Genomic DNA, 144179 nt, shown 5'->3' with positions numbered 1-144179 from the left:
CCAATATCATACTAACAACCCACAAGTATAGGGGATCGCAACAGCTTTCGAGGGTAGAGTATTCAACCCAAATTTATTGATTCGACACAAAGGGATCCAAAGAATATTCTCAAGTATTAGCAGCTGAGTTGTCAATTCAACCACACCTGGAAACTTAGTATCTGCAGCAAAGTGTTTAGTAGCAAAGTAATATGATAGTGGTGGTAACGGTAACAAAAGTAAAGATAGTAAAAGTAATATTTTTGGTATTTTGTAGTGATTGTAACAGTAGCAGCGGGAAAGTAAAGAAGCGAGAACCAGTATATGGAAAACTCGTAGGCACCGGATCTGCGATGGATAATTATGCCAGATGCGGTTCATCATGTAACAGTCATAACATAGGGTGACACAGAACTAGCTCCAATTCGTCAATGTAATGTAGGCATGTATTCCGTATATAGTCATACGTGCTTATGGAAAAGAACTTGCATGACATCTTTTGTCCTACCCTCCCGTGGCAGAGGGGTCCTATTGGAAACTTAGGGATATTAAGGCCTCCTTTTAATAGAGAACCAGAACAAAGCATTAGCACATAGTGAATACATGAACTCCTCAAACTATGGTCATCACCGGGAGTGGTCCCGATTGTTGTCACTTCGGGGTTGCCGGATCATAACACATAGTAGGTGACTATAGACTTGCAATATAGGATCTAGAACTCACATATATTCATGAAAACATAATAGATTTAGATCTGAAATCATGGCACTCGGGCCCTAGTGACAAGCATTAAGCATAGCAAAGTCACAGCAACATCAATCTCAGAACATAATGGATACTAGGGATCAAACCCTAACAAAACTAACTCGATTACATGATAAATCTCATCCAACCCATCACCGTCCAGCAAGCCTACGATGGAATTACTCACGCACGGCGGTGAGCATCATGAAATTGGTGATGGAGGATGGTTGATGATGACGACGACGACGAATCCCCCTCTCCGGAGCCCCGAACAGACTCCAGATCAGCCCTCCCGAGAGGTTTTAGGGCTTGGTGACGGCTCCGTATCGTAAAACGCGATGATTTCTTCTCTCTGATTTTTTCTCTCCGAAAGCAAATATATAGAGTTGGAGTTGGCGCCGGAGGGTCTCCAGGGGGCCCACGAGGTAGGGGGCGCGCCCTAGGGGGGGCGCCCCCCACCCTCATGGAAAGGGTGTGGGTCCCCTGGTATTCATATTTGGCGAGGATTTTTTATTATTTTTTCTAAGATCCCGTGGAGTTTGATGTCATTCCGAGAATATTTGTTTTCTGCACATAAAACAACACCATGGTAATTCTGCTGAAAACAGAGTCAGTCCGGGTTAGTTCCATTCAAATCATACAAATTAGAGTCCAAAAAAAGGGTAAAAGTTTTTGGAAAAGTAGATACGATGGAGACGTATCAACTCCCCCAAGCTTAAACTCTTGCTTGTCCTCAAGCAAGTCAGTTGACGAACTGAAAGAAAGAAAGAAAACTTTACAAACTCTGTTTGCTCTTGTTGTTGTAACTATTTCAAGCCAGCATTCAAGTTTTCAGCATAAATCATAACTAACCACATTTGCAATAACTCTCAGGTCTCATAATTACTCGTATCAATAGCATAATCAACTAGCAAGTCATAATAATATATCTCGGATGACTAAACTTTCTCAAAACAATCATAATATGATATAACAAGATGGTATCTCGCTAGCCCTTTTTGAGACCGCACAACATAAATGCAGAGCACCTTTAAAGATCAAGGACTGATTAGACATTGTAATTCATGGTAAAAGAGATCCAATCATAGTCACACCCAACATAAATTAATAGTGATGAATGCAAATGACGGTTGTGCTCTCCAGCTAGTGCTTTTTAATAAGAGGGTGATGACTCAACATAAAAGTAAATGGATAGGCCCTTCGCAGAGGAAAGCAGGGATTTGTGGAGGTGCCAGAGCTCGGTTTTAAAATAGAGATAAATTGTATTTTGAGCGGTATACTTTCATTGTCAACGTAACAACTAAGAGATGGCGATATCTTCCATGCTAAACACATTATAGGCGGTTCCCAAACAGAATGGTAAAGTTTATACTCCCCCTCCATCAACAAGCATCAATCCATGGCTTGCTCGAAACAACGAGTGCCTCCAACATACATCAGGTCCCAGGGGGAGTTTTGTTTGCAATTAATTTTGATTTAGTTTGCATAAAGCATGGGACTGGGCATCCCGGTGACCAGCCATTTTCTCGTGAGTGAGGAGCGGAGTCCACTCCTCTTGAGAATAACCCGCCTAACACGGAAGATAAGGACAGCCTTTGTTGATACATGAGCTATTCGAGCATACAAAACAGAATGTTTATTTGAAGGTTTAGAGTTTGCCACATACAAATTTACTTGGAATGGCAGGTAGATACCGCATATAGGAAGGTATGGTGGACTCATCTGGAATAACTTTGGGGTTTAAGGGATTGGATGCACAAGCAGTATTCCCGCTTAGTACAGGTGAAGGCTAGCAAAAGACTGGGAAGCGACCAACTAGAGAGCAACAACATCCATGTACATGCATTAAAATTAATAAACATTGGATGCAAGCATGAGTAGGATATAATCCACCATGAACATAAATATCGTGAAGGCTATGTTGATTTGTTTCAACTACATGCATGAACATGTGCCAAGTCAAGTCACTTAAATCATTCAAAGGAGGATACCACCCCATCATACCACATCATAACCATCTTAATAGCATGTTGGCACACAAGGTAAATCATTATAACTCATAGCTAATCAAGCATGACACAAGCAACTCTGATCTCTAATTGTCATTGTAAACATGTTTATTCATAATAAGCCGAATCAAGAACGCGGGACTCATCATATTTACAAAAACAAAAGAGGTCGAGTTCATACCAGCTTTTCTCCTCTCAGTTAGTTCATCATATATCATCATAATTGCATTTCACTTGCACGACCGAACGGTGTGAATAATAATAAGAGTGCACGTGCATTGGACTAAGCTGGAATCTGCGAGCATTCAATAAACAGGAGAAGACAAGGTAATATGGGCTCTTGGGTTAATTCAACAATAATGCATATAAGAGCCACTTCAACAGTTTAATTATGGTCTTCTCCTACTGACCCAAAGAAAAGAAAAGAAGTAAAACTATTTACACGGGAAAGCTCCCAACAAGCAAAAGAAGAACGGGAAATATTTTTGGGTTTTCTTTTTGATTATTACTACTATAGCAGAAAAATAAACTACTACTAATTTTTTTGGTTTTCCTTAAGGTTTAACAATCACACAAGAAGAAAGCAGGAAAAGGAAAATAAACTAGCATGGATATTACAATGAAAAAGTATGAGCACCGACATCTAGCAATGATTGTGTGTGAACATGAATGTAATGTCGGTGAGAAATACGTACTCCCCCAAGCTTAGGCTTTTGGCCTAAGTTGGTCTATGGCCACGGCTGGCCTGGCGGATATCCATAATAATAGTTGTTGGGGTCATACTGTGATGAGGAAGGATAGTTGGGATCATACTGATGTGCAGCGGTTATCGCCTGCTGAGCTGCAGCGTGGAGTCGAGCTGCCTCTGCTCTCCTCTCGTACTCTTCTGCCTCCTCTCTGGTAATAACATATCTTCCTTTTGCCTGTGAATCAAAGAAGGCAGGAGTAGGGAGAGTAATATGGAAAACACGTTGTTTATAAAAAATTAAGCGGTATAAGAGAGGTGATTCAGACCTCTCGACAAACTGGTGCGAGGCCATAGAGTCATAATCTAAATATGCAGGGGGCAGCTCCGTATCACCCTCACGAATGTCTATTTCAAGAAAATAAGCTAAGCGGGTTGCAAAAATTCCACCAAAGAAATCTCCATTATGTCTATTATGATGCAACCTACGAGCTACAATGGCTCCCATATGATAAGATTGGTCTCCTAACACATCACTCCTAAGAATGCTAAGATCAGGGACACACATGTGACATGCTTCATCCTTAGCATTTATGCATCTGCCGATGAAAAGAGCAAAATAATGTATAGCAGGAAAGTGAATGCTCCCTATGGTAGCCTGCGTTATATCTCTAGATTCTCCCACGGTTATACTAGCAAGAAAGTTTCTAAATTCAGATTTAGGGGGATCCCTAACACTACCCCATGATGGAAGTTTACAAGTAGAAGTGAAATCCTCTAAGTCCATGGTATAAGATTTGTCATAAAGATCAAACATGACTGAAGGAGAATTTCGCGAAGATGAATACTCAAACCTCCTCACAAATGAACTTGTGAGATCATGATACTGGGGGCATCTGTTAGCCTCAAAATCCTCAAGACTGGCATTGCGCAAATATGTTTTTAATTCTTCTTTAATTCCCGCACGGTCCATAAAATTTTCCAACGGCCATTCGCAAGGCCGTACTGGAGCGTCTCTTGGTGGATCCTCGTCAGCATCGCGCATAGCAATCCTGGGTCCTTGCTTCCTAGAGGAATCACCTTGAAACATCTTCCTAAACATATTGTTTATCTCTGAAAAATTCTGAAATTTTTAGTAACTTCAAAATAAAAGTAACCAAACTCAATAAAACTGATAGTAAATACTCCTACAAGTGCCTAGAGCCTATATCAAGCATTAGAACTACTTGGAACCATATAAATTTGACATACAAGCTCAAGAACATGGTCACCTATGTAGCTTAAATTTGCAATGAATAAAGCACTAGAACAAAAACTAATTGGACCAATGGAGGAGTCACATACCAAGGAACAATCTCCCCAAGCAGTTTTGCGAGAGGTGCTTTGAGCAAGGAGATCGAATATCACAGCAAAAGTGGCTGGAACTTGTGCTTGAGTTGGTTTTTCAGGTTTGTGTGAGACAGAGGAAGAAGATGGGTGCTGGGATAAGTGGAGGAGGGCCACCATGGGCCCACGAGGCAGGGAGGCACGCCCTATAGGGGGGGGCACGCCCACCACCCTCATGGCCAGGTGGCAGCTCCTCCCGCGGTGATTTTTGCACAGCAAATCCTCAAATATTCCCAAAAAATCATATTAAATTGGCATGTCGTTCTGAGGACTTTTATTTTTGGGTAATTTTTACATTGCACAGATAATCAGATAACAGACAGAAAAAAATACTATTTTTACTTTATTTAATATAAATAACAGAAAATATAAAGAGGGTACAGAAGTTTGTGCTTCTAGTTTCATCCATATCATTCTCATCAAAAAGAATCCACTAACAAGGTTGATCAAGTCTTGTTAACAAACTCATTCCGGTAATCATGAAACCGGAGAAATTTCGAATAACACTAAGTTACCTAACGGGGATATGCACATCCCCTATAATAAGTATATCATATTTCTTCTTGACAGTAGGAAGAGGAAATTCAAAACCTCCAATTATAATCGATGGAATTTTTCCAACGGAGTTGATACTATGAACTTGAGGTTGTTTCCTTGGAAAGTGTACCATATGCTCATTACCATTAACATGAAAAGTGACATTGCCTTTGTTGCAATCAATAACAGCCCCTGCAATATTAAGAAAAGGTCTTCCAAGAATAATAGACATACTATCATCCTCGGGAATATCAAGAATAACAAAGTTCGTTAAAATAGTAACGTTTGCAACTACAACAGGCACATCCTCACAAATACCGACAGGTATAGCAGTTGATTTATCAGCCATTTGCAAAGATATTTCGGTAGGTGTCAACTTATTCAAGTCAAGTCTACGATATAAAGAGAGAGGCATAACACTAACACCGGCTCCAAGATCACATAAAGTAGTTTTAATATAATTTCTTTTAATGGAGCAAGGTATAGTAGGTACTCCGGGATCTCCAAGTTTCTTTGGTATTCCACCCTTAAAAGTGTAATTAGCAAGCATGGTGGAAATTTCAGCTTCCGGTATCTTTCTTTTATTAGTAATGATATCCTTCATATATTTAGCATAAGGATTTGTTTTGAGCACATCAGTTAATCGCATATGCAGAAAGATAGGCCTAATCATTTCAGCAAAGTGCTCAAAATCCTCATCATCCTTTTTCTTGGATGGTTTAGGAGGAAAAGGCATGGGTTTCTGAACCCAAGGTTCCCTTTCTTTACCATGTTTCCTAGCAACAAAGTCTCTTTTATCACAACGTTAATTCTTTGATTGTGGGTTATCAAGATCAACAGCAGGTTCAATTTCTACATCATTGTCATTACTAGGTTGAGCATCATCATGAACATCATCATTAATATTTTTACTAGGTTCATGTTCACTACCAGATTGTGTTTCAGCATCAGACATAGATATATCATTTGGATCATCAGGTGGTTCAGCAATAGGTTCACTAGAAGTTTGCACAGTTCTATCATTTTTCTTCTTCTTCTTTTTAGAAGAACTAGGAACATCAATATTATTTCTTTGAGAATCTTGCTCGATTCTTGTAACGCCCTCGATGCGGCTATAGCTCCCACGTGTCGAGGCACGACTTAGAGACATAACCGCATTGAAAGCAATGTCGCAAGTCAGGCAATCATTACAACATCCCATGTAATATGTAATAAAAGGGGGAGATAACATAGTTGGCTTACACTCGCCACGTCACATCAGAGTACATAAATAACATCCATCATACAAACACTCATGGCCCGACTATGGCGCCAAAATAGAAGAAAACCCAACATGCGACAAGGCCCTGAATCAAACCCCAACTAGGCACCACTACTGATCATCGGGAAAGGAAACATAATAATGCTGAGAGTCCTCGTCGAACTCCCACTTGAGCTCGTACTCGTCACCTGGAGTGGAATCACCTGGACCTGCATCTGGAATTATAGTATCTGTGAGCCACGGGGACTCAGCAATCTCGCACCCTCGCGATCAAGACTATTTAAGCTTATAGGAATGGATAAGGCAAATATATGTGGAGCTGCAGCCAGCGACTAGCATGCATGGTGGCTAACTTATCCGCAAAAGAGAGCGAGAAGAGGAGGCAAGGCACGAGCGATAATCTAGAGGAACAACCTGCGCAAGCATTACTCCAACACCGTGTCCACTGCCCGGACTCCGCCGAGAAGAGGCCATCACGGTAACACACTCAGTTGATTCATTTTAATTAATTAAGGTTCAAGTTATCTACAACCGGACATTAACAAATTCCCATCTGCCCATAACCGTGGGCACGGCTTTCGAAAGTTCAATCCATGCAGGGGAGTCCCAACTTAGCCCATGACAAGCTCTCACGGTCAACGAAGGAATAGACCTCCACCCGAGACACACCGATCAGACTCGGCAACCCGGTACAACAAGACAATTCGACAGGTTAAAACAAGACCAGCAACACCGCCCGAATGTGCCGAAAAATCCCGATAGGAGCTGCACATATCTCTTTCTCAGGGCACACTCAGATGAGCGCTCCATACAACTAAAACCAAACCTCGAGTTTCCCCGAGGGGGCGCTGCACATGACTCTAGCTTGGACCAACACTCAGAGGAGCACTGGCCCCGGGGGGGGGGGGGGGTTAAAATAAGATGACCCTTGAGTCTGCAGAACCCAAGGGAAAGAAAAGGCTAGGTGGAAAATGGTAAGACCAATGTTGGGCATTGCTGGAAAAGCTTTAATCAAGGCGAACTATCAAGGGGTTCCCATTATAACCCAACCGCGTAAGGAACGCAAAATCCGGGAACATAACACCGATATGACGGAAACTAGGGCGGCAAGAGTGGAACAAAACACTAGGCGAGAGGCCGAGGCTTCCACCCTTTACCAAGTATATAGATGCATTAAGATAACATAGCAATATAATGATATCCCAACAAGTAAATAAAAGATGTTCCAACAAGGAACGGCCTCCAAACTTCACCTGCAACTAGCAACGCTATAAGAGGGGCTGAGCAAAGCGGTAACATAGCCAATCAACGGTTTGCTAGGACAAGGTGGGTTAGAGGTTGACATGGCAATTAGGAGGCTGACAAGCAAAAGGTAGGCATCGTAGCATTGGCATAGCAAGAGCGAGCAAACTAGCATAGCAAAGATAGTAGTGATTTCGGGGGTATGATCATCTTGCCTGCACAGTTGTCAGAGTTGACTGGATCCTCACAAGCAAACTCAACGGGCTCCTTGGTAGCGAACTCGTCTCCCGGCTCTACCCAACAAGACAAACAAGCAACAAGGATACAATCAACCACGTGCAAGACCAAGCAATATGATGAAATGATGATATGCTATATGGAATGCGATGCGGGATGCAAAATGCAAGATATGACAGGAAATGCATGAACCTGGCCTCAACTTGGAATTCCAAGGGTGCCACTGGATAGAGGGGATGAAATCGCTTGAAAACGATATAAAGATCATTGGAATCGGAGTTACGGTTTGGAAATGGCAAGCGTTTTAAGATATGACACCGGTCTGCGATTTACAGCAAGTAGGCATCTAAATGCAATGAGATGAACATGCTACAGCCACCAAACAAGACAACAAAATACATGGCAGAGATGCACACAAGATCCTTAACAAAAGACTAGCACTGAGCCACGGCCAATTCATCCATTATAAGGTTCAAACAAGCATGGCAAAAACGCAAATGCAAAACATATTCCAGACTTAGTGAAATTAACACTTGTCTGGAATTTCAGATCACGAAGCCCTCTTCGGAGCAGCAAAACAACATGATAAATGACCTGAACATGACAAGTAAGACCATGGCATGGAGCTACTCAACAAGCTTAACAAAAGACCCAAAGTGACCTGGGGCCAAAAGGGTTCACAAAATATATTAACGGGCACACGAACATAGCATAAAACACAATCAGTTTTCAGACTTAGTGAAAACTGAGACATGCTGAAATATAACTCACGAAGGCATGTAAACGAGCTCGGTGCACTCACCATGGTGCAAGTCACAGCAAGGCAAGCATACATCCATTAAGAAGGCACAAAATACAAGCTATAAATGACAAGAACAATGGCATAGCATGCACGGATCAACTACAACAACGCCGGCAAAATCGCAAACGAGTTGACGTTCTGCCCAGATTCACCATGAAGCAAAAGTAGAGCTCGATTGACTCAAGCTATGGTACTCCATAATTTCAAACAAAGACATGGATGGATAGAGCATAACATTATTAACAAAACTCCTTTACTTATCATCCTCAAAAGAGGCACGGATCACTAGGAAACAAGCTGAACATATGGCATCATGAACTAAAATATCCAGACTTAGTGAAAACAACTAAGTCTCTGAAAATAGATTTCCCGGGTGCCTCTCTTTGCGAGCTTGCACAAGTCACCACACACATACTAAAAATTCATGGGTTGCACCTTTGGAAAGAAGACAAAATCCTTAACAAAACATATGAAGGACTCACAGGCATAGCATGCACATAATAATCATGGCAAAAATGACAAAAGTCTAAGATGAACTAGCAGATCTAACAATTAACTCACGAAGCCTCATTCTAACAGCATTTTGGGAATCAAGATGAACTCAAATGAAAATGATGCAATGGAATGAAATGATGTACTCAGCGAGACGAACATTTTGATATACTATATGCCCAAATCGGAGCTACAGATGCAAAGTTACGGCAGGTCAAAGTAGGCATAAAAATACTGGGAGGAGAGGGAAAAAGTCAGCCCTTAAGTTTTGGATCTAGATCTGGCACTGTTCACGCACGGGAACCGAGGTCGCCGGAATTAGACTTGAAGCTCGCCGGAATCCTTGCCGGAGAGGAAGGAGATGACCGGGGCGAGGCCGGCCGGATCCGGTGGCGCGCCGGAGTAGGCGCCGGCGATGGTGGGAGGCGGCGAGGCGGAGGAAGGCGCGTCGGGCGGCGGTGGCCGGGCGGTGCGCCGGCGCTGCGGTGCGGCGGCCGGCGAGGCGAGGTGGCGGCGATGGCGGTCCGCGGTGGCGCCGGTCACCGGAGGTTGGGAAGGCAGCGGCGCTCGTGAGGAGAAGGAGGCGCGGGGGCGCGGGCTCGCGGGGGCCGTACGTGGGCCTCCCGGGCCGGCTGGCGGCGGCGGCAGCCGCGGCCACGTGTCGCGTCGCGGTTGGCTGGGCGCGGCGGCGGACGCGTCCGGCGTCGGGGCGGACGTGTCCGTCGGTGGTGGATCTGATTTTTTTTAGAACTAGGGTTTCGAGGGGGAAGACGAGATCCAAAAATGGAGGGGGTATATATAGGCATAAGTAGAGCTAGGAGAGTCCAAATGAGATGCGGTTTTCGGCCACGCGATCGTGATCGAACGCTCTAGGACATGGAGCAGAGTTTGGTGGGTTTTGGGCCAAATTTTAGGGGTGTTGGGCTGCAACACACACGAGGCCTTTTCGGTCCCTCGGTTAACCGTTGGAGTATCAAACGAAGTCCAAATGGTACGAAACTTGACAGTCGGTCTACCGGTAGTAAACCAAGGCCGCATGACAAGTCTCGGTCCAATCCGGAAATGTTTAATCCCCACACACGAAAGAAAGCTAGAAATGACCACCGGAGGAGAACGAAGCACCGAATGCAAAACGGACAACGGGGAAAATGCTCGAATGCATGAGATGAACACGTATGCAAATGTAATGCACATGATGACATGATATGAGATGCATGAAAACGAAAACAACACACGGAGACAAAGACCCGAACCCGAGAAATAAATATGACTTAACGCCGGAAACGGCAAGAGTTGGAGTACAAATAGGGAAAGTTACATCCGGAGTGTTACAACACTCCACCACTACGAAAAGATCTCGTCCCGAGATCTAGGACTGAAAGAACTCCGGGTACTCAGAACGGAGGTGATCCTCGCGTTCCCAGGTAGCTTCACGGTCGGAATGGTGTGACCACTTGACTTTGAGAAATTTGATTGACTTGTTGCGAGTCTTGCGTTCAGTCTCTTCAAGAATAGCAACTGTGTGCTCACGATAGGAGAGATCTTTTTGGAGCTCAATGTCCTCGAAGTTGACGGTGCGGTCAGGAGTTTTGAAGCACTTTCGAAGCTGAGAGACGTGGAACACATCATGAACATTTGCAAAGTTTGAAGGAAGCTCGAGTTGATAGGCGAGGTCGCCTCTCTTGCTGACAATCTTGAAAGGTCCCACGTATCTAGGGGCAAGCTTCCCTTTGATACCGAAGCGACGAGTACCTTTCATGGGAGAGACGCGGAGGTAAACATGATCTCCGATCTCGAAAGCCAAATCACGGTGCTTACTATCATAGTAGCTCTTCTGGCGGGATTGGGCTGCTTTGAGGTTATCATGAATGACTTTGCACATTTCTTCTGCTTCTGTGATTAAGTCATTACCCAGCAGCTGACGTTCACCGGTTTCAGACCAGTTGAGAGGGGTACGGCACTTCCTGCCATACAGAATTTCAAAAGGGGCCTTGCCCGAACTTGCTTGAAAACTGTTGTTATAGGAGAATTCAGCATAAGGAAGACAATCCTCCCACTTCATGCCGAAGGAGATCACACAAGCCCTGAGCATATCTTCAAGAGTCTGGTTGACACGCTCGACTTGACCGCTTGTTTGAGGATCGAAAGCTGTGCTGAAGCGGATGTTAGTGCCCATGGCCTTCTGAAAAGAATCCCAAAACTTCGAGGTAAAGATGCTGCCACGGTCTGAAGAGATCACTTGAGGAATACTGTGCAGAGAGACAATGCGAGAGGTATAGAGTTCCGCCAATTGAGCTGCAGTGATCGACTCTTTGATAGGCAGAAAGTGAGCCACTTTGGTGAGCTTGTCGATGACAACAAATATAGCATCATTGCCACGCTTGGACTTTGGAAACCCAGTCACGAAGTCCATTTCAATGTGGTCAAACTTCCATTCTGGAATGGCAAGAGGTTGGAGGAGACCAGCTGGCCTTTGGTGTTCTGCCTTCACTCTTCTGCGGACATCACATTCATTCACGAATTGAGCGATCTCGCGCTTCATTCGAGTCCACCAATAAGCTTGCTTGAGGTCCTGATACATCTTCATGCTCCCAGGGTGGATGGAGAGGAGAGAATTGTGAGCCTCGTTCATGATCACTTTACGAAGTTCACCTTTGGGCACAACAATACGATCCTCGAAGAAAAGAGTGTCCTTGTCATCAAGGCTGTAGCACTTGTACTTGGATTGACTCTTGGCAATCCCAATCTTCACCTTTTTCACCATAGCATCAATAAGCTGGGCTTGGCGAATCTGGTTTTCTAAGGTAGGAGAGACTTGAGGTTGGCGAGGAAACCTTGAGGAATAACTTGCAGATTAAGCTTGCGGAAAGCCTCACAAAGCTCGGGTTGATAAGGCTTGAGAATCAGACTGTTGCAGTAGGCCTTTCTGCTCAAAGCGTCAGCAATCACATTAGCCTTGCCTGGAGTATACTCGATACTCGGATTATACTCTTGAATCATTTCGACCCATCAAGTTTGTCTTAGGTTGAGATTAGGCTGAGTGAAGATGTACTTGAGGCTCTTGTGATCAGTGAAAATGTCCACTTTTCTTCCCAATAGAAGATGTCTCCAAGTCAAAAGAGCATGCACAACTGCCGCCAACTCGAGATCATGAGTGGGGTAGTTCTTCTCATTAGACTTCAACTGGCGAGATGTATAAGCAACAACTTTCTTCTCTTGCATCAATACTGCGCCAAGACCTTGGAGAGAGGCATCACAAAAGACCCCGTACGGCTTGGATTCATCACGCGGAGTCAAAACTGGAGCAGTGATCAACTTCTCTTTCAAAGTGTTGAAAGCAATATCACACTCCGGAGACCAAACGTACTTGACATGCTTCTGAAGAAGATTAGAGAGAGGCTTCGCGATCTTGGAAAAGTTTTCAACGAATCTTCGGCAATAGCTTGCGAGACCGAGAAAACTGCGGAGTTGCTTCACATTCTGAGGAGGTTCCCAATTCACAATTGCGGATACCTTCTCGGGATTCACGGAAATGCCCTTGGCAGAGATGATATGACCAAGATAAAGAACCTCATCAAGCCAAAATTCACACTTGGAGAACTTGGCGTAGAACTGATGTTCCCTGAGCTTATCGAGAACCAAACGCAAGTGTTTGGCATGATCTTCCTTGTTCTTGGAGAAAACCAGAATGTCATCGAGATAGACCAAAACGAAGTCATTGGTGTAGGCGTTGAAGATGAAGTTCATCATGCGAGAGAACGCCGGAGGAGCGTTGGCGAGGCTAAAAGACATGACAGTGTATTCATATGAACCAAAGCTTGTTCTGAATGTTGTCTTGGGAATATCTTCTTCACGAATGCGAATTTGGTGATAACCCATACGGAGATCAAGCTTGGAGAATACTTGGGCACCTTTGAGTTGTTCGAACAGCTCATTAATGTTGGGAAGTGGGTATTTGTTCTTGATGGTGTTCTTGTTCACTAGACGGTAATCAACACAAAGTCTGTCCGTTCCATCCTTCTTCTTCACAAAAAGAACACCACAACCCCACGGAGAAGTACTAGGCCGGATGAGACCCATTCTTTCTTGCTCATCGAGTTGCTTCTTCAGCTCCTTCAACTCTTCAGGTCCGAGCTTGTAAGGACGTTTGCACACAGGTTCCGTGCCAGGCTCAAGTTCAATAACGACTTCCACTGGCCGGTGTGGAGGCATTCCTGGGAGCTCTTCTGGAAAGACGTCTTGATATTCGCAAACGACAGGAATTTGAGAGATGGCATCCAATTCACCCTTCTCATTTAGAGAAAACAGACGGATAGTATTATCCCGAGCGGCAAAGACAATTACATCCTCAGACGAATGAGTCAATTGAATCTGCCTGGCAGCACAATCAAGCTGAGCCTTGTGCTTAGAAAGCCAATCCATCCCGAGAATAAGATCAATATCCGAGTTACCGAGAACAATTGGGGAAGAAAGGAACTTGTAGTCACCCAATGTGATAGTAATCTCAGGGATGCAGGTGTTAGCTGTCATCTGCTTGCCTGGTGACACAATTTGCAAGGAACTTTGCAGATACTGATAATCACACTCATACTTTGATGCAAAAGGTTTGGAAATGAAGCAATGCGATGCACCCGTGTCAAAAAGAACTTTTGCAGGAATATCATTAACAGGAAGGTTACCCATGATCACATCTGACGAGTCCTCTGCCTGAGCTGCATTCACCATATTGACCTTGGCGAACTTGGGGTTATGCTTGACCACAGCTGTACTTGCCGATTTGACAGGAGGAGGAGGAGGAAGACGCCTCTGGTTGAAACACTTGTTGGCATAGTGACCCTTCTGTTGGCACTTGTTGCACGTGACCTCTGAAAGCGGACGGTGATACGGAGCACTCGATCTTGGAGCTTGAGACGAAGTCTTGTTATGAAAGCCTGGGTTGGGTGGGTGGGAAGAACCACTGCCACCTTTGCTCTTCTGCTGATACGGCTGACAGAACGGAGGAGGAGGAAGCCAAAACTTCTGCTGCTTGGCCACTTGAGTAGAGGAAGAAGGAGTAACATCTCTGACTCGCTTCCTGGAAGCATCACACCTCAACTGAGCAGCCTCTTGCTTCAGTGCCATGTTGTAGAACTCATCGTATCTCAAGGGCTCGAAGAGAACAAGAGCGAGCTGAATATCTTCTCTGAGACCACCCCTGAACTGATATATCATGCTCTTCTCATCAGGCACGTCCTGCTTGGCAAAGCGGGCAAGCTTCTGGAACAATTTGTTGTAGTCATAGACAGACAAAGAGCATTGCTTCAGATTGCGGAATTCCTCACGCTTGCTTTCAACCACGCTCTGCGGAATGTGATGAGCTCGGAAATCTCGACGGAAATCATCCCAAGTGATAACACGTCCACCTCTGGAATCCTTGTACTGCTGGAACCATTCTGCAGCTTGATCTTTGAGTTGGAAGGAAGCGAACTTGACAAAGTCCTCAGGCCTGACGTTACTGCACTTGAAATGCTTACACAGATCCACAAGCCAATCGTCAGCATCGGTTGCCTCAACACAATTGCTGAAAGTCTTTGGCCCGTTAGCAAGGAACTGGTTGAGTGTAGCAAAGTGACTCTGATTGCTGCCTTGATTCCCTTGACTGCCTTGATAGCACTCTTGGAGAATTTGCATGATCAGCTGAGTGTTTGCATTGGTTGCGGCCATCACAGCTTGCCATGCCTCTGGAGGAGGTGGAGGTGGTGGCGGATCTTGATTCTGGTTCTGACTGGTGCTCTTAGCGGGAGCCATCCTGAAGAGGTTGACCACCATTAGCACATGATAGATAAATATTGAAGCTGAATCCAACGGAATGAAAAATTGCAACATATAGTCTTCACATCCGAACAAAATGAACGAATGCATTCTCTTCAAATGGTGACATATCCATAAATTGAGAAGCCATGTAGTATTAAGGTAGAAAAATAAATCAACAAGGTACGGATCAAGAATGAATAATCGGTAAGAAATCCCAATCTCAAACCAATATCCGTGGAAGAAGAACTAGAGCTACTAGAATTCCCACCTATGAAACTCCCGAACTTTTCCGGTTATGCAATCAGGTGTTGGGGATACAGGGGAAGCATAATATCTCACCCAAACTAGCAAATCCTACATCCAGCTGTATCCATCCTTCAACACATAACCAAGAAAACTTCGGAAACCATCTACCTCAACCTTCGAAAAGCATCCGTTATACAAGTTATGGCGATACTCCCGAACTCCCGCCCCAGTACTGGGTGGCGTCGAGGTTATCTCACCAACGAACTGCATAAAAGAGATTTTCGATGTCGGCGAACATATCTCAAGTATGCCAGAATTGCAACGATAAAATTATGATGACAACACCTCAGAGCTCAACTCCCCGGGACACTTCCAATAAACCCCTGACAGGAGGCACCAAGACAATATTCTCATCATAAGCCATCGGAACAAATCCAAGATACTCGCGTGATCCTAAAATTTTTTTTAGTGAAATTTGAGAAGAGAAGAGTCAAAACTCTACGTCAGGATGCCTTACCAGAGCGATGAGGAGACTGGGAAGTAAAAAGAATTCCTAAGCTCTCTGATATATAATTCCTAAATGACTCAAAACATTTTTTTCTAGACACAACTCGGCTGCTAAAAACGATCAAGCAATGGGGCTCCTAAGGTCGGGGAAGGCTCTGATTACCAACTTGTAACGCCCTCGATGCGGCTATAGCTCCCACGTGTCGAGGCACGACTTAGAGACATAACCGCATTGAAAGCAATGTCGCAAGTCAGGCAATCATTACAACATCCCATGTAATATGTAATAAAAGGGGGAGATAACATAGTTGGCTTACACTCGCCACGTCACATCAGAGTACATAAATAACATCCATCATACAAACACTCATGGCCCGACTACGGCGCCAAAATAGAAGAAAACCCAACATGCGACAAGGCCCTGAATCAAACCCCAACTAGGCACCACTACTGATCATCGGGAAAGGAAACATAATAACGCTGAGAGTCCTCATCGAACTCCCACTTGAGCTCGTACTCGTCACCTGGAGCGGAATCACCTGGACCTGCATCTGGAATTATAGTATCTGTTAGCCACGGGGACTCAGCAATCTCGCACCCTCGCGATCAAGACTATTTAAGCTTATAGGAATGGATAAGGCAAATATATGTGGAGCTGCAGCCAACGACTAGCATGTATGGTGGCTAACTTATCCGCAAAAGAGAGCGAGAAGAGGAGGCAAGGCACGAGCGATAATCTAGAGGAACAACCTACGCAAGCATTACTCCAACACCGTGTCCACTTCCCGGACTCCGCCGAGAAGAGGCCATCACGGTAACACACTCAGTTGATTCATTTTAATTAATTAAGGTTCAAGTTATCTACAACCGGCATTAACAAATTCCCATCTGCCCATAACCGCGGGCACGGCTTTCGAAAGTTCAATCCCTGCAGGGGAGTCCCAACTTAGCCCATGACAAGCTCTCACGGTCAACGAAGGAATAGAGCTCCACCCTAGACACACCGATCAGACTCGGCAACCCGGTACAACAAGACAATTCGACAGGTTAAAACAAGACCAGCAACACCGCCTGAATGTGCCGACAAATCCCGATAGGAGCTGCACATATCTCTTTCTCAGGGCACACTCAGATGAGCGCTCCATACAACTAAAACCAAACCTCGAGTTTCCCCGAGGGGGCGCTGCACAGGACTCTAGCTTGGACCAACACTCAGAGGAGCACTGGCCCGGGGGGGGGGGGTTAAAATAAGATGACCCTTGAGTCTGCAGAACCCAAGGGAAATAAAAGGCTAGGTGGCAAATGGTAAGACCAATGTTGGGCATTGCTGGAAAAGCTTTAATCAAGGCGAACTATCAAGGGGTTCCCATTATAACCCAACCGCGTAAGGAACGCAAAATCCGGGAACATAACACCGATATGACGGAAACTAGGGCGGCAAGAGTGGAACAAAACACTAGGCGAGAGGCCGAGGCTTCCACCCTTTACCAAGTATATAGATGCATTAAGATAACATAGCAATATAATGATATCCCAACAAGTAAATAAAAGATGTTCCAACAAGGAACGGCCTCCAAACTTCACCTGCAACTAGCAACGCTATAAGAGGGGCTGAGCAAAGCGGTAACATAGCCAATCAACGGTTTGCTAGGACAAGGTGGGTTAGAGGTTGACATGGCAATTAGGAGGCTGACAAGCAAAAGGTAGGCATCGTAGCATTGGCATAGCAAGAGCGAGCAAACTAGCATAGCAAAGATAGTAGTGATTTCGAGGGTATGATCATCTTGCCTGCACAGTTGTCAGAGTTGACTGGATCCTCACAAGCAAACTCAACGGGATCCTCGGTAGCGAACTCGTCTCCCGGCTCTACCCAACAAGACAAACAAGCAACAAGGATACAATCAACCACGTGCAAGACCAAGCAATATGATGAAATGATGATATGCTATATGGAATGCGATGCGGGATGCAAAATGCAAGATATGACAGGAAATGCATGAACCTGGCCTCAACTTGGAATTCCAAGGGTGCCACTGGATAGAGGGGATGAAATCGCTTGAAAACGATATAAAGATCATTGGAATCGGAGTTACGGTTTGGAAATGGCAAGCGTTTTAAGATATGACACCGGTCTGCGATTTACAGCAAGTAGGCATCTAAATGCAATGAGATGAACATGCTACAGCCACCAAACAAGACAACAAAATACATGACAGGGTTTCACACAAGATGCTTAACAAAAGACTAGCACTGAGCCACGGCCAATTCATCCATTATGAGGTTCAAACAAGCATGGCAAAAACGCAAATGCAAAACAGATTCCAGACTTAGTGAAATTAACACTTGTCTGGAATTTCAGATCACGAAGCCCTCTTCGGAGCAGCAAAACAACATGATAAATGACCTGAACATGACAAGTAAGAACATGGAATGGAGATACTCAACAAGATTAACAAAAGACCCAAAGTGACCTGGGGCCAAAAGGGTTCACAAAATATATTAACGGGCACACGAACATAGCATAAAACACAATCAGTTTTCAGACTTAGTGAAAACTGAGACATGCTGAAATATAACTCACGAAGGCATGTAAACGAGCTTGGTGCACTCACCATGGTGCAAGTCACAGCAAGGCAAGCATACATCCATTAAGAAGGCACAAAATACAAGCTATAAATGGCAAGAACAATGGCATAGCATGCACGGATCAACTACAACAACGCCGGCAAAATCGCAAACGAGTTGACGATCTGCCCGGATTCACCATGAAGCAAAAGTAGAGCTCGATTGACTCAAGCTATGGTACTCCATAATTTCAAACAAAGACATGGATGGATAGAGCATAACATGATTAACAAAACTCCTTTACTGATCATCCTCAAAAGAGGCACGGATCACTAGGAAACAAGCTGAACATATGGCATCATGAACTAAAATATCCCAGACTTAGTGAAAACAACTAAGTCTCTGAAAATAGATTTCCCGGGTGCCTCTCTTTTCGAGCTTGCACAAGTCACCACACACATCCTAAAAATTCATGGGTTGCACCTTTGGAAAGAAGACAAAATCCTTAACAAAACATATGAAGGACTCACAGGCATAGCATGGACACAATAATCATGGCAAAAATGACAAAAGTCTAAGATGAACTAGCAGATCTGACAATTAACTCACGAAGCCTCATTCTAACATCATTTTGGGAATGAAGATGAACTCAAATGAAAATGATGCAATGGAATGAAATGATGTACTCAGCGAGGCGAACATTTTGATATACTATATGCCCAAAGCGGAGCTACAGATGCAAAGTTACGGCAGGTCAAAGTAGGCATAAAAATACTGGGAGGAGAGGGAAAAAGTCAGCCCTTAAGTTTTGGATCTAGATCTGGCACTGTTCACGCACGGGAACCGAGGTCGCCGGAATCAGACTTGAAGCTCGCCGGAATCCTTGCCGGAGAGGAAGGAGATGACCGGGGCGAGGCCGGCCGGATCCGGTGGCGCGTCGGAGTAGGCGCCGGCGATGGTGGGAGGCGGCGAGGCGGAGGAAGGCGCGTCGGGCGGCGGTGGCCGGGCGGTGCGCCGGCGCTGCGGCGCGGCGGCCGGCGAGGCGAGGTGGCTGCGATGGCGGTCCGTGGTGGCGCCGGTCACCGGAGGTTGGGAAGGCAGCGGCGCTCGTGAGGAGAAGGAGGCGCGGGGGCGCGGGCTCGCGGGGGCCGTACGCGGGCCTCCCGGGCCGGCTGGCGGCGGCGGCGGGCGCGGCCACGTGTCGCGTTGCGGTTGGCTGGGCGCGGCGGCGGACGCGTCCGGCGTCGGGGCGGACGTGTCCGTCGGCGGTGGATCTTATTTTTTTTAGAACTAGGGTTTCGAGGGGGAAGACGAGATCCGAAAATGGAGGGGGTATATATAGGCATAAGTAGAGCTAGGAGAGTCCAAATGAGGTGCGGTTTTCGGCCACGCGATCGTGATCGAACGCTCTAGGACATGGAGCAGAGTTTGGTGGGTTTTGGGCCAAATTTGAGGGGTGTTGGGCTGCAACACACACGAGGCCTTTTCGGTCCCTCGGTTAACCGTTGGAGTATCAAACGAAGTCCAAATGGTACGAAACTTGACAGTCGGTCTACCGGTAGTAAACCAAGGCCGCATGAAAAGTCTCGGTCCAATCCGGAAATGTTTAATCCCCACACACGAAAGAAAGCTAGAAATGACCACCGGAGGAGAACGAAGCACTGAATGCAAAATGGACAACGGGGAAAATGCTCGAATGCATGAGATGAACACGTATGCAAATGTAATGCACATGATGACATGATATGAGATGCATGAAAACGAAAACAACACACAGAGACAAAGACCCGAACCCGAGAAATAAATATGACTTAACGCCGGAAACGGCAAGAGTTGGAGTACAAATAGGGAAAGTTACATCCGGGGTGTTACAATTCTCTTAGGGTGGCCTTCAGGATACAAAGGTTCCTGAGTCATTCTACCAGTTCTAGTAGCCACTCTAATATCATAATCATTTTTCTTACTATTCATTTCATCAAGCACTTCTTTTTGAGCCTTAAGTACTTGTTCTACTTGAGTGGTAACCATAGAAGCATGTTTGCTAATAAGTTTAAGTTCACCCTTAATATCAGCCATATAATCACCCAAGCGTCTAATCATATAAGCATTTTCTTTTAATTGTCTACCAAAATAAGCATTGAAGTCGTCTTGTTTAAACATAAAGTTATCAAACTCATCCAAGCGCTGACTAGCAATTTTAGTAGGAGGAACTTCAGCTTTATCATATCTATAGAGAGAATTTACCTTTACTACCTGTGTCGGGATATCGAGATCAGGAGGTTCTTCAGTAAATAAATAATTGAGATCATATGTTTCTTCAACAGGTGGTGAATTAAGACCATGTATTTCTTTAATAGGAGGTAAATTCTTAATGTCTTCAGCGTTAATACCTTTTTCTTTCATAGATTTCTTTACCTCTTGCATATCTTCGGGACTGAGGAATAGAACACCTCTCTTCTTCGGAGTTGGTTTAGGAATAGGTTCAGTAATTGGAGCAGGACCTGGCTCAGGAGGTGCCCAATTATTTTCATTTGTCAACATATTATTCGATAGAATTTCAGCTTCATCCGGTGTTCTTTCCCTGAAAAGAGAACCAGCACAACTATCCAGGTAATCTCTGGAAGCATCGGTTAGTCCATTATAAAAGATATCAAGTATTTAAGGTTTCTTAAGAGGATGATCAGGCAAAACATTAAGTAGCTTGAGAAGCCTCCCCCAAGCTTGTGGGAGACTCTCTTATTTAATTTGCACAAAGTTGTATATTTCCCTTAAAGCAACTTGTTTCTTATGAGCAGGGAATATTTAGCAGAGAAGTATTCGCACACAACCAGGATCAAGAGAATTAAACCATATCTTAGCATCACCCTTTAATGAGAACGGAAATATTTTGAGTAAATAAAGGTAACGTGATCTATCATTATAAGTGAACAGGGCAGCTATATCATTTAACTTAGTAAGATGTGCCACAACAGTTTCAGATTCATAGCCATAAAACGGATCAGATTCAACCAAAGTAATTATATCAGGATCAACAGAGAATTCATAATCTTTATCAGCAACACATATAAGTGAAGTAGCAAAAGCAGGGTCGGGTCTCATTCTATCTCTAAGTGATTCTTTGTTCCATTTAATTAATAACCTCTTAAGATCATATCTATCTTTGCAAGCGAAAATAGCAGGAGAAGATTATCTATCAAAAAGATAACCTTTATGAATAATAGGCATGTTTTCATCATCACTATCATCATCGTATTCAGATTCAACAATTTCTTTTTCTCTAGCCCTAGCAATTTGTTCATCAAGAAATTCACCAAGGGGCACAGTAGTATCAGACATAGAAGCAATTTCATCATAAGTATCATGCATAGCAGAAGTGGCATCATTAATAACATGCGACATATTAGATGGAATAGCAGAAGCAGGTGTAGGTGTTGCTCACTTACTCATAACAGAAGGTGAATCAAGTGCAGAGCTAGATGGCAGTTCCTTACCTCCCCTCGTAGTTGAGGGATAGATCTTGGTTTTTGGATCTCTCAAGTTCTTCATAGTGTCCAGCAGATATAAATCCCAAGTGACTCAAAGAATAGAGCTATGCCCCCCGGCAACGGCACCAGAAAAAGGTCTTGATAACCCACAAGTATAGGGGATCGCAACAGCTTTCGAGGGTAGAGTATTCAACTGAAATTTATTGATTCGACACAAGGGGAGCCAAAGAATATTCTCAAGTATTAGCAGCTGAGTTGTCAATTCAACCACACCTGAAAACTTAGTATCTGCAGCAAAGTGTTTAGTAGCAAAGTAATATGATAGTGGTGGTAACGGTAACAAAAGTAAAGACAGTAAAAGTAATATTTTTGGTATTTTGTAGTGATTGTAACAGTAGCAGCGGGAAAGTAAAGAAGCGAGAACCAGTATATGGAAAACTCGTAGGCAGCGGATCTGCGATGGATAATTATGCCAGATGCGGTTCATCATGTAACAGTCATAACATAGGGTGACACAGAACTAGCTCCAATTCGTCAATGTAATGTAGGCATGTATTCCGTATATAGTCATACATGCTTATGGAAAAGAACTTGCATGACATCTTTTGTCCTACCCTCCCGTGGCAGAGGGGTCCTATTGGAAACTTAGGGATATTAAGGCCTCGTTTTAATAGAGAACCGGAACAAAGCATTAGCACATAGTGAATACATGAACTCCTCAAACTATGGTCATCACCGGGAGTGGTCCCGATTATTATCACTTCGGGGTTGCCGGATCATAACACATAGTAGGTGACTATAGACTTGCAATATAGGATCTAGAACTCACATATATTCATGAAAACATAATAGGTTCAGATCTGAAATCATGGCACTCGGGCCCTAGTGACAAGCATTAAGCATAGCAAAGTCATAGCAACATCAATCTTAGAACATAATGGATACTAGGGATCAAACCCTAACAAAACTAACTCGATTACATGATAAATCTCATCCAACCCATCACCGTCTAGCAAGCCTATGATGGAATTACTCACGCACAACGGTGAGAATCATGAAATTGGTGATGGAGGATGGTTGATGATGACGACGGCGACGAATCCCCCTCTCCGGAGCCCCGAACGGACTCCAGATCAGCCCTCCCGAGAGGTTTTAGGGCTTGGCGGCGGCTCCGTATCGTAAAATGCGATGATTTCTTCTCTTTGATTTTTCTCTCCGAAAGCAAATATATAGAGTTGGAGTTGGCGTCGGAGGGTCTCTAGGGGGCCCACGAGGTAGGGGGCGCCCCCACCCTCGTGGAAAGGGTGTGGGCCCCTTGGTCTTCATATTTGGTGAGGATTTTTTATTATTTTTTCTAAGACCTCCCGTGGAGTTTCAGGTCATTCCGAGAATATTTGTTTTCTGCACATAAAACAACACCATGGTAATTCTGCTGAAAATAGCGTTAGTCCGGGTTAGTTCCATTCAAATCATACAAATTAGAGTCCAAAACAAGGGCAAAAGTGTTTGGAAAAGTAGATACGACAGAGACGTATCACATACATTTCTGCTTTTCTACACTCGATGATCTGCAATCTGCATAATATAGTGAGGATAATCATATATACATGCAATGAAAGAGCTGAGCTATATATAGAGACTTAATGACAGAAGTATTACTTACAGACAGTAGCAAGTGACCGTTAATTTATCGAGGGCCTTTTGATTGAACCACTAGAAGAACTCCTCAAATGGAATAGTCAACAAATCAATTCCAACGAGGTCGTGCTCCTCTTTAACTCTCAGATACAAAGTATTCGTCCCCCCAGACTCTCTACAGGTTTTCATGTACCAATCATGCAGTCTTCGCATCATCGTTGTTAGAGATTTTTCATCTTTGACAAGAGGCTTCCCGTAATGGTATTGGTGTTCTTCCACCTCCAAGAAATCATAATGTACATCGTCGGGCAGGTAATCTTCAAGATTTCTATAACCGGGCACCATCCCCGGATCATTAGCGACGATATCGCTAGACACCTTGAGCGGGGGGCACGATTAGTCCGCTTGTTCACCGAGATGGGCAATTGTTTTCCCAACTCGTTGTTTTGCTAACCTTCGATCACTGATAGTATTTCCCGATCACTCTGCTTCGATATATACCTTTGCAGTAATGCGCTCATAGTTGTTTTTCAGCGGAGACTTTGGTGGTTTCCTCAGGGCATCGATAGTGCGCTTTGCTTTCACCCGGTCTACCTTCTCCTCCGGAGGTGGATGTCTCTGTGCTTTCACCTCTTCAAAGAAGTCCTTCACTTCTTTTTCCACGATCTTCGCATTTTCTTCCACGGTCCTCTCGTATGGTAACTTCTCTAGAGGCTTGAGAGGTGGACCGAATCTGTATTGCCTCCCGGCTTTGGCTGTACTGCTAGACGCCGGAGCAAACGGAGCGGTGGCTGTCTTCTTTCGTGCTTGCTTACGAGGCGGAGAAGAAGGACTACGATGCGCCGGAGCAGCCGGGGCGGCGGAGGGTCTCTTCCGCCCTTGCTGGCGAGGCGGAGAAGGAGGAGGCTGGTGGCTGCTCGGGCGCGCCGACGCAGGCGGAGAAGGAGGCGGAGTGCCGCCACGCGCCGGAGAAGGAGGAGGTTGGTGGCTGCTCGGGCGCGTCGGCGTAGGCGGAGAAGGAGGCGGAGTGACGCCACGCGCCGGAGAAGGAGGCTGAGTTCCCTGATCACTCGCTGGAGGAGGAGGTGGTGGAGGAGGCGGAGTGCCCTGACTCGCCGGAGGAGGAGGAGGTGTCCAGTTCGGAAGGTTGATGAGCTCCTTCCGCCATAGGCATGGAGCCTTCAGACAAGAACCCAGCCGAGTCTCCCCGTCACCCGTAGGGTGGTCAAGCTAGAGGTCCTCAAATCCTTTGGTGATTTCATCTACCATCACCCTAGCATATCCTTCTGGAATCGGCCGGTAGTGAAAACCTGCGCCAGGTTCAGGAGGTGCAACAGAGCCAACACCCGCCTTGACTTTCAATTCCATCCACTGCGTCATAAAGTGGCAATTCTGAGACTCCGTGATAGCATCCATGGGGTAGCTAGCAGGAGCCGTGAAGACAGGCTCCTGAAGCAGCTCCGTGTGTAACGCCCTCAATGCGGCTATATCTCCTACGTGTCGAAGCACGACTTAGAGGCATAACCGCATTGAAAGCAATATCGCAAGTTAGGCAATCATCACAACATCCCATGTAATATAAATAATAAAAGGGGAAGGAACATAGTTGGCTTACACTCGCCACGTCAATCAAAATACATAAATAGCATTACATCATCCAATCACTCATGGCCCGACTACGGCGCCAAAATAAAAGATCAACCCAACATGCGACACGGTCCCGATCGCCCCAACTGGGCACCACTACTGATCATCAGGGAAAGACACATAGTAACGGCATGAGTCCTCGTCGAACTCCCACTTGAGCTCAAGCGCGTCATCTGGAACAGAGTCATCTTGGCCCTGCATCTGGTTTGGAAGTAATCTGTGAGCCACAGGGACTCAGCAATCTCGCACCTTCGCGATCAAGACTATTTAAGCTTATAGGTAAGGCAAGGTAAATATGTGGAGCTGCAGCAAGCGACTAGCATATATGGTGGCTAACCTGTTCGCAAAAGAGAGCGAGAAGAGAAGGCAAAGCGCGAACGAATAACTAGAGAACAACCTGCGACAAGCATTACTCCAACACCGTGTTCACTTCCCGAACTCCGCCAAGAAGAGACCATCATGGTAACTCACACAGTTGATTCATTTTAATTAAGTTAAGGTTCAAGTTATCTACAACCGGACATTAACAAATTCCCATCTGCCCATAACCGCAGGCACGGCTTTCAAAAGTTCAAATCCCTGCAGGGGAGTCCCAACTTAGCCCATGACAAGCTCTCATGGTCAACGAAGGAATAGATCTTCTCCCGAGACATTCCGATCAGACTCGGCATCCCGGTTCTACAAGACACTTTGACAAGTTGAAACAAATCCAGCAACACCGCCCGAATGTGCCGACAAATCCCGATAGGAGCTGCACATATCTCGTTCTCAGGGCACAATCGGATAAGCAATCCGTACAACTAAAACCAGCCCTCGAGTTTCCCCGAGGTGGTGCTGCAAGGGGCTCTAGGTTGGACCAACACTCAGAGGAGCACTGGCCCGGGGGGGTTTAAATAAGATGACCCTCGGGCTCCGGAAACCCAAGGGAAAAAGAGGCTAAGTGGCAAATGGTAAAACCAAGGTTGGGCATTGCTGGAAAAGCTTTATTCAAGGCGAACTATCACGGGGTTCCCATTATAACCCAACCGTGTAAGGAACGCAAAATCCGGGAACATAATACCGATATGACGGAAACTAGGGCAGCAAGAGTGGAACAAAACACTAGGTGAGAGGCCGAGCCTTCCACCCTTTACCAAGTATATGGATGCATTAAGATAACAAGATAATATAATGATATCCCAACAAGTAAATAATGTTCCAACAAGTAACGGTCTCCAATCTTCACCTGCAACTAGCAACGCTATAAGAGGGGCTGAGCAAAGTGGTAACATAGCCAATCAATGGTTTGCTAGGACATGGTGGGTTAGAGGTTTGACATGGCAATTTGGGAGGCATGATAAGCAAGTGGTAGGCATCGTAGCATAGGCATAGCAAAAGAGCGAGCATCTAGCAAAAGCAAAGATAGAAGTGATTTCGAGGGTATGGTCATCTTGCCTGCAAAGTTGTCAGAGTTGACTGGATCCTCGAAAGCAAACTCAACGGGCTTCTCGTTAGCGAACTCGTCTCCCGGCTCTACCCAAACAAGACAAACAAGCAAATGGAGCACAATCAACCACGTGCAAAGCTCAAACAACATGATGCAAACATGGTATGCTATGCGGGATGCGATATGCGATGCATATGCAAGATTTGACAAGGAATGAATGAACCTGGCCTCAACTTTGAAATCCAAGTGTGCCACTGGAAAGGTGAGATGATTTCGCTTGAAAACGATATAAAGATCGTCGGAATCGGAGTCACGGTTTGGAAATGGCAAGCAATTCAAATGTGGCATCGGTCTGCGATATACAGCAAGTAGCCATCTAAATGCAACAAGTTAAACATGCTACAACACCCAAACATGGCAACAAAACACATGGCAGGGATCCATTCATGATGCTTAACAAAAGATGCACACTGAGCTACGGCCAATTCATCCATTAACAGGTTCAAACAAGCATGGCAAAAATGCATTTGGTAAACAGATTTCAGACTTGGTGAAATTAACACTTGTCTGGAATTTCTGATCAGGTAGCACACTTTGGAGCATGAAAACTATATGCTACAGGGCCTGAACACGGCAAAGTAAGGCATGGCATGGAGCTACTCAAAGAGCTTAACAAAAGTCCCTTAGTGACCTTGAGCCAAAAGAGATCAGAAAATACATTTGCAAGCATGTGAACATGGCAAAAACATAATCAGTTCTCAGACTTGGTGAAACTGGAGCATGCAAAATCAGATATCAAGTAGGCATGTTTACGAGCTCGATGCACTCACTACAGAGCAAGTCATGACAATCTAATCATACACCCATCAAGAATGCACATTATACAAGCTAGACATGGCAAGAACAATAACATAGCATGCACGGATCAACTACAACATCCTCGGCAAAATCGCTAACAAGTAGACAATCTGCCCAGATTCACGAAATAGCAAAAGTAGAGCTCGATTGACTCAATCTAGGTTGTTCCATATTTGCAAACAAAGACATGGATGGATAGAGCACTACAATATTAACAAAACATCCTTACTGATCATCCTCAAAAGAGGCACGGATCACTAGGAAACAACATGAACATATGGCATATTGAGATAAACAAATCAAGGACTTAGTGGAATTGCTAAGTCCCTGAAATCAGCATTAACGAATGCACCACTTTGCAAGCTTGTGCTAGTCACCACACTCATCACAAAAAATACATGGGTTGCACCTTTGGAAACATGGCAAAATATATAACAAAACACATGTAGAGCTCAGGGGCATATCATGCATACAATAATCATGGCAAAAATGACAAATATCTAATTGGAGGAGCCGATCTGACAATTATCCCAAATAGCACTCTTCCAACAGCATTTCGGGCATCAAATTGAACTCAAATGAAAATGATGCAATGAGATGAAATGATGTACTCTCTGAGATGAACATTTCGATATGCTATATGCCCAAAACGGAGCTACGGATGAGGAGTTATGGCACGGCGAACATAGCAAAATAATTAGGGTTAGGGACGAAAAAGTCAATCTCGAGATTTCGGATCTCAGATCGAGATCGGGACCTCGCCGGAGTTACTGTAGCAAGGCGCGATTTTTGAAGATGGCCGGCCGGATACGACGAAGATGACGGCGGTGGAGGTGGCCTGACGGAGGAGAGGTCGCCGGGGAGGAGTCGCGGCGGAGGGCGGCGGCCTCGGGCGGTGCTTGCGCGGCGGGGGCGGCGGACGGAGCTGCAGCAGCGGTCGCCGGCGACGAGGAAGTGCGGCGGCGGGCGAGGGGAAGTGCGGCGGCGCGAGGAGGCGCGGCGAGGTAGGTGGCGGCGGTGGGCGCGCGGGCCTCGGGGGCCGGCGATGGGCCAAGCGGGCCGGCGGCGCGGGGGCGGTGAGGCGCCATGTGGCGCTACGCCACTGGTGCGGGGTGGCGGCGCCATTTCATCTGCCCGGGGCGGACGTGTCCGGCGGCGGCGCGATGAGATTTTTTAGGGTTTGGAAGGAGGGGATCCGGAATTTTTGAGGAGGGGTCTATATATAGAGGTAGAGGGAGCTAGGAGAGTCCAAATGAGGTGCGGTTTTCGGCCACGCGATCGTGATCGAACGCTCTAGATGATGGAGAGGGTTTTGGTGGGTTTTGGGCCACTTTGGAGGGGTGTTGGGCTGCAACACACACAAGGCCTTCTCGGTCCCTCGGTTAACCGTTGGAGCATCAAACGAAGTCCAAATGGTACGAAACTTGACAGGCGGTCTCCCGGTAGTAAACCAAGGCCGCTTGGCAAGTCTCGGTCCAATCCGGAAATGTTTAACCCTCACATGCGAAAGAAAGGTAGAAATGACCAACGGAGGAGAACGGAGCGCCGGAATGCAAAACGGACAACGGGGAAAATGCTCGAATGCATGAGACGAACACGTATGCAAATGCAATGTACATGATGACATGATATGAGATGCATGACAACGATAACAACACACGGAGACAAAAACCCGAACCTGAGAAAATAAAATAACTTAGCGCCGGAAACGGCAAGAGTTGGATTACATATTAGGTAAATCATATCCGGGGTGTTACAACACTCCACCACTACGAAAGGATCTCGTCCTGAGATCTAGGACTAAAAGAACGCCGGGTACTCAGAATGGAGGTGATCCTCGCGTTCCCAGGTGGCTTCACGGTCGGAATGGTGTGACCACTTGACTTTGAGGAATTTGATTGACTTATTGCGAGTCTTGCGTTCAGTCTCTTCAAGAATAGCAACGGGGTGCTCACGATAAGAGAGATCTTCTTGGAGCTCAATGTATTCGAAGTTGACGGTGCGGTCAGGAGTCTTGAAGCACTTGCGGAGCTGAGAGACATGGAACACGTCATGCACATTTGCAAAGTTTGAAGGAAGCTCGAGTTGATAGGCGAGATCGCCTCTCTTGCTGACGATCTTGAAAGGTCCCACGTATCTAGGGGCAAGCTTCCCTTTGATACCGAAGCGACGAGTACCTTTCATTGGAGAGACGCGGAGGTAAACATGATCTCCGATCTCGAAAGCCAAATCACTGTGCTTACTATCATAGTAGCTCTTCTGGCGGGATTGGGCTGCTTTGAGGTTATCTCGAATGACTTTACACATTTCCTCTGCCTCTGTGATTAAGTCATTTCCCAGAAGTTGACGTTCACCAGTTTCAGACCAGTTGAGAGGGGTACGGTACTTCCTGCCATACAGAATTTCGAATGGGGCCTTGCCTGAACTTGCTTGAAAACTGTTGTTGTAGGAGAATTCAGCATATGGAAGACAATCCTCCCACTTCATGCCGAAGGAGATCACACAAGCCCTGAGCATATCTTCAAGAATCTGGTTGACACACTCGACTTGCCTGCTAGTTTGAGGATGGAAAGCTGTGCTGAAGCGGATGTTGGTGCCCATGGCCTTCTGAAAAGAATCCCAAAACTTGGAGGTAAAGATGTTGCCACGGTCTGAAGAGATCACTTGTGGAATACCGTGCAGAGAGACAATTCGAGAGGTATAGAGCTCCGCCAATTGAGCTGCAGTGATAGACTCTTTGATAGGCAAAAAGTGAGCCACTTTAGTGAGTTTGTCGATGACAAGGAATATAGCATCATTGCCACGCTTGGACTTTGGAAACCCAATCACGAAGTCCATCTCAATGTGGTCAAACTTCCATTCTGGAATGGCAAGAGGTTGGAGGAGACCAGCTGGCCTTTGGTGTTCTTCCTTCACTCTTCTGCAGACATCACATTCATTCATGAATTGAGCAATCTCGCGCTTCATTCGAGTCCACCAATAAGCATGTTTGAGGTCCTGATACATCTTCGTGCTCCTAGGGTGGATGGAGAGGAGAGAATTGTGAGCCTCGTTCATTATCACTTTACGAAGGTCACCTTTGGGCACAACAATACGATCCTCGAAGAAGACAGTATCCTTGTCATCAAGGCGGTAGCACTTGTACTTGGGTTGACTCTTGGCAATCCCAATCTTCACCTTTTTCACCATAGCATCAAGAAGTTGAGCTTGGCGAATCTGGTCTTCCAAGGTAGGAGATACTTGAAGGTTGGCGAGGAAACCTTGAGGAACAACTTGCAGATTAAGTTTGCGGAAAGCTTCACAAAGCTCGGGTTGATAAGGCTTGAGAATCAGACTGTTGCAATAAGCCTTCCTGCTCAATGCGTCAGCAATCACATTGGCCTTGCCTGGAGTATACTCGATACTCGGATTATACTCTTGAATCATTTCGACCCATCGAGTCTGCCTGAGGTTGAGATTAGGCTGAGTGAAGATGTACTTGAGACTCTTGTGGTCAGTGAAAATGTCCACTTTTCTTCCCAATAAGAGATGTCTCCAAGTCAAAAGAGCATGCACAACTACCGCCAACAAGAGGTCATGAGTGGGGTAGTTCTTCTCGTTGGGCTTCAACTGGCGAGAGGTATAAGCCACAACTTTCTTCTCTTGCGTCAACACTGCACCGAGACCTTGGAGAGAGGCATCGCAAAAGATCTCGTACGGTTTGGATTCATCAGGAGGAGTCAGAACTGGAGCAGTGACCAATTTCTCTTTCAAAGTGTTGAAAGCGATGTGACATTCCGGAGACCAAACGTACTTGACGTGCTTCTGGAGAAGATTTGAGAGAGGCTTCGCGATCTTAGAAAAGTTTTCAACGAATCTTCGACAGTAGCTTGCGAGACCGAGGAAGCTACGGAGTTGCTTCACGTTCTGAGGTGGTTCCCAATTCACAATTGCAGACACCTTCTCAGGATTCACCGCAATGCCCTTGGCAGAGATGATATGACCAAGATAAAGAACCTCATCGAGCCAAAATTCACACTTGGAGAACTTGGCGTAGAACTGGTGTTCCCTGAGCTTATCGAGTACCAAACGCAAGTGCTTGGCATGATCTTCCTTGTTCTTCGAAAAGACCAGAATGTCATCGAGATATACCAAAACAAAGTCATTGGTGTAGGCATTGAAGATGAAGTTCATCATGCGAGAGAAAGTTGGAGGAGCGTTGACGAGGCCAAAAGACATGACAGTGTATTCATATGAACCATAGCTTGTCCTGAAAGCCGTCTTGGGAATATCTTGCTCACGGATTCGAATCTGATGATAACCCATGCAGAGATCAAGCTTGGAGAATACTTAGGCACCTTTGAGTTGTTCGAACAGCTCGTTGATGTTGGGAAGTGGGTATTTGTTCTTGATAGTCTTCTTGTTCAATGGACGGTAGTCAACACAAAGTCAGTCCGTTCCATCCTTCTTCTTCGCCAAAAGAATACCACAACCCCACGGAGAAGAACTAGGTCGGATGAGACCCATTCGCTCTTGAATATCGAGTTGCTTCTACAGCTCCTTCAACTCTTCAGGTCTGAGTTTGTAAGGACGCTTGCACACTGGTTCCGTGCCAGGCTCAAGATCGATGACGAATTCAACTGGCCCGTGCGGAGGCATTCCTGGAAGCTCTTCTGGAAAGACGTCTTGATATTCGCAAACGACTGGAATTTGCGAGATAGCATCCAGTTCACCCTTCTCATTGAGAGAAAACAGACGGATGGTATCATCACGAGCAGCAAAGACAATTAGATCCTCAGAAGAATGAGTCAATTGAATCTGCCTGGCTGCACAATCAAGCTGAGCCTTGTGCTTGGAAAGCCAATCCATTCCGAGAATAAGATCAATATCCGAGTCACCAAGGACATTTGGAGAGGACAAGAACTTATAGTCACCCAAAGTGATAGTAACATCCGGAACGCATACTCGAGATGTCATTTGACAGGCCGGAGAGACAATAGCCAACGGTTTCGACAACACTTGAGTAACAAAATCATGCTTAGATGCAAAAGGTCTCGAGATGAAACAATGTGATGCACCAGTGTCAAAAAGAACTCTTGCAGGAATATTGTTAACAGGAAGGTTACCCATGATGACATCTGATGAGTCCTCTGCCTGAGCTGCATTCACCATGTTAACCTTGGCGTACTTGGGGTTATGCTTGACCATAGCTGTACTTGCCGATCTCACAGGAGGAGGAGGGAGGCGCCTCTGATTGAAGCATTTGTTGGCATAGTGACCCTTCTGTTGGCACTTGTTGCACGTGACTTCTAAAAGCGGACGGTGATACGGAGCACTCGATCTTGGAGCTTGAGACGAAGTCTTGTTCTGAAAGCCAGGGTTGGGTGGGTGGGAAGATCCACTGCCACCTTTGCTCTTCTGCTGATACGGCTGACGGAACGGAGGAGGAGGAAGCCAATACTTCTGCTGCTTGGCCACTTGAGTAGAGGAAGAAGGAGTAGCATCTCTGACTCGCTTCTTGGAAGCATCACACTTCAGTTGGGCAGCCTCTTGCTTCAATGCCATGTTGTAGAACTCATCGTACCTCAAGGGCTCAAAGAGAACAAGAGCTAGCTGGATTTCTTCTCTGAGACCACCCCTGAACTGGTATATCATGCTCTTCTCATCAGGGACATCCTGCTTAGCAAAGCGGGTGAGCTTCTGAAACAACTTGTTGTAGTCATAGATAGACAAAGAGCCTTGCTTCAGGTTGCGGAATTCCTCATGCTTGATTTCAACCACGCTCTGGGGAATATGATGAGCTTTGAAATCTTGACGGAATTCATCCCAGGTAATCACACGGCCTCCTCTGGAATCTTTGTACTGCTGGAACCACTCTGCAGCTTGGTCTTTGAGTTGGAAGGAAGCGAACTTAACAAAGTCCTCAGGCCTGATGTTACTGCACTCGAAATGCTTGCACAAGTCCATGAGCCAATCGTCAGCGTCAGTTGCCTCAACACAATTGCTGAAAGTCTTTGGCCCGTTAGCAAGGAACTGGTTGAGTGTAGCAAAGTGATTCTGATTGTTGCCTTGGTTGCCTTGGTTTGCTTGGTTACGCTCTTGAAGAATTTGCATGATCAACTGCGTGTTTGCATTGGTTGTGGCCATCACAGCTTGCCATGCCTCCGGAGGAGGTGGAGGTGGTGGCAGATCAGGATTCGGAGTTGTGCGTGTTGGAGGAGCCATCCTGAAGAGGTTGACATCCATTAGCACATTGATAGACAAATATTGGAGCTGAATCCAACGGAATGAAAATTGCAACATATAGTCTTCACATCCGAACATAAGAACGAATGCATTCCAATTGAAATGGTCACATATCCATAAATTGAGAAGCCACTTAGAATTTAGGTAGAGGAATAAAACAACAAGGTATGGATCAAGAACGAATACTCGGTAAGAAATCCCAATCTCAAACCAAATAAACGTGGAAGAAGAACTAGAGCTACAAGAATTCTCACCTATGAAACTCCCGAACCTTTCCAGTTATGCAATCAGGTGTTGGGGATATAGGGGAAGCATAATATCTCACCCAAATCTAGCAAATCCTACATCCAGCTGTATCCATCCTTCAACACATAACCGAGAAAAACTTCGGAAACCATCTACCTCAACCTTCGAAAAGCATCCGTTATACAAGTTATGGCAATACTCCCGAACTCCCGCCCCAGTACTGGGTGGCGTCGAGGTTATCTCACCAACGAACTGCATAAAAGAGATTTTCGATGTCGGCGTACTAAACTCAGGTATTCCAGAACTGCAACGATAAAATTGTGACGACAACACCTCGGAGCTCAACTCCACGGCACACTGCCACAACCCCTAAAGACGGGAGGCACCAAGAACAATGTTCTCGTCACAAAACCATCGGAACGATTCCAAGATACCCGCGCGATCCTAAAAAAATTTAGTGAAATTTGAGAAGAGAAGAGTCAAAACTCTACGTCAGGATGCCTTACCAGAGCGATGAAGGGACTGGGAAGTAAAAAGAATTCCTAAACTCTCCGATATATAATTCCTAAATGACTCAAAATATTTTTCTAGACTCGACAACGGCTGCTAAAAATGATCAAGCAGTGGGGGATCCTAAGGTCGGGGAAGGCTCTGATTACCAACTTGTAACGCCCTCGATGCGGCTATATCTCCTACGTGTCGAAGCACGGCTTAGAGGCATAACCGCATTGAAAGCAATGTCGCAAGTTAGGCAAACATCACAACATCCCATGTAATATAAATAATAAAAGGGGAAGGAACATAGTTGGCTTACACTCGCCACGTCAATCAAAGTACATAAATAGCATTACATCATCCAATCACTCATGGCCCGACTACGGCGCCAAAATAAAAGATCAACCCAACATGCGACACGGTCCCGATCGCCCCAACTGGGCACCACTACTGATCATCAGGGAAAGACACATAGTAATGGCGTGAGTCCTCGTCGAACTCCCACTTGAGCTCAAGCGCGTCATCTGGAACGGAGTCATCAGGCCTGCATCTGGTTTGGAAGTAATCTGTGAGCCACAGGGACTCAGCAATCTCGCACCCTCGCGATCAAGAATATTTAAGCTTATAGGTAAGGCAAGGTAAATATGTGGAGCTGCAGCAAGCGACTAGCATATATGGTGGCTAACCTGTTCGCAAAAGAGAGCGAGAAGAGAAGGCAAAGCGCGAACAAATAACTAGAGAACAACCTGCGGCAAGCATTACTCCAACACCGTGTTCACTTCCCGGACTCCACCGAGAAGAGACCATCACGGTAACTCACACAGTTGATTCATTTTAATTAAGTTAAGGTTCAAGTTATCTACAACCGGACATTAACAAATTCCCATCTGCCCATAACCGCAGGCACGGCTTTTGAAAGTTCAAATCCCTGCAGGGGAGTCCCAACTTAGCCCATGACAAGCTCTCACGGTCAACGAAGGAATAGACCTTCTGCCGAGACATTCCGATCAGACTCGGCATCCCGGTTCTACAAGACACTTCGACAAGTTAAAACAAATCCAGCAACACCGCCCGAATGTGCCGACAAATCCCGATAGGAGCTGCACATATCTCGTTCTCAGGGCACAATCGGATAAGCAATCCGTACAACTAAAACCAGCCCTCGAGTTTCCCTGAGGTGGCGCTGCAAGGGGCTCTAGGTTGGACCAACACTCAGAGGAGCACTGGCCCGGGGGGTTTAAATAAGATGACCCTCGGGCTCCGGAAACCCAAGGGAAAAAGAGGCTAGGTGGCAAATGGTAAAACCAAGGTTGGGCATTGCTGGAAAAGCTTTATTCAAGGCGAACTATCAAGGGGTTCCCATTATAACCCAACCGCGTAAGGAACGCAAAATCCGGGAACATAATACCGATATGACGGAAACTAGGGCGGCAAGAGTGGAACAAAACACTAGGCGAGAGGCCGAGCCTTCCACCCTTTACCAAGTATATAGATGCATTAAGATAACAAGATAATATAATTATATCCCAACAAGTAAATAATGTTCCAACAAGGAACGGTCTCCAATCTTCACCTGCAACTAGCAACGCTATAAGAGGGGCTGAGCAAAGCGGTAACATAGCCAATCAACGGTTTGCTAGGACATGGTGGGTTAGAGGTTTGACATGGCAATTTGGGAGGCATGATAAGCAAGTGGTAGGCATCGTAGCATAGGCATAGCAAAAGAGCGAGCATTTAGCAAAAGCAAAGATAGAAGTGATTTCGAGGGTATGATCATCTTGCCTGCAAAGTTGTCAGAGTTGACTGGATCCTCGAAAGCAAACTTAACGGGCTCCTCGTTAGCGAACTCGTCTCTCGGCTCTACCCAAACAAGACAAACAAGCAAACGGAGCACAATCAACCATGTGCAAAGCTCAAACAACATGATGCAAACATGGTATGCTATGCGGGATGCGATATGCGATGCATATGCAAGATTTGACAAGGAATGAATGAACCTGGCCTCAACTTGGAAATCCAAGTGTTCCACTGGAAAGGTGAGATGATTTCGCTTGAAAACTATATAAAGATCGCCGGAATCGGAGTCACGGTTTGGAAATGGCAAGCAATTCAAATGTGGCACCGGTCTGTGATATACAGCAAGTAGCCATCTAAATGCAACAAGTTAAACATGCTACAGCACCCAAACATGGCAAAAAAACACATGGCAGGGATCCATTCATGATGCTTAACAAAATATGAACACTGAGCTACGGCCAATTCATCCATTAATAGGTTCAAACAAGCATGGAAAAAATGCATTTGGTAAACAGATTTCAGACTTGGTGAAATTAACACTTGTCTGGAATTTCAGATCAGGTAGCACACTTTGGAGCATGAAAACTATATGCTACAGGGTCTGAACATGGCAAAGTAAGGCATGGCATGGAGCTACTCAAAGAGCTTAACAAAAGTCCCTTAGTGACCTTGAGCCAAAAGAGATCAGAAAATACATTTGCAAGCATGTGAACATGGCAAAAACATAATCAGTTCTCAGACTTGGTGAAAACTAGAGCATGCAAAATCAGATATCAAGTAGGCATGTTTACGAGCTCGATGCACTCACTACAGAGCAAGTCATGACAATCTAATCATACACCCATCAAGAATGCACATTATACAAGCTAGACATGGCAAGAACAATAACATAGCATGCACGGATCAACTACAACATCCTCGGCAAAATCGCTAACAAGTAGACAATCTGCCCAGATTCACGAAATAGCAAAAGTAGAGCTCGATTGACTCAAGCTAGGGTGCTCCATATTTGCAAACAAAGACATGGATGGATAGAGCACTACAATATTAACAAAACATCCTTACTGATCATCCTCAAAAGAGGCACGGATCACTAGGAAACAACATGAACATATGGCATATTGAGATAAACAGATCAAGGACTTCGTGGAATTGCTAAGTCCCTGAAATCAGCATTAACGAATGCACCACTTTGCAAGCTTGTGCTAGTCACCACACTCATCACAAAAAATATATGGGTTGCACCTCTGGAAAGATGGCAAAACATATAACAAAACACATGTAGAGCTCAGGGGCATATCATGCACACAATAATCATGGCAAAAATGATAAATATCTAATTGGAGCAGCCGATCTGACAATTATCCCAAATAGCACTCTTCCAACAGCATTTCGGGCATCAAACTGAACTCAAATGAAAATGATGCAATGAGATGAAATGATGTACTCTCTGAGATGAACATTTTGATATGCTATATGCCCAAAACGGAGCTACGGATGCGGAGTTACGGCACGACGAAAATAGCAAAATAATTAGGGTTAGGGACGAAAAAGTCAACCCCGAGATTTCGGATCTCAGATCCAGATCGTGACCTCGCCGGAGTTACTATAGCAAGGCGCGATTTTTGAAGATGGTCGGCCGGAGACGACAAAGATGACGGCGGTGGAGGTGGCCGGACGGAGGAGAGGTCGCCGGGGAGGAGTCGCGGCGGCCTCGGGCGGCGCTTGCGCAGCGGGGGCGGCGGCCGGAGCTGCAGCAACGGTCGCCGGCGACGAGGAAGTGCGGCGGCCGGCGAGGGGAAGTGCGGCGGCGCGAGGAGGCTCGGCAAGGTAGGTGGCGGCGGTGGGCGCGCGGGCCTCGGGGGCCGGCGATGGGCCAAGCGGGCCGGCGGCGCGTGGGCGGTGAGGCGCCACGTGGCGCTACGCCACTGGTGCGGGGCGGCGGCACGATTTCGTCTGCCCGGGCCGGACGTGTCCGGCGGCGGCGCGATGAGATTTTTTAGGGTTTGGAAGGAGGGGATCCGGAATTTTTGAGGAGGGGTCTATATATAGAGGTAGAGGGAGCTAAGAGAGTCCAAATGAGGTGCGGTTTTCGGCCACGCGATTGTGATCGAATGCTCTAGATGATGGAGAGGGTTTTGGTGGGTTTTGGGCCACTTTTGAGGGGTGTTTGGCTGCAACATACATGAGGCCTTCTCGGTCCCTCGGTTAACCGTTGGAGCATCAAACGAAGTCCAAATGGTACGGAACTTGACAGGCGGTCTCCCGGTAGTAAACCAAGGCCGCTTGGCAAGTCTCGGTCCAATCCGGAAATGTTTAACCCTCACACGTGAAATAAAGGTAGAAATGACCACCGGAGGAGAATGGAGCGCCGGAATGCAAAACGGACAACGGGGAAAATGCTCGAATGCATGAGACGAACACGTATGCAAATGCAATGTACATGATGACATGATATGAGATGCATGACAACGATAACAACACACGGAGACAAAACCCGAACCCGAGAAAATAAAATAACTTAGCGCCGGAAACGGCAAGAGTTGGATTACATATTAGGTAAATCATATCCGGGGTGTTACACCGTGGAAGCCACGCTGCTTCTCCGTTGAGATGGCGGGGTAGCTTCGGGTGTAGCAGCTTCGGCAGGTCACGTGCTGGGGGCCTCGTCTCGTTCCTCTAGCGCTTGTACCCTTGCGTGCAGCGCCTGTAGTTGGGTCAACTCCTTTTTCTTCTTCCTCTCTCGGCGTTTGTAACTGCCTGCATTGAGAAATCCAGCCTTCCACGAAAGGGAGCCTGGCGTGCCTCGTGTCCGTCCGGGGTGCTCAGGATTCCGAAGGGCCTCTGTGAGCTCGTCGTTCTCTCCGTTCGGAACGAACGTCCCTTGCTGCACCTTTTCGATATACTCCTGAAGCTTCTCGATGGGTGTGTACAGCTGCTCGTTGGTCCAAACGCACTTCCCTATTACAGGGTCCAATTTTCCCCCAACCCCAAAGAACCAAGTCCTGCAACGGTTTGGCGAGCCTCGCGTCTCTGGTTCGATCCCTTTTTCAATGAGGTCATTCTCAGCCTTGTCCCACAATGACCGGGCTTTCAGTTAGCCACCTGACCCCGTGCGATGGTGATGCTTCTTCTTTGCAGCATTTTTTTATTTGTCGCTAACATCTTCGCTGCTCTCTCAGATTTCTTTTTAGTGACAAATGTGAGCCACTGATCTTTGATCTTCTCAAATCGGCCGATGAATTCTGGAGTCTTGTCTTGGTCGGCAAACGATGATTTAAGCTCATTCTTCCACCTCCTGAATAGCTCAGCCATCTTCTTAAGAGCATAAGCCTTGATCATTGGCTTTTTAACTGGATTCTCCGGATCCTCCTCTAGCGGGAAGGTGAAATTTTCCTGCAGCGCGGTCCAAAGATCAGCTTTCTGCCTATTGCTGACATAAGACACCTGAGAGTCTTTGTCCTTAGGCTTCAACCATTACTCGATGTTGATCAAGATCATGTCCCTAACTAGAACCCCGCACTGAGCATTAAATTTTTGCTTGGTCCGGAGGGGTTCAATCGGTTGGCCAGCGCGATCAATTCCGATGATCGTGTACCTTTCATCTGCGCACAACTTTCTCTTCGGGCCTCGTCTCGTTACTGAAGTGTTGCTCGATCCGGAGGGCTAGAAAAGAAGAAAAAGAAGAAAGTTAATATGTGTACATACCAAAAACAATTAATGCATCAATTAGCTATAGTCAGCACATGCTTAATTAATTTATATATATACCTGGCTGGACTCCGTTCGGTCACCTGAGCCATCATCACGGTGTCCTTCCCCTTCCATTTGGTCATCGGAGCCGTCATCACGGTGTCCTTCCCCTCCATTCGGTCACCGGAGCCGTCATCACGGTGTCCTTCCTCCATTTTTTGATCATCGTCGTAGCCTGCTTCTTCATCCTGTCTTTCCAGACCATCGGTGCATGTGTCGTTGAGAAACGACAAGACGGCATCACTTTCGTGTGTGATTATCTCCCCCAGCACCGCTTCTGTTGCTTCGTCTCGGGGGTGCGGATCCATAGTTTCTGCAAATATTTACAACATGTCAATTATTATTCAAACATGACAGATGGATATATTAGTGGCAAACATAGAACTAGCTAGCTAAGCACAATAAGGAATCATATTAGTAGCCTGGCCTCGATGCTTCTCTAGGGTTTGGGGTGGCCTCGGCAATGCATCAAGGGTTTGGGGTGGCCTCAACAACGCTTCAAGGGTTTGGGGTGGCCTCGACGACAACGCTCTTTTAACTTGGTAAATTTGGGTGGCCTCAAGAGAGTTTGTCGATCGGGTAGGGGCGCGGCGGGAGGGGGTAGGAGACTGACATCATTTCTTTCTAGGGTTTGGGTCGAGCGAGAGGGCCGGTGGGTGCTCCCATGGTATAAGTTATCACGGTCTAGAGGGGGTATATATATCGACCGCCCCTCATGTCGAAGTTATCCGGGAGGGGGTTATATCGACAACGACGACGTACATACATGGGAAAATAATGTTATCGGGGAGGGGGTATATCGACCCCCCCCTCGTGTTGAAGTTATCGGGATAGAAGAGAAGAAGAAGAAAAAAAAAATAATTTTCTTATTTTTTTTCTTAAATGTAACCTTTTCATATATGAACATACATACGTAAATTATACATACATGGAAAAAAATTGCTATGAACAAAAAAACATCATATATGAATATTTTGTATATACATCCATATCCATCCATTCATACATACATACATACATGGACAAAAAAATGCTATGAACAAAAACATCAGTAGTAATTATTTTTTAATGATTTGTCCTCAAAAAATTCTTTTATTAGTATTTTCAAACTCTAGAATGACCTTTTTGCACTAGAACTATTTCAAATAATTACTTTCAAATGCCACAAAATTTTTGAGAAGTCCTCTGATGCCTATAGATCATTTTTATTCAAAAACCCACTTTGGTCATTTGAAAATTTTTACCACAACTTCCATTTTTCAAGTTTGGTCCAATCATGGCATTGAACTACAACCCTATTTTTCCTTGCTAAAAAAATTCTGATTTTTTTACATCTTGTAGTCCTTCCTACTAAACCCTTGAGTCCAGAAGGGCAGCCCCAATTTCATCTAGCAAGTCCACCAAAAAAATTCATGTAGTTTCTGTCCAGCACTAAATTTTATTAAAACTTGCACTAACAAGTTTTTCCTTTTATCAAACCAACTTGACCATCTTCACTAACATCCAAGGAGACATCATCCTGCCAAGTTTCACATAAAAGAAAGTTCCCTAGCTATCCCTAGCATTTCATCAAACACCTTGTGGACATGGCTGAAAACATGCAATTCTCTGAAACTATGCACTGAACCAACTTCACCATCATCACATACATGAAGGAAGGACAGAGGAGAGGGTGGGAGGGAGGAGGGAGTACCGGCCTGTCCGGCGGGCAGTGGTGCGGCGGCGTTGACGGTAGGGCAGGGGCATGGCGCAGCGTCGGGGTAGGGCAAGGGCGTGGCGCAGCGTCGGTGCAGGGCAGGGGCGCGGTGGCGTTGGCATCAAGGTCGAGGCAGGGGCGCACGGCGGCGTCGTCGGGGCAGGGTAGGGGCGCGACGGCGTCGGGGCGAGGAAGGGGCGCACAGCGTCGGCGCCGGGGCAGGGCAGGGGCGCACGACGTCGGCGTCGGGGCAGGGCAGGGGCGCGGCGGCGTCGGGGCAGGCAGGGCGCGGCGACAGCGTCGGCATCGAGGTCCGACAGCTTGGCGGCGTCGAGGTGTTCGTCGGTGTCGAGGCGTTCGGCGGCATAGAGGCAGATCGAAGAACTGAGTGAAAAATTTGACAAGTGCTGCTTATATACCAAGAGCATTGGTCCCAGTTCGTGGCACAAACCAGGACCAATGCCCCCCTTTAGTCCCGGTTGATGCCACCAACTGGGACCAAAGGCCTCTTTTCAGCAGCCCAAAGGGAGGGAAGCGGCGGCCATTGGTCCCGGTTGGTGGCACACCAAGCGGGACTAAAGGGGAGCATTGGTTCCGGCTGGTGCCACGAACCGGTATCAATGCACCTGTTTAGTCCTGGTTGGTGCCACCAACCGGGACCAAAGGCCTTGCACAGCAGGGTGGTGGTGGGAGTTTAGTCCCACCTCGCTAGTTGAGAGGGGCGCACAGTGGTTTATAAGCCCCACTGCCGCAACCCTCTCGAGCTCCTCTCCATTGCAGGCTTACGGGCCTAATTGTAACTGCTATGCCTGATGGGCCTACTGGGGCTTCTGCGGGCCTGAATCCTGGCCCATGGATGGGTTTCTAGTCGTATTCAGGCCATGGTGGCCTAGTAGGTGGCATTTTCCCCCCATTTTTTGTTTTATTTTTTGCTTTATTTTTTTGTTTTGTTTCTACTTACAATAAAATACTTATTTATTTTATTTTATTTTGTTTCTAATTACTTATTTATTTTATTTTATGATAATTCTTTTTGCTATTAAAGTTTCTAACAAAAAAGTTCTTTATGAAAATTCTTTTTGCTTTTAATGATTTTGAATAGAAAATACTTTGATAATTTTAGTTGCATCAATTTTATATAATTTTAGTTTCATAAATTTTAGAGGTTGCTTATAATGTTCTGAACAGAAAATACTTTGATAATTTTAGTTTCAAAATTTTTATTTATGTTATAAAATTTTATTTTATTCTGTTTCTACTTATATATTTTATTAAATTTTATATTATTTTGTTTCAAATTATTTATTTATTTTATTTTATAATAATTCTTTTTCTGAAAGACCCTGAAATTCGTATATATTATGCATTTACTGATTATTTTGAGCTATAAGACCCTGAAATTGAAAAGCACTACAAATGAACTCTGAAAAGGTTGAAAGTTGACATGGTATCATCATTTCACCCACATAGTATGTGCAAGAAAGTAGAGAGGCTTACGGCAAAAACTGGATGCACTTCATGTATAAAACGGACAATCTCTTTCGAAGTATCACGATTTCATACGGAAACTCATCTGTTACAAAGGGATTTCATTCTTTAAAATTATTTGAACTCCATACTTTTTCTGTGTTCAAAATGCACCATTCAAAGCCACATCATCAATTTTCAACCCTTTCTGACTTTATTTGTTATTTTTCATGCATTTACTGATTATTTTGAGCTATAAGACCCTGAAATTGAAAAACACTACAAATGAACTCTGAAAAGGTTGAAAGTTGGCATGGTATCATCATTTCACTCATATAGCATGTGCAAGAAAGTAGAGAGGCTTACGGCAAAACTGGATGCACTTCGTGTATAAAATGCACCATTCAAAGCCACATCATCAATTTAGTACATATAGCTCTCATGAATAGATAAGTGACCAAATTAATAGAAGTTCATCATCACATTAAAAACAAAGTACATACATAGTTCTCATTGAACAACATATAGCTCTCCAGAGCATCTAGTTAAACCATACATTGAAACTATGTAAAACCTTTCAATGCAACAACAAATGCGATCATAATCACAACCAAGGTAAAAATTGACCCAATGGCATAATGATACCAAGCCTCGGTATGAACGATATATTTTCTAATCTTTCTAATCTTCAACCGCATTGCATCCATCTTGATCCTGTGATCATCGACGACATCCGCAACATGCAACTCTAATATCATCTTCTCCTCCTCAATTTTTTTTTATTTTTCCCTTCAAGTAATTGTTTTCTTCTTCAACTAAATTTAACCTCTCGACAATAGGATCGGTTGGAATTTCTGGTTCAACTACCTCCTACATAAATAAAATCTATGTCAACTTGATGGGCATAATTGTCATAAACAATAAATGAACCAAATAGTTTTAAAAGATAATATATATACCACATCCGAATCATAGCCAGGACAAGGGCCAACGGGGGCGGATGCCAAAACCATCGCACTATATAATAACAAGCAATAATGAAAATAAGAAAATTAGACAAGTATCTATCTAAAGTAAGAATTTTTTTTCTTTCAGAAGAAGATAAGAGGCTCACCACGGTGGTGCAAGCGACGAGATCGGCGCGGGCGATTGATGGCGGTGAGACGGGGACGGGACGTGACGGACCGCTAAACCTAGACAAATCTCAGGGAAAATGGAGTTTGGAGGTCGAGCTTCGAGAGGAGAAAGCTTAACTAGCGTGGCTTGGGCATTTCATCGAACACCTCGTGTGCATAGGAGGTGAGCTAGAGCACCCAAATGCCCTCTCCTCGCCGGCCAGAAAAAACAGAGCACTGTGGAGTGCTCTGCTGCGGCGACGGGGTATATATAGGCAACTCATTTGTCTCGGTTCGAAGCTGGAACCGGGACTAAAGCCCAGCCTTCTGTCCCGGTTCGAGCCAAGAACCGAGACCAATGTTTGTGGGCCAGGAGCGAGGCCCATTGGTCCCGGTTCGTGCCTAGAACCGGGACAAATGGGTCCATACTAACCGGTACCAATGCCCACAAGGCCCCGGCCGCCCCCCTGGGCTCACAAACCGGGACGAATGCATCCATTGGCCCCGGTTCATGGAAGAACCGGGACTATGGGCTCACGAGGCCCGAACGAAAGCCCATTTTTCTACTAGTGTATGACGCATCTACGATTGTCCATATCCGTCCACGTAGTGAAAATTGTACTAATCCTTATGACTCTAAATATAGTTATGTTAGTTTATTCCTGTTTGTGGACAGTCACGCGCCGTCCGCTTGCATTCCTATCCCCTAGGTCGCGGGCACAAGATGGGCAGGGAAGAGCAACATACGGGTGCAGCCCTATCTGCGCATAAAATTTTGAGCCGAACCAGTAGGAATTTCTTCCCACAGACTTTTTTAGTCTTATGAAAATACTATCAAAGTTGCATAAAATTGCTCAGCGCATTTAGCTTGCTTGATTCGCTTTCTTCAAAAAGCAAACGATTCTCCAGAAATGGGCTGCTGCAGTGTGTTATTCTTGCTAGTCTTTTTAGCGGTTTGCAGAAAATTCGGGTACATGTTCAACAGCAAGGCAAAGTAGCTAGATCTTGTAATAAAAATACTCTCTCTGTCCCAAAATAGTGTCTCAACTTTAGTACAACTTTGTACTAAAGTTGGTGCAAAGTTAAGACACTTATTTTAGGACGGAGGAAGTATCACAAAAGCTTGTGCTGCAGCATCACAACCAGTGGTGGCGCAGCCTGCAGAATCAGAAAACGGTTCACAAAAAATAAAAAAAGAGAAAATGGTTCACCAGGCCTATTTACCATATAAGTCTTATTTATAATAACCACTTAACCTTTTGGTGCTTCACACTGGACTAGTCACACAAACAACACGGTTCGCTGTCAGGGACTGGGTAAAACGAAGATGAAACACACCACCACCTATTTACACACCATCACTTATTCATCGCTGACAGTCATATGTCTCGCTATTCATCACTCAACCAGAACAGGCACCAACTTATTCATCGCTGACAGTCATATGTCTCACTATTCATCACTCAACCAGAGCAGGCACCATACTATAGAACCCTAAGGTTGGTAAGGAAGGCCGCGCAAAAATCTAGGAAGAGGAGCTGAGGTCTAGTAACTCTCTGCATATCTAGCAGGTACTTGTCATCCTTGGTCTTGTAAAGCTGAAGAAAAAACAAATACATAAATTCAGAGGTAAATAGAGAGCATATACAACACCATGCCAACAAACTGTTAACACCTAAAGTATACATGCATTAACGAATAATATCACACTAGGTTGACGATAGGTGTATGACCAACCAATACTGTGCAGCTAAAACTCGGGAAGTTCATTTTATCAATATGGCAACAGCAGACAATACTTGTTGGCAACAACAGACACATGCAGATGCAGGATATACCGGTTACAAAGCAGACACATGCAGACAATACTTTGTAACAATTACGAAACAAATATATTGGCCAGCCTTTGCTTCAGAAAAAACGTTATTTTATCTAGTGATCCGACTGCGAAGGTGACATTGAGTAGAAAATCCATATTTCTGTTATTGCAAAAAGAATACAGTAGTATTAGAAGGTGAGATTGCACACCTGGATTTCAAACTTGATCACGGCAGGTAGCCTCCCTTAGCATCGGCGTTATCCATGATGGTAGAGTCATCAACAAAGCTATGGCTGGCATCTAACATATCACTGACCTGAGGAAACACAGGGCACCACCTGCATTTCATGTTGTAGTGTCCATTCTTCTTCCAGCAGACATTTAATTCTTGAAGTGCCTTTAGAACCTCGATCATTATCTCACGAGGTTGAGCTCGAGACTGGTGGATAAGTGATGCATTAGCTCAACAGCCGAATGTGCAAAACAAAGCAAAGTAAAGTGGATAATGTGCAAGACCTGGAGCCCAAGAGCCCATTTTGTTTCAACGGGGTAATATGGCCGCAAGCCACTACCTTGAGAATCATTGCTTGCTGGAAGATACTGCCTGGTACTTGGGCTTGCTGATTCCGATGAAGTAAACTGATTAAAACTCCTACCATGGAGAGCCATCCATTCATAAAGTTAATGGTGCTTAAACCTTATGAATTAAACAAGTCATAGATGATGCAAATGTGAACTAACCATTGATTGTAGATAGTCAGCCCCCAAATAGCCACTAGTTGTTAGGAGCCCTCCTACCATCACATGCTTGGGCTGGCCCCTTGGGCCAGCTAAACGGGCCTGGCCCATTCTGGAACGACCAAGGCGATAAGAGCCTGGGAGAGGCGACGTCCAGGGCATCCAGTGGATCACGGCTTTGGCACAGCGGCTCTCTTCCCCTACCTCTCGTCCTCCTCCTTCTGTTCTTCCTGATCCCCAAACCTTGTATGTCCATTGGTGTTGCTTGTAATCAAAGATTGTATCCAATATATATTGAGAGAGACATCTGGTACCCTACATCTGGTATTCAGAGCCAGGCCACCACCCTTTCACCATCCAATTTTCCCCATTTTTTCTTCCACACCGATTCATCAGTTTCACCGGCGATGACGACATGCCTGCCGACCTACCTCCGGAGTGGGATGCCATGTCTGCCAACGAGCAGTTGTTGTGGTATCACAAGAGATTATGTGCTAAGGCAGAGGAGATGAGCGCACTATTGGGTGTTGCAAGCGCTGGTGACCCTCATGTGGTTACCTCGCTTGTCGATCCGGCAGCGTCAACCACGACGCACACCTCGTCCATGCTCGTCCCCGACGTCTCCTGCTCCACCACCAAGGCCCTGGAGATTCCCAAGGTCGCCCATGATGCAACCCCGGTCTGCATCACGATGTTGCCTATCACCTGTTCGACGGAGTGCTCGACCCAGGTCGACACCATCAACAACGTTGACGAGGTCCATGATCCCGCCACCGCTGTCGACCTCGAGCCCACAGTCGTCCCCATCCACTAAGCAGTCGAGCAGCTCGCCCCGGAGCAGGCAATGGCCTCTAGTGTCGATGTCGTTTCTCATGTGAAGACCACCACCGACGTCGACCCCAAGGCCGGCGTGCAGGAGCTCGATGCCCTCTTTGTCGACACCTCCCCCCAAGTGATGAGCAAGGCAGACCTCGACGTCGCCCTCATCTTCTCCAGCGACCCTGCTTTGCCGGTGCTCACCATGTGTTCGACAGGCAGTCTAATCCAGGATGGCGCATGGGTGAAGCCTGTTCATCTTGTGGACAAGAGCAAAACCTCGTGCCTACCATCGATACAACACGGAATCAGGAAGCAACCATGACCGTCACTTGTGCGAGTGAGGACCAGACACAGTGGACACCTGTGAGGCCTAGCCCGTGGCCGTCTTTCAAGTTTCATTCAGATGCAAGTTATCAGGAGGAGCCCTGTTCAGGTATATGTTGTCAATCACATGAAGTTTTATGGTTCAGTTCTAAACTCGTTTTGAGGTTATTCAGAGATGTGGTTTTCCATCAAGTTTCTTGTTGTGAGGTGATTGCCATGGAAGAGTACATCAGTTGTTTGTCAAATGCACAGTTGCAGTCTAGGAGTCCACCGGATCAGGCACCATCTAATACTAAAGCATTGAATGAATTGGCATTTCTCAATGCGGATATGTCTGCAAGCATAAGTGTTGATGCATGGTTAAGCTTGAGATTCCTTGGAACAAACCGTAGGCTCATTGATACTGCACCACACGCTGGTCGTTGGATTTATTTGGATTTCAGCAACATAGGTTGTTAGGGTCGGCAGTCCTATAAATGCTCTATAGTGCAACTGATGGCAGTAGCTGAATATTTTGCCCATTGGGATATCATCTATGATTTTGCTAATGGATTACAAATCTGTAGAGTGCATACAAAGGCACTACAGATTGTGGACGAATTAGGTAGTACCTTTCAAGTGGAATTATGCCATGCTGGTGATCTTAAGTGCAACCTCCCTCGACACTGCATAAGGATACCCCGTGTTCATATTTTCTGCTTGTCGTCTTTGCAACAGAACACTGATGATTCATGTTTCGCTAAGCAACTATTACATGAAGTCTGCTTTATGCAGTCCTCTTATAAATTATGTGCTCAAAAGGCACCATCGGTGTTCAAGTTCAGTCACAAAATTGTTCGCCTGAAGCTACCAAATTACACGAATGAAGGCATTCCATGTGTCCAGCCAACATATTACCTTGAAGGAGGCTCTGCTCAAGCATATTTGAAACCGCACGAAGTTTTGGCTGCTGTTGTTTACATGTTTGAGGGTAGTACTATTCAGATCTGGGAGTTGTTTCTCTGTTTCGAGCGTCCACTGGACCAGGCAACACTCAATACTAAACAGATGCAGTTTGACTACAAGGACTTGCAGTTTGGTCCATGCTACGTACCGCAGCAAAGTGAAGTTTTTCAGTTTTATCTGGATCGAACAAAATTTCTGGGTTGTAGTCCTATTTCTGATAAATTGCAGGGAATTATTCATATTATGCATATGTCAGTGCACTGGATGTTTTTGAGTCAAGAAGAATTTAAAGGAGTGGTTGTGCTTCAATCAACTTTCACACTAACAATGCATGGGAACGGTGCTCCAATCTCCTTGGGAATTGCATAAGGATACTTCCAGTGCATCTCTCATGCTCGTGGTTTTTGAAACAGGGCAAAAATGATTCAGGTTTCAATGGTCATGACAAGCTCCTTCACAGCAAGCAGCGATTGGGTGCTCTAAGTACAACACTTCCAAGTAGTGTCTATATTCAGTTCGTGCAATTTTGGCCATTATTGTCTTTTGCTCCAGCTGGTATCACGATGCAATGGCAGTGGGACAAGCATCAATCGCGGGACAAAAATTCACAACATATTTTTATGTTGCCTCAACCCCTTTCTGAACCAATATTATGTGAGGTTAATCATGGCTGGTATTTCGACACTCTCAAACTATTTGCGATTCAGGCTGTACAATTTGCAACAGAGATTCATTATTCAGATTCCAGTCTATTTGGTAGTGTATCATTCTCCTTTGGGCATAAACAAATGTTTTGCTGGACTCCAGATACGCCAGCTAGTGGCGACCACCTTGAGCAATTGTGGGATCCCGGAGGCCTTGCAAGCTACATATGCAGTACATGTGCATTGACTTCCCTAGTGCATTATTTGTTTGCAGTCTGGCTTGCATATGCGACTCCTATATGCATCCAGTTGGGAATGGAGAAGCCAATGGCCAGCGGCGAACTAAATCAGGGGATGACCATCCATTTCTTGCCTGGAACATTGGAGCTTGAATGCAGACTTGACAAGCTCATAGCAATACAGGGGTTCTTGCTGCCATTATATTGCCAGTCATGCAAGTCCATGAGGAGTGGACAAGTCTGTGTGTGGGGCACACCTCATGGTCTAGGATGCTTCACAGTCATCCAGGAAGGCTATGGGACTTCAGCTTCCGATCGAGGCACTTTTCAAGGAGGGAGGGTTTTCATCACCAATGTCGTTGTCGTCATCGTGCAAGGCTCCATCCACCACAAGTACTATCTCAACTTCGATCAAGACTATGTTGGCAACGACCACTTCTGCGGCACCTCTTGGGATGGAGTCACCATCGGCCACGGCTACTCCAACCTTGTCGTTCAAGCCAACCCCGACTTCGACTACCATCAAGACTTCAATCTAGTCAAGGAACGCCGCATGCAATGGGATCATGGCGGCTCTCGGTGGTGTCGGCTTGGGGTCAAGCCGCAGATGTTAGGAGCCCTCCTACCATCACATGCTTGGGCTGGCCCCTTGGGCCAGCTAAACGGGCTTGGCCCATTCTGGAATGACCAAGGCGATAAGAGCCTAGGAGAGGCGACGTCCAGGGCATCCAGTGGATCACGGCTTTGGCACAACGACTCTCTTCCCCTACCTCTTGTCCTCCTCCTTCTGTTCTTCCTGATCCCCAAACCTTGTATCTCCATTGGTGTTGCTTGTAATCAAAGCTTGTATCCAATAGATATTGAGAGAGACATCTGATACCCTACACTAGTGGCATGGAACCGATTGTCCAAGAGTAAGTAATATGCAACAGTTGCCTGGAAAAATCGTCTAAAGTCAATTATGAAATAACTGAATGGAATGAAGAACTGACTTTTGTTTGCATATACCTCATTTTGCAGCATATTGCACAATGATTCACACACATGGTCTTTATCATACCCCAGGTTGACAATCTCTTTAAGTGTATCTTCATCAATCTTCAGAAATGAACATAGAGCAAATCAGCATACATTGACGTAGAAATAGCATTTTAAAGCTTGCTAGTAAAAGAAATTTTTGATAAATAAAAGCGGCATTGCAAGGAGACTTAACGTGCTAGGTGCTACCTTTTCATCTCGTTGGGATAGATTACTAGTAGTAAGGAATTACTCCCTTCACTTCATATTATTACATGATGTTTAACTTTCATAATCTTTTCTCTTCTCATAAATCTTTGAGCCACAGCTGCTGGATAGTTTTGTTGTTTGGCTAGTTTTTTCCCGAGTAACCAGCAGGAGCAGTGCCTTTCACTTGAGCAGTATAATTTTTTTTACAATTATGTACATGGCCAAGAGGACGGCATGTGGACTACTCGCAAATAAAAGGTTAGAAGAGCTATGAAGGTGGATATCTGAGAACGGAGCATTGCTCTGTTGGCAAGGCATGCAGTATGCAGCCAGCCCGCCCGCATCCGAATCTCGACTCAACAGGGTGTCAAGGTTGTTTCTTCTATTAAAAATACCACCAAGGGCTAGTCCTAACTGATCTTGTTTTAGAGGAACCGAGCAGTGCTCGGTTGGCTAGAGCACAGGCCCGTGACCTCGTCCACTCGAGTTCGAGGGGCAGCCTCCGCATGATGCCTCATTTCTACCTAACAAAGTACCGTCAAGGGAGGAAAACTTCCCCCTTTAACCACGTTTATGAAGGTGGATATCCACTAGGGCCCCCTCTATGACCTCGTGAAAAGTTGCCTACTCAGACTCTCGGTGTTCTCTTCTTAATACGAAATGACCATGCAATTTGGTGCATGTTTGAGGAAAAAAGAATCTTTGAGCCACAACTTGACCATATATTTCTATAATATTGTGTTTGCAAATATTATATGAAGATTATGCCTATAAAAGATAACATTTCATGACAAAAGTATCAATGTTACTTTTCCTATGATCCATCCAAGATCCTGTATATATTAGTCGATAAAGGTTGAGAAGTTTTACTGTGCACATAAGATAGTCACTTGAAATGTGAAATAGATGGGTACCATTTTGGCTTGCTGCGTCGTGTCTGGTGGAGGCACTGCCAGGTAGCGAGGAAGGCGATTCTGAAACCATGGGTGTTCTCGAATTTCATGAATTGTGATTCTCTTCATAGGATCAACAACAAGCATTCTTGGGATCAAATCCCTTGCAAGAGCAGATACATGACTTGGAAGGGTATAGATGCCTCCCTGGAACACCAAACAAGGGGGCGTCAAATCTCCAGATAAAAAATGAATGCTAAAGTCCAACTAATCTTTTTTTTGAACATAAAGTCCAACTAATCTACATGAACGTTTTTTGATTTTCAGAACAAAAGGTATACGCTTGTCAGGTCCAACTTAATCTACATGTGTTCTGTCTCACCTTTATCTTTTTGAACAGTTTGGGAATATTGTCATCATTAAATGGAAGAGTGCCACAAAGAAGAGCATAAAGTATCACCCCGCAGCTCCAAACATCAACCTCAGGTCCAGCATATAATTTACGTGAGATAACCTGCACAGAAACACTCACTAAGCTATTAGCGCAAACAATGCGTTTCAGGAAGCACAAGGATAAACACTCAAGTAAGACAAAATTAGTGAATACCTCTGGTGTAGCATAGTTTGGACTCCCGCAGCCAGTCTTCAGAAAATGGCCATCATGCATGACATTACTTAACCCAAAGTCGGCAAGTTTCACATTGTATTTGTGAAAGCACAAGTAGAGCATGGTTGACAAAAGTAGAGGATACAATTTACCAAAGGCATTATGTATCATGTAAAGAACTCACAAGAATTTTGGTTGTGAGGGACTTTTTTGGATAATAACCCGATAATGGGTATGGCGGTCCACAATGGAGCTGATGTGAGCATCGGCACACAATCAGAAGAAGAAACAATGCAAAGGCATTGGAGTATAGAAACAATTGACTAACTCAAAGCTCAAATGCAAAGGAATTATCATTTCCAAATCAAGGGATCAGAAGCAAACACTCTGATCAAGGATGGATAAATTCAATAGACCTAAGGGTACAATTGAAGGTAATTTGATTGGTCGAGGACCAATTCCAGTTAAAAGAATGGCAACTCAGCCGCAAAGGTAATTTATAAGGATCAACGATGATTGCGGGCATTCGCAAACATATCGAATCAAATGCTCATTATGACGATGTCAAAGGATGCTAAAATATCGCTACTCATATGGAATTAACCATATTTTAAGCAGGTAAGGAAGATGAGGAGCAATAGGATACCGAGGATTTCAGAAGATCGAATAGCATTTCGAAGAATTTTGTGAAACACATAAACAACTGGGGATGAACGGATACTCGGAAAGTACAAGGAATATCCGTAGGGGTATTCATGTAGCAATGAACTGCAAGGCAGTAGGCACAGGGTATTCTCGGAACAATAGAGAGAATTTTGGGGTATCATGTGATAACAAGATCAATGGAGAATGATTGTATGAACGACAAGAGTATGACGTTATCCATAAGGATATATCGGTGGTAGGAAAATGCGAAAGCAATGAGCACAAAGTTTTGGGAGAACATTGGGGAGTATCTTCGGAACCTTCTAGTGAACAAGTCGATCATCTGGAATGAAGGGGCTCTCCGGGGGAAAGTGATCATGAGATCCTAATGTTAGATTTAGTAAAATTCATTTAACCCGAATAGAAGAGAGATGAGGGTCCCAGAGTATAAACGAGGAATAAAAGATCCTAATACCACCCAAATGGGGACGTGGGCCCGTAAGACACACATCCATGTTAGTAAAAAGTTTTGCAATGTATAGACTCGACTTCGGCCAAGGAGTGTGGAAGGGGGATTCCTACAGGCAGTCGGCTCTGATACCAACTTGTGACGTCCCCTATTTGATCGTACACTAATCATACGCGCAAACGTGTACGATCAAGATCAGAGACTCACGAGAAGATACCACAACACAACTCTACAAATAAAATAAGTCATACAAGCATCATATTACAAGCCAGGGGCCTCGAGGGCTCGAATACAAGAGCTCGATCATAGACGAGTCAGCAGAAGCATCAATATCTGAGTACAGACATAAGTTAAACAAGTTTGCCTTAAGAAGGCTAGCACAAACTGGGGTACAAATCAAAAGAGGCGCAAGCCTCCTACCTGGGATCCTCCTAAACTACTCCTGGTCGTCGTCAGCGGCCTGCACGTAGTAGTAGGCACCTCCCGAGCAGTAGTAGTCTTCGTCGACGGTGGCGTCTGGCTCCTGAGCTCCATCGTCTGGTCGCAGGAATCGTGTATAGAAAGGGGGAAAAGAGGGAGCAAAGCAACCGTGAGTACTCATCCAAAGTACTCGCAAGCAAGGAGCTACACTACATATGTATGCATTGGTATCAAATGGAATGAGGGTATCATATGTGGACTGAACTGCAGAATGCCAGAATAAGAGGGGGATAGCTAGTCCTTATCAAAGACTACGCTTCTGGCCACCTCCATCTTGCAGCATGTAGAAGAGAGTAGATGGTAAGTTCACCAAGTAGCATCGCATAGCATAATCCTACCCGGCGATCCTCTCCTCGTCGCCCTGTTAGAGAGCGATCACCGGGTTGTATCTGGCACTTGGAAGGGTGTGTTTTATTAAGTAACCAGTTCTAGTTGTCATAAGGTCAAGGTACAACTCCAAGTCGTCCTGTTACCAAAGATCACGGCTATTCGAATAGATTAACTTCCCTACAGGGGTGCACCATATTTCCCAACACGCTCGATCCTCTTTGTCCGGACACACTTGTCTAGGTCATACCCGGCCTCGAAAAATCAACACGTCGCAGCCCTACCTAGGCACAACAAAGAGGTCAGCACGCCGGTCTAAATCCTATGCGCGCAGGGGTCTGGGCCCATCGCCCATTGCACACCTGGACGTTGCGTACGCGGCCGGTGAGCAGACCTAGCAACCTCCATTACAAAGGAAATTGCGTTACACGGTCCAACCTGGCGCGCGCCGCTCAGTCGCTGACGTCACGAAGGCTTCGGCTGATACCACGACATCGAGTGCCCATAACTGTTCCCGCGTAGTTGGTTAGTGCGTATAGGCCAGTAGCCAGACTCAGATCAAATACCCAGATCTCGTTAAGCGTGTTATTTTGAAGTAACCGTGAACGCCGACCAGGGCCAGGCCCACCTCTCTCCTAGGTGGTCTCAACCTGCCCTGTCGCTCCGCCTCAAAGTAACAGTCGGGGGCCGTCGGGAACCTAGGTCCACCACTACCTGGGTGGAACCACCTGCCCCTTCAGCCCCACATCAGAATCACTTGCGGGTACTCAACGAGCCGACCCGACTTTAGTCACCACCTGTATAGCATGTATATATAGTATATATCCGTGATCAACACCCGACGTGATCACGACCCGATAGTATAGCATGGCAGACTGACAAGAATATAGGGCCACTGATGATAATCTAGCATTCTATACTAAGCATTTAGGATTGCAGGTAAGGTATCAACAGTTGTAGCAACAATGACAGGCTATGCATCAGAATAGGATTAACGGAAAGCAGTAACATGCTACACTACTCTAATGCAAGCAGTAGAGGGAAGAGTAGGCGATATCTGGTGATCAGGGGGGGCTTGGCTGGTTGCTCTAGCAAGAAGGGTCGTCAACACCGTAGTCGACAACAGGGGTACCGACAGCGGTCTAGGGGTCGACCAGAAAGAAGTAACGGAGGGGAACACAATAAATAACAGTGCAACCAAAGCATCACAAGGCATAACATGACAATACGCGGTGCTAGGGGTGCCGTAACGCGGTATGAGGTGGTACCGGCAAAGGGGGGAAACATCCGGGAAAATATCCCCGAGGTTTCGCGTTTTCGGACAGATGAATTGGAGGGGGAAAGTTGCGTGTTCGCTATGCTAGGGATGCGTGGCGGACGAACGGGCTGCTTAACCAAATTTGTCTCGTCGTTCTGAGCAACTTTCATGTACAAAGTTTTTCCATCCAAGCTAAGGTTTATTTTATATTAATTTTCTAAAGTTTTAACATTTTCTTTTTTTATTAATTTCGAGAATAAAATGCAAAATTACCCTTTTGTGCTCAGGGACAGCTAGAACCAGATGCTTACAGGTGGGGTCCGGTTCTGAGTTGACCCAGTCAATACTTGACTCGTCAACTGATGAACATTGCCAGTTGGGACCCAATTATCATAGACTCTGTTTTTATTAAGTCAATTAATTAGAGATAACCAACATAGGTGGTCCACATGTCATTTGCTATTAAAGTAAATTAGCACTAATTTAACACAAACTAATCTAATCCTAATTTAACAAGGGGCCGGCCGCACTGGACAATGGCCCAGCCGGCCACACACGTAACACACAGACACCACACACTGATGGCCATGGCATGGCCATGGCTAGTAGCAGTAGCAGTCCGCGGTAGCAGGCAGTAGGAGCACCAGCAGCGGAGCAGAGTTAGCAGGCACTAGCAGGAGCAGCGGCGCCGGCGGCAACTAGCAGCAGCACCAACAGTAAGCAGCGGCGGCAGCAGAGAGTAGCAGCAGAGCAGCGAGCAACACAAGCAACAGTGCAGTTACGGTAGCTAGACGGAGCAGGGCGCATGACCACGCGTGCCAAGCAGCAGTGCAGCGAGCGAAGCCGCATCGGCAAAGCAGCAGCAGCAGGCGGACGTACACGCACCTTAGGTTGAGGGCGCGACCCGCGGGGCCGTGATTGGACGGGAGCGGCTAGTGTGCGGCGCAGGCGCGGCCATGGACGCGTCCTGCAGGCATATGTCGTGGCAAGTAGCGATGAGGTGCGGTCGGGAGAAGTCAAGCGCGGGCGGGGTGAGCACGAGCTCACAGAGGGTTCCAACGCGGCGGCTAAGACGGCCTAAAGAGACAGATTCGACGGGGAAAAAGAGAGAGACGACGAGGAGCTCACCGGGCCCTGCAGATGTGCGTTCGCGGGCTCGGGGGAGGCTTGGTGACGACCAGCAGCGAATCTAGAACTTAATTGTAGGGCAGGCTCAAACAAGCGAGAGGCACTGAGATGGGCCAAAATGCAGTCGATTTACTGGGTTAAGCCCTGTACCATGAGCAGTAAAGGCCTAATTGATCCAGTTGGAGGGCAGGCTCAAGCCTGTTAAAGCCTGTACAGCAGATTCGCCCCTGGTGACGACGGCGTGGTGGCGGCGTTCTCCGTCGACCGGAGGGGGAGGCATGGTCGAGCGCGTCGACGACGGACAACGACGGTTGCCCGCGGAGGGGATCGACGGAAGCGACGGCACGAGGGCGTCCTAGCTGGTGGCGCTCGGCGTGGAAGAAGAGGATGATGACGCGCTTCTTCTGGGCATCAGCGGACGGCGAACGGTGGCCGGTGGCTACGGCAACGACGACGACGGTGCAATCACCGTGCGAGCTGTTGCGCTCGATTTCGAGCAGATGAGGAGGGGGGCGCGATGGGGAAAAAGAGGGAATCGGGCGAGCTCGATCTAGGGTTCCCAGGGGGTGTGCTTATAGGGATGGGGAGGCTCTGTGGCATGCGTGGTGGCAATCGAGCGACGTCGGCCGCGGATGAACGACACACACTAGTCTCTGTAGGTTTTTTTTTTGAGGAACACTAGTCTCTGTAGGTAAGGTTGAAGAGGAGGGAGAGATGGGCTGGATTGGTTAATATTCACGATGGGCCAAGTGCACTGTGCAAAAAGAACCCACTCCACGGTAGTAGTTAGGCATCTTTCTTTTTTTAACTGTTTTGTAATTTCTCCAATGTTTTGCATTTACTTTATGTTGTCAGATGATTTTTGTTAATTGTGTGACTTAGCACATAAATACTAGGCTATCTTACAGGGATTTACAAAAAGGTTTGAGGCCATTTGGGACTATTCAAATTTATATTTGAATTAAAATGTGTTTATTTAATCCCGCTGATCCGCTAAAAACTCCTAGGGGAAATTTAAAAATCCATTTAATGTTGTTTCCTATATGTTAATTATTTAGTGAATATTTTCAACCCATTCAACATTTTTATTTGTCAGTTTGAGGAAATGTTTTCTCACTTGCAATTTATATTGGATTTTTGGAGTTGATTTGAAACAAGCGGCAGTTAGCATAGTAATCATGATGACATGGCATCATTAGCATGAGATAACTATAGATTAATTATCCGGGCGTCACAGGCTACCAGGGGCAACTCTGGACTGGCCTACGCGACGTCTGGCTCATCCGATGTGCCCTGAGAACGAGATATGTGCAGCTCCTATCGGGATTTGTCGGCACATTCGGGTGGCTTTGCTGGTTTAGTTTTACCATTGTCGAGATGTCTTATAACCGGGATTCCGAGTCTGATCGGATTGTCTTGGGAGAAGGAATATCCTTCGTTGATCGTGAGAGCTTGTGATGGGCTAAGTTAGGACACCCCTGCAGGGATTTGAACTTTCAAAAGCCGTGCCCGTGGTTATGGGAAGATGGGAATTTGTTAATGTCCGGTTGTAGAAAACCTGAACCTTAACTTAATTAAAATGAGTCAACTGAGTGTGTGGCCGTGATGGTCTTTTTTCGGCGGAGTCCGGGAAGAGAACACGGTCTCGTGTTATGCTTGAACGTAGGTTGTTCTAGGATCACTTCTTGATCATAGTTCTTCGACGGTGCCTTTGCCTTCTCTTCTCGCTCTCTTTTGCGTATGTTAGCCACCATATATGCTAGTCGCTTGCTGCAGCTCCACATCATACCTTTTACCCTTCCTATAAGCTTAAATAGTCTTGATCGCGAGGGTGTGAGATTGCTGAGTCCCCGTGACTCACAAATTACTCCAAAACCAGATGCAGGGACCGATGATACCGCTCCAGGGGATTCGACTGAGCTCAAGTGGGAGTTCGATGAGGACTCAGGACGATACTACGTTTCCTTTCCAGACGATCAGTAGTGGTGCCTAGTTGGGGCGATCAGGGACTTTGTCGCATTTGGGGTTGTTCTTTATTTTCATTCCGTAGTCGGACCTTGATTGTATCTGGATGATTGTAATGATATTTATGCTATTGTCTGACGTGGCGAGTGTAAGCCAACTATGTATTTCTTTTCCCTTATTCATCACATGGGTTGTTGTGAAGATTACCTCACTTGCGACATTGCTTACAATGCGGTTATGCCTCTAAGTCGTGCTTCGACACGTGGGAGATATAGCCGCATCGTGGGCATTACAAGTTGGTAATCAGAGCCTTCCCCGGCCTTAGGAGCCCCCTGCTTGATCGAATCGTTGGCGTTGTTGAGTCTAGAAAAATGTTTTGAGTCATTTAGGATTATATATATCAGAGAGTAGGATTCTTTTTACTCCTCAGTCCCTTAGTCGCTCTGGTGAGGCATCCTGACGTAGAGTTTTGACTCTTCTCTTCTCAAATTTCACTAAAAAAAATTTAGGATCACGTGGGTATCTTGGAATCATTCCGATGGTTTTGTGATGAGAACATTGTTCTTGGTGCCTCCTGACATTTAGGGGTTGTGGCAGTGTCCCGAGGAGTTGAGCTCCGAGGTGTTGTCGTCACAATTTTATCGTTGCAATTCTGGAATACCTAAGTTTCGCCGACATCGAAAATCTCTTTTATGCAGTTGTTGGTGAGATAACCTCGACGCCACCCAGTACTGGGGCAGGAGTTCGGGAGTATCGCCATAACTCGTATAACGGATGCTTTTCGAAGGTTGAGGTAAATGATTTCCGAAGGTTTCTTGGTTATGTGTTGAAGGATGGATACAGCTGGATGTAGGATTTGCTTTCTTTGGGTGAGATATTATGCTTCCCCTGTATCCCCAACACATGATTGCATAACCGGAAAGTTTTGGGAGTTTCATAGGTGGGAATTCATGTAGCTCTAGTATTTCCTCCGCGGATATTTGGTTTGTGATTGGGTAATCCTCACCAAGTATTTGTTCTTGTCCGTACCTTGTTGTTTTATTCCTCTACCTCTATCTAAGTGTCTTCTCAATTTATGGAAGTGTGACCATTTCAATTGGAATGCATTCATTCATTTTGTGCGGATGTTAATACTATATGTTGCAATTTCAATCCATTTGATTCAGCTTGAATATATGTCTGTCAAGATGCTAACGGATGTCACCCTCTTCAGGATGGCTCCTCCAACACGTCAGAATCCTGAACCGCCACCACCACCTCCACCTCCGGAGGCATGGCAAGCTGTGATGGCCGCTACCAATGCCAACACGCAGCTGATCATGCAAATTTTGCAAGAGCGCAACCAAGGCCATGGCAACAATCAGAATCAGTTTGCTACACTCAACGAGTTCCTCGCAAACCAGCCAAAGACTTTCAGTAACTGTGTCAAGGAAACAGACGTTGATGATTGGCTTGTGGATATCTGCAAGCATTTCGAGTGCGGCAACGTCAGGCCTGAGGACTTTGTCAAGTTTGCTTCGTTCCAACTCAAAGACCAAGCTGCAGAATGGTATCAGCAAAACAAAGATTCCAGAGGAGGTCGTGTGAGTACCTGGGATGAATTCCGTCAAGACTTCAAAGCTCACCGCATTCCTCAGAGTGTTGTTGAGAGCAAGCATGAGGAATTCCGCAACCTGAAGCAAGGCAGCTTGTCTGTTTACAAGTATAACATCATGTTCCAGAAGCTTGCTCGCTTCGCTAAGCAAGACGTCCCTGACGAGAAGAGCATGATTTATCAGTTCAGAGGTGGCCTCAGAGAAGATCTCCAACTAGCTCTTGTGCTCTTTGAACTGCAGAAGTACAATGAGTTTTACAATATGGCACTGAAACAAGAGACTGCTCAGCTCAAGTGCGATGCTTCCAAGAAACGAGTCAGGGATGCAATTCCTCTTCCTCAACTCAAGTGGCAACTAAGCAGCAAAAGTATTGGTTGCCTTCTCCTTCTCCGTTCCGTCACCTTATCAGCAGAAGAGCAAAGGTGGCAATGGATCTTCCCACCCACCCAACCCAGGCTTTCAGAACAAGACTTCGTCTCATGCTCCAAGATCAAGTGCTCTGTATCACCGTCCACTCTCGGAGGTCATGTGCAACAAGTGTCAGCAGAAGGGTCACTATGCCAACAAATGCTTCAATCAGAGGCGTCTTCCTCCTCCTCCTCCTGTGAGATCTGCTAGCACCGCAATGGTCAAGCATAACCCCAAGTCTGCAAAGGTTAACTTGATAAACACAGCTCAGGCAGAGGACTCGTCAGATGTGATAATGGGTAACCTTCCTGTTAACGATATTCCTGCTAAAGTTCTTTTTGACACTGGTGCATCGCATTGTTTCATCTCGAGACCATTTGCATTTAAGCATGAGTTGCCTTTCCAAGTTTTGCCTAGACAGTTATCAGTTGTTTATCCGGGTAAATTCATGAATGCAACCTCTATGACCCCGGATGTTACTATCACGTTGGGCGACTATAAGTTTCTATCCTCTCCAGTGGTTCTTGGTAACTCGGATATTGATCGTATTCTCAGAATGGATTGGCTTTCTAAGCACAAGGCTCGGCTTGATTGTGCTGCCAGGCAGATTCAATTGACACATTCGTCTGAGGATGTAATCGTCTTTGCCGCTTGTGATGATACCATTCGACTGCTTTCTCTCAACGAGAAGGGCGAGCTGGATGCCATTTCTCAGATTCTAGTCATTTGTGAATATCAAGACGTCTTTCTAGAAGAGCTTCCAGGAATGCCTCCGCACCGGCCAGTTGAATTCGTCATCGATCTTGAGCCTGGCACAGAAGCTGTTTGCAAACGTCCTTACAAGCTTGGCCCTGAAGAGTTGAAGGAGCTGAAGAAACAACTCGATATTCAAGAGCGTATGGGTCTCATCCAACCAAGTTCTTCTCCATGGGGTTGTGGTGTTCTTTTCGTCAAGAAGAAGGATGGAACAGACCGACTTTGTGTCGACTACCGTCCATTGAACAAGAAGACCATAAAGAACAAGTACCCACTTCCCAACATCAACGAGCTGTTTGAACAACTCAAAGGTGCTCAAGTATTCTCCAAGCTTGACCTCCGCATGGGCTATCATCAGATTCACATTCGTGAAGAAGATATCCCCAAGACAGCATTCAGAACAAGCTATGGTTCATATGAATACACTGTCATGTCTTTCGGCCTTGTCAATGCACCTCCAACATTCTCTCGCATGATGAATTTCATCTTCAACGCCTACACAAATGACTTCGTCTTGGTCTACCTCGATGAAATTTTGGTCTTTTCCAAGAACAAGGAGGATCATGCCAAGCACTTGAGATTGGTGCTGTATAAACTCAAAGAACATCAGTTCTATGCGAAGTTTTCAAAGTGCGAGTTTTGGCTCGACGAGGTTCTCTACCTTGGGCATATCATCTCCGCCAAGGGCATAGCTGTTAATCCTGAGAAGGTGTCTGCAATTGTGAATTGGGAACTGCCTCAGAACGTGAAGCAACTCCGCAGCTTCCTTGGGCTCGCAAGCTATTGTCGAAGGTTCGTTGAGAACTTCTCTGAGATCGCGAAGCCTCTTTCCAACCTTCTCCAGAAGCATGTGAAGTATGTCTGGTCACCTGAATGTGACATCACTTTCAACACCCTGAAAGAGAAGTTAGTCACTGCTCCAGTTCTGACTCCTCCTAATGAATCCAAACCGTTCGAGGTTTTTTATGATGCTTCCCTTCAAGGTCTTGGTGCAGTGTTGATGCAAGAGAAGAAAGTTGTGGCCTATACCTCTCGCCAGTTGAAGCCCAACGAAAAGAACTACCCCACTCATGACCTCGAGTTGGCGACAGTTGTCCATGCTCTTTTAACATGGAGACATCTCTTATTGGGAAGAAAAGTGGACATCTTCACTGATCATAAGAGTCTCAAGTACAACTTCACTCAACCAAACCTCAACCTCAGGCAGACTTGTTGGGACCCAATTATCATAGACTCTGTTTTTTATGATGCTTCCCTTCCGAGTATTGAATATACTCCAGGCAAGGCCAATGTAATTGCTGACGCATTGAGCAGGAAGGCTTACTGCAACAGTCTGATTGTCAAGCCTTACCAACCCGAGCTTTGTGAAGCTTTCCGCAAACTCAATCTCCAAGTTGTTCCTCAAGGATTCCTTGCCAACCTCCAAGTATCTCCTACTCTGGAAGATCGGATTCGCGAGGCTCAACTTCTTGATGCTATGGTGAAGAAGGTGAAGATTGGGATTGCCAAGAGTCAACACAAGTACAAGTTCTATTGTCTTGATGATAAGGACACTCTATTCTTCGAGGATCACATTGTTGTGCCTAAAGGTGACCTTCGTAAAGTCATTATGAACGAGGCTCATAATTCACTCCTCTCTATTCATCCTGGAAGTACAAAGATGTACCAGGACCTCAAGTAGTCATATTGGTGGACTCGAATGAAGCGCGAGATTGCTTAGTTTGTGAATGAATGTGATGTCTGCAGAAGAGTGAAAGCAGAACACCAACGACCAGCTGGTCTCCTCCAACCTCTTGCCATTCCAGAATGGAAGTTTGACCATATTGAGATGGACTTCGTGACTGGATTTCCAAAGTCCAAGCATGGCAATGATGCTATCTTTGTTGTCATCGACAAACTCACTAAAGTGGCTCATTTTCTTCCTATCAAAGAGTCTATCATAGCAGCTTAGTTGGAAGAGCTATATACCTCCAGGATTGTCTCTCTGCACGGCATTCCGCAGTTGATATCTTCAGACCGTGGCAGCATCTTCACATCTAAGTTCTGGGATTCTTTTCAGAAGGCCATGGGCACCAACATTCGCTTCAGCACAGCTTTTCATCCTCAAACCAGTGGCCAAGTCGAGCGAGTAAATCAAATTCTTTAAGATATGCTCAGGGCTTGCATCATCTCCTTCAGTATGAAGTGGGAAGATTGTCTTCCATATGCCGAGTTCTCCTACAACAACAGCTTCCAAGCGAGTTCGCGCAAGGCCCCATTCAAGATTCTCTATGTCAGAAAGTGTCGTACTCCTCTTAACTGGTTAGAGACTGGTGAACGTCAACATCTTGGAAATGACTTGATCACAGAGGCAGAAGAAATGTGCAAAGTCATTCGTGAAAATCTCAAAGCCGCGCAATCGCGCCAGAAGAGTTACTATGATAGCAAGCATCGTGACTTGGCTTTCGAGATCGGAGACCATGTCTACCTCCGTGTCTCTCCTATGAAAGGTACTCATCGCTTCGGTATCAAAGGGAAGCTTGCCCCTAGATACGTGGGTCCTGTCAAGATCATTGGCAAAACAGGCGATCTCGCCTATCAACTTGAGCTTCCCTCCAACTTTGCAAACGTGCACGACATGTTTCACGTGTCTCAGCTTCGCAAGTGTTTCAAGACTCCTGACCGCACCGTCGACTTCGAAGAGATTGATCTCCAAGAAGACCTGTCTTATCATGAGCACCCAGTTGCTATTCTTGAAGAAACTGAGCGCAAGACTCGCAACAAGTCTATCAAATTCCTGAAAGTCAAGTGGTCACATCATTCCGACCGTGAAGCCACCTGGGAACGCGAGGATCACCTCCGTTCTGAGTACCCGGAGTTTTTCCAGTCCTAGATCTCAGGACGAGATCCTTTCGTAGTGGTGGAGTGTTGTAACACCCCGTATGTAACGTGCCATATTTGTATTCCAACTCTTGCCGTTTCCGGCACTAAGTTATGATATTTCCTCGTTGTCAGGTTTTTGTCTTCTTCTGCTTTTGTCTTTGTCATGCATCTCATATCATGTCATCATGTGCATTGCATTTGCATACGTGTTCGTCTCATGCACCCGAGCTTTTTCCCCGTTGTCTGTTTTGTATTCCGGCGCTCCTATGTCCTCCGGTGTCCCTTTCTACCTCTTTTCGTGTGCGGGTATTAAACGTTCTCGGATTGGACCTAGACTTGCCATGCGGCCTTGGTTTACTACTGGTAGACCACCTGTCAAGTTTCGAGCCATTTGGACTTCGTTTGATACTCCAACGGTTAACCGAGGGACCGAAAAGGCTCCTTGTGTGTTGCAGCCCAACACCCCTCCAAAGTGGCCCAAAACCCACCTAAACCCCTTCCATCATCTAGGTCGTTCGATCACGATCGCGTGGCCGCAAACCGTGCTCAATTTGAAGCCTCCTAGCTCCTCCTACCTATAAATATAGCCTCTCCCCCGAAATTCCGGATCTTTTCCCCCCAAACCCTAGCTCCCCGCTCCTCCGCCGCGCCGGACACGTCCGGAGCGGACCGGACGCGTCCGCCGCTGCCGTCTCTGCCAACCGCAGCACGCCAAGTGTCCCAGCTGGCCTCCCACCGCCGCGGCCCGCCGCAGCCCGTGGTTGGCCCTCCCGCCGCCTGTGGTCGGCCCTCCCGCAGCCCGACCGGGCCCCGAAGCCCATCGCCTCTCCTCCGCCCGCGCGCCTCCCATCTCCTCCCACGCCGGCGAAGAACCCCGCCGCCACCGCGCCGACCACCGCCGCCATCCGCTCCTCGCCGCACCGACGCGAGCTGCCCCGCCTCCGACCTCCTCCGGCTGCCTACGACCTCACCGGCGCCGCCCCGCACCTCCTCCGGCCGGCCACCGCGTCCCCGCAACTCCGGCAAGCTCCATCGGTAACTCTGGTGAAAAGTGAACACGGCAAGCGCCTCGAAGTCCGCACCGCTACAGTGCCCGGCCCGATCCGGATCTGGATCTAAAAAACCCTAGCGGTTGACTTTTTTCCCTCTCCTCCAGATATTTTTGCATATTTTCATCATGTCATAACTCATCATCCGTGGCTCCATTTCGGGTGCGTAGCATATCGAAATGTTCGTCTCGACGAGTACTTCATTTCATCTCATTGCATCATGTTCATTTGAGCTCATCTTGATGCCCTAAATGTTGTTGGAAGAGTGCTAGTTTCTGTTAGTTCCAGATTCATATTAGTAATTGGACATTTGTCATTTTTGCTATGATTAACGTGTGCCTCCTATGAATTTGAGCCATACATGTGTTTTGAAGTATGCCATGCCATCTTTACAGGGGTGTATGCCATGTATTTTTGTGATCTCTGTGGTAACTAGCACAAGCATGCAAAGTAGTCCTTGTAATGTTGCTGATTTCAGGGACTTTGAAATATTCGAAGTCTTTGTCGTGTCAATATTTTTATGCCATGTATTCATGTTGCTACCGAGTGATCCGTGCCTCTTTTGAGCATGATCGGTAAGGATGTTTTGTAGATATGATTGTGCTCTATCCATCCATGTCTTTGTTTGCAGTTATGGAGCACCCTAGCTTGAGTCAATCGAGCTCTACTTTTGCTATAAAATGTTCCTGGCAGAATGTTTACATGTTAAGCATTTTTGCCGAGCTTGTTGTAGTTGATCCATACATGCTTTGTTGTTGTTGTTCTTGCCATGTTTAGCTTCTATGCTATGTCTACTTGCTGGGTGTATGCTGAGTTTATCATGCCATGCTTGGTGGTGAGTGCATCGAGCTCGTAAACATGCCTACTTGATATCTGTTTTGCCATGTTCCAGTTTTCTACTAAGTCTGAATCTGTTAACGATAATTGCTATGTTCACATGGTTGCCATTGTATTTTCTGATCCCTTTTGGCTTATGGTCACTAAGGGACTTTTGTTGTATGCTTTGAGTAGATTCATGCCATGCCTTACTTTGCCATGATATGTTCTTGTAGCATGTTGTTATCTTGCTCTAAACATTGCTTCCTGATGTTAAATTCCTGACTTGGTGTTATTTTCACTAAGTCTGTAACCTGATATCTTTTGCACTTTTGCCATGCTTGTTTGAACCTGCTATTGAGTGAATTAGCCATAGCTCAGTGTTCATCTTTTCTCAAGCATCTTGAGTGGATCCCTTCCATGTATTTTGTTGCTATGTTAGAGTGCTGTAGCATGTTGTTCTTGATGCATTTAGATGGCCTCGTGCTGTTAATCGCAGCTTTGTGCCATATTTGTTTTGCTTGCCATTTCCAAACCGTGCATCCGATTCCGGTGATCTTTATATCAATTTCGAACAAAATCAACTCATATTTCTAGTGGCACTCTTGGTTTTCCAAGTTGAGTCTAGGTTCAATCATTCCTTTCCGAAACATACATATGCATCTCATATCACATCCCGCATATCATGTCATGTTTTGCATCATGTTGTTTGTGCATTGCACGTGGTTGATTGTGTCTCCCTTTGCTTGTGTTATTGCTTTGGGTAGAGCCGGGAGACGAGTACGTGATCAAGGAGCCCGTTGAGTACGTTTACGAGGATCAAGCGAACGTCAACTCGGAGAACTTTCTAGGCAAGATGACCATACCCTCAAAATCACTTCTATCTTTGCTTGCTAGATGCTCGCTCTTTTGCTATGCCTATGCTACGATACCTACCTCTTGCTTATCATGCCTCCCATATTGCCATGTAAAACCTATAACCCACCTTGTCCTAGCAAACCGTTGTTTGGCTATGTTACCGCTTTGCTCAACCCCTCTTATAGCGTTGCTAGTTGCAGGTGAAGATTGGAGTTTGTTCCTTGTTGGAACATGTTATTGTTGGGATATCATTATTATATCTTGTCTACTTTAATGCATCTATTCACTTGGTAAAGGGTGGAAGGCTCGGCCTTATGCCTGGTGTTTTGTTCCACTCTTGCCGCCCTAGTTTCCGTCATACCGGTGTTATGTTCCTTGATTTTGCGTTCCTTACACGGTTGGGTTATAATGGAACCCCTTGACAGTTCGCGTTGAATAAAACTCCTCCAGCAAGGCCCAACCTTGGTTTTACCATTCACCACCTAGCCTTTTTCCCTTGGGTTACGCGGACTCAAGGGTCATCTTTATTTTAAGCCCCCTGGGCCAGTGCTTCTCTAAGTGTTGGTCCAACCTGAGCGATGTTCGGGGCTACCAGGGGCAACTCAGGGCTGGCCTACCTGACGTCTGGCTCATCCGATGTGCCCCGAGAACGAGATATGTGCAGCTCCTATCGGGATTTGTCGGCACATTCGGGTGGCTTTGCTGGTTTGGTTTTACCATTGTCGAGATGTCTTGTAACCGGGATTCCGAATCTAATCGGATTGTCTTGGGAGAAGGAATATCCTTCATTGATCGTGAGAGCTTGTGATGGGCTAAGTTGGGACACCCCTGCAGGGATTTGAAATTTCAAAAGCCGTGCCCGCGGTTATGCGCAGATGGGAATTTGTTAATGTCCGGTTGTAGAAAACCTGAACCTTAACTTAATTAAAATGAGTCAACTGAGTGTGTGGCCGTGATGGTCTCTTTTCGGTGGAGTTCGGGAAGAGAACACGGTCTCGTGTTATGCTTGAACGTAGGTTGTTCTAGGATCACTTCTTGATCATAGTTCTTCGACCGTGCCTTTGCCTTCTCTTCTCGCTCTCTTTTGCATATGTTAGCCACCATATATGCTAGTCGCTTGCTGCAGCTCCACATCATACCTTTTACCCTTCCTATAAGCTTAAATAGTCTTGATCATGAGGGTGTGAGATTGCTGAGTCCCCGTGACTCACAGATTACTCCAAAACCAGATGCAGGGACCGATGATACCGCTCCAGGTGATTCTACTGAGCTCAAGTGGGAGTTCGATGAGGACTCAGGACGATACTATGTTTCCTTTCCAGACGATCACTAGTGGTGCCCAGTTGGGGCGATCGGGGACTTTGTCGCATTTGGGGTTGTTCTTTATTCTGGTTCCGTAATCGGACCTTGATTGTATCTGGATGATTGTAATGATTTTTATGCTATTGTGTGACGTGGCGAGTGTAAGCCAACTATGTATCTCTTTTCCTTTATTCATTACATGGGTTGTTGTGAAGATTACCTCACTTGCGACATTGCTTACAATGCGGTTCTGCCTCTAAGTCATGCTTCGACACGTGGGAGATATAGCCGCATCGTGGGTGTTACACTGAAGTGTGGTTCAGTGAGATGATCAGCAACCAACAATGTCTAGTAGCGAGTAGGATTATAATTTTTTTCTCGAATACGCACAAACATGCCGTTACATTTTGGATTACAATGCTTTGCACCCCACCTCCACCACCACACTCACCTATAAAGTGGACTACTCACTCTCGACCCACCTTGTCAATGCCCCAAAGAAGGGGTCCAAATCTCCTATTAATAGGCCCGCCTGCCTCCATACTTGAGCCTCGGTGATCATCCTATTTATCACATGACGTACCGATGGTGGGGATCATAATATATTACCATAAAAATGCCTGCATCTGCATGCGCAGCACGAACTGACTAGGGGCTTGTTTGGATTACCGTTTTGCTTTTAAATACACTTGCAAAGAATACACGTCTCAGCCCGCCGTTTCGCTTCCATCCGAAAATGGCTCAGCGGCCGGTACGATACACGTCTAAGTTAAACACCTCCGTATTGAATTACACCGATTCCAAGCACGGCCTAGAGGCCTTTCCTGATATGCATGAGGTTTGGCAAGGATGGTTTTGGGATAGCAAAACAATCATCATGTTGGTACTTTGGATGCCCCTGGTGCGAAGAGAGAGACCACACATTTTTTTTCTTTTCGAAAATAGGAGACATCCCTTGGAGAGAGACCACACATGGAATCCTAGTGGGTTAACATGCAAAGTTTTCATAAAAAGGACCACGAATAGCATCACTAGGCATGTGCGGTGAACATGTAACTGCGAGAGACATATACTACAAGGAATGCAGTTATCCAGCAACTGAGCTAAAAAAACGGCAGAGATCAATAAATGGGAGGTTCTAGTGGGTATAGTACAACATAAATCTGTAGTGGTGCACATTAATACTCCAATAAAATTAGGGCAGCCATGAATCTACTAGTACCACAGTACTGCGCACACAGTAATTACACGGAATCGTGTCGGTATCAGGATCAGGATCAGAATCAGAACCAGAATCCGTGACTCTGCAGTAGTATCTTTTTGCCCAGGCAGTAAATTTGGGGAAAGTGAGATTGGTCGACCGATGAACTAACAAACCAACCAACCGATCGGTCAATAATCAAGGTTTACCTCCCAGCAGGACGTGAATGTTGGTCCGGGCAGATCTGCGGTAAAGATCTCCGTTGGAGGGGAGAAATAAACAGAAAGAAGACTACTGCTGACTATGAGCCGCGCCCACCCGAAATCGCCACAAGTAGCACAGAAACTAAATCCCCCACTTCAACGGTGTAGCCAAAAGCCCAAAACCGTGGATTCACCTCGCCGTCCTCGCCAAACCGTGAATGATTTTGTAGGGATAAACTTTCTTTTGCCATGTTATTTTGAGAATACATGATTGCTTAGTTAGTATGCTTCAAGTATTATTATTTGTATGTCAATATTAAACTTTTGTCTTGAATCTCTCGGATCTGAATATTCATGCCACAACAAAGAAAATTACATTGAGAATTATGCTAAGTAGTATTCCACGTCAAAAATTCTGTTTTTGTCATTTACGTACTCGAGAATGAGCAGGAATTAAGCTTGGGGATGCTTGATACGTCTCCAACGTATCTATAATTTTTTATTGTTTCATGCTATTATATTATCTATTTAGGATGTTTAATGAGCTTTATTATACACTTTTATATTACTAGTACAAATGCTCATGCGTTGCAACGGGCTAAAAATATCATAAAACCTGCTCCGTGTGATAGTACGCGTCATTTCTTATATCCAATTCTGATAAACATCGATATTAAGTTTACAATGTTATCGCTTTTCAGAATATGACCGTGGATGTAAAGAAGCCACCTTAACATCTTTCATCTAATAGAAGAGTAGTGGTTTATGGAGTAGTCTAGTACTCGTTTTATTTTTTAGTTCTCGAAAAACACAAATATTTCTTCATTTTAAAATAATTAAAGAATTTTGAAATTTTTAATATTTTTATTATAATTGAAACATGTTTTGGAGATCAACATTTTTTAAACACATGGAATAGTGGTGCATTGTCTAATCATGATGTTTGTTTCTTTTTTAGTTTTAGTGTCCCAGTAGCCAATCAGTATGAATTTGTGAGGGACCCAAATAAAGTCAAATTCGAACTTAAAAATTTTCAGCACCAATCCAGCAAGTGTGCATAGGTTGGAGGTTTTTACCAGTCCGTGAAGATCAACTAAGTGAGATGGAGATTTTTTCCCTGTCTGTGAAGATCCAACCTGCACCATTTATTAGTTATGGAAAAGGAAAACAATTACTCCCTTCTTCCCAAAATAAATGTCTTAATCTTAGTACAACTTTATATTAACTCTAATACAAAGTTAAAACAATTATTTTTGGACGGAGGGAGTACCATTCAAGGTGGCCCCTAGCTAGCTAACAAGTTGGGTTGTCGGCTGATTACACACGTTCTCTCCGATGTTTTGCTTCGTCAGTTTTTGTTCCGCGAGTACCCACCCCATTGCTAAGTCACTTATCCATTCCCCACCCTGATACCACACGACCTCCCATGCGATGGATGCGCCGCCGCTGCCTCCTGCGCCCGCCGGATCCCTCGCTCCCCAAAAGCTCCACCACCGCCGGGACACCCACGCTCCCCCGCGCGCCACCGGATCCCCCTCTCCCAGCTCGACCACTGCCAAGACATGCGCCGCCGGGACCCCTCCCCCCACTACTGGCTGCTCATCTCTCTCTTCTCTCTCTCTCTCTTCTCTTCTCTCTCTCCCTCTCTTCTCTCTCTCCTCTCTTCTTTTCTTCTCCTCTCTTCTTTTCTTCTCTATTTCTTTGCTAAAAGGCGCGACGGACGACCAAAAGCGATGTGTGCTTTATTATTAGATAGAGATAGATGATATCTTATATATTATTATTAGTAGTATTATTATATTGTGATTATTATTACAATAATATATTTTTACGTATAGATACGTGCACTTATTTGAGAATGGAGGAAGTACGGTTGAATGGCAGGTGTCTAACCACGTCTCCACAAATGCACGTTTTGCTGTAACCACATTTTGCCATCGAACTTTCTTGGGACGGATCTAGTTGGAGAAACCCGGCCCTACATCCGAGTAGAGCCCGCTCAAAAAGAAAAAAACACGAGTAGAGCCGAGAGCAGAGCCATAGAGCAGTGGCCTGTGCACACGGAGCTACCGAGAGACCGAAGCAGGAAGCAAGTGAGGTGAGCGCAGGCGGACGAATGCGACGATGATGGTGTTGGCGGCCAAGTCCCGGCGGGCCGAAGGCGCTGCAGGTGCGCGAGGTCGAGGACCTCCCGGCGGCGGGGGAGGGTGAGGTGCTTGTCGGGGTGGCCGCCACCGGCGTCAATCACGACGACACGGTCCAGCGGCGGGGCCGGTACCCGTCGCCGGCCGGTGCCTCGCCCTACCCGGAGCTCGAGTGCTCTGACACCAATGTCACGCTCAGGGCCAACGACTCCCCGCACTGGGCCGTCAGTACCAGGCGCCCAGCGTGCCCCCATGGTGAATTTGGTGATGGCCACTGCTGCTCTGGACCTCACTTTTTTGCATATGCTCTTGCATTGCAGGTGTGCGCGCCGCTTACCGGCGGCGGGTATGCGGTGAAGGTGGTGGTTTCGGCGGGGCAGGTGCTCCCGGTGATGGAGGGGGTGTCACTGACTGACGCCGCCAGCTTGCCTGAGGTGGCTTGCACCGTCTGGTCCACCGTCTTCATTGTTGGGGAACGCAGTAATTTCAAAAAAATTCCTACGCACACGCAAGATCATGGTGATGCATAGCAACGAAAGGGGAGAGTGTCGTCCACGTACCCTCGTAGACCGTAAGCAGAAGCGTTATTACAACGCGGTTGATGAAGTCGTATGTCTTCACGATCGACCGATCCTAGTACTGAACGTACGACATCTCCGCGATATGCACACATTCAGCTCGGTGACGTCCCACGAACTCACGATCTAGTAGATCTTCGAGGGAGAGTTCCGTCAGCACGACGGCGTGATGACGGTGTTGATGAAGCTACCGACGCAGGGCTTTGCCTAAGCACTGCTACGATATGACCGAGGTGGATTATGGTGGAGGGGGGCACCGCACATGGCTAAAAGATCAATGATCAACTTGTGTATCTATTGGGTGCCCCCTCCCCCGTATATAAAGGAGTGGAGGAGGGGGAGGGCTGGCCCTCTCTATGGCGCGCCCTAGGGGAGTCCTACTCCCTCCGGGAGTAGGATCCCCCCCTTCCAAGTAGGAGTAGGAGAGGAAGGAAGGAGGTGAGAGGGAGGAAGGAAAGGGGGGCCGGCCCCCTTCCCAATTCGGATTGGGCTTGGGGGGGGGTGCATCTCCCTCTTTTCCCTTCCCTCTCCTCTATTCCACTAAGGCCCAATAAGGCCCATATACTCCCTGGCGAATTACCGTAACTCTCCGGTACCCCGATAAATACCCGAACCACTCAGAGCCTTACTGATGTCCGAATATAGCCTTCCAATATATCGATCTTTACGTCTCGAACATTTAAAGACTCCTCGTCATGTCCCTGATCTCATCCGGGACTCCGAACAACCTTCGATACATCAAAACACATAAACTCATAATACCGATCGTCACCGAACGTTAAGCGTGCGGACCCTACGGGTTCGAGAACTATGTAGACATGACCGAGAGTCATCTCCGGTCAATAACCAATAGCGGAACCTGGCTTCTCATATTGGTTCCTACATATTCTACAAAGATCTTTATCGGTCAAACCGCATAACAACATACATTGTTCCCTTTGTCATCGGTATGTTACTTGCCCGAGATTCGATCGTCGGTATCTCAATACCTAGTTCTATCTCGTTACCGGCTAGTCTCTTTACTTATTCCATAATGCATCATCCCACAACTAACTCATTAGTCACATTGCTTGCAAGGCTTATAGTGATGTGCATTACCGAGAGGGCCCAAAGATACCTCTTTGATAATCAAAGTGACAAATCCTAATCTCGATCTATGCCAACTCCACAAGTACCATTGGAGACACCTGTATAGCACCTTTATAATCACCCAGTTACGTTGTGACGTTTGGTAGCACACAAAGTGTTCCTCTGGTATTCGGGAGTTGCATAATCTCATAGTCAGAGGAACATGTATAAGTCATGAAGAAAGCAGTAGCAACAAACTAAACGATCATCGTGCTAAGCTAACGGAATGGGTCAAGTCAATAACATCATTCTCTAGTGATGTGATCCCATTAATCAAATGACAATTGATGTCTATGGCTAGGAAACTTAACCATCTTTTATTCAATGAGCTAGTCAAGTAGAGGCATACTAGTGACACTTTATTTGTCTATGTATTCACACATGTACTAAGTTTCCGGTTAATACAATTCTAGCATGAATAATAAACATTTATCATGATATAAGGAAATAAATAATAACTTTATAATTGCCTCGAGGCATATTTCCTTCAGTCTCCCACTTGCACTAGAGTCAATAATCTAGTTTACATCTTTATGTGATTAGTTCACATCTCCATGTGACTAATACCCAAAGGGTTTACTAGAGTCAATAATCTAGTTCACATCGCTATGTGATTAACACCCAAAGAGTGATCATGTTTTGCTTGTGAGAGAAGTTTAGTATACGGGTCTGCAACATCCGTATGTATTTCACAAATTTCTATGTCTACAATGCTCTGCACGGAGCTACTGTAGCTAATTGCTCCCACTTTCAATATGTATCCAGATCGAGACTTAGAGTCATCTAGATCGATGTAAAAATCTTGCATCGATATAACTCTTTATGACGAACTCTTTTATCACCTCCATAACCGAGAAATATTTCCTTAGTCATCTAAGGATAGTTTTGACCGTTGTCCAGTGATCTACTCCTAGATCACTATTGTACTCCCTTGCCAGAATCATGCTAAGGTATACAATAGGACTGGCAAACAACATACTTTATAGAACCTATGACTGAGGCATAGGGAATGACTTTTCATTCTCTTTCTATTTTCTGTTGTGGTCGGGTTTTGAGTCTTTACTCAACTTCACACCTTGCAACACAGGAAAGAACTCCTTCTTTGACTTTTCCATTTTGAACTATTTCAAAATCTTGTCAAGGTATGTATTCATTGAAAAAACTTATCAAGTGTCTTGATCTATCTCTATAGATCTTGATGCTCAATGTGTAAGCAGCTTCATCAAGGTCTTTCTTTGAAAACTCTTTTCAAACACTCCTTTATGCTTTCCAGAAAATTCTACATTATTTTCGATCAACAATATGTCATTCACATATACTTATCAGAAATGTTGTAGTGCTCCCACTCACTTTCTTGTAAATACAGGCTTCACCGCAAGTCTGTATAAAACCATATGCTTTGATCACTTTATCAAAGCATATATTCCAACTCCGAGATGCTTGCACCAGTCCATAGATGGATCGCTGGAGCTTGCTTACTTTGTTAGCACCTTTAGGATCAACAAAACCTTGTGGTTGCATCATATACAACTCTTCTTTAAGAACCATTAAGGAATGTAGTTTTTGACATCCATTTGCTAGATTTAATAAAATACGGCAACTGCTAACATGATTCGGACAGACTTTTAAGCATCGATACGAGTGAGAAAATCTCATTGTAGTCAACACCTTGAACTTGTCGACAACATTTTGCGACAATTCAAGCTTTGTAGATAGTAACACTACTATCAGCATCCCTCTTCCTCTTGAAGATCCATTTATTCTTAATGACTCACCGATCATCGGGCAAGTCAATCAAAGTCCATACTTTGTTCTCATACATGGATCCCATCTCAGATTTCATGGCCTCAAGCCATTTTGCGGAATCTGGGCTCATCATCGCTTCCTCATAGTTCGTAGGTTCGTCATGGTCTAGTAACATGACTTCCAGAAAGGATTACCGTACCACTCTGGTGCGGACCATACTCTGGTTGTCCTACGAGGTTCGGTAGTAACTTGATCTGAAGTTTCATGATCATCATCATTAGCTTCCTCACTGGTTGGTGTAGAGATCACTAGAACTGATTTTTGTGATGAACTACTTTCCAATTCGGGAGAAGGTACAATTACCTCATCAAGTTGTACATTCCTCCCACTCACTTCTTTCGAGAGAAACTTCTTCTCTAGGAAGGATCCACTCATAGCAACAAAGATATTTCCTTTCGGATCTGTGATGGAAGGTGTACCCAACAGTTTCTTTTGGGTATCCTATGAAGATGCACTTTTCCGATTTAGGTTTGTGCTTATCAGGCTGAAACTTTTTCACATAAGCATCACAACCCCAAACTTTAAGAAACGACAGCTTAGGTTTCTTGCCAAACCATAGTTCATACGGTGTCGTCTCAACGGATTAGACGGTGCCCTATTTAATGTGAATGTAATTGTCTCTAATGCATAACCTCAAAACGATAGTGATAAATTGGTAAGACACATCATAGATCGCACCATATCTAATAAAGTATGATTACGATGTTCGGACACACCATTACACTGTGGTGTTCCAGGTGGCATGAGTTCTGAAACTATTCCACATTGTTTCAAATGAAGACCAAACTCGTAACTCAAATATTCGTCTCCGTGATCAGATTGTAGAAACTTTATTTTCTTGTTACGATGATTTTCCACTTCACTTTGAAATTCTTTGAACTTTTCAAATGTTTCAGACTTATGTTTCATCAAGTAGATATACTCATATATGCTCAAATCATCTGTGAAGGTAAGAAAATAATATACTCGCCGCGAGCCTCAACACTCATCGGATCGCATACATCAGTATGTATTATTTCCAATAAATCAGTTGCTTGCTCCATTATTCCCGAGAACGAAGTCTTAGCCATCTTGCCCATGAGGCATGGTTCGCAAGCACCAAGTGATTCCAAAATCCCATTAGCATGGATTTTCTTCATGCGCTTTCCACCAATATGACCTAAACGGTAGTGCCACAAATATGTTGCACTATCATTATCAACTTTGTATCTTTTGGCACCAATATTATGAATATGTGTATCACTACGATCGAGATTTAACAAACCATTCACCTTGGGTGTATCACCTCAGAAAGTTTTATTCATGTAAACAGAATAACAATTATTCTTTGACTTAAATGAATAACCGTATTGCAATAATCATGATCCAATCATATTATGCTCAACGCAAACACCAAATAACATTTATTTTAGGTTTAACACTAATCCCGAAGGTAAAGGGAGCGTGCGATGGTGATCTTGTCAACCTTGGAATCACTTCCAACTCACATCATCACCTCGCCCTTAACTAGTCTCTGTTTATTTTGCAACTCCCATTTCGAGTTACTAATCTTAGCAACTGAACTAGTATCAAATACTGAGGGGTTTGCTATAAACTAGTAAAGTACACATCAGTTACATGTATATCAAATATACCTTTGTTCACTTTGCCATCGTTCTTATCTGCCAAGTATCTAGGGTAGTTCCACTTCCATTGACCATTACCTTTGCAGTAGAAGCAGTCAGTTTCAGGCTTGGGTCTAGCTTTGGGCTTCTTCATGGGAGTGGAAACTTGCTTGCCATTCTTCTTAAAGTTCCCTTTATTTCCCTTGCCCCTTTACTTGAAACTAGTGGTCTTGTCAACCATCAACACTTGATGCTTTTTCTTGATTTCTACCTTCGCCGATTTCAGCATCGCGAAGAGCTTTGGGAATTGTTTCTGTTATCCCTTTCATATTATAGTTCATCACGAAGTTCTAGTAACTTGGTGATAGTGACTAGAGAACTCTGTCAATCACTATCTTATTAGGAAGATTAACTCCCACTTGATTCAAGTGATTGTAGTACTCAGACATTCTGAGCACATGCTCACTCGTTGAGCTATTCTCCTCCATCTTGTAGACAAAGTACTGTCAGAGGTCTCATACCTCTTGACACGGGCATGATTATGAAATACCAATTTCGACTCTTAGAACATCTTATATGTTCCGTGGCGTTCAAAACATTTTTGAAGTCCCGGTTCTAAGCCGTAAAGCATGGTTGTCAGATTTCGGGTTTCGGCAGACCCTTGAGGTTCGAACACTGGGGTGCGCGCGGAGATTTCGCCTCCTACCTACCTGCTCCCCTCCGCCTCGCTAAGATCTAAGCTATGGGAAGAACGACACAAGAGACACATGGTTTATACTGGTTCAGGCCACCATTGTGGTGTAATACCCTACTCCAGTGTGTGGTGTGGTGGATTGCCTCTTGGGCTGATGATGATGAACAATACAAGGAAGAACAACCTCGCGAGGGTCTGTTCTTGGCTAGGGGGGACGAACTGCTAGGGGGAGTTCAATCACCCTTCTCCCTCTCTCGGATCTCGATCCTCCTTCCTACTATGGTGGCTAGTCCTATTTATAGAGGCCCTGGTCCTCTTCCCAAATATCGAGCGGGAAGGGAGCCAACAATGGCGGGCTAATTTGAAGGGGGACAGCTAGTACTAGCTATCCTGACAAAAGTAGTCTTCGCCTGCACAAAGCTCTAGTGGTGACGCCGTCTTGGGCTCCACAATAACCTCCGTCTTGCAGTCCTCCTGGTCATGGTCTTGTTGCACCGAAATGGCAACCTTTGCCTGATGCCTCGATACTCCATGGCTGCGCTTGCTCCCTTTGCACCAAAGAGGAAAGGAGGACACTGCGCGGGCTGGCGCCCGCCTGGTGCCTTTGGTCGTCATGGCTTGCGTCACGGGCACCTCGTGAGGTACCCCGCCTTGATCTCTCCGCCTCCTCGCGAGCCAGCTTGATGAGGCCGTGCCTAAGGAAGCTTCGTGTTGTCCGCCCCGCGAGGCTTGGCCCCTCGCGAGGGTCTTGGGTCTGTGTTGATGAAGATGGGCCGTGCTGGGCCCCCCTTTGAGCCACGCCGCAGACCGCAGGCAGGCAAGTCTGGGGACCCCCATTCCCAGAATGCTGACAGTAGCCACCGGGCCCAAGGCGCACCCGGACTTGGCCGTGCAGGGAGGCAGAAGGGCAAGGGCGAAGCGCCGCGGGCCCTAACAGCCTGCGGCCTTGGGCGCCGCGTGGCGGTTGATTGGACGTGGGCGGCACTGTTCCCCCACGCCCCCCTTATTTTGCGCCATGCTAGGCGGACTCGTAGTTGTACACAGCCGCTCCCCTTTCTGTCGCTCGAGCGCCCTCTGTCCTTCCTCCGCTCGAACTCCAGCTTCTGTTTTCAACCCAATCTCGAACTTTCCCCCCTTCTTCCCATCGCCATGGCTCCGACGAAGAAGGGAAGGGGGAAGTAACCCGTGCCTCCGCCTTGCCCGCCGCCGTTGGCGGCCCCCGCCGAGGGCTTGGGCAAGGTCAGCTCGGCTCTGGCCACTATCTTCAACGAATGCGGGAGGACGACGGCCTGGCCCGCGTCCCACTTCTCCATCGACAGGATAGTCACCGAGGTCCCGTATTTCGCCGACGCCCTGTGGGCGGGTCTGGTTCCTCCCTTTTCTAATTCCTTCAATGCCGTGCTTTCCCACTATCAGATCCACATGATGCATCTGGGTCCTGAATCCATCACCCTCCTTTCGGTCTTCGCCTTTGTTTGCGAGGCTATGATGGGCATCCTTCCTTCGGTTGCCATGCTGCGCCACTTCTTCTCGCTGCGCCTTGTCGACCCTACCCAATGCTGGGCGTGCGTGAGCTTCGTTGCCGCATCTGAGACAGCGGCCTCTGGGATTGACTTCAAGCTCCCTCTGCCCGCGGCTGGGTTCCGCGAGCGGTGGCTGTATGTGGATGCAGGGGTGCCCAGCCCCCTGCTATCGGAGCCAACTTCGCCTGCTGTCCCCAATTCGGGCTGGGGCCAAGAGACGCTTGAGAGCCCCCGGCTTGTCTTCGTCTGGCACCGCTTCGCGTTCCTGAGGTCGCTTGGCGTGACAGCGCCCAAGGTGGTGAAGGAGTTCCTGCTACGCCGCGTTGCTCCTCTCCAACGCCACTCCCGCCGGATGTGGGCCTTTAGCGGGCGCGATGATCGTATGAGGCTCCAGGAAGAGGACCTGACGCCTGAAGTGCTGAGGACAGCGCTCTTGACCCTGACTGGGGACCCCAACCCTGGCAGCATCCAGCAGGGAGGGGCCTTGCTGTACCTCTGCCAGAGCAGGGGCGATTTTGTGAAGCAGATGCCTATCTTTGATGAGTGGGGGTCGTGCCCTGCCGGCCTCCAGGGACCTCGCGAGAACCCAGTGATGGTGACTGCCCTTCCAGTCGGCCACGGCGACTCTTCCTCAAGCGGCGGAGCAGGGAGGCATGAGGCGCCAGAGGCCGAGGGGGCTCCCGGTGGGGTGACAGCGCAGGGCGATGCTCATGAGGGAGCGGCTCCTGGGGCCCGTGCCGCTGAGGCCGAGGGTGGCAAGCAGCTGCCCTCAGCGTCTGTGAATGAGGCCCCTGAGGCTCCAGCTGCTTCTCTTGGCGAGGCGATTGGCAGTGCGCATCAGGCGGGCGCCTCTGACGCAGATCGCCTTCACGCTCCGTCTTCGTCGCAGGTTGATCCCTGTGCCCAACTCTTGGGCCGCTTCCGCGTGGACTTTGAGGCCCTCCGGAAGAGAAGGGAGGCCCTGGGCGACGATTACCCTTGTCGCCTGCTGAAGCGTAGGAAGTACTTCGCCACTGATGAGTAAGCCTTCTCCTTTCCCAGCTCCCGATCCTTCTGTTGCTTTTACTGACCCTTGCTTCGCAGGCCCCTTCCAGCCGAGCTCGCGGAGACGGCTGAGATGCCGTCCCCCTTGGCTTCGCCCCCTCCACCGTCCTCAAGCGCTCCTAGCAGCAGAGCCCTTGTGGTGAGGGCGATCGGAGAGGCGAACCGTCCCGAGGCGCATCGTGGCCCTGCGCACCTCGCGATCCTCCTTCGCAGGCCTTCTCGTGGCATAGCCAGCCTGCTGTGGGCTTCTCGCCTGATTGTGGACTGCGATTGGCTGAGGCGCTCCCTGCGCTCTTCACCTGGGGACGGGCTGGCTCCAGGCCGGGCTTCTGGCATGGCGTGCCCGACCGTCGCGAGGGTGCCAGCCCCCAGCCCCCCTGCCCGGAGGGGGAGTGCTGATTCGTGGCCCCCGACGCTTGCTTGGGGCAGACGATGGTGTGGAAGACGTGCTCGAGCGCGCTCGGGAGCATCGCGCTCTCCGCCAAGGATACCTTCGAAGGGCGGCTGACGCGGTAAGCCTGCTTGGTGAGGAGCTTGCTGATGAAGACGCGCGCCTTGAGGCCAAGGGCCTGCGCCTGGCTGCAGAGAGGCGCGAGCTGGAGGGTGCCATCGCCCTTGCACGCCGTCAGCGCGATCTTGACGACGTAGAGGCCAAGGCGTCGCTGGTGGCCTCTTGGGAGGCCCGATCTTGGGCCGCCGAGGAGGCCCGGGAAGCTGACCGGCGGCGAACGGCGGCGAAGGAGCGGGCTCGGGAGCTCCTGGCCTGGTGCCACTCACTGGAGGAGCAGGTGGAGCTGTGCGAGGCAGCCCTCGCGTCGATGAAGGTTGCCTCTGGCGACTCAGCTGAGTTCCAGAAGCGTGAGGAGGCGCTGACGCTGGAAGCCGCCGAACGTTCCCGCGAGTACGAGCGTCTGGAGACGAGGGAGCGCTTGGTGATGCAGGCGGAGGATGATGGTCGCTGCACAGGAAGCCCATGTCCTGGAGGAGGTCGGACACCGGGTGGCGATGGCGCATTTGAACCTCGAGCACGAGTTCGAAGAGAAGCTGGGGTTGATCCAGGCCGAGGCTGAAGGCAGGACTGCTGCCTTGAGGGCCAAGCTGGAGGAGGCGACGCGGCGGGCCGATGCTTTACGGGCCGCCCTTGAGGTGGCGCAAGGTGAGTTAACCACCTCCCAGGCCAAGGTGCTCCTTCTCCGCCAGCGGGTGGAGGAGGCTGAGGTCGTTACACGCCAGAATGCGGACGAGATACGTCACCGGCGGATCCTGGAGCATGAGCACGGCCCCATGCTCACCACGCTCCGGGAGAGAGCCAACGCAGCCTTGGGAAACATCTGCGAGGCGGTTGTTGGCGAGCCGCACGCAGTCAACTACGCTGGCAATCTTCAGTTCTTCACTGACGTGGTGACGCAGCTGGAGGCGCGGTCGGTCAGGGCTGACAGGTTGGTGGAGGAGATGAGCCGCGCCCTGCTCGGGCGCGCCTTTTCTCGCGTCTTCAGCCATCTCCGGAACATGGATCCCCACTTTGATTTCGACGCCGCCATCGCCCCAGTCCCCCAGGCCATCCGAGACGATCTGGCGCACTGGGTGGAAGACAATGTGGATGCTCTTATCAGGGCCTTCGCTTCAGACAACGACGGCGTGATCATGGCTGCCGACGAGGGCGGTGTGGTGAACGGCCCGGACGCCGCTGGCGGCGACGGGGACAGCGATGGCGAGTTCAGCGACGCCAGCAACGGCTCGGGTGGTGCTCCAGAGGACGCATTGGGGGATTTATCCGACTGATTGTGCATCGTTCTTACTTCCTTACCCTGCATGAATAGAACTCAGGTTTTGGCCTGATGGCGGTGAGAGCATTTTGGAGGGGGAGCCCCTTATGTAAAACTTGTGTTCATCGTATTAGTAGACGCTACATTGCCCATGCGCCCGCGCCAAGTGGTTGGCTTAAGCGACGCGCTGGTCGGCTAGTTTACCTTTGTCCCGTGCTGGCCCTGAGGTAGCCCGTGGGAGGCTGCGATGTCTTGAGTGTTCCCTGATTGAATCCGTAGGATCTGCAGTAAAACACCCTCCTGAGAGGACGCGGCGGCGACAGTCTGGGCTGCACGCAAGCTAGGCCTGACCCGGCTCGCGAGGGGCTCACGAGGGGAGGCAGCTGAGGTGAAGTGGTAACTAAAACGCGAGAAATTGCTCGAACGAGACTAAGCACCCCTTCCCCGAACACACGCAAATCTAAATTCGAATCCAACTTGAATCCAGCGGGGGAAAGCGACAACCAAAGGGAAAAGCAATGAAAGCAGACAAAAGGCCGCGTCCGGCACCTAATCTAGTCTTGGACGTCTTCTCACCAGCGCGGAGCTAAGTGCTGCCACTGGGCGTGGGAGGGAGCCCCAGGGCCTGAGGCCGGCACCCCTGAGACTCCGGGGCGTGTACAGCCCCACTCATTATTACGTGAGAGTGTCACGGGGCGGCGAGCTTCATAGGCACTGGGCCTTCTTCATAGGTACCGGCCTTGCTTCATATGGCCAGACGAGGGCCCCGCCTTGCGCCACACTCTAGTGCCATCAACAACGACCGGAAACCAGGACATCGTCGATGGGGTAGAGCGGTCGCCAGCGGTTCCCCCGATGACCACGGGTCCTTCGCCAGGGGCAGGCCCTGAGGCACCTCCCCAGCGGAGGGCCTACCTCCTGAGAACACCTTGCTCCGAATGCCGCGGTGGTGATGTCGGATCTCGGCCCCTCTCCTGCAGCCCCCTGCGCCCTCCTCCCGAGGGGTAGGAGACTGTGGGAGCGGGGCAACTGCTCGTTGTGGCGACCTGCACCTCCTGCGATCCATGGTTAGCGTATGCCTGCTCCTGAAGAATTAGCGGTACCCGATAATCGTTGCCTCCAGCGTGCCCAGTGGGACTGTCCCGGGACTCCTGGAAGGGCTCAGCTTCTAGCGCCTCGTCCCCCCAGCTTGGGCTGAGGGGCGAGCCTTGTTCGCCCTCGTGAGGGTGTCCTTAGTCCATCATGAGGGGCACGTATTCTTCTGGTGCCGTCATCCTGAAGGCTGTGCCGTGGTGCTCCGCGAGCCACGCAGCTCTGCTTGACGCGCCCACCGTGGGGTGGTAGCGCGGCTGTCCACTGGGGCCGTGGGTCGCGTCGCGCCCTCCTTCTTCGCGGACCGGGAGCGGGGGCAGTGCCGCCGCCGGTCCGGTACTGACAGCGTCGCTGGCGTTGGAGTAGATTTGGAGCCCGCGGGCGCGCGCGGAGCCCCCGCGCGGGCCGCCCTGGGCTTGAGATGGGAGCTGGGTGCAGAAGGGGTGAGCCCCCGAGGCGGCAAAGCCCAGGAGCTCTGCCACCCGCTCCACCAGCACGTCGCGGCCGCCCTCCAGCAGCCTGCACTACAGCAGCTCTCGGGCCACCGTGAGCGCGGCTCTTGAGTTCGCCTGCTCCCGGCGGGTGTATGGTGTCGTGGTCGCGGCGTGATTGGAGGCCCTTGCTGCCGACCGCGCCTGCCGCGGTGTGAGAGCTGTCGAAGCCTGTCCGCGTCGCCCGCGGCCCGCAGCGCCCTGCGGACCGCGTGCTGCCTGGGGCATGGGGTCGCCCGAGGCGAGCGGCTCTGCGCGGGCGGGCCACGCCACCCATGGATCCGGGTTGCCCGCCTGGTCGACGGACATGGCGATGACGACGCGACGGAGCGCGAAGCGGTAGAAGGTGGATTCCGGCGCACCCCTACCTGGCGCGCCAAATGTCCGATTTCGGGTTCCGGCAGACCCTTGAGGTTCGAACACTGGGTGCGCGTGGAGATTTCGCCTCCTACCTACCTGCTCCCCTCCGCCTCGCTAAGATCTAAGCTATGGGAAGAACGACACAAGAGACACAGGGTTTATAATGGTTCGGGCCACCATTGTGGTGTAATACCCTACTCCAGTGTGTGGTGTGGTGGATTGCCTCTTGGGGTGATGATGATGAACAATACAAGGAAGAATAGCCTCGCGAGGGTCTATTCTTGGCTGGGGGGGATGAACTGCTAGGGGGAGTTCAGTCACCCTTCTCCCTCTCTCGGATCTTGATCCTCCTTCCTACTATGGTGGCTAGTCCTATTTATAGAGGCCCTGGTCCTCTTCCCAAATATCGAGCGGGAAGGGAGCCAACAATGGCGGGCTAATTTGAAGGGGGACAGCTAGTACTAGCTATCCTGACAAAAGTAGTCTTCGCCTGCACAAAGCTCTGGTGGTGACACCGTCTTGGGCTCCACAATGACCTCCATCTTGTAGTCCTCCTGGTCTTGGTCTTGTTGCACCGAAATGGCAACCTTTGCCTGATGCCTCGGTACTCTGCGGCTGCGCTTGCTCCCTTTGCACCAAAGAGGAAAGGAGGACACTGCGCGGGCTGGCGCCCGCCTGGCGCCTTTGGTCATCATGGCTTGCGTCACGGGCACCTCGTGAGGTACCCCGCCTTGATCTCTCCGCCTACTCGCGAGCCAGCCTGATGAGGCCGTGCCTGAGGAAGCTCCGTGTCATCCGCCCCGCGAGGCTTGGCCCCTCGCGAGGGTCTTGGGGTCTGTGTTGATGAAGATGGGCCGTGCTGGGCCCCCCTTTGAGCCACGCCGCAGGCCGCAGGCAGGCAAGTCTGGGGACCCCCGTTCCCAGAATGCCGACAATGGTGCACTAAACTATCAAGTAGTCATCATACCGAGCTTGTCAAAAACGTTCATAACGTCTGCATCTGCTCCTGCAATAGTTCTGTTACCTAGCGGTGCATTAAGACATAATTTTCGGTGCAACAATGGGGATAAACCTTAGATCACGGACCTAGTCCGTATCATTGCTACTATCATCTTTCAACATAGTATTTATCTAGGAACATATCAAAAAATAAACGGGGAAGCTATACGTGAGCAATTGATCTACAACATAGATACGCAAACACTATCAGGACTAAGTTCATGATAAATTAAAGTTCAATTAATCATATTACTTAAGAACTCCCACTTAGATAGACATCCCTCTAGTCATATAAATGATCACGTGATCCAAATCAACTAAACCATGTCCGATCATCACGTGAGATGGAGTAGTTTTCAATGGTGAACATCGCTATGTTGATCATATCTACTATATGATTCATGTTCGACATTTCGGTCTCCAGTGTTCTAAGGCCATATCTGCATATGCTAGGCTCGTCAAGTTTAACCCAAGTATTATGCGTGTGCAAAACTGGCTTGCACCCATTGTATGTGAATGCAGAGCTTATCACACCCGATCATCACGTGGTGTCTCAGCACGACGAACTGCCGCAACGGTGCATACTTAGGGAGAACACTTATACCTTGAAATTTAGTGAGAGTGTAACGCCCCGAGACCGATGTGCCAGGTGTCGTCCAGTTATTCGTTGTTGTTGCCTTGTCATTGCTTGCGTGTCATGCATTGCATATCATGTCATCATGTGCATTTCATTTGCATACGTGTTCGTCTCATGCATCCGAACATTTTTCCCGTTGTCCGTTTTGCATTCCGGCGCTCCTATCTCCTCCGGTGGTCCTTTCTACCTTTCTTTCTTGTGTGGGGGTTAATCATTCCCGGATTGGATCGAGACTTGTCATGCGGCCTTGGTTTACTACCGGTAGACCGCCTGTCAAGTTTCGTACCATTTGGACTTCGTTTGATACCCCAATGGTTAACCGAGGGACCGAAAAGGCCTCGTGTGTGTTGCAGCCCAACACCCTTCCAAAGTGGCCCAAAACCCACCTAAACCCTCTCCATCATCTAGAGCGTTCGATCACGATCGCGTGGCCGAAAACCGCTCCTCATTTGGACTCTCCTAGCTCCCTCTACCTATATATATGTGTTCCCCTCCGAAATTTTCGCGGATGAAACCCTAGCCATCTTCCTCCTCGCGCCCGGACAAAACTCCTCCACCACCGGACATGTCCGCGCTGCCCTCCCCGGCGAATCATAGCGCGACACCTCACCTCCGCCGCCCTCTCTCTCCTCAGCCCCGTCGCCGGCCCGCGCGGCCCGGTCGGGCTCGCGGGGCCCATCTCCGCCGCCGCCAGATCCCGCGCGCCCCGCCGCCTGGCTCTTCCCGAGCGCCTCGCTGCGCCGCCTCCCGCCGGCGACTTGCTCCACCGCCTCGCTCGCCAGCCAGCGCCGCCGTCTCTGCCGCCGCGTTTTGCTCCGCCCCGCCCGCGAGATGCCGCGCCTCCCCGCTCCTCCGCTGCTCGCTTGCCGGCGCGCCGCGCCTCGAACCACCGCCACTGTCCGCCGTCCGGCGCCCTGCCTCGTCACGCCGGCGAGCCGCCTCTCGCCGGAGTTGCCTCGCCGGACCCCATCCCGGCCAGATCTGCCCCGGTGGATGAGATCCACCGGGAGATGAACCAAACGACCCCGTCCAGATCCTGATCCCTCCGTCCCGCACCACCTCGCCCGCCCGTTGACTTTTCCAGAGGTATAATTTCTACCAAGTCCCCGAGATTTCCAGTTTCATGTGCCCATGTTCATCGTGTCGTAACTTTTCGTCCGTAGCTCCGTTCTGCGTGTGTAGCATATCAAAATGTTCGCCTCAGAGAGTACATCATTTCATCTCATTGCATCATTTTCACTGAGTTCATCTTGATGCCCGAAATGCTGTTGGAAGAGTGCTATTTGAGTTAATTGTCAGATCTGCTGCTCCAAATAGCTATTTGTCATTTTTGCCATGTTTAATGTGTGCATGATATGCTCCTAAGCTCTACATGTGTTTTGTTATATGCTTTGCGATCTTTCCAGAGGTGATATCCATGTATTTTGGTGATGTGTGTGGTGACTAGCACAAGCTTGCAAAGTGGTGCATTCGTTAATGCTGATTTCAGGAACTTAGCAATTCCACCAAGTCCTTGGACTGTTTTGATCATTATGCCATATGTTCATGTTGTTTCCTAGTGATCTGTGCCTCGTTTGAGGATGATCAGTAAGGGTGATTTGTTAATCTTGTAGTGCTCTATCCATCCATGTCTTTGTTTGCAATTATGGAGCACTCTAGCTTGAGTCAATCGAGCTCTACTTTTGCTATTTCGTGAATCTGGGCAGCTTGTCTACTTGTTAGCGATTTTGCCAAGGATGTTGTAGTTGATCCGTGCATCCTATGTTGTTGTTCTTGCCATGTCTAGCTTGTATAATGTGTATTATTGATGGGTGTATGCTTAGATTGTCATGTCATGCTCTGTAGTGAGTGCATCGAGCTCGTAAACATGCCTACGTGATATCTGATTTGCATGCTCCAGTTTTTCACTAAGTCTATAATCTGATTATGTTTTTGCCATGTTCACATGCTTGCAATTGTATTTTCTGATCCCTTTTGGCTCAAGGTCACTAAGGGACTTTTGTTAAGCTCTTTGAGTAACTCAATTCCATGCTTTACTTTGCCATGTTAAGTTCCTGTATCATCTAGTTTTCATGCTCCAAAGTGTGCTACCTGATCTGAAATTCCAGGCTAGTGTTAATTTCACAAAGTCTGAAACCTGTTATCGTTTGCGCTTTTGCCATGCTTGTTTGAACCTATTAATGGATGAATTGGCCGTAGCTCAGTGTTCATCTTTTGTCAAGAATTATGAGTGGATCCCTGCCATGTCTTTTGTTGCCATGTTTGGGTGCTGTAGCATAATTATCTTGTTGCATTTAGATGGCTACTTGCTGTTTATCGCAGACCGGTGCCATATTTGAATTGCTTGCCATTTCCAAACCGTGCATCCGATTCCGGCATTCTTTATATCGATTTCAACCGAAATCACCTCACCTTTCCAGTGGCACACTTGGATTTCCATGTTGAGGCCAGGTTCATTCATCCCTTGTCAAATCATGCATATGCATCGCATACCGCATCCCGCATATCATACCATGTTCATGTGTGGTTTGTTTACTATGTTGTGTGCTTCTTTCCAGTGTTTGCTTCTTCGGGTTGGTTCCGGTACCATCGTGCTATGAGGATTCGTTCGTCTATGTCCGTTTGTCTTCTTCATGGAGTCGTTCTTCTTCCTTGCGGGATTTCAGGCAAGATGACCATACCCTCGAAATCACTTCTATCTTTGCTTGCTAGTTGCTCGCTATTTTGCTATGGCTATGCTGTGATACCTACCACTTTCTTATCATGCCTCCCATATTGTTAAGCCAAGCCTCTAACCCACCTTATCCTAGCAAACCATTGTTTGGCTATGTTACCGCTTTGCTCAGCCCCTCTTATAGTGTTGTTAGTTGCAGGTGAAGATTGAAGTTTGTTCCTTGTTGGAACATGGAGATGTTGTTCCTTGTTGGAACATGTTTACTTTTTGGGATATCACAATATCTCTTATGTAATTAATGCATCTATATACTTGGTAAAGGGTGGAACGCTCGGCCTTATGCCTGGTGTTTTGTTCCACTCTTGCCGCCTAGTTTTCCGTCATATCGGTATTATGTTCCCGGATTTTGCGTTCCTTACGCGGTTGGGTAATAATGGGAACCCCTTGACAGTTCGCCTTGAATAAAACTCTTCCAGCAATGCCCAACATTGGTTTTACCATTCGCCACCTAGCCTTTTCTTTTCCCTTGGGGGTCGCGCGCCCAAGGGTCATCATTATTTTAACCCCCCGGGCCAGTGCTCCTCTGAGTGTTGGTCCAACCTGTCAGTTGCCGGTGGCCACCAGGGGCAACTCTGGGCTGGCCTACCCGTACCTTGGACAATCTGAGTGTGCCCTGAGAAAGAGATATGTGCAGCTCCTATCGGGATTTATCGGCACATTCGGGCGGTGTTGCTGGTTTAGTTTTACCTTGTCGAAATGTCTTGTAACCGGGATTCCGAGTCTGATCGGGTCTTCCCGCTAGAAGGAATATCCTTCGTTGGCCGTGAGAGCTTGTCATGGGTTAAGTTGGGACACCCCTGCAGGGATTTGAACTTTTGAAAGCCGTGCCCGCGGTTATGAGCAGATGGGAATTTGTTAATGTCCGGTTGTAGAAAACCTGAAGTTGACCTTAATTAAGATACATCAACTGTGTTTGTAACCGTGATGGTCTCTTTCCGGCGGAGTCCAGAAAGTGAACACGGTGTTGGAGTTATGCTTGACGTAGGTTGTTCTAGGATCACTTCTTGATCATAGTTGTTCGACCGTGCTTTTTCTTTCTCTTCTCGCTCTCAGTTGCATATGTTAGCCACCATATATGCTAGTCGCTTGCTGCAGCTCCACCTCATACCTTTACCTTACCCATAAGCTTAAATAGTCTTGATCGCGTGGGTGTGAGATTGCTGAGTCCCCGTGACTCACAGATACTTCCAAAACTAGTTTGCAGGTGCCGATGTTCCCGAGCAAGTGACGCAACCAAGCTCAAGGAGGAGCTCGATGAAGATCTTGTCCTTGTGTTGTTTCGTTCTAGTTGATCAGTAGTGGAGTCCAGTTGGGGTCGATCGGGGATCTGTGTAGATTTTGGGGTAGTCTTCTTTTATTTTGGCTCCGTAGTCGGGCCTTGACTGTATCGGGTTGATGTAATGCTTTATTCATGTAATTGTGTGAAGTGGCGATTGTAAGCCAACCATGTATCCTTTTCCCTTATGTACTACATGGGTTGTGTGAAGATTACCTCACTTGCGACATTGCTTTCAATGCGGTTATGCCTCTAAGTCGTGCTTCGACACGTGGGAGATACAGCCGCATCGAGGGCATTACAAGTTGGTATCAGAGCCTTCCCCGACCTTAGGAGCCCCCACTGCTTGATCGTTTTTAGCAGCCATTGTTGAGTCTAGAAAAAATGTTTGGAGTCATTTAGGAATTATATATCGGAGAGTTTAGGAATTCTTTTTACTCCCCAGTCCCTTTGTCGCTTTGGTGAGGCATCCTGACGTAGAGTTTTGACTCTTCTCTTCTCAAATTTCACAAAAAAAATTTAGGATCACGCGGGTATCTTGGAATCGTTCCGATGGTTTTGTGACAAGAACATTGTTCTTGGTGCCTCCTGTCATTTAGGGGTTGTGGCAGTGTCCCGGGGAGTTGAGCTCCGAGGTGTTGTCGTCACAATTTTATCGTTGCAGTTCTGGAATACCTGAGTTTAGTTTCATCGACATCGAAAATCTCTTTTATGCAGTTGTTGGTGAGATAACCTCGACGCCACCCAGTATTGGGGCGGGAGTTCGGGAGTATTGCCATAACTTGTATAACGGATGCTTTTCGAAGGTTGAGGTAGATGATTTCCGAAGGTTTCTTGGTTATGTGTTGAAGGATGGATACAGCTGGATGTAGGATTTGCTAGTTTTGGGTGAGATATTATGCTTCCGCTGTATCCCCAGCACCTGATTGCATAACCGGAAAATTTCGGGAGTTTATAAGTGGGATTTCAAGTAGCTCTTAGGATATCTTTCCGACAAATGTATGATATGAAATTGGGGTTCGACGTCTAGTGGTCCGCCTATTCACGGTCGGTTTTACAGTGGTCTCGTTGTGTCTTAAAGAGTCCTTGGCTATGACGACTCGGGGATGCTTCGTATGTCATGTGCACTGCCTTGTACATGATGGTGTTGTACGATCGAGCCCGTGTAGGCCCCACCACGAAAACTTCGGATGAAATCTCTATCATATGTTTGTTCCGGCTTATTCTGCAAGCCAATCCTTTGTTTTTGTTTTGAGTTGTGGTATTCGAGTTGCTTCAGAGAGAAATGTTGATTCCATCCCTTGTCTAAGTGGTGTTCTCATATTCCGATGTGAATACTAATCCTTCGTGATCATCGAGATTGTCTTGCCAATCCTTTTCAACCGGTGTGCTTCTCTTCAAATGGATCCAATCTTGTCAACATTCACAAGATCAATTATCAGTTCTTCACAATGGTGTTTGTTTCATCCGTCTCCAAGTTGCCTTTGTTTTCTCGCCCACCCACCCTTTTTTCCTCAAGGACTCAGATGTCTTAATCAAGTATCCTTTTATTCTTGTGAAGTCTCTCCATCCCTTTTCCGTTAAAGTTCTATCCGGTGATTCTCATGAAGATTCTAATGGAGCTTCAAGCTCATCATTCTCGGTTTTCTTTCTTCTCCGGTGGATTCAATTCAAGCTTTTGGCGTTGACCATATCCTTTCCTTGTTTCAAATGTATTTCCATGCCGGTGCTCCTCATAATCGTTCACCTCTCGTTATTCTATTGTCCCGGAGTGCTCAAGTTATCTCAGAAGGCTCGCCTTTTCATTCAAGATCAGTTCAACCTATTTTGAGGTCTTATCTTATTCAAGCCATTTAGTTCAACCGGTGCTATCTCCTTTTCAAGTTATTGTTCAACGGTGTTTGTTTTAAGTGGGCCCTAACCCAAAGGTCTTTTCCCAGGATCTTACCTGACTCTTCTAATTTTCCCGGAGCTTCTCAAATTCTTTTCAAAGTTTGACGTAAGAATGAGTTATCATCAGTCAAATGTCTTCTCCAAGATCTGTCGAATTCTTTTCATTGTTGGCTCAACCTCTTCACTTTTGATTCTTCTGGAGTATCTCAACTATTCATGGTGGTGTTTCTCGTCGTCATTCTCGGATTTTGAAGACCGAAGAAGAGTTTCTCTTTAATCTTGCTCCATTCTCTTCAAGATTCGTGATTCTAGCTTGTTGCCATCCTATCGTAATTGTTTTTATCATGAGAATTCTTTTCACCTATCCGGAGCAATTCAAGAGTCTTCTCGGTTTGTTATCCGGAGTCCATCAATTCAGGTTTATTTATCCTCAGCTGTCAGTTATCATTCTCTAATCTTACTGGTGCATCGTTCAAGTGATCTCTAATCAGTTCGTGATACCTTCGTTCTCATGTATCTAGTTGTCTCAAGCACCTTCGTTCATTTGCTATTCTTACCGGTGATTCACCCCTACATCGATCATTTTCAATTCTTACGGTGGTCCGTTCAAGAGTTCTCTTCCTTGGTCACCATATCAATTTATTTGTTGTTTCAACCCTTCCGGTGGTTCGTTCAATACCTTCTCAAGTTTGCGCTATATCTCTCTTAATCCTTTCTACGAGAATAAGTAGTGTGCCAAATCCATTGTTTGTCATCAATTTAATTGGTGAAGGATAAGCATAATGTAATTCTTATTCTTGTTTCATCGAGTGATCTAAATTCCCTTTTTTGGAGGCTCATCAAATTCTTGTTTCCATTTGTTCATCTTTCTTTTCCCGGAGTTCCAAGTTCTCTCAATTATTTCATCGCGAGATCCATTTGAATCATTATGAGGCTTCACCTTGTGTTTTCAACTTCTCCTTCCTTTCGTTTGATCATTCTCTTGTAACCGGAGTTCTTCATGAAGGTTCTACATGATGGTTCATCAAGGATTTATATTCCTTCTCGAAGTGTTCATCGAGATTCTTTTCTAAGGAGCTCAAGCATTCTTCATCTTGCTATCCGGAGTGCAATTCTTTCTTTCGTATCATTGGAGGTGGAATTATGTCATTCTTGATAATTTGAGTTCATGTTTTCATGATTCACATGTTGTCAAGAATGAGATATTATAAATACATCAATCTTGTCATCGGAGTTATCTTGGGTTATATTTCACCTAAAGCCTTCCCTAAGGATTGTTGCTACTTATGGTGCTCATATATGATCCAAGTTCTTCATCTACCCTCCCGGTGAAATAAGCTTCTCGTCTCCTTGTTCATACCAATCCAATTCTTCTTCCCGTGAGTGGCAGGTTGTCACCTCATAATTTGAGATCTATTCCATAAGACCATATCAAGCTTATTCTTTTCGTTGTTGGTTTCCAACAACTCCATTCGAACCTTCTCCAAAAGATGCTTTTGCAAACTCATTTAAGGTAGAAGATGTTGTTTTCTTCTCCGTTCTTTTGTTTCGATGACCCAACTTCTATTCTTTCTCCCGGAGGTCTAGTGAGGTTGCTCTTTTCACTCCTCCCGGGTTGTCAAGATCATGTTCAATTCCTTCCTTTTCCAATAGGAGTGTCGTGTTTTCATTCAAATATCTTCTCATCTTATCAAGTTCTTATTCAACTCCTTTTTCTTTTCAATCGGAGCACTGCCCGAAGTTGTTCTTCCTTGTTCCTCTTTCCTAACGGAGTGTTTTCAACTTAGTTCATCTCCGTTGTATTCTTTTCTCGAAATGGCTTAACCTTTTCAAGGTTCTTTGGTTTCACTCATTGGTCAAAGAAGCAACTTAGTTTTACCTCTTCTCTTCTCTTCCGTTTTCCCTCCGGTGCCATTCTAGATCTCGGGACGAGATCCTCTCGTAGTGGTGGAGTGTTGTAACGCCCCGAGACCGATGTGCCAGGTGTCGTCCAGTTATTTGTTGTTGTTGCCTTGTCATTGCTTGCATGTCATGCATTGCATATCATGTCATCATGTGCATTTCATTTGCATACGTGTTCGTCTCATGCATCCGAAGATTTTTCCCGTTGTCCGTTTTGCATTCCGGCGCTCCTATCTCCTCCGGTGGTCCTTTCTACCTTTCTTTCTTGTGTGGGGATTAATCATTTCCGGATTGGACCGAGACTTGTCATGCGGCCTTGGTTTACTACCGGTAGACCGCCTGTCAAGTTTCATACCATTTGAACTTCGTTTGATACCCAACGGTTAACCGAGGGACCGAAAAGGCCTCGTATGTGTTGCAGCCCAACACCCTTCCAAAGTGGCTCAAAACCTACCTAAACCCTCTCCATCATCTAGAGCATTCGATAACGATCGCGTGGCCGAAAACCGCACCTCATTTGGACTCTCCTAGCTCCCTCTACCTATATATATGTGTTCCCCTCCGAAATTTTCGCGGATGAAACCCTAGCCATCTTCCTCCTCGCGCCTGGACAAAACTCCTCCACCGTCGGACATGTCAGCGCCACCCTCCCCGGCGAATCACAGTGCGACACCTCACCTCCGCCGCCCTCTCTCTCCTCAGTCCCGCCGCCGGCCCGCGCGGCCCGGATCGGGCCCCATCTCCGCCGCCGCCAGATCCCGCGCGCCCCACCGCCTGGCTCTTCCCGAGCTTCTCGCTGCGCCGCCTCCCGCCGGTGACTTGCTCCGCCGCCTTGCTCGCCGGCCGGCGCCGCCGTATCTGCCGCCGTGTTTTGCTCCGCCCCGCCCGCGAGATGCCGCGCCGCCCCGCTCCTCCGCTGCTCGCTTGCCGGCGCGCCGCGCCTCCCACCACCGCCATTGTCCGCCGTCCGGCGCCCTGCCTCGTCACGCCGGCGAGCCGCCTCTCGCCGGAGTTGCCTCGCCGGACCCCGTCTCAGCCAGATCTGCCCCGATGGATGAGATCCACCGGGAGATGAACCAAACGGCCCCGTCCAGATCCGGATCCCTCCGTCCCGCACCACCTCATCCGCCCATTGACTTTTCCGGAGGTATAATTTCTACCAAGTCCCCGAGATTTACAGTTTCATGTGCCCATGTTCATCATGTCGTAACTTTGCGTCCGTAGCTCCGTTTTGGGCGTGTAGCATATCAAAATGTTCGCCTCAGAGAGTACAACATTTCATCTCATTGCATTATTTTCATTTGAGTTCATCTTGATGCCCGAAATGCTGTTGGAAGAGTGCTATTTGATTTAATTGTTAGATCTGCTGCTCCAAATAGCTATTTGTCATTTTTGTCATGTTTAATGTGTGCATGATATGCTCCTAAGCTCTACATGTGTTTTGTTATATGCTTTGCGATCTTTCCAGAGGTGATATCCATGTATTTTGGTGATGTGTGTGGTGACTAGCACAAGCTTGCAAAGTGGTGCATTCGTTAATGCTGATTTCAGGAACTTAGCAATTCCACTAAGTCCTTGGACTGTTTTGATCATTATGCCATATGTTCATGTTGTTTCCTAGTGATCCGTGCCTCTTTTCAGGATGATCAGTAAGGGTGATTTGTTAATCTTGTAGTGCTCTATCCATCCATGTCTTTTTTTGCAATTATGGAGCACTCTAGCTTGAGTCAATTGAGCTCTACTTTTGCTATTTCGTGAATCTGGGCAGATTGTCTACTTGTTAGCGATTTGGCCGAGGATGTTGTAGTTGATCCGTGCATGCTATGTTGTTGTTCTTGCCATGTCTAGCTTGTATAATGTGTATTCTTGATGGGTGTATGCTTAGATTGTCATTTCATGCTCTGTAGTGAGTGCACCGAGCTCGTAAACATGCCTACGTGATATCTGATTTGCATGCTCCAGTTTTTCACTAAGTCTGTAATCTGATTATATTTTTTGCCATGTTCACATGCTTGCAATTGTATTTTCTGATCCCTTTTGGCTCAAGGTCACTAAGGGACTTTTATTAAGCTCTTTGAGTAACTCAATGCCATGCTTTACTTTGCCATGTTAAGTTCCTGTAGCATCTAGTTTTCATGCTCCAAAGTGTGCTACCTGATCTAAAATTCCAGGCTAGTGTTAATTTCACAAAGTCTGAAACCTGTTATCGTTTGCGCTTTTGCCATGCTTGTTTGAACCTGTTAGTGGATGAATTGGCCGTAGCTCAGTGTTCATATTTTGTCAAGCATTATGAGTGGATACCTGCCATGTCTTTTGTTGCCATGTTTGGGTGCTGTAGAATAATTATCTTGTTGCATTTAGATGGCTACTTGTTGTTTATCGCAGACCGGTGCCATATTTGAATTGCTTGGCATTTCCAAACCGTGCATCCGATTCCGGTGTTCTTTATATCAATTTCAACCGAAATCACCTCACCTTTCCAGTCGCACACTTGGATTTCCAAGTTGAGGCAAGGTTCATTCATCCCTTGTCAAATCATGCATATGCGTCGCATACCGCATCCCGCATATCATACCATGTTCATGTGTGGTTTCTTTACTATGTTGTGTGCTTCTTTCCGGTGTTTGCTTCTTTGGATTGGTTCCGGTACCGTCGTGTTGTGAGTATTCGTTCGTCTACGTCCGTTTGTCTTCTTCATAGACTCGTTCTTCTTCCTTGCGGGATTTCAGGCAAGATGACCATACCCTCGAAATCACTTCTATCTTTGCTTGCTAGTTGCTCGCTCTTTTGCTATGCCTATGCTGCGATACCTACCACTTGCTTATCATGCCTCCCATATTGTTAAGCCAAGCCTCTAACCCACCTTGTCCTAGCAAACCGTTGTTTGGCTATGTTACCGCTTTGCTCAGCCCCTCTTATAGCGTTGTTAGTTGAAGGTGAAGATTGAAGTTTGTTCCTTGTTGGAACATGGAGATGTTGTTCCTTGTTGGAACATGTTTACTTGTTGGGATATCAGAACATCTCTTATTTAATTAATGCATCTATATACTTGGTAAAGGGTGGAAGGCTCGGCCTTATGCCTGGTGTTTTGTTCCACTCTTGCCGCCCTAGTTTTCCGTCATATCGGTGTTATGTTCCCGGATTTTGCGTTCCTTACGCTGTTGGGTAATAATGGGAACCCCTTGACAGTTCGCCTTGAATAAAACTCTTCCAGCAATGCCCAACATTGGTTTTACCATTCGCCACCTAGCCTTTTCTTTTCCCTTGGGGGTCGCGCGCCCAAGGGTCATCATTATTTTAACCCCCCGGGCCAGTGCTCCTCTGAGTGTTGGTGGCCATCAGGGGCAACTCTGGGCTAGCCTACCCATACCTTGGACAATCTGAGTGTGCCCTGAGAAAGAGATATGTGCAGCTCCTATCGGGATTTGTCGGCACATTCGGGCGGTGTTGCTGGTTTAGTTTTATCTTGTCGAAATGTCTTGTAACCGGGATTCCGAGTCTGATCGGGTCTTCCCGCTAGAAGGAATATCCTTCGTTGACCGTGAGAGCTTGTCATGGGCTAAGTTGGGACACCCCTGCAGGGATTTGAACTTTCGAAAGCCGTGCCCGCGGTTATGAGCAGATGGGAATTTGTTAATGTCCGGTTGTAGAAAACCTGAAGTTGACCTTAATTAAAATACATCAACCGCGTGTGTAACCGTGATGGTCTCTTTCCGGCGGAGTCCGGGAAGTGAACACGGTGTTGGAGTTATGCCTTACGTAGGTTGTTCTAGGATCACTTCTTGATCATAGTTGTTCGACCGTGCTTTTGCTTTCTCTTCTTGCTCTCATTTGCGTATGTTAGCCACCATATATGCTAGTCGCTTGCTGCAACTCCACCTCATACCTTTACCTTACCCATATGCTTAAATAGTCTTGATCGCGAGGGTGTGAGATTGCTGAGTCCCCGTGACTCACAGATACTTCCAAAACCAGTTTGCAGGTGCCGATGTTCCCGAGCAGGCGACACAACCAAGCTCAAGGAGGAGCTCGATGAAGATCTTGTCCTTGTGTTGTTTCGTTCTAGTTGATCAGTAGTGGAGCCCAGTTGGGGTCGATCGGGGATCTGTGTAGATTTTGGGGTAGTCTTCTTTTATTTTGGCTCCGTAGTCGGGCCTTGACTGTATCGGGTTGATGTAATGCTTTATTCATGTAATTGTGTGAAGTGGCGATTGTAAGCCAACCATGTATCCTTTTCCCTTATGTATTACATGGGTTGTGTGAAGATTACCTCACTTGCGACATTGCTTTCAATGCGGTTATGCCTCTAAGTCGTGCTTCGGCACGTGGGAGATATAGCCGCATCGAGGGCGTTACAGAGAGATCATCTTATAATGCTACCGCTGTACTAATCAAAATAAGAAGCATAAAAGATAAACATCACATGTAATCAAAATGTGTGACATGATATGGCCATCATCATCTTGTGCCTTTTATCTCCATCTCCAAAGTACCGTCATGATCTCCATCGTCACCGGCATGACACCATGATCTCCATAATCTTGATCTCTATCAACATGTCGTCTCATGGTTGTCTCGCCAACTATTGCTTTTGCAACTATTGCTATCACATAGCGATAAAGTAAAGCAATTGTATGGTGCTTGCATCTTATGCAATAAAGAGACAACCATAAGGCTTCTGCAAGTTGCCAATAACTCTGTTACAAAACATGATCATCTCATACAATAAAATTTAACATCATGTCTTGACCATATCACATCACAACATGCCCTGCAAAAACAAGTTAGACATCCTCTACTTTGTTGTTGCATGTTTTACGTGGCTGCTACGGGCTGAGCAAGAACCAATCTTACCTACGCATAAAAAACCACAATGCGGTATAGTGATTGGTTTTTGATCTTCAGAAAGAACCCTGTTCATTGAATCCGATTCAACTAAAGTTGGAGAAACTAACACCCACCAGCCACCTGTGTGCGAAGCACGTCGGTAGAACCAGTCTCGCGTAAGCGTACACATAATGTCGGTCTGAGCCGCTTCATCCAACAATACCACCGAATCAAGAAACAACTAGTGAAGGCAAGCAATATGTATATATATACCCACGCCCACAACTCCTTTGTGTTCTACTTGTGCATATAACATCTACGCATAAACCTGGCTCGGATGCCACTGTTGGGGAACGCAGTAATTTCAAAAAAATTCCTACGCACACGCAAGATCATGGTGATGCATAGCAACGAGAGGTGAGAGTGTCGTACACGTACCCTCGTAGACTGTAAGTGGAAGCGTTATGACAACGCGGCTGATGTAGTCGTACGCCTTCACGATCGACCAACCCAAGTACCGAACGTACGGCACCTTCGTGAGCTGCACACGTTCAGCTCGGTGACGTCCCACGAACTCACGATCCAGTAGAGCTTCGAGGGAGAGTTCCATCATCATGACGGCATGATGATAGTGTTGATGAAGCTACCGATGCAGGGCTTCGTTTAAGCGCTGCTACGATATGACCGAGGTGGATTATGGTGGAGGGGGGCACTGCACACGGCTAAAAGAGCAATGATCAACTTGTGTGTCTATGGGGTGCCCCCTCCCCCGTAAAAGGAGTGGGGGAGGGGGAGGACCGGCCCTCTCTATGGCGTGCCCTAGGGGAGTCCTACTCCCTCCGGGAGTACGATTCCCTCTTTCCAAGTAGGAGTAGGAGAGGAAGGAAGGAGGAGAGAGGGAGGAAGCAAAGGGGGGCCGGCCCCCTTCCCAATTTGGATCGGGCTTGGGGGCGCGCCTCCCTCTTTTCCCTTCCCTCTCCTCTATTCCATTAAGTCCCAATAAGGCCCATATACTCCCTGGCGAATTCCCGTAACTCTCCGATACTCCGATAAATACCCGAACCACTCAGAACCTTTCCGATGTCCGAATATAGCCTTCCAATATATCGATCTTTACGTCTTGAACATTTTGAGACTCCTCGTCATGTCCCTAATCTCATCTGGGACTCCTAACAATCTTCGGTACATCAAAACACATAAACTCATAATATCGATCGTCACCGAACGTTAAGCGTGCGGACCCTACGGGTTCGAGAACTATGTAGACATGACCGACACTCATCTCCGGTCAATAACCAATAGCGGAACCTGGATTCTCATATTGGTTTCTACATATTCTATGAAGATCTTTATCGGTCAAACCGCATAACAACATACGTTGTTCTCTTTGTCATCGGTATGTTACTTGCCTGAGATTCGATCGTCGGTATCTCAATACCTAGTTCAATCTAGTTACCGGCAAGTCTCTTTACTCGTTTTGTAATGCATCATCCCACAACTAACTCATTAGTCACATTGCTTGCAAGGCTTATAGTGATGTGCATTACCGAAAGGGCCCAGAGATACCTCTCCGACAATCAGAGTGACAAATCCTAATGTCGATCTATGCCAACACAACAAGTACCATCGGAGACACCTGTAGAGCACCTTTATAATCACCCAGTTACGTTGTGACGTTTGATAGCACACAAAGTGTTCCTCCGGTATTTGGGAGTTGCATAATCTCAAGTCAGAGGAACATGTATAAGTCATGAAGAAAGCAGTAGTAACAAACTAAACGATCATCGTGCTAAGCTAACGGAATGGGTCAAGTCAATCACATCATTCTCTAATGATGTTATCCCATTAATCAAATGACAACTCATGTCTATGGCTAGGAAACTTAACCATCTTTGATTCAATGAGCTAGTCAAGTAGAGGCATACTAGTGACAATTTGTTTGTCTATGTATTCACACATGTACTAAGTTTCCAGTTAATACAATTCTAGCATGAATAATAAACATTTATCATGATATAAGGAAATAAATAATAAATTTATTATTGCCTCTAGGGCATATTTCCTTCATTCATGCCTGTCACCACTCCCCCGGTGAATCCTTCCTTGTAAGAAAAATCTCTCTTTGCTAATTTTTTCTCCATGTGATGATTGCAAATGGCTAGCAATTCACTGCACTTGCTTCTTCCTTGGACTGGGCCTCGCTGTAAATCTCTTACACTGAGCACCTGAGTTGGAATGCCGGATATCTTTTGCTACAAAAACATGCCTCGACTAACTAAGAAATAGAGAAGGAAATTATGCTTACTAAAATGGAGTGCGAACTACGTTACCATAGTTACTCATATGCAAAATGAGGTGAAATGTGGCTGTATTTATTCCTGATGATTGGGTATCTTCAATGTATGCAGATGCATGGTGGATCAAGTGGAATCAGTACATTCGCTGTACAGATTGCAAAGCACCTTGGTGTTAAGTTTTTTGTCACTATAGGTTTGTTAATTTTACACTTGATAAGAGAGGAAATAATATATAGTAAGTTCTTTTTCTGAAATTGCCCGTGCGTTGCGACGGGCGCATATGTATTCTATAGTGATTCAAAACTGATTACATGCATACTACTTTTAATTAAGATCCGCATGCACATCAAGCAACATTGTCTGACTTCTTTTACCATTATAAATCACTTTTTTAGGGATGTAAATCACCTTTCTTTCTCCACCTATTCCACCCACATATACAGTTCGAAGTATGTGTGCATCAGTTATATCATCACGTATTCCTTTTTCTCCCCCCTTTCTATTACAATGCGCATCACTTCTCCTTGACTAACCCCATCTCTAGTTGACAATCAACATGAAATTCTTTTGAATCTGTGCATTATATTATTTGGATAAAGGGGAAAAAAATTTGTGCAATGTGCATGCAGACATCAGATTAACCTACATACAGGAGGAGTCTTTTATATAAAACAAATAATAATTAGAAAGAACAGGTAATAAATAATAATAGTATGGTATAGCCATATATGGTACCTGAATATATTTAGAACCAAGAAACAATACACGTTCGTGTACCTCCGGCAAACTTGAAGCCTCATGTGAAATAATAGCCAGCTCCTGCAATTGCATATTCCAATTGGTGTAGGTCAGAACAATACATATATAAAATTATGAATGTAATATTTTGTTTCATGATAACCCAAAGGTAGATGAAAGCTAAACTAAGTAGGTTGTCAATTTGTTACATTAAATTCAGTATTCATGAAAATATCAAGAATTATTCATGTGAAGCACCATATCAAGAAAATCACAATGACTATATCAGCTGGCGAAAAATTAAACATTATGAAACCAAAGAGATGCACACAAAAGAACACAAAGGAGCTAAGGGAACATATGTTAACAGTACCATCACCTAGTAATGCAAATAATATAAAATATTATCAAAGGAAACTTCCCAATCCTTTTCTGGAGTTTTGATCAACCGTCCATAGCTACCAGTTGCAATCAATATGTCTTACCACTAAATAGTGTTTATGGAATATATTTCAGTCGGCCTAAGATTTGTTGTCATGAGGCAAATAGAGCTTCTTGATGCAATACCCAGGGCAGGGTATCCTCCAACAGGCCATCCTAGAGGCCAGTTCACATCTCTCTGCATCAAAGTGTATTCTTGTGTTATTCCATACATTGAAAAGTCAATGTTTGAACTTCATATGCAAATAAAGTGAAACTAAAAGATAGCAGATTGAGCGCGCATGTATTTAATGCATAGTTACCATGATACTTGAGAAGAAACCTTCGGGATATTGGCTATTTATTTATGATGCATGGTGTTGATCAGACCACATATATCATTGTGCATGATTATTTGTAACTACGGGTGTAGGAGTAGGAGGTAATGAGCTAGGTAGTAGGCTGAAGCTCCCTACACATCCTAGGAATAAATCCATCGCAATTAACTCATTCAGAAAGTGCACACAGGCGTAGTTGTTAGCTTCTCTGGACATGCCACCATCTATAGGTATGATGCAATATATATGTATACGTCTTGCTCTTCCACGTATAGGTTTGTTTCATAATTTTACTTTAAGGGTAGACACAACACTTATATCAACTTCACTATAGAGGTTATATTCTTACCTCGTCTCCGATCATATGTAAGTTGTGTAATCTTATTCCTTTGGCCACTGGAATCATGGGGCACGGCCGAACATGCAGTAACTTCTGTTCTGAAAGGGGCCGAGCATGGGGCAGTGTGGCTCGAGAGCTGGAGGATGGTGTTGAGTAGCGCGTTGCTACTGTCGCTGCCGCATCTGGATGAACAACATTGGGCGCTTCAATGCTTACCGGGAGCATCATGTCCATGGCTTCCGCCACCGCAGGATCTCCAGATCGACACGATAGTACTTTCCGTCATCTTCCGCTTGCCCATCTCGCCGAATCTGGAAGATCGCCGGTGCCCAAGCGAGAATAAGGTAGGGAAGGAACGAGGATTTTGGAGATCTAAATCAATCACGGAAAAGGAAACCAATCTGAACACGTGTGCCTGCCTGCGCGTACAGAAAAATCAAGCACGCATGGAAAGTATAGGTTTGACCTCGATGCATAGCAAACTGATCCCATGGCATGAGGACCTGGACTCTCTTTTTCCTCAAAAAGAAAAGGACGTGGACTCTATTGGATTGCGTATCTAATTTTTTTTCCAATCGATGAGGTAGTAATAGGAGGTGGCAGCGATGTATACGTGAACAGAAACAAATCCAGTCGGGCAACGGATGACGTATAAGCCTAGACCAAAATTTTCGTAGGTCTTACTTTAAATCTCAGCTGTCAATTTTATAGTTAACACAAAATTAACGGATATAAATAGGTGGCGTATGGAGAACTATAAAAGTCTCCATCCTTTATTATTAGGTAAAGATAAAGATAAAGATTTTTGGGACTAACCTACTAACCCAAGGCCCAGTGCAAATTGTTTTTTTGCCTTTTTCAGTGTTTCGCAGAAAAGGAATATCAAACAGAATCCAAACAGAATGAAACCTTCGGGAGAGTTATTTTTGGAACAAACATGATCTAGGGGACTTGCACTACAAAAAAAAGACACATGCGTGACATTTTGGGCCGAACGAAAAAAAATTATGTCATACATATGACACTTCTATGACGATAATTGTGACAAAACCCGGTATCATCATAGATGTGGTTGGCTCCTACTTCTATGACAAAAAATCATGACAGAAAATGGGTTTTTCGTCCTGGGCGGGCCGGAGATGCAGTTGCATGACATTCTTTGGGCCGTCCATGACGGAAAAAACCATGGTAGAAGCGAGGGGGAGGAAAATTTCGGGGAGTTCCCGGTTACGGTGGGAGGTCGGGGGCCGAGCGATGCGTGTTTCTCTTGTACACGTACGCGCGTGTGTGCGAGGCGTTGGCTCTAACTGAACCCGAGCGAGGCGTTGGGCTCTAGCTGAACCCGAGCGATTGCACTGCAGGCTACGAGTTACTGAACCCGAGCGATCGATCGATGACTGTTAACTGAACCCGATCGAGCGATTCCTTCGCTACTGCTACTAACTGAAGCCGATCAATGCTGCCTTTGGGATGAACAGTGAGCGTTGTGGGGGGTTTGGATGAACAGTGAGCGGTGGCGTTTCCTCTGGATGAACAGGACCCCGTGGTGTGGTGGAGGGCTGGATGAACAGTAGACGGTGGAGGGGTGCCCGTGGAGGGCTGGTTGAACAGGACCCCGTGGTGTGGAGGGCTGGATGAACAGTAGATGGTGCAGGGGTGGTTGAACAGTAGCCGGTGGAGTAGCGCGCGGTGGAGGCTGGATGAACAGGAGCCCGTGGAGGCTGGAGGAGGTCGACGGTAGCCCGTGGAGGCTGGATGAACAAGAGCCTGTGGAGGCTGGAGGAGGTCGACGGTAGCCTGTGGAGGCTGGAGGAGGTCGACGGTGGAGATGAACAGTATCCCGTGGAGTCCCGTTTTGCAGTACGCCACACCCCTCCCTATGAACAGGACCCCCGTTTCGACCGTAGGAGGTCCGTTTCGTCCGTCTTGCGGTACGACACACCCCTCCCAATCAACAGGACCCCCGTTTTGACCGTAGGAGGTCCGTTTCATTCGTTTTGCGGTACGCCACACCCCTCCCGATCAACAGGACCTCCGTTTTGACCGTAGGAGGTCCGTTTCCTCCGTTTTGCGGTAGCCAGACCCCTCCCGATCAATAGGACCCCGTTCAGGCCTCCTTTCCATCGCCTATTCCGTTCAAGCCCTCCCGATGACCATGACCACGCATTCCGTTCCGACCCAGCCGGTTGGCTCCCACGCGTTCCGTTGCTTCCCGATGAACACGACGCATTCCGTTGCCTTCCCATGAACACGATGCATTCCGTTGCCTCCCCATGAACACGACGCATTCTGTTGCCTCCCCATGAACACGACGACGACGTGGTTTCTCCGTTCCGACCCAGCCATGTACACGAGCCCTGGCCGTACGTATGCGCGAGTAGGCGTTCGAGACCCCGCCCGTATGTACACATACGTGGCCGTATTTTCTTTCTTGCACCCTGGCCGCTATACGTACGTGTACATGCTACATGCGCGCCTCTACTACGACACGTGCGCGCCTCTACTACAACACGTGTGCTCCTCTACATCGACCAATATGTATGTACACGTTCGTGACCAGAATGACAATGCTACGTACCCTTCGGCCAGGTGGGTCCCGACTATCAGGCACTTCCTTGCGTGCGAAGATGTAGCTGGTGGGTCCTAGCAGTCAGGGGGGCGAATCGTTTTGTTTTTCGTTTTTGCCCGGACGCACTTCCTTGCGTGTGAAGGTGTAGCTGGTGGGTCCCAGCAGTCAGGGGGGAAACGTTTTTTTCACGAAATACGGTGGCCCGTCCGGTGGGTCCCCGCTGTCAGGTGGAGGAATAATTATTTTGCATGTAATAAGGAGGCACTTCCTTGCTGCGGCCGTGGACCTAGCTCTCAGCCTCTCCACGTACAATCCACGCCCGATGGAAGCCGTTCCTTGACCACGTTGACCATGCCACGCCGAGAGCACCAGGGCGGTGGACAACGGCGAGGCATAGGAAGGGGACGCCGCGGAGCCGGAGAAGACGTGGCAGTGGATGCCCACGCATAGAGGAGTACGAGGGTTCACTGGTTCGCTGCGGTGTGAGGCTGCCGTCGCCGCAGAATAACAGTGGGTGTGGGTGAGTAGAGGGATGGCCTGGCCAACGGTAGGAGTAGTAGGGGGCGGTGAGGCCTCTGCCGCATCGCAGCCAGCCACGGGATGCAGGAGCACGAGGCACGACCGGCGCTGGTTTGGGCAGCTGGAGCAAGAAGACCAGAGGTTAAAGAAGCACTACGGCAGTTGGATGGACATCGTATGATCACTGGAGCTAGAATCATGCATATTGACTAAGTTGACAAAGCCCTCCATCCCTGTCAACTTAGTAGGCCCACAAGTCAGCCTGCCACTATACAGGGTCCCAACTAACAGGGGGAGTATTCATTTTTTGTGCGTAATAAGGAGGCGCTTCCTTGCGTGCGAAGATATAGCTGGTGGGTCCGAGCTATCAGCGGCGGTAACGTTTTTTTCGCGAAATACAGAGGCCCTTTCGGTGGGTCCCTGATGTCTGGTGGAGGAATCATTATTTTGCGCGTAATAAGGAGGATTTTCCTTGCGTGCGGCCGTGGAACCAGCTGTCGGCCTCTCCATGTACAGTCCACTTCAGATGCATGTCGGTCGTTGACCACGTTGACCAGGCCGCGCCGAGAGCACCAAGGCGGTGGACGACAGCGAGGCCTAGGAAGGGAACGACACGGAGGCAGGGAAGACTCGGCAGTTGTTTCCCATGCGGAGGGGAGTACGACTGTACGAGGGTTTACCGGTTCGTCTGCCATCACCGGAGAATAACAGCAGGTGTGGGTGAGTAGAGGGATGGCTAGGTCAGCGATGGGAGTATGGTGGGGCGGTGAGGCCTGTGCGGCAGCACAGACGACCGCGGGGAGGAGGGAGCAGGCAGTCCTCCCGCCGGCGCTTGTTTGAGCGGCTGGAGCAGGAAGAGCAGAGATTGAAGAAGCACGACGGCCGTTCGATGGACATCGTACGGTCACTGGAGCTAGAATCGTTCATATTGACTAAGTTAACAAATCCCTCTATCCCCGTCAACTTAGTAGGCCCACAAGTCAGCCTCCCACCATGATGGGTCCCAACTAGCAGGGGGAATATTCATATTTCTATGCATAATAAGGAGGCACTTTCGGTGGGTCCGAGATGACAGCGGGGGGGACGTTTTTTTTGCGAAATACGGTGGTCCGTCCGGTGGGTCCCAGCATTCAGGGGCAAACGTTTTTTTTGTGAAATATGGTGGCTCGTCCGGTGGGTCCCAGCAGTCAGGGGGGAAACGTTTTTTCCACGAAATACGTGTGGCCCGTCCGGTGGGTCCCTACTGTCAGGTGGAGGAATAATTATTTTGCGCGTAATAAGGAGGCACATCCTTGCGGCTGCCATGGACCCAGCTGTCAGCCTCTCCACGTACAGTACTCTTCCGATGGAAGTCGGTCGTTGACCACATTGACCATGCCGCACCGAGAGCACCAGGCGGTGGACGACGGCGAGGCCTAGGAAAGGGACGACGTGGAGCCGGGGAAGACGCGGCAGTGGATGCCCATGCGGAGAGGAGTACGAGGGTTCACTAGTTCGGCTGCGGTGTGAGGCTGCCATCGCCGCAGAATAACAGGGGGAGTTGGTGAGTGGAGGGATGGCCTGGCTAGTGTTGGGAGTAGTATGGGGACGGTGAGGCCTCTGCGGCAGCACAGTCGGCCACTGGAGGCACGAGCATGTGGCACGACTGGCGCTGCTTTGGGTGGCTGGGGCAAGAAGACCAGAGGTTGAAGAAGCACTACGGCCGTTGGATGGACATCGTTGACCACGCCGCGCCGAGAGCACCAGGGCGGTGGACGATGGCGAGGCCTACGAAGGGAACGACACGGAGCCGGGGAAGACACGGCAGTGGCTGCCCACACGGTGGAGAGTACGAGGGTTGACTGGTTGGGCTGCCATCGCTGGAAAATAACTGGAGGTGTTGGTGAGTAGAGAGATAGACAGGCTAGGGATGCGAGTATGATGGGGCCGTGAGGCGTGCCTGGCAGCACTGTCGGCCACGGGAGGCGAGAGCAGGCGGTTCCGACGGCGCTCGTTTGGGCGGCTGGGGCAGGAAGATCAGAGACTGAAGAAGCACGATTGTCGTTAGATTGACATCTAACGGTCTGACGCTGGTAGAGTCGATTGTTGACTAAGTTTCTTTTTTGAGAAACCTTGTGTACTCATGAACTTAGTAAGCCCACAAGTCAGCCTCCAAATCTATGGCAGACAACATAAAGCCCATTTGCTATTTTTTATAATTTGCAGCCCATTTGCTAATTCTTAAGTAATTTATTACAACCCATTTTCTGCCCAGGACCACGGTCAAAAAGTTCAACCTTATTTTGCATATTACGGTGGAGTCCGAATTTTTGTAATCCCGAAATGATAAACATTTTTAAGAACTTATTGATTTGCCAAAAAAATCATTTTGTTTTTGTAAGCAAATAAGACGTGGGACAATTGAGTGGGTTTAAGGGAAAACCAGTGGTAAAAAATTAGCGCTGGGTGGGAAAAAACAACAAAAATAAGGATGTAAATATGAAAAGGGAATTTTATGTGTTTTCAATATAATGATACGTGTATATGAACTAGTAAAACTATAGGTAGAGATTAGAAAACCGATGTAGGACATGCGTTTCAAGAGGATAATAGAACTGGGTTGTGTGTTTGATTCAGTAAAAAAAACTGCCTGCGGATGTTGTAAGACAAAATATAACTAACGCTGGCGGGCCAGAGGCCAGTAGATACCTGATGGATCTTTGTGCCCCGTTGTCGTCATGGGCTGGGCCTGTTAAAAACAAAACCAACCCTGGGCAGTCTACAGCCTAGTTGAAACTTGCTCGACCTGAAAAAACAATATACGTGCTCAATAAACGAGAGAATTCTGCAAGTATAGACTGATAACTGGGATGCAGCACGGATATTGTTTTTTATCGTGATAATAAGTGCATGCACTTGTTTTGAAAAAATTGGAGAACTGGGAATTCGAACGGCGGGTGCTTATGCTACCCATCAAATAAAAATCAGGTGCCTGGAAATTCATTTCAAAACAAATGATTTAGCTTTATATCCACATCGACCCTCGGCATGATGGTTGGAAGCAAATGCAAGTTCATACCAAAAGATCGTTAACAACAATACCAACTTGCAGATGACAAGGTAGTACAACTACCAATACCAAACTAACTTATAATCTTTTTACTCCTGGCCCTAGTGTTCGTCTGGTAGAAAATCTTGCAGAGGACCAGTTCCCGCTCCTTCTCTTGCTCCAGGTCCCCGAGGTGGTACTGGTGCATCACCCAGTTGGTCCTCTGCTGGTCGAAGTTCTTGTTGGTGTGCAGCACCAGAACCTTTTTTGCTGCCCGCCTGCCGGCCGTTGACCATCACCGGCAAGGTATTGCCAGTCTTGTGCCACATCGCGTGCATGCCGCACTCCGACTGTATCTTGCGACGCATCCACGTGCCCCTTTTAAACGCCCTGGAATTGCGCTGGAAGAAATGCTTCCTTAGGCCACTCAGTGTGATACCTGCAGTATTGTGGAATACAGGTTTTAGTGTGCCTAGTTGGCATTTTCATAACATCTTTGGCATGTTGCAGTCACTTGTTTCACTTTTTATTAGCTGTCAAATTGTAATTGCTTCACCAGGTCTACGTCTAAAAAGAAAAATAGAGCTATAAACAAAGGAATATGTTTGTGCAAGTAGACGGCTGATCGGTGTCTTACCTGGAAGTTTCTCAGGTTGGGTGTAGCATATGCCGTGCTCGCTATCGATGGTTGGTATGAACAAATCAATGAGAGACTAAAATCTCACGCTGTCGGCACTCACTTTGGCCTCAAGGTGCTCGATCAGCTCCTAATCCATGGGATCAAACTTGACGCCAGCTGGCAGCACCGGCCAATCCCTCTTCGACTTGCATCGGTAATTCTAGTTATATGGTACTCAATGTATGATCAATCGACTGTTTTAAGTGAATGATGAAAGATTTCGACAGATAATTGGTACTCCAAATCTGATTTCCAGAATATCCAAACACGTCGCCGGGATTCTTGTGTCACCTCACGCGCAGCGTGTTGTCACGTCAATTCAATGTGTGGACATGATGAATAATTTGACCGACGTATACTAGTACTGCTACTGTACTGGAGTACTTACTAGTCATATTTAGTGTCACAATTTACACATAGGTTTAACTAACAAGTACGCACTTGAAGCCTAACTGATATATATATATATGGCTTCTGCACAACATCTCCATCATCATTATAAGTACATCCTACACAGGTGAGTTAGGATGCACTTGATCCCAGGAAGGTATCTATCCTTCAAACCAGAGGAGTGCTTCAAACTAACAACAGTACATAATATCCAACAAAAGAGGGTCATGCTACAGCAGCAGAATACATGGCTCAGTCTAGATATCAGCACGAATGAAGTTGTGCATATTTGTTGTTGGCATGAACCACATCGCCGCATGTCGGGTTTGCAAAAGCCATCCATCGCATGGAAGCTTGATGCCTTTCACACACTGAAGATTATCTGGAAACAAGCTGTGTCGACGAATCTCTGGATATGGTGATTCGTGAAACCCATGGTATGATGTGTAAACACAGCCCCCCCTCGTGAATGGAAGTTGCATAGCACAGTAATCATCGCCGGTGATATGATCGATGATTGGTTGGATGATCGGATAATTGAGCCCAAGGAACAAGGAGTAGTAGCCAAGGCTGTAAACCCGCCTCCAGTTGAATACGCCTGGCCCAACGGAGCAGGGATCTTTCTCGAACACGAAGCAGCCATAGCCATCAATGTCACGAACGCCCCACGCATTGTACTGCATGTGGTTTAATGTAATGGTTTGGTCAATTTGGTACGTGCGAATGAGCATCAAATGACCGCCGTCAGCTGAACGAGCGATAAACCACCAGCCATCGGCTGGTATGATTCCAGGTCCTGGAATCATGAAGGCCAGCGCATTTGCGTCTGCTGCAACAATTCAAACTGGAGACCAAAGGACAAAAATAAACAATCATGTTCAGAGTATGTGTGGAATTAAGATTATTATAACAGTGACACATATCATAGACAGAGAATTGCAATGTCGTGGTCATAATCATACCCCAAGTTAAAAAATAAGCCAATGTCTTTCATATTCTAGCAATATGTCATGGTTCAAACATCATGTAACAATGAGAGGAAAACAGCTATGACAGCGCCTACTCATATTCTACCATAGCACTTACTACTACTATTCTCATATCAACTCTAAGCAATAACATGCGTTGCTATAAAAATCTTGTAAACGAGAGTAACATATAGCAATCATGATGTTATGCTCATAATATGTATTCTAACAATCATTAGATGCCAATTGTTCTCATATCAACTCTAACAATAACATGTATGGTCATAAAAATCTAGGAAATGAGAGGAACATTTAGCAATGATGTGGTTATAGACATGCTATGCATTCTAAATTTGTAACAAATGAACAAGCAGTCGTATTCATAAGGTAAAGATGAGATGAGATAGAACAATTACATGACGATAGATTCCACCAGTATAGGCAGCCAATCTGTGAGTCGACTGTGTAAACAATGCCATCGTGCACTATAGCATCAGATAGAAATGTTGCCTCTATAGATTGATGATGAGCCATAACCATGTATGGCGACCGGATTCCAGATAGACTAATCCCATGTTGAACAAGGAAATGAGCTTGCAATCCATTTAGTCTTCTGATGGTGTGGGCACTTCACAGATTACAACTTTCTACAAACAGAGGTCGAGCCAAAAGCTTGACGCGTCTCGTGCATGGTAGGCAGGAGTGTCCGGTGGGCCGCGAGGCTCGATGGCGGCGGTATCCAACAATGGAAGGGTGATCTCTCGCTGGGTGTAGATATCCACGAGACGCCACGGACTACCGGTGTGGTGGATGAGGACGATCCAGTTGGCCTTCATGCCCGCCAAGTAGTAGCCGCACATGAAGGACAGGTGGACGGGTAGTGGTAGTATGTCGAGGGGCACCACGACAACCTCCGTAGGATCATCAAGTCGGTGTCTGGGCCACCTGCGAGGATCGGGCATCAGCAAGCAGGGTGTCTTGAAAAGAGCCGGCCGGTTGCAAACGAGTAGATGGTACAAAGACACCGAGCATGCGGCCAGACGGACGGTGCTGAGTAGGTCCATACGACTACAGATCTGCTCCAAGAGAACTTCGGAGAGGGAATTCCAATCGTGGCTCTGCGTGTCAATCGGTTCTGCCATTGGGGTTTTCAGTGCCTGCGAGCCAGCGGGGAAGTGGATTTGAGCGGGCGAGCGAAGAAGCTTCTCCTCGTGTGGCCGAGCAGTGAGCATGGGGATATGGTACGCGTGAGCTACCAAGGAAGATGGCACGGTCGGGCGGGCAGTGAGCGGGGGTAAATGGTGTGCGCTCGACAATGGGGAAGAGAGGAGGAAGAAGAAAAGATGGCAGTACTGGGTAAGGCTGATTTAGTAACACCAACATGCTGGTTCAGCTTATTAATTACGTGTCCCATCTGCTGCAGCGTGTATTGTCACTTCACTGCGAAGACTAGTTGAATAGTTCTCTCTGACCAAGATGGGTAATAATGGTTCGCGAGGACTTCCTTTCTACAGTATCCCTATGCCTCTACGCCCACTTCACTCATTTTGCTCCATACCTAGTCACTTGTTGAAATATGTAGAAAGACAAATACTTCCTATTCGGGAACAGAGGGAGGCTTTTACTCCGTACTATTTGGGAACAGAGGGAGTATCACCATATGGAGGGAACAGAGGAAGCTTGAAATATGAACATGTCAATGGGAGGGAGTAAGCCCCATGCATGCAACATGCAACACTCACACGTACACATGTACGCACGCAACACTCACGCACCCATGCGGCACACAGCACACAACGCAACACACACGCTCACGCTCAAGTGCTCAACCTACTCCCTACGTCCGTGAAAGACTGTACATTTAGAGATTTACACATTGACCAGGGCATAATTAACGCCCAAAAGTAGCAGACTTATGTGTGCATGTAACCATTGAGATAAGAAGATTAAATGAAGGCCGTTGCATGCTGTAATTAAGGATAGACATGTAGGATATACCTACAGCACAAGTTGGTGCATTAGTCAATCAATATCGATTTAGATTAAAGGCTAAATGCATTGGAAGTGTAGATGTACATCATGTACTACACTCTTTGTTTTATAGCTGATGTACACTCTTTGTTGGAAGACCGAGGGAGGACACGTGCATGCACTCACATACACAGCCAGGGCGGTTCGCGCGCAAGGGTTGGACTCGTGTCGCGCCTGCGTAAAGTTTTGTTTAACTAATTTCTTTGCTCTGCCAACTGATAGGTGGGACCTAGAAACCAGGTGACAATTTAACCAGTCAACAAAGTGCCACGTCGACTATGTGGCCGGTCAGTAGGGTGCAATACGGTGCTCTACGATGAGCTAGCTAGTGATCGTATAATCGCCACAAAACTATATATAGTGACCGTAAAGAGCGTATTGTTACATACGTTGACCGCCAGTGTATTTTTCTCATTTCAAAGTAAGCCATATTAATCGGAAAGGATGCAGTATGGACTACTACTACTACTACTAGTACTGCTTTGATGTGTCCCGTCAACGAGGAGAAGCTTGCTTACTACGCCTCTCCCTTGCCCACGCGCGCGGTGGTTCGCAGGACGGGGAGAGGGTTCTGACTACAGCACCCTCTCCCTCTCCCTCTCCCACGCCCTCGCCCTCGCCCTCACCCTCGCGGTGGACGTGCAACAGTTCAATCGGTGTCAGATTGCCAGAAGCATATTGTACTGTAGTATCATCATTGTTGGACCTTTTGAAGAGGCGAAGAGCCAAGTGCAAGGTTCACACAAGTATGAACTGTTGAACCTCCCGAAGAGGCAAAGAGCCAAGCACAAGGTTTTATAGGAGTTGTCGTCCTAGTAGGAGTGTACTACAACTATAGCGAACGATGCTACTGTATGATGTCGCCACGTCACATATATCCAAAGTTGTGCCACCTTTTTTTCTCAAAGAGCATGTTGGAGTCCGTGCAACGACTACACAAGTTGCACGTACACATAACACATTTACTAGTAATAAATTCTAAAGGACAAATGCCAGTATGCCACACAAGTTCATCTCCAATTCATGTGATAAATTTGTGCACGACTAGTCTACATATATTCACGGCGCTACCGTTCACAATTACCGTACTCCACTTACACGTTATAGATGGGCTACATGTCCTCCTCCAGGTTCCAGTCCCAGGTGTTCTTCATGGATGGCACGATCCATAGCGGTGGGCAATGGGAATCATTGTCGCAGCTTTCTAGTCCGGTTCCACACGATGGAGACTCATCCAAGTTGAAGCGGCATAAATCAGGGATAGCGTGTCCTAGCATGTTGTTCATCCGGCGGTGCGCACTGAAGACCCAACCATGCTTCATGAACGGCAGGCCTTTCGTGTCGTGCATGGAAGGTGGCATCCGCTTCACAATGGGGCAGCTGTCCCTGATGAAAAGCGAGTACTCTCCAAGAGTGTTCCTCGGCACCCACGTAGCGTCACGGGGGTCGAACTCAACGCCGTTCATCTGGTACACGCGGCATCCCAGATCTGGATACATGGTGACATACATAGTCAAGGTCCATGCATAATAATGTTGTGCTCAAATATGGTGGTCAGTAATACTGTGCAGCAAATAGTACTACTCCGGTATAGAGGAAGTAAAATAACCGGCTTATTATATATAGCCACTCTTGGCTACATGGATGAGATACTAAGACATGGAAAAACAAAAATGGTGGCAACTAGTGGGTTCAAGTCTTCAAGGGCCTAGCTAGCTATATGCGTCCTCCAAGGTAAAAAGTACTCCTACTAGTACTACAAAGTATACTACTAGTACAACAATGAAAGAGAAGGCGAGAGGGTTAAAAATGGAATACCTAGGTAGATGGTGACGGTCCGATCATGGTAGATTGTGTGACCATGTTGCACATCAGTGGTACCATGGGTAACGACTGCTAAGATAGTTGATCCCAATATGCCAAAGTTAGCTACAAGGTTCCAGGTTAGACCGAATCGTGGATGCAAATGCACATCCAGGATCGGCGATCTTATTTTGATCGGGGGATGAGTGGTCCCTGCAAAATAATGGAGTACCGTTAGGGATGCAAATGATGGTTTGTGCATTCCGTTTGTAATCTCCCGTACCGTAGGATGGCAACCAGATGAAACAAGTCCCTTGGCTTGTCACCGCGAAGATGCGGCCTAGATGGCGCACGACGTCTTCGAACGTGTAGGGGTACAAATCTGCCGCCGCCAACATGCGCCAGCCTCTGCCGTTACTGCCTCTTGCATTGATGGCAATCCTTATGTCGAACACCGCGATGAGATAGTAATCGTCGTAGCCGCGTCGCTTTGTCAGCGGGTCCACAATTGCTATCTTCTTCAATCTCATGTAGGCATCATCATATGTATTCAAGCCCAGCCAGTCCGGAAGGCCGATCCCAATGGTGGAGAAGGGGTCTACCGGAACGGCCGCACTGCTGTGGATGTTGTGCAAAATGATGGTGGTATCCGGCCAGATGTATGCAAGCCAATCTTCGTTGGCACCAACCGAGACCTATATATAAGACGGTGGGCAGCGGAGAAATTACGGGATGGAAATGGAATAACTAAGTACTACATGATCAAACTCCATTACTGACCTGCTCATCGGACAAAATCTGACTACCTCTCAACTTCGGCAACTCTAGCGGAGTCAACGTGCAACCATGGCCAGGGAGCGATGGACTGTTCGAAGGATTGTCCCATAGAATAACCTTCTCCTCGAGGACGCATGGAAGACCAACAAGCATGACCTGTTTAAGCAGCGTCTTGAAAAAGTTGGTGCGGGAAGCACCGAGTCTTGCGGCGGTGAGGACGTCGGAGCGGCGTGCGATTTCTCCCACAGGATCATCGTCCAAGGTCTCCAAGCCCCGACGAGGAGGAGAACCGCCTGGCGAATCCATCGGAGCAGCGATGAACTGCCTTCTCTTCGGGGGGAGGGGAATTGGCGAGGAGGAGATAAGAGCGTAGTAACCGCAGGGCCTCGTCCCTTCCAACTATAGATCGTTCCTCAGCGAAGGGGTGAGGCTATTATTTACTACTAGTACTCCCTCTGATTCTTTTTACTCTGCGCATAAGAGCAGACCCGGATACCAAGGCAGGGGCTCGCTGCATGCTTTCTGGACGGAAATACCCCTGGCGCATGGATGGGAGGAGCTAGCAGCTATAAATGCCACATGCAGCCCATTGGCTGTCCACCCGCGTTCTCCTCTCTCTGCATGCTGCATGGATGTCTCCCTCTCTCTCACATGACTGCATGCGGTGGCACTGGCCTATGAGAAGCTCACGTGGAGATAGCAATCTTCTCTCCAGAAGATATTTTATTGAAAGAAAGGGATTATGGAACGTTATGGGATTGCATTATACTATAAATAATAGCACTAGTAAGAAATTTTTGGCACCAGGTAGTAGTTTTTGGCGTGGATTAAGAAATTTTGGGTATGTTTTTGCCATTTTTTGTACACGCCAACTAGTGTCAAAAAACGTCTTACATTATGTGACGGAGGAGTACGTACTCGTACTGTAGCAGTACTAGTGTTACTTTTCTCAACTAGTAGTGCGATGTACTATACTTCTAGTCTAGTCTAGTATAGTGCACCAGTTTTGAACTCTTGAATCTCAGGGCCAAGGAGCTACAGTTGGAAGTGGAGGGTACTACTGTTCTCTAGAACCATCGCTGTACTATCAATGCAGGGGAAGTACACCTGCGTAGTGGCCTAGTGGGTACTCTCGGTGCTCTATTCAGCCGCTCCTCTCACGTAGCTGGCCTACTCAGCCGCTCCTCTCACGCACACACTAGCAGCCTGTTTATCAGCGACGGTTACTGCGGGGGCAGAACATTTGAGTTATTTGATACAGCGAGACTAGGCTTTTCGCTTCCATTTGTGGAGGTGTAATGGATCTCGTCGAACTTTTTTAGTAGTTCCTTCTTTATGAATGAGATGAAGCAAAGCTTTTGCCTCCATTTCAAAAAAACACGTCAAGAGGAATTTCTTTTATAGTAGAGCCGATAATGGAGTGAAGTCCATGCATTCAACGCCACAAGCTACAAAGTAGTAGTACTTCCTCTGTCTAGGTGTGTAAGTTATCTTACGTTGTGCATCGCGACCAAGGCGGAGAGGAAAACGAGAAAACTTAATGTATTTTTGCTAATTAATAGCATTGCATGCAATGAACTAACCACTGCATGTTATGTTTGGTAGTCTCAAGTCATTGAAAGCATGCACAACCCACATATCTTATTGGTTGATATGCCACAAAACAAAAAACGAGAAGGGAGTTAATGTACGGTGACTAAGTTTTTTGGGATTATTTGGTTTTCATAAGGTGACTTACACACCTAGACGGAGGGAGTAGAGCACTTTACGTACAGAGCCATATTGCACAGTTCCCAATGCCCCGCCAGGCTTTTCTGGCTCCTCGGGCTTAATTGGGAGGCGCTAGTTTAAATATGCTACTAGCTGACGAGGAAGCTGCAAGCGAGGTGCCGCTAGGGCGAGCATGCGAGCCACAGGATGCTGGGAAGGAAAACCTGTTCACGTGGCTAGGCTGTCCAGTGCACCCAGATTGTGGGGCCGCATGTCCGTTTGACTTCAAAACTCAAGCTACCCGTGTAAAATATTGGCTCGCAGCAAAGTGTAGTAGTACTTTTTTGAAAAAAGGCCGCCGTGCGTTCGGCCGGGATCGAACCCACAAAACGAGGTATACACTCCCGCGACCACTAGTAGTACTCATTGGAGTACGACGCAACCTAGAATCGCCTTTTGTCGCTAGTAGTACGTAAATTGTTCCTTACAAGAAACCCCTATCATCTGCTGCTGGCTATAAGCCAGTGCCATGTCATCTACAGCTCATCTTATAGCCAACAAGTACAATAATAGATCAAAAGAATGTACTACTTTTTTTATTATGTGGCCCACTTCTCATTCTCACAAAGTGCCTAGGAGCACGTGCTAGAGCTGGCTCTTCACGAAGAGCCCGCTTACCTTCTCTCTCCTCTTCTCTTTCCTCCAACTAAGAAGAAATATACTAGTTTATTTCTTATAGCCCGCTGACTCAGCTCTATTGTACTTGCTCTAATAATGCAAGAAACCACTAAAATGCCAAGAAACTACTACCACTTGTGTCGGTGTCAAAACCGGCGGATCTCGGGTAGGGGGTCCCGAACTGTGCGTCTAGGTGGATGGTAACAGGAGGCGGGTGACACGATGTTTACCCAGGTTCGGGCCCTCTTGATGGAGGTAATACCCTACGTCCTGCTTGATTGTTCTTGATAATATGAGTAGTACAAGAGTTGATCTACCACGAGATCGAAGAGGCTAAACCCTAGAAGCTAGCCTATGGTATGATTGTTGTTGTTGGTCCTACGGACTAAACCCTCCGGTTTATATAGACACCGGAGGGGGCTAGGGTTACACAGAGTCGGTTACAAGGAAGGAGATCTACATATCTGTATTGCCAAGCTTGCCTTCCACGCCAAGGAGAGTCCCATTCGGACACGGGACGAAGTCTTCAATCTTGTACCTTCATAGTCCAACAGTCCGGCCAAAGGATATAATCTGGCTATCCGGATACCCCCTAATCCAGGACTCCCTCAGTAGCCCCTGAACTAGGCTTCAATGACGATGAGTCTGGTGCACAGATTGTCTTCGGCATTGCAAGGCGGGTTCCTCCTCCGAATACTTCATAGAAGATTTTGAACACGACGATCGTGTCCGCTCTGCAAAACAAGTTCCACATACAACCATAAAGAGAATAATATTTTCACAAATCTAATTTGCCGACGCATTTCATAGTGTGACATCACACCACAGCCAGGTCACCATTCGAATCGTTTTTCACAACCAACCTCAACGTGTTTCGCGAGGCGGTTTCCTTGGCATGTCTTGTCGAAGCAGAGATCGTGTCCCCTTATTACGGGATTCCCATCAATACGGACGTGGGTAACCCAACCGCGCCATCAATTACGGTGCTTGGGGGATAAGTGAGTTTTACCAGGCTGGTGGGGGCGCATAGTTTCGTCCGCCCTTATAAAGGGATAAGGGTTCACCTTTTTCTACCCACGCCTTCTTCCTCCTTGCTCATCCATTCTCGCGCACTCAAGCTCCATCGCCCAAGTCCACATCCTTCTCCTCAACCCTCTCCAAACATGTCCGGAGCGGGAGGCAAGTGGATGGTCTCCTCCGTTATGGAGGGAGACATCAAAAAGTTGTGCAGGGCTGGATACTTAGCCGCGGATATTGCGCACCGGCTGCTAGCCGCGGGGCAGATCGTCCCTACCCCAGAACCTTATGAAAGGGTGGTTTTCCTCACCCACTTCGTCCGCGGACTGGGGTTTCCCCTCCATCCATTCGTCCGCGGCCTTATGTTCTATTGTGGGCTGGACTTCCATGATCTAGCTCCGAATTTCATCCTCAACATCTCGGCGTTCATCGTCGTGTGCGAGGCTTTCCTCCGCGTCCGGCCCCACTTCGGCCTGTGGCTGAAGACCTTCAATGTCAAACCGAAGGTAGTAGGCGGCCAACAAGCGGAATGCGGTGGAGCCATGGTGGGCAAAATGCCCAATGTTACATGGCTCGAGGGCTCCTACGTGGAGACCATAAAGGGGTGGCAATTGGGGTGGTTCTACATGACCGAGCCGCGCGACACCAACTGGGTGGCGGCCCCCCAAGTTTCGATCCGGAATCCCCACGCGGCTCACTTCCTGGAAGGAGAAGGGCCTATCCTGGGGCTCATCAGTGCAGCTGGACGGACTCCAGAAGTGTGTCCGGAACATGATAGGCAAGAAACTCAAGCTTGTCAACATAGTCTAGGTCATGCTCTTCCGCCAGATCCTCCCGTGTCAACGACGGGCTTTCAACTTATGGGAGTTCGACTCGGCCCAGCACCATACTCTATGCGAGCTCTTCGACACGACGCATAAGGATGTCTGGAAGGTGTTGTTCAAGGGCGCCAAGGTCCCCCCTCCCCTTACCGAGGACCGCAGGCTAAGCGTGACGCGCCCTGCGAACCCGGTAAGTTCTGTACACCTCGTAGGGTATTTATTTTCCATAGTTTAACCCTGTGCGGGGTCAGAGCTCCCATGCCTTTGACAGGACTGGGTGGAGACATCGGAGCAGATTGACTGTCCAGCCCCTCTGCCCGAAGACCCTGCAGACGCTCTCCTGACGGAAATGCGGACTCCGGCTCCTTATGAGGTGCTGGAGAAGAAGGTCAAGAAGAAGGCCACGGGAACCCGAAAGAGTTCCCAGCGCGAGGTGGTATCGGACTCATCGTCCGATAACTCCGAGACGCACTCCTCCCGTGAAAACAAGGAGGAGGAAGATGACAGTTCTCCCCCTCCAGCCGGGGGAGATAGGAAAAGGAAGGCCGCCCCAACCGGGGAGGCCGGAGGGTCCAAGAAGGGAAGGACTCTCCTTCCGGACTGTTCCACCACCGCCGCCGACAGCGAAGACGAGTGGTTACTCAAGGCCAAGCCCCTGGTGAAGTCGTAAGTATTTGGATACCAGAGTAACTCATAGAATACTTTTATTGCACTGCTTCTCCTAACGTCGAATATGATCATGCAGTCCGCCCCGAGCCCACATCAACGTATCCTCGTCGGACGGTTCCTTGGACTCGTCGGATATGAATAGCGAGTCACTTCCAACCACCTCCTCTCCTCGCCCTACGGATAATGTCGAGGTATTGTCTCAAGGGGCACTGAACCGAGGGGAGGTAGTCTTGGAGGCGCCTCAAGGCGACCTTCCAGACTCAAGGGCTCCAAGTTCGGCCCTCAGCCGAACACCGCGCCGGAACCTCCAGTGGTTCTAGACTCCGGTAGGAGGCCCCCTACCAAGAGGGGCAAGCCGCCCGTTCTGGTGACCTCTGTCTATCCAGAGGCACTGGACAACCTGCTGGGAGCGCTTCGCAGCGCTTCCATCGATAAAGAGCACCGCACTCTTATGAGTGCGGTGACCAAGAAGGTTCAGTCCACCAAGAGTGAACTGACTGAAGCCTGTGCCAGCCTTCTAACAGGCTTTGAGGTAAGTATTTAAAATATAGGAAAATATTACCGCATAGACAGTAGCCCCTGATGCTCTGTTTGGTGTTCACAAAGAAAAGCCAAATAGAGGATCAAATAATATCTGTAGGAGTTTAATACAAGTATGTCTATATGCGTATGCAGGCTTCGCTGCTGACCTCGGTTGCACTAACTGTGGAGGTCACCGCACTGAAGAAGAACCTCGAGCGGTCCGAGAAAGAACTCGGCCTTGCCAAGAGGCAGCTCGAGGAGAACAAAGGTAAGTAATACCTTGTCTATATATATAGGGTGGGTCTATTATGATAACACCCTTAAGACTCTTATTCTAATAACAAAAGCCGCTTATTCTGATAACACCAAAACCGGCGACCACCACTCACTCCGCGACCATGCCCCCACTCCCAACCACCTCCCACCCCCGTCCACCTCCCACTCCGCACCGGCGCCCCCACCCCCAACCACCTCCCACCCCGCGGCGGCGCAACCACCCCCGGCCACCTCCCACTCCGCACCGGCGCCCCCACCCCCGACCACCTCCCACCCCATGGCTGCTACCTCTCCCTTCCAACTGGCCCTCGACCCCCTCCACCTTCCTCCCGTGCACATCACCCCACCGCCGCCGCATCCAACCGAGCTTCTTCGTCCATCTCCCAGACCAGCATCGCCACCTACCAGCGCCGACCCAGTGTGCACCACCTCCGCCCGCCGCCGTCCTAGCAAGCGCCGCCGCCAGAGACCTTTGGATCTCGACAGCCAGATCTGGCTCCACCTTCTCCCCTCCTCCATCTACTTCCCAAGAACGGGAGACCGCCTCGGAGAGGAAGGAGTGCAGGCGGCGGTAGAAGCGAGCAGCACGCTGCCCAGTGCCGCACCGCATCGCCCAGGCTTCCTACATCGTGCCCAATGATGCGGTCATGGCCACATCTTTGCCGGCGGTTTCTTCCTCGAGCGCGTTGGCCATGGGGTCCGGTCGTCCCCCTTCTTGGCTGCCCTCATCCTCGCTCCTCGAATCGCGCAGCGACCTCCACCTCACCTATGATCCCAGGGAGCGCCTCTCCCTCAGCACCCTGGCCTCTCTGGTGATGCTCTGTCGACGTGTGAGGAGCACGGCATGCAGTGCAGGCGAGTGTACCATGCAGTGCGAGGGGTTGCGGCATGCAGCTCGATTTGGCCTCACCTATCCCGATCTGGTCTCCTCCACGACCATAGAGGCGCATCTGCCATGCCTCGTCGGCCCACCACACCACCTCCTACGCCGATAGCTCCCTCAGGCGTGCAGTTCATTCGGCGGGGCATGTGGTTCTTCCACGAGCAGTGCGCCACGCGCTCGAATGGTGGGGCATGCGGTTCTTTTGAGCTCGGCGTGCACTGCGTTTGGATCCCTCGAGAAGTGCGCCGCGTCTGATGACCAGGGCGCTGGATGGGTTGTGCGTGCAGCTAGACACCATGTGAGATTCATAATTTTTTCCTTCTTATTTTTGTCTAATTTTGTTGTTGTCGTGTGATATACTTCGTATTGTGTAGCAGGCGAGCAACTTGGGATCCTCCTGACTTAGCTGTGCAGTTCAGCAGCAAGGCATGTTCGATGGCTGTCGTCATGCAGTTCGTCGCGCCTCCCTCTTAGGCACCATATGCACAAAAAAGTTGTTTGTTTTATCTTTTAAAAAAGATAGATGCAGTTCATTAGAAGTACCTTTCAGGTTCTGGTTGTTTGAAGTTTTTCTAGTCGTACATAGTAAAAGGACAACAACCAAAAACAATGAAGAAAAAACAAAAATGCAATTGATCTCATCGTGTTTAATGGTCCACTTTTCCTTTTGGTATTTTTCAAAGGGATATGAAAAAAGAGAGGTTCAAACGGCGTGCAATAGCAGTGCACACTTTGAAAAAATAAAACCTATTGCGGTTGACTAATGTGTGTGTGGATGTGTGAGTGTGGCTGTGTGAAAATAATAAATGGCTATGTATATTTTGAAGCTCACTTTGATCTCTCACGCAGTTCACTATAAAACCTATATGTGGCTCAGACGGTAAACAGAAACGAAAAACATCTCAAAAAGAAGCTCACTTCTTATTAGATGTAGTTCAGTCGGTCAGCCCATGCGGTCCACTTGCCTAGTCTATGCACATGAAAAATAATAAGTATGAAAAAGCAATAAAAACTCACGCGATTTACTTTTCATAGTGTCGAGGTTCACTTTCGGTAGTGTTGCGGTTCACTTACGCCTCGACGTGAAGCGTCGTCCACTTCCTCGTCATGGAAAAATTACGTCCGACAAAAGAAATTATGCAGCTCGCTTGCCCGTTCGATGTAGTGCGGTTTTCATTCTGAAGCAGAGCGGTTGGCCATATGATATTGTTCATCCCGTAAGTGCAAAAAAATTGTTATGGAAGCGAAGAAAAGTAATGCGGTTCACTTCTTGATAGTGTTGTGGTTCATTTATACCCGATGTGAAGTGCACTCTACTTTCTCGTCCTTGAAAAAATTGTGTTTGAATAAAACAAAACCATGCAGTTCTCTTACCCGTCTGATGCAGTGCGCCTTTTCATCCGATGCAGTGCGGTTTTCAGTCGGATGAAGTACCCACGTCGATTTGGGGGTCGCGAAAAACAGTGTCCGCATTTCGGTAAATTTAAAACTGATCTTAAACCGTAAGGAATTAGAGTGAGTGTTCTACATGAAAAAGTTGTGTCTCGTCGATATCTTTCCAACATCATATCATTTGAATAATTCCGACGACCGATTTGTAAAAATTTCAAAAAAAAACGGCCGCTACCACTGGTCGTCCTCCGCATGATTTTCAAAATTAATTTAAAACCGTAAGGAATCTCAAAAACATTTCAACATATGAAAGTTGCGCCTCGTCCATAGCTTTCCAACGACATATTACACGCCTCGTTTCGACAAACGGTTAAAAAACTAGAGCGAAAACAGTACCGAAAATTTGAAAAAAATTGAAAAACAGAATTCCACGATTTAGTAAATTTGAAACTGCTTTTAAACCGTAACGAATTAGAGAAAGAAATGGATATGAAAAAGATGCGTCTCGACGATATCTATCCAACGGTGTATCATTTGCTTCATTCCGACGAACGGTTTACAAAAATATGTAAAAAAACGCTCGTTGCCACTCGTCATCCGCCGCACCATTTTCAAAACTGCTCTTAAACCGTGAGGAATCTCTAAAAGTGTTCAACATGGCGAAGTTGCGCCTAATCCATAGCTTTTCAATGATATATTACACGCCTTGTTCCGACAAACGGTTAAAAAACTAGAGCGAAAATTGTACCAGAAAAAACACTGCGTGCAATTTTTTGCAACGGGAAGTTCACTCGCCTCAGTACTGCAGCACACTTGGTTCAAACAATGACGTGCACTTGTGTTAAGCGTGCAGTGCGGAAGTGTTATCAGAATATATATATATAAAGATGTGGTTCTAAAATGATAGATCATCATGGATGTGCCAGGGGCCACGAGATCGAAGAGGCTAAACCCTAGAAGCTAGCCTATGGTATGATTGTTGTTGTTGGTCCTACGGACTAAACCCTCCGGTTTATATTTTGGCGAAGCCCCTAGTATTCGGAAGGCCGAATTCGGGGTGCTATACACACCTAAGCCGGACAAAGCCGACTCCTCGCCCTAAGCGGCATAAGTCTTTAGGGACTCGAGACCTCTCGAACAGCGACCAGCTCTCGCCTTATCATGACAGTCAGTTTTAGCTTTCTCTACTGAGGTTCTTGCCCAGATGAACCGGGGCACAATCGCAGTAGTTCTCCCAGTGCTACCTTAGACGATATAGCGGAACGTAAGGTACCAAAACATGGGAGCCGTGCAAACCCAACTATTGACCCAAGACATGATTCAGAGCTGATGCATATAATGCTATAAGTTCGGGGTGCCGCACTATCGAAAGTGTTCGGACTTCTCACGCCATATTATGGGGTACGCTTAAGCCCCTAGCGTATTGGTCGTACCAGAGTGTACGGGTGTTGAATGTCATGAATGAACATATATATATATATATATAAGAATAGAGAATGTGGTAATAGTCTAGTGCTATGCATTGTTTATTCAAAAAGGTGTGTCGAAGTAGAATGATACAAGTAGTGCGATAAGCAAAAATTACGACTATTTGACATGTCCCCTCCAAGGACAAGCTGAGGAATAGTATTTAAAGCAGGTATTATCAGAGACCACCTGGGAGTTCCATAGTGCGATGTAGCTTTCTGCCTCCTTGGTTTTTGTATCGTGTGTCCGGCAATCGTACTGCCAGACGGGGTTTCCAGAGAGTAAAGTCCTGAAAGAGAGAAAAAATGACAAAGCGGGAAGCCCCTAGTGCGGTTGAGCTGCATTTTGGGGCGTGCCGTAGTCGTGCCCCCCCACCTATGCCCATGGTATTTTCAATGCGTAATTATGTATGCGTGGCATGGATTTCGCCGTTTGGCTCGGACTGGGGTGGGGGCCACATTGCTATGCGAGCTTGGAACGTGCCAGGCGGTCTTCTTGCAGATTACTCCGGGCGCGCTTGACGGTGTCCGGGTGTTTAATCACCGAACTGGTGGATTGCCTGAAGAGGCTGCTTTGTGCTTCTGCTGCGAGGGCCGCAGTGTGCTCCTCCATGCGAAGAGAGAGCTCTGTGTTTCCATTGACTGTGATGACTCCCCGAGGTCCTGGCATCTTGAGCTTGAGGTATGCATAATGCGGTACCGCATTGAATCTCGCAAATGTGGTTCGCCCGAGCAGTGCATGATAGCCACTGCAGAACGGGACTAAATCGAAGATTAACTCCTCGCTTCCGAAGTTATCCGGGGATCCGAAGACCACTTCCAGTGTGACTGAGCCTGTGCAACGGGCCTCTACACCTGGTATGACACCTTTGAAGGTCGATTTTGTGGGTTTGATCCTTGAGGGGTCTATACCCATTTTGCGCATTGTGTCCTGATAAAGCAGGTTCAGGCTGCTGCCGCCGTCCGTAAGGACTCGAGTGAGGTGAAATCCGTCGATGATTGGGTCTAGGACCAGTGCGGCGAATCCGCCATGACGGATACTAGTGGGGTGGTCCCTACGATTGAAGGTGGTCGGACACGAGGACCATGGGTTGAACTTTGGGGCGACTGGCTCCAATGCATATATGTCCCTTAGCGCACGCTTCCGCTCCCTATTGGGGATGTGGGTTGCGTATATCATGTTCACCGTCTGCACTTGTGGGAGGAACCTCTTCTGTCCTCCGGTGTTCGGTGGCCGGGGCTCCTCCTCGTCATCGCTATGTAACCCCTTATCTTTGTTTTCGGCATTTAACTTGCCGGCCTTCTTGAACACCCAACATTCCCTGTTGGTGTGGTTGGCTGGCTTGTCGGGGGTGCTGTGTATTTGACATGAGCGATCGAGTATACAGTCCAAACATGATGGGCCCGGAGTGCTTCTTTTGAATGGCTTTTTCCGCTAACCGGGTTTAGAGCCTCTGAATCCGGCATTGACTGCCGTATCCTCGGTATTGTCGCTGTTGATGTGGCGCTTGTGTTTGTTGCGACGCGACCTGCCATTGCTATCCTTGGTATCCGAAGTACCATGGTTCTTTGATATGTTATTGCTTCGAGCCAGCCAGCTGTCCTCTCCCGCGCAAAAGCGGGTCATGGGTGTCGTGAGGGCTGCCATAGATTTCGGCTTTTCTTGGCCAAGGTGCCGGGCGAGCCACTCGTCGCGGATGTTGTGCTTAAAAGCTGGTAGGGCCTCTGCATCCGGACAGTCGACGATTTGATTTTTCTTTGTCAGGAACCGTGTACAGAATTGCCTGGCCGATTTCACTAGCTACTGAATTATGTGGCTCAAGTCATCGGCATCTGGTGGTCGCACATAAGTGCCCTGGAAGTTGTCAAGGAATGTGGCTTCCAAATCTTCCCAACAGCCAATGGATTCTGCTGGCAGGCTGTTGAGCCAATGCCGAGCTGATCCTTTGAGTTTGAGTGGGAGGTATTTGATGGCGTGTAGATCGTCACCGCGGGCCATGTGGATGTGCAGGAGGAAGTCCTCGATCCATACCGCAGGATCTGTTGTACCGTCGTATGATTCGATATTTACGGGTTTGAAACCGTCTGGGATTTGGTGATCCATTACTTCGTCTGTGAAGAATAGGGGTGTGCAGCGCCTCTGTACTGGGCTATATCGCGACGCAGCTCAAATGGGTCTTGTCCGTTGTGTTCGGCCCGGCCGGATTTACTTTTACTATATCCGGTGTGACGGTTATCGTCTCGCATAGTGGCACGCCCTCGTGATCCGTAGATCGATCTTGCGTGTTTTGCCTTGTCCTCCAATACGTCTCGCAGGTCTAGCGTGTTTCCCCGTGCCTTGACATTTTTATTTGAGTGGCGTCGGGGTGTGGGCTGAGCTTTTGGCTGAAATGCCTCTCTATCGCAGCCACGAGGTGGCCGATCAGCCGCGTCATATGCTGGAGATGTAGGTTTTAATGCTTCCTCCTCCAGTCGGGGTAGCAACCTGCGCTTGGGGTAACTCTTGGAGGGGCGTTCGAGTTCATATTCCTCGACCGCAAGGACTTCAGTCCATCTATCAGCTAGCAAATCTTGATCAGCTCGAAGCTGCTGTTGCTTTTTCTTAAGGCTATTTGCCGTGGCTATAAGCCGGCGCTTGAAGCGCTCTTGCTTGATGGGATCCTCAGGCACGACAAATTCGTCATCATCGAGGCTTGCCTCGTCTTCGGAAGGAGGCATGTGATTATCATCCTCCGCCTCTCCATCTGCCGCTCTCTCGCGAGGGCTGGCTTCTCCATCCTCCTGCTCTAAATCTTGCTGGAGGGGATTGTCGGCATCTTCGGCACTGTCCGGAGTGCTATTATCTCCTATGCCGGTATCACCGCTTTTGCCTTGGCGAGACTTAGAGCGGCGCCGCTGACGTCGGTGCTTGGGTTGCTTCTTGGAGGGGTCATCCTCCGCTGTCCCGTCGCCATTGCCTTCTTTGGGTGTGTCCACCATATATATATCATATGATGAGGTGGCTGTCCAGTGCCCTGTGAGCAGTGGTTCTTGTTCGTCTCCTGCATCATCGTCCATACCGTCGATGTCTTCAGAGTCAAAGTCGAGCATGTCGGTCAAATTGTCGACATTGGCTACTAAGTGGGTGGTGGGTGGGCGGCGAATTTCTTCGTCTTCCGCATCCTAATCCTGCCGGACATAGTTCGGCCAGGACTCTCCTGACAAGGAGAGAGACCTTAATGAGTTCAGTATGTCGCCGAAGGGAGAGTGCTGAAAGATATCTGCCGGGGTGAACTCCATGATCGGCGACCAGTCGGATTCGATAGGCACGGGCGCAGGCAGTTCGGAGTCCGTGGCCGGGGAAGAATCCGGTAGTTTGGCGTCACGGCTCTCGTGAAGGGTAACGTCGATACTCGGCTCGATTTCCGCTAAGAATGCGGCCTCCGAGGCGGGGTCTATCCACCCGTCCATGGATGGCGCAATTGGCTCCGAATTGAGGGTCGGAGTGGTTGTCGGTGTTGTCTCCTGAACACTGTCCGATGGTAGAGCTAAATCATGCTCATCGTGACCGTGCAGCGCACTTGGCAGGGGCTCGAATCCGTCAAAGATCAAGTCTCCGCGGATGTCGGTCGTGTAGTTTAAGCTTCCAAACCTGACCTGGTGGCCAGGGGCGTAACTCTCGATCTACTCCAGATGGACAAGCGAGTTGGCCCGTAGTGCGGAGCCGCCGTATACAAAGATATGTCCGAGGAGAAAAGTCTCACCCCAGACTGCATCGCTATCGATGATTGAAGGGGCCATCCAGCCTAACAATGACGACACAGAGGAACTCTCAGTGAAAGCACCAATGTCGGTGTCAAAACCGGCGGATCTTAGGTAGGGGGTCCCGACCTTTGCGTCTAGGCGGATGGTAACAGGAGGTGGGTGACACGATGTTTACCCAGGTTCGGGCCCTCTTGATGGAGGTAATACCCTACGTCCTGCTTGATTGTTCTTGATAATATGAGTAGTGCAAGAGTTGATCTACCACAAGATCGAAGAGGCTAAACCCTAGAAGCTAGCCTATGGTATGATTGTTGTCGTTGGTCCTATGGACTAAACCCTCCGGTTTATATAGACACCGGAGGGGGCTAGAGTTACACAGAGTCGGTTACAAGGAAGGAGATCTACACATCCGTATTGCCAAGCTTGCCTTCCACGCCAAGGAGAGTCCCATCCAGACACGGGATGAAGTCTTCAATCTTGTATCTTCATAGTCCAACAGTCCGGCTAAAGGATATAATCCGGCTGTCCGGATACCCCCTAATCCAGGACTCCCTCAACTTGCATACGTGGCAGACTTAAGATAAGACTACCTTATCAACCATTGTACATGCTCTTACCAACAAAAATCCTCGAGTGACCTCCTACCTCCGGCCCGTCCACCTAGTCATCCTCGGCCATGGGACGCAGCTACCGTCGCCGGCAGAAGGCGAGGTCAAAACCACTGGCGGTGCGGAGCCCATGTTGCGGCAGCCCGGATGCCAGCTCCGTCCGACGCTCGCGGCCGCTAGCTAGCCAAGATAGCTCCGTCCACCTGCTTGTCTGCAAGGTTTGCTAGCTAGATTGGCACGGCAGCGCGGCGACTTGCTCGCGCGCGCCGCGCTAAGGCCAGCCATCTGGCTCAAGCGAAGGCCAGCGCGGCGGCTTTCTCGCTCGTGAGTCACGCTCGGGCCAGCCTGCCAACCCGTGCGGAGGCCAGCGCGGCGTCCGGCCTGTCTGGCGGAGCGGCGGCCAACTCGCTCATCATCGGCGCCACCGACAAAGACGCATCAGTACTGTTTGAAGTAATGTTCAGGAAAAATAATGATTTGAGGGGGAATAACAGGATAGAAGGTCAGATGTGGGTCCCTCGTGTCAACGGTCAAACAAAATGTGTTGGTTTAAGCTACCTCGTCAGCACGGACGTGTGGGCCAACCCTGTCATAAATGGGTTTAAACGAACCTAATCGGTAGGAGTACTAGGTAGTTTTTGGCATGGATTAAGAAATTTTGGGTATGTTTGTGCTATTTTTTGTACAACAGATTCTTCCTAGGGATGGTTGAAAGTGGTAGTTTTTTGTTAAATACTCTACATATTGTAAGTAGGAGTGAAAGTTAAGCTTTGGAAGCCAATAAGCAAGGCTAGTTACATAGTGCATATGTGTACATGATTGAAAGTAAATATCAACCATGAGTGACTAATATCTTGATGGAAAACTCAAAACTATGGAATACTAGGAAAAAAATGCATGGTTGGAAATACTAGCAATGTTCATGTCCGTTGCAACGAATCATAATTAGAATAATACTTATTCACAAACTTGGTACAAAGCACTCTAATTTTGATATACATATGTCACTAGAGATATATTATGTTTCAATTAGAATATATTCCTTGGGCTGTTTTGGTGAGGTCAGGGAGGGATGTGGTTGGTTTTAAGATACTAATTATGGGTTTTTCTGCAAATTGGTAGACAAGTGGGATGTTGGTGAGAAAAGGCAACAACTTACCTCACAATCGTTAGATGTAGATCTAATGGTCAAAAACAACGGATGGCAGACACACCAGCATCACCAACTTTGTCTTGTGTAGGAGTATGTAACACCCCGGATGTAACTTTCCCAATTTGTACTCCAACTCTTGCCGTTTCCGGCGTTAAGTTATATTTATTTCCTCGGGTTCGAGTTTTGTCTCCGTGTGTTGTTGTCTTTGTCATGCAACTCATATCATGTCATCATGTGCATTGCATTTGCATACGCGTTCGTCTCATGCATTCGAGCATTTTCCCCGTTGTCCGTTTTGCATTCCGGCGCTTCGTTTTCCTCCGGTGGTCATGTCTAGCTTTCTTTCGTGTGTGGGGATAAAACATTTCCGGATTGGACCGAGACTTGCCAAGCGGCCTTGGTATACTACCGGTAGACCGCCTGTCAAGTTTCATACCATTTGGACTTCGTTTGGTACTCCAACGGTTAACCGAGGGACCGAAAAGGCCTCGTGTGTGTTGCAGCCCAACACCCCTCCAATTTGGCCCAAAACCCACCAAACTCTGCTCCATGTCCTAGAGCGTTCGATCATGATCGCGTGGCCGAAAACCGCACCTCATTTGGACTCTCCTAGCTCCCTCTATGCCTATAAATACACCCCCCTCCAAAAATTCGCGGATCCCCTCCTCTAACCCTAAAAAAACAAAACAGATCTCGCGCGCCGGACACATCCGGATGCGCCGGACACGTCCGCCGCTCCGCCCGGACCAACAGCGCGCCGCCACCTGTCCCGTGGGCGCCCCACTTCGCCGCCTCTGTCCCGCCGGCCCGCTCGGCCCGGCCGGGGCCCACGAGGCCTGTTCGGCTCGCCCCGCCGCTTGGGAGCCACCGCGGCCGAGCCCCGCCGTCTCTCCCATCTCCGGTCGCCGGACGCCGCCGCCGCCCGACGCCAAGCTCCGCTACCTCGCCGGCAAGGAGCGCCGCCACCGCCCGGCGCCGGCGACCGCGCCCCGGCGCCGCCCCCCCGTCTCACCGGCCTCGGATCCGGCCCTCTCCGGCGATCCCCGTCGTCTTCCCGGCGAACAGGAGTCAACCCCGGCAATCCTCGTTTTCCGTGCCAGATCTGGATCTAAAATCCCCTCGGTTGACTTTCTCCTCCGAACCCTAATTTTTGTGCTAAATTTGACCAGCTATATCTTCGCATCCGTAGCTCCATTTTGGACATATAGTATATCAAAATGTTCGTCTCGACGAGCACATCATTTCATTCCATTGCATCATTTTCATTTGATTTCATCCTGACGCCTGAAATGCTGTTAGAAGGAGGCTTCGTGAGTTAATTGTCAGATCTGCTAGTTCATCTTAGACTTTTGTCATTTTTGCCATGATTATTTTGTGCATGATATGCCTGTGAGTCCTTCATATGTTTTGTTAAGCATCTTGTTATCTTTCTAGAGGTGCAACCCATGCAGTTTTAGGATGTGTGTGGTGACTTGTGCAAGCTTGCAAAGTGAGGCACCCAGTAAATCTGTTTTCTGGGACTTAGTAGTTTTCACTAAGTCTTGGATTATTTAGTTCATGATGCCATATGTTCATGCTATTTCCTAGTGATCCGTGCCTCTTTTGAGGATGATCAGTAAAGGAGTTTTGTTAATATTGTTATGCTCTATCCATCCATGCCTTTTTTTGCAATTATGGAGCACCCTAGCTTGAGTCAATCGAGCTCTACTTTTGCTTCATGGTGAATCTGGGCAGATCGTCAACTTGTTTGCGATTTTGCCGATGCTATTGTAGTGGATCCGTGCATGCTATGCCTTTGTTCTTGCCATGTCTAGCTAGCATTGTGTGCCTTCTTAATGTATGTATGCTTGCCTTGCCATGACTTGCACCGTAGTGAGTGCATCGAGCTCGTTTACATGCCTTCGTGAGTTATATTTCAGCATGTCTCAGTTTTCACTAAGTCTGAAAACTGATTGTGTTTTAGCTATGTTCGTGTGCTTGTTAGTATATTTTGTGATCCCTTTTGGCCCCAGGTCACTTAGGGACTTTTGTTAAGCTTGTTGAGTAGCTCCATGCCATGTCTTTCTTTGTCATGTTCAGGTCCTATAGCATGTTGTTTTGTTGCTCCGAAGAGGGCTATATGATCTGAAATTCCAGACAAGTGTTAATTTCACTAAGTCTGAGATCTGTTTTACCATTTGCGTTTTTGCCATGCTTGTTTGAACCTGTTAATGGATGATTTGGACGTAGCTCAGTGCTACACTTTTGTTAAGCATCTTGTGTGCATCCCTGCCATTTATTTTGTTGTCATGTTTGGGTGCTGTAGCATGTTCATTTCATTGCATTTAGATGCCTACTTGCTGTAAATCGCAGACCGGTGTCATTTTTGAATCGCTTGCCATTTCCAAACCGTAACTCCGATTCCGGCGTTCTTTATATCGTTTTCAAGCGATTTCATCTCATATTACCAGTGGCACACATGGAATTCCAAGTTGAGGTCATCTTCATGCATTTTCTGTCATATCTTGCATTTTGCAACCCGCATCGCATCCCGCATAGCATATCATCATTTCATCATATTGCTTGGTCTTGCACGTGGTTGATTGTATCCTTGTTGCTTGTTTTTCTTGTTTGGGTAGAGCCGGGAGACGATTTCGCTAACGAGGAGCCCGTTGAGTTTGCTCTTGAGGATCCAGTCAACTCTGACAACTGTGCAGGCAAGATGATCATACCCTCGAAATCACTACTATCTTTGCTATGCTAGTTTGCTCGCTCTTTTGCTATGCCATTGCTACGATGCCTACCACTTGCTTGCAAGCCTCCCAAATTGCCATGTCAAACCTCTAACCCACCTTTGTCCTAGCAAACCGTTGATTGGCTATGTTACCGCTTTGCTCGGCCCCTCTTATAGCGTTGCTAGTTGCAGGTGAAGATTGGAGGCCGTTCCTTGTTGGAACATATTTTATTTACTTGTTGGGATATCATTATATTGCCATGTTATCTTAATGCATCTATATACTTGGTTAAGGGTGGAAGGCTCGGCCTCTCGCCTAGTGTTTTGTTCCACTCTTGCCGCCCTAGTTTCCGTCATATCGGTGTTATGTTCCCGGATTTTGCGTTCCTAACGCGGTTGGGTTATAATGGGAACCCCTTGATAGTTCGCCTTGATTAAAGCTTTTCCAGCAATGCCCAACCTTGGTTTTACCATTCGCCACCTAGCCTCTTTTTCCCTTGGGTTACCGGAGCCCAAGGGTCATCTTATTTTAACCCTCCCTTGGGCCAGTGCTCCCTCTGAGTGTTGGTCCGAACCGGGCAGCCTGCGGGGCCACCTCGGGGAAACTTGAGGGTTGGTTTTACTCGTAGCTTGACCTATCTGAGTGTGCCCTGAGAACGAGATATGTGCAGCTCCTATCGGGATTTGTCGGCACATTCGGGCGGTGTTGCTGGTCTTGTTTTAACCTGTCGAAGTGTCTTGAATTACCGAGAAACCGAGTCTGATCGGAACATCTTGGGAGGAGGTCTATTCCTTCGTTGACCGTGAGAGCTTGTCATGGGCTAAGTTGGGACTCCCCTGCAGGGATTGAACTTTCGAAAGCCGTGCCCGCGGTTATGGGCAGATGGGAATTTGGTAATGTCCGGCTGTAGATAACTTGAACCTTAATTCAATTAAAATGAATCAACTGAGTGTGTTACCGTGATGGCCTCTTCTCGCCGGAGTCCGGGAAGTGGACACGGTGTTGGAGTAATGTTTGCGTAGGTTGTTCTCTAGCTTCTCGCTCGTGCTTTGCCTCCTCTTCTCGCTCTCTTTTGCGAATAAGTTAGCCACCATATTTGCTAGTCGCTTGCTGCAGCTCCACTCATATTTTACCTTGCCATACCTATAAGCTCAAATAGTTTTGATCGCAAGGGTGCGAGATTGCTGAGTCCCTTTGGCTCACAGATTACTATATCACCAGATGCAGGGCCTGATGATTCCGCTCCAGGAGACGCGTATGAGCTCAAGTGGGAGTTCGACGAAGAGTCTCAACGATACTATGTTTCCTTTCCCGATGATCAGTAGTGGTGCCCAGTTGGGGGTGATTGGGACCGTTGTCGCATGTTGGGTTCTCTTTATTTTGGCGCCGTAGTCGGGCCATGAGTGTTTTGGATGATGTAATGTTATTTATGTACTTGATTGACGTGGCGAGTGTAAGCCAACTATGTTATCTCCCCTTTTATTATCATATTACAAGGGATGTTGTGAAGATTGCCTAACTTGCGACATATTCCTTCAATGCGATTATGTATCTAAGTCGTGCCTCGACACGTGGGAGCTATAGTCGCATCGAGGGTGTTACAGAGTACTAGCAAGATGCACGGAACATCAAGATGCATTTTTTATAAAACACTTGTTGTGATTGACCCTTGCGGGAGTAATCCCATGTGTAAAAACTAATGATATCTCGAGAAATATGAGATAAGGTGAAGAGGAGTGGGGTGTGGTGGTGGTTGGTGGTCGGACTGAGCGGAGGCATGGGGATTGACGACACCGGCAGCGGCCACCAGGCCAGTTTGTTCCAGAGGCTTCCTTTCTTAATTGCTCAACAATGAGGTCTGTTGGAGATAAGGATGAACGAGAGAAGGCCTTGTCTGCAAATGTGGAGAGGGGTGCGGGTATCTTTTAGTTTAATTTCCATCCGTCAGATATAGATCGGACGGTCTATATTGCAAGATGGCACACGTACCATCATTACCAACTCGGTTTTTTATAAGAGAAGAAATATAAGTATGGAGATACAAACGTATTATCGATACTTTCTTCCGTAAACTAGCATCTACATTCTATTCAACGCCTTGGCATGTGGCGCCTTAGCACAATGACTGCTCGATTGTGTAAAACAAAGATTTTCCCGTCGCCGACAAGGAGGGGGTGACGGCGGCGCACTTTTTGGCTTGCTCTAGTCCTAGTAGTCATACTAGGTGGACTAAGCACGTGTAGATTTATTCTTTTTCACGTCTCGTGTTAACAGTACTGCCATGACTGTTGATGAATAGACGGTAAGTTATTCACGGGGAAACCCTTGTTGAGCGTGTTTGCGAGAGAGAGAGAGAGAGAGAGAGAGAGAGAGAGAGACAATGTGCGTGTGTGATATGTTAGAGACTGAGGCAATGATAACAGATCCTTTGTGTCTATGTGTGTGGAGGATAGAGAGAGACATGTACATGGGGCTTTGTGTTGTGTAACATGGAGACACATATACATAATTAGAGAGTGAGTGTGTGAGATACACATGCGGCCATGAGGAGAGATGAGGATCCAAATAAATGGGTGTTTGTGCGTGTCTGTGTGTGTTTGTGCACGCGTTTGTGTGTGAGAGGGAGAGAGTGTATGTGGAGTAGAGAGACCACTGCTGATGTAAACCTAGTATAAGGGAAGGGGGAATGGTGTGACATGTGTAGTAGCGAGATAGCACGGGTGCGGGCGGGGGGAGCAGACTATTTGGAAGAGACATCGAGTGTGTGTGTGGGAGAGGGGTGTGTGAGAGAGAGAAAGAGAGAGCTAGCGATGGAGAAGGAGAGAGAGAGGAAGAGCGGGGCGAGAGGGGTCGTTTGTGTCCATAAATGGCGTGTAGATAGGGAGACAATGTTGATGTTGTCCGAAATTGTCCTATGAACGGGGACGCAAGGGAAGCGAGTCATCGTGTGTGTGATAGGGACTTCGTGAGAGATCTAGAATAGATGGTGTAGAGAACAATGTGCGAAATCGAGAACGATTATACATTAGGGAGCTATGCAAAGAGTCACGACATATATGTATACAGGGAAGGAGCTGGGGCGGGTCCGCATGTGGGAGAGATAGAAAGAGGAGAGTGGTGCACAAGGAGACAAAGTGTGCTTGTTTGCAGTGGGGGTGGTGTGTAAGGTGAGTGCGCGAGAACCACATAACTAGGGAGATAGATGTTTGGGGGCGACATTTTGTGTGTATGGGAAATATACACTCTACATAGTGTGTGTGCTTGGGTAAGAGAGATAGCGGGAGACCTAGAGAGTGAGGGAAGAGATGTGTGCATGCCCGAGAGACAAAGTGATAGAGACCTATGTTGGGGTCCGGACTTTACAAGAGAGAGGGGTGTTAATGTGCTCGTGTGTTGGTGTTTGGGGGAGAGAACGACTTCTCTATGTGTGTGTGTGTGGTGGTGGTGGGGGGGGGGGTTGACTTAAGATAAAGAGTGAGGTGTCTATATTTGAGGGACTTTAGCGTAATTGAGATATAGTGCACTCATGGTTGATCAATTTGTTTCACAGTTTGTACTATGAGATAACGATACTTTTGAACATGCGTGATATACCTTGATGTACCAGAATTACAAACCTAAGATTGGAATTTTGCAATTCGACTCCATCATTAGCTTTTGTAATTCATTTAAATGGAGGTACATTTTTTAAGCCGGGATTTCGTGATTTCAAATTCATATATCAAACCTAGAGATATACACATACAGGCATGTTCAAACTTTATAATCATCCACTTTATTCATACACATACACATTTCTGCTTTTGTCATCATATTTAGGATAAACACATTTGGAATTTCATTTGAATTGGACCGTATGATGGTATTTGCTTGTAGTAGCTCAATGATCCATATTTGAATTGAATGGACAATCTAAGTTTCGAGTTGGAGACATTGATTTTCAAAACTTGCACATTTTTTTGCGTGCAAAACAAACAAATTTTCGGCCAAGATATCATAGTCGGTCGTACGAGAGCAGAATACTTATAATTTTAGGCACCAAAAGCTTTCAAACTTCCCGCTCACATCGAAATATCACGCGCCCGAAAGTTTAGCCGTGCGATATTCCTGTTTTACCCTGCCACATGAATGGAAAAGGGCTGCTTTGGTAACTCCATTGTTTTCCCCTCTTTGCCCCCAACATTCTTCCCCAGAGCCCCTCCCTTCCCCTCCCCGACCCCCCCCAACCACGGCAAGCCGCCAAATCTAGTCCTCCGCCACAGTGGTGGACCTCACACCCCACCGGATCTACCTTCCGCACCTTGGAACCCCCAACTGCCAACTCACCACTTCACCGGAGCCGCTTCAGCGACTGGCTTGTCCATCGCTCCAGATCTCCTTGACCACCATCATGGTCCACTGCACCGGATCTGCTTAACCGGCGCCCTCGTCCACCACAGCGTAGGCCCTTCACTGACTCCCTCGTCCGCCCCTTCGCTGGCCCTTCATACAAGCCCTCGTCCGCCGCAACAGATCTGCCTCACTGAAAGCACTGTACAACGCGCCCGCCATCATGGTCCACTGCACCGGACCCGCTCCACGGATGCCATATTCAACTCCACCGGCCCTGCTTTACCGACGCCGCAGCCTCATCAGGTTATTTCGATTTGTACTCCTTCGGTTTTTCTCTTTATCGTGCAACTGTTCACTTACCACAGATGAGCTTTCTTGTATGTCGACAGGCGCCGCAACCGTAGCACCGGAGCTGCTTCAGCGACGGCGTCAGCCGGCCCAAACTCAACCGCAACACGAGCACCATAGACGATCCTTAGCTATCAAGTATGACAACGATACCCATACGCCGCCGAGAATCAGGTACTATTATCCAACGGCCGGCGCCTACGTTCAGTTTCCTAGCATAAGCACCGCACCTTTGAATTTCTTTAGGGCATCATTCAGTTTTACATGAGACGCGTTATTCTGCTTGCACCTGTAGGGCCATACTTCTGGCAATGAACATGTTACATGTGCTAAATTACATACCAGTGCACATATAGTTAATATGCTTTAGTTTTGTTCTGATGCCACCTGTTGGTTCCATCAGACTGCTTAATGTTCTCTATGCTTAATTATACATCAGCAAACTAGCATGTGGTTCCGCTGCTTTTTGTTTGTTTACCGTACATTTTCTGATGCTAGCTAGTACATCACTACTCCGAGCCTCTGTTCATTACTTGTTTGTGTGTTCTTGATCTTCCCAAGTTGCATGACTAATTTGATGCTTCTATTAATTATGGAGCTGCCAACCCCATCAAGCAAAATATTTGTTCTTTTGGGGCTGGCACTTCGAACAAGCATAAAAATAGAGGGAATCAGATATATTGTCGTGTATGCACACACCCTTCTTTCATTAGTTTAGATGAACCATTGATGATCAATTTGGACCAGTGCATGCAATTAAAATTAATTTTAGCTAAATAGATGGTGCAGAATAAACTACAATAACTAGATTTGCAACCATGGGATGCTGACGATATCTTCAAAGAACATTGCAATAGCAGCTAGGCTTCACAGCAACATATGGTAAGCCAGTGTGTTTTAGTACATGTGAAATGTAATGCGAGTGGGCTGCTTTCTTGGCTTGTGCCCTCAACGTGTAATCCTACCGAATTGCAAATAGTTCAGTTGTCTGCTTTGCTGTATTGCTTGATTCGAATGCTTATTTGTTGTTACGCTATACCTGAGTTGGCCAATATGTCAGCAGTGCCTGTTGTACTATCGTAAATAAATGCATGCCTATTTCATTTGAGTCCTTAACTTTTCCTCTCAACTTCATCACAAGACTGTCTTTGTAGTTTATATGAGGCCACACTGTTAAGTGCTTTCTCAGATTATTTCAACTGGTTAGATGCCTTGGCAACTTAAATATAGCGGTTGTACACTCCCTTTCAACTAGGGATGTCAACTGGGTCCCGTTTAATCCTGATTAAAGTCCACTAGTGGTATGATAGTTCAAAAGAGTTTTTGTTTTTTGAGGAAAATGAACTAGGGAGGTAGCAAAAACTAACTAGATGGGACTGGCGGATGTCGTTTATTTGCCACTTACATCCCTAGTTTCATCTTACCATTTTAATTTCTTTTCAGCTAATGCTGCTTCAAACCATTTAAATATAGTTTCCCATGCTCGGCAATAATTCGTCCGTCGTTTACCATGTAAGCTTACTGCCTGGATCATACGATAACTATCTCTTACTGATGTCCAGCGGAAACCTTTCAGGATGCCGTTCACACTAGGACACAATGTACAACCCCAGAATCTATTTGTGGAAGCAGTGTGCCATCCATGTTACCAGATGGCAGCAGTTCAGAGGCAACACCGCCGGAGAGCAGTCTGAGCACAGATATTATAGTGCTTGAGGCTCTACTAGAGGCAGGAAGAGATGGTGTGGCTGCCATGAATGAGGTAATCTTTATCTTGAGGCTGGAAATTACGGAATTAGTGGCACGCATTATGCAAGCAACCCAAGAATTGGAGGAAGTAAGAATGTTGCATTTGAAGACGGAGGAGGTCCTGCTGTTCCTGCTATCTAAAGCCCAAGGTAATCCCGGTTCTTCTTTAGATACCAGTTGAAATTGTCATTAGTTTATTGTACTTGCATGTTGTGTCATGTCTCTGAATGGATTATGTTGCAAGACCCCTATGTTTTCCATGTGTTGTAATGATCCGAATTTTTTAGGCGAGGTAATCCTCAATACTTGTATGATTGACATAAGGTGAACTGTTTTTCATGTGAGCATATTGTATTGGATGAAATAACTGTTTGACTCAGAGTGTATCCAACCTACTGAATTCCAAGATCACGGCATTTCTAAATCATAATCATATATAAAGGTGGAATAAATCTTTGTTGTGGTTTTGAAGAAATAAATAACAAAACGTATAATTATCTATGGATATTCGTAATCGAATACAAATTGGATTTGAATTTAGTTTGCGAGGGCCCAGGGCAAACTTGAATGCTAATTCTCCCAAGTTTTGAACGAAGCGGCTAAACACCCACTATAATTTGTGGGCTGCTCGAAGCAAGTGTTTGCGAGATGGAAATTACTGTCTACCCCTGGCACTTGACATCCTTATCGACCGGATTTACACTGCTGTCGATAGGGGTAGACTAGTAACTTCAATCGGACGTGACACGGCGGCCTCTGAGCCCATTCAGACACGGTGGGCGCCAATCGTGGGCGGCAAAACACATTTGATTCAAGCTCGTCCGAAAGACATGTGTCTCTTCCTCCATTTACCCATTCATACACGGTGGGCGGCAAAACAAACTCTCCTCGTCCGAAATCGATGTAGGCTAATATTTTAAATAGGGGCAGATGTGTAACTTCCATCAGACGTGACACAACCGCCCTACATGTCAGCCCCGTTCATACACCGTGGGCGCCAACCGTGGGCGGCAAAACACCCTCTCCTCGCCCGAAATAGTTACCGGCAAATATTTGGGAGATGCGAGATTACCGTCCTATCCCCAACCGACGCAATGTTTGAAATTTAAAACGGGGGATAAGTTCGTAACTTTCCCCCATTTCAGAGAAGCACGTCCCAAAGTTTGAGATCCCCCTCCCCTCCATTTCCCCATTCAAACACCGTCGGTGGCACGACAACCTCCACACTGTGGCCAGCCTCCTCCGTCCGCTACCCCATCCTCCACCTTGCCGGAGCCGCTACCCCTACCCCGTCGTCCACTGCAAGAGATGGACGTCTCTCATCCACGGTGCTGGACCAGGATCCTTTCATCGCCTCCTCTTGCTTCATCGGCGTCGTCGTCCACCTTGTCGTTGCCGCTCCTACGACCGCCTCGTCCACGGCAATAGGATATATCCCCCGACCCGGCCGTCTGCCGTCTAAAGTATTCTTCCCTGCCGCTGACAGCCATCGCACCCGCAGCACCCTCAACGTATCAGCATAGGCCTACACGGCGTCGCAAGAGAGGTGGTACTCTTCCATATGTGCTTAAGTTATTGATCTCACCCGGAAAATAGATCGTAATTTGTTTACTGTACTTTTCTTGTCCGTACCAAATCGTAGTGGCTAGCTGAAAGCAAACATTGGTTGCGAAGTAGCTTTGTCCGGTTTGCACCTTCAGATCCGCCATGGCACGGGCACTATACATCATCGTAGGTGCTTCCTATCGTGCTAGCACTACTCCTACCTCAACCCAAAGCTTACGTGTTGAAATACGAATCTGATATGATGCTCATATCACTAAAATAGAGAACGTTTAATAGGTCACCTAATGTTCCTATATTCGTTTCGAAGAGCATGTGCGCCACCCACTGGTGTTCCACTTTCCTGATTTTTCTCTTGATGCTAAGGGTTTTCCCCTTTTATCTACTCCCTCCATTCGGAATTACTTGTCTCGGAAATGGATGTATCTAGAACTAAAATACGTCTAGATACATCCATTTCTACGACAAGTAATTCCGAACAGAGGGAGTACTCTACTATGATCTGCGTAGGTGCTTTCTGTCGTACTAGCATTACTCCACCCTTAAAGCTAAACAACACAACACTCAGAATTTGAAAGCTTAGTTGTTCAAATATGATTGTGATATGATACTGATATTAGTTAACCGACACATTTAATTGGTTAGCTAAAGGTCCCACTTGAGTTTCCAAATGCATGTCGTGACATATAGAGAGACATAATTGCATTTCTTTGTCACTTGTTGACCATACTTTCTTGTCCATACCAAATCTTAGTTGTTATTTCAAAGCAAACATCAGTTGCTAACTACCCTTTGCGCGGTTTGCAGCTTCAGATCTGCCATCCCACTGCCACGGTCAACACTATACTCATCATGCTTATGTTTTCCCCATTTTATGGTGACCACAATCAGCCTACGTGGTTCATGTCATAATAGCACTGCTCCACCCATTGAGCTAAACAAGCTTAGTTGTACAACTTCATATCTGATATTATTGTTGATATTAGTAAAACTGAGAGATGTTTAATTGGTTAGCTAAATGTTCCTACTTTAGTTTCGAAATGCATGTGAGCCACATATGGAGAGATTGGAAAGAATAGTATTTCTCTGTGCGCTCTGGTTCATCATGGGTGGCCAACCGACATTGTATTGAAAGACTTGTAATATCTTCAATCTGCTTGCTCTTCTGCTCTTCTTTAAGATGATACTCTTCTCTTGCAGTCGACTGGTCAGGTCGAGTTGTTCTCCCTTAGTATATTTTGAATATGTCAGGTCAGGTCGACTTCTTCTTCTTTACTATATGTTGAAGCTATCATCTGCGAAGTGTCATCACTTCTGGAGCTCGCATATTTTGAGTAGTAGGCCACATTATATTAATGCACACAACAAATTACAACATGCATGGCATCTTTTAAAAGAATTGTAGAGATAGCACAAAGGGGTTTACAGGGAGGCAGTATTGGATTAGAATCACTTCTGCATTACAAAGAAAATCTCACTTGTTTTTATGTTTTCATGCATGTCAGATATTGAACATTATCAAAATGAATATGAGAATGGGCGCACGAGAGGAATATTGTGGAATGATCCACTGGCTAACAAACTTGGCATGGTGGAGGATGGCCTATCTTATTCACACATCAAGGTGCTTGCTCTAACTTTGCAAAGTTGTATTGGTCGCACATATTTTGCATCTGACCTCTTGCATTACTTATACTTTGTTACACCATCTGCTTAGTTTAAGCATCATATATGAGTATATGCCATACCTATCCATTTTCTGTACCTATTCCATGTGTCGTCACACTATGTTTTTCCAGTCAAATGTTGTTCTTTCGTAATAGATGTCCAAAACGAAGAGGGTGAGTGCAGATCCTCAAGGAGTACAAACTAGGTATTTGGAAATGTTAGTGATACCTGTTAAATCCGATAGATCAACAGCCACAGAAAACACAGGCCCAACTGTACCACACTTTACCCCTACTCCAATGGCCAAACCCCTATTAGAACTGTTGGGAGCCCAGCATTAGGTACTGTCTATGATATCAATTCAAAATTTGAACTCCTAAATTTCTGCTTGTGCCTTACCTTCTCTCTTGTATGAAAACTAATTTCAGATGAATCTCCTTGCTCAAAGGATCATACGATCTCAAAACAATAATGGGCTCTGCATTGCTCTTGTCAGTACCTCTCTCCCTTTTTCCTTGTAACGCCGTACTTAATTAATTGCTATTTGATTATGTATCATCAGTCTGCACCTGAGCTTCATTATCCTTTGTTTCTTCCAATATTATTTGATCTATATTTACTCTTTGCAAAATGTAGAATAATGGCAACGCTTATAAAGAATTTTCTTTGGGGAATTTATTGAATTATCCTTCCATCAACATGGAGAAGGGCTTTGTCCAGACCGTGTTAACATGTAATGTAAGTTCATCCTTCTCAAGCCTTCAAACTTTGTTCTAGTATAGATTTGGATAGGCATCATTTCCTCCACTACTGTTTGCTTTGCTGTTTACATCTGATTGGATGTTTGCAACAACTATCAGTTTCAAATTGTAGTTGTAAAAACATGTTCCTTATGAAGAACAGATCCATTTATTTGCTTATATAATTGTGAAACCTATTACGTGTCTCCTTGTTTCTCTTTCAGACTCGTATCTCTTACGCCAGGCAGAACTTTAGGGAAGATAGTGAGCCAAACCATCTTGAGGATAGCGAGATGACCCCAAGGTCCTGTCTTGATGAAGACAGTGAGTTGAAGCTACTCACCAGCAGGTGTGAGACAACCTCTATGCAGTCGCTGCCTCAATCAGTTCGACTTCTTCAGTCTCAACTTAAAGCAAAAAGGCTTGCTTCAGCTCAGCTCCAACTTGAAGTCAAAGATGCAATGAAGATGTCAGAGGACTGCCTGTGCACCATCATGCCTTAAAACTAGTGTTGCTGCATCTATCGTTGACACAACTAAGGACTACTCAGCTTCTTCAGCTGTTTGGGGGGCCCGACCTGGCCAGGCCTAGTGCCTTCTGAAGTGCTCTCAGTTTTGTATATTCTTTTGTCCGCGCGTTTATTTGCACTGGTGGCGAACTTTGATGCCCAGTGGATGTAATATGTGTGATAGCCGTGATAGCCTAGCGTAAGTTGCTTTCTTATTTATTTCCTTGTTGTCTTGTTTATTTGTTTGCTTGTAGTCATTGCAGTTATTTTTCTGTGGTTTGCTAGTGGCTGCAATAACCTATTTTTAAAAGTA

General features: G+C 47.1%; 1 protein-coding gene and 1 pseudogene across 2 annotated transcripts; one reads left to right on the top strand and one right to left on the bottom strand.

Annotated features, from left to right (window-relative positions):
* Positions 1-45495: 45495 nt before the first annotated feature.
* On the bottom strand, positions 45496-56939 carry LOC125552062 (serine/threonine protein kinase OSK4-like; annotated as a pseudogene). Its single transcript, XR_015602267.1, has 10 exons — positions 52589-56939; positions 52364-52495; positions 52003-52188; positions 50870-50959; positions 50706-50797; positions 47488-47891; positions 46894-46927; positions 46669-46804; positions 46362-46591; positions 45496-45931 (listed from the first exon to the last, which is right to left on the bottom strand). The product of XR_015602267.1 is annotated as a serine/threonine protein kinase OSK4-like (transcript).
* LOC125554806 (uncharacterized) lies at positions 52836-101108 on the top strand. The gene is made up of 6 exons (XM_087520746.1): positions 52836-52846; positions 72056-72288; positions 72373-72525; positions 100485-100513; positions 100817-100898; positions 101101-101108. The coding sequence occupies exons 1-6, from the start codon at positions 52836-52838 to the stop codon at positions 101106-101108; spliced, it is 516 nt and encodes a 171-aa protein (XP_087376872.1).
* The last annotated feature ends 43071 nt before the right edge of the window (positions 101109-144179 follow it).

The sequence above is a fragment of the Triticum urartu genome, chromosome 4A (assembly GCF_056163025.1).
Source record: "Triticum urartu cultivar PI428250 chromosome 4A, HENAU_Tu73, whole genome shotgun sequence".
In the NCBI taxonomy this organism is placed as follows: domain Eukaryota; kingdom Viridiplantae; phylum Streptophyta; class Magnoliopsida; order Poales; family Poaceae; genus Triticum; species Triticum urartu.
The sequence above is the reverse complement of the archived record's forward strand: the minus strand, read 5'-3'. Positions and strand labels throughout refer to the sequence as shown.

Excerpts from the sequence above, each read along its gene's own strand:
- LOC125554806 (XM_087520746.1), top strand. Across the intron at positions 72,526-100,484 it reads GTCCACCGTCTTCATTGTTG|GTCACCACTCCCCCGGTGAA; the intron begins GGGAACGCAGTA and ends TCATTCATGCCT. Across the intron at positions 100,514-100,816 it reads CCCCCGGTGAATCCTTCCTT|ATGCATGGTGGATCAAGTGG; the intron begins GTAAGAAAAATC and ends CAATGTATGCAG.